The 126861-nt window shown below is 45.6% G+C and overlaps 2 protein-coding genes across 12 annotated transcripts; one reads left to right on the top strand and one right to left on the bottom strand.

Moving 5' to 3' along the window:
- Positions 1–16296: 16296 nt before the first annotated feature.
- Positions 16297–37693, bottom strand: LOC108389615 (gasdermin-C-like). Its single transcript, XM_073220574.1, is given in 15 exon segments — positions 16297–17260; positions 17900–17973; positions 18418–18547; positions 18873–19012; positions 19836–19862; positions 20175–20204; positions 20434–20460; positions 20824–20862; positions 22024–22135; positions 24678–24787; positions 24790–24845; positions 26812–26995; positions 27696–27916; positions 35441–35703; positions 37015–37693. Coding segments are annotated over 14 exon segments (1386 nt in total). The 5' UTR covers positions 35449–35703; positions 37015–37693; the 3' UTR covers positions 16297–17032.
- An 8523-nt stretch (positions 37694–46216) lies between these two features.
- LOC108407231 (gasdermin-C-like) lies at positions 46217–119140 on the top strand. 11 transcript variants are annotated; one of them, XR_012128532.1, is made up of 23 exons: positions 46223–46569; positions 58078–58334; positions 59010–59196; positions 60778–60943; positions 73854–73965; positions 75154–75192; positions 75580–75606; positions 75836–75865; positions 77678–77716; positions 78104–78130; positions 78365–78394; positions 78639–78665; positions 79172–79311; positions 79632–79761; positions 80206–80279; positions 80924–81217; positions 86230–86303; positions 98909–99060; positions 109296–109389; positions 110542–110655; positions 113486–113740; positions 113878–116895; positions 117869–119140. XR_012128532.1 is itself a non-coding variant. In XM_073230131.1 (16 exons), exons 2-16 carry the CDS (start codon positions 58082–58084, stop codon positions 81161–81163), a joined length of 1521 nt encoding a protein of 506 aa, XP_073086232.1. In that variant the 5' UTR covers positions 46223–46569; positions 58078–58081; the 3' UTR covers positions 81164–81800. The 11 variants fall into 11 exon arrangements, 1 of the variants encoding a protein (XP_073086232.1); XR_012128530.1 differs by lacking the exons at positions 113878–116895; positions 117869–119140 and adding exons at positions 111770–111881; positions 112023–112103 and having other exon boundaries at positions 113486–113839; XR_012128534.1 differs by lacking the exon at positions 113878–116895.
- Positions 119141–126861: the final 7721 nt, after the last annotated feature.

Genomic DNA, 126861 nt, shown 5'->3' with positions numbered 1-126861 from the left:
TTGCTCTGCAGCAGCCAACTACAATTCCTGTGACAGAGGCCATATGGCCCTCAGAAGCTAAAATATTTACTATCTGGCCCTTGACAGGAAGTTTGCTGACTCCTCCTCTAGTTACAAGAGCAGGTTTATTTGAGAACCTAGTGAGACAGAAGTACGGTGCTGCAGGCGGTTTGATAAAATGAGCCATCTCTCTTGCCCGGAAATGGATTTCATTTCAGGTCCAATATTTGCCAGTCAGATAAGCAAAGAACAGCTAGATCGATACCTTCTCACCTGCCAATCTGATTTCTCTACATAATGTCTGTCCTTAGAATAAAGGTTTATGCCACTGGCTTTAAGATTGTTCCAAATATTTTATATTTGTTATCAGGATAATTAGCATTTGTGCTCAAATCTAGATCTTTTGACTTGGAATGCCATTCTGGTTCCATTTGAGATTGCAACAAACATTGCATATATTCTTACAAAATAATCCCTATTTTATAAGCACGTATTTCAAAATATATAGACTTTGCCCAAATATAACCAACTCTAAACTGACTTCAACTACTGTATAGTACAGTAGACAATGCTAAGGGCTGTGGGAAAATAATGGCAGACTGGGGGCACCGGTGGGGGCGCGTTTTACGATTTAATCGGGTGGAAAAGAGTAGCTGTCACTGAGAAGATAACGCGTGAGCCACGACTGAAAGGGGGAAGGCAGCTAGCAGCAGGGGCTGTGGGGGGAAGGCGCCCCAAACAGCTGAGCGCCAGCGTAGAGGCCGGCAGGGGAGCCGCTGGGGAACAGCGGAGTCCGGGGCGCACGCGGCCACGTAGGGAAACCGAGGACTGGCTGTGGTTCCGAGACCCGGGGGCTGAGCGGGGCGGGGCGCCGTCTACTCGGTGAGGTTCACCCTAGCGGGCGGGTCCGGCAGGGACAAGTGAGACGGGCGGGAGAAGTGGGCGCGCTGGGCGTGTCTTGAAGGGGCGCCGCCGGCACGCAGGCGGGCCGGGCGCGCGGTGCCGGAGGGGGCGCAGCGGGGTCCCGGCGGGGCCGCGGGGCCGGGGAGGGGCGCCTTCCTGCGGCAAGGCTACGAGGGGCAGGCTCCCTGCTCCTCGGCGGCTCTCCGGCGCCCGGGGCCACCGTCACCCCGTCTGTACCTGTACCCCGCGCCGCACCGCACGCCTCCAGGAGCCGCAGGCTTCCAGGCCGAGCCGTGAGCTCGGGGACACGTGCGAAGGGGCGGCCGGGAGGGCGACGGGACAGCGGAGGTGCCCCCGCGCCGGGCCGGCTTCCCCCGAGGCCCCGAGGTCGCCTCTGCGGTCCCGATGCTGACGGGCCGGGAGGCTGACTTGGCTGCTGAAGGGGGGGTTCTAGACCCGGGCCCTCCGTGAGCACCCCTGGGGTGGGCTCTGTAGGGGTGCTGCGACGGGAGGAAACTGATCTTCATTGAGGGGCCCCTGCATGTGAGTGTAACTCCGCGGGGGGGAAATATGTTCCCAGCCCGGGGCAAAATAACTTTGAAACCAAAATCAGTCAAAGGGAGAAATAAAGTGGAGGAATCCGTTTATTGCTTACAAGCAGTCAGCCACTTCTGCTCGAGTCTCCTCCGACCCCGGCTGCAAAGAGGGACCCCGGCCCCCACCCAACCCCTCCTGTCCAAACAGGCCTTCGATCCACCCTGTAATTACGTATTGATATGAAGATGGCTATTTCTCTCCACCCCTTGGAAACCCCTATTGATATGGGGAGGCGCTAAGACCAGGTGAGAATTTCTGGAAATGTTGAAATTGTACCTGCAGTGAGCATGCCTTTTAGGGGCACAAACACCTGGAGATATTAACCCCAGTTTACAAATGAGAAAACAAGTTCAGAGCGGTTAAGAAACTTGCCTAAGATCACACAGTCCCTGACAGAGCCGCTGTTCAGTCCAAATCTATTGGTTCCAGAGCCTCTGCTCTATTGCCTTATTATTCTCCGTCTTAGATGGTGATAGAACACCACTTTCTAGAATTATTTTAATTTCATTGGTACATTGTTGATTCCCATTATCCCCTCTAATTTCAGGCAAAAGTTACTTTTCAAGAAAGTTGAGCTTAAAAATGTATGTGTTAAGAAAAAAACAAATCCTACCATTTGCAACAACATGGATGGAGCTAGAGGGTATTATTGAAATAAGCCAGGCAGAGAAAGACAAGTACCAAATGATTTCACTCATCTGTGGAGTATAAGAACAAAGAAAAAACTGAAGGAGCAAAACAGCAGCAGACTCACAGACCCTAAGAAGGGACTAACAGTTACCAAAGGGAAAGGGACTGGGGAGGATGGGTGGGAAGGGAGGGACAAGGGCGGGGAAAAAGAGAGAGGGCATTATGATTAGCATGTATAGTGTGTGGGGGTCACGGGGAGGGATGGGCAACACAGAGAAGAGAAGCAGTGATTCTACAGCATCTTACTACGCTGATGGACAGTGACTGTGAAGGGGTATGTGGGGGGTACTTGGTGAAGGGGGGAGCCTAGTAAACATAATGTTCTTCATGTAATTGTAGATTAATGATACCAAAAAAAAATGTATGTGTTATGGAACATTTATTGTTATGTTCATCAGACCTCCATTCCCTCCCCTGCAGAAGGGAAGATTCTTGCTGGGAGGGAGAGACGACTGGCCAGTCTGTGCAATGAAGTTCAGAGAGGGGCAGGTGCTGAGGAGAAGGAAGGAGATGGAGGGGGAGGCCAGGGGCGAAGAAGTCAGTGGAGGGGTAGCTGGAGGAGCCGATGTGCTGGAGGTGAGGGGTGGGAAAGGAGAGAGGATTTTAATGTAGACCGTGTGTGTACACAGATCGTTTAATGTCCTTTAAGATGTGTGAGTAAACAGTGAATCCCTTTTAAATTACCTGCGGCTGTCCACCTTCTTGATCAAATCATGGTGGGCCCAGACCAACGTGCAGAGAGAGACTTGATTAATTTGATAGGCCAGGCAGCTGTGGCAAGGGAGTGGGACAGTGGCTATGTTCTTGCTTCCCCCACAAGGAGGAGCCCGTGTCAGAGAAAATGGAAGGGGCCGAAATTTGGTGGCAGTATGACCTAGTGCAGTTTCCAGACCAGAGCTTTCCAGGGTTTGGGGTAAGTAAGGTCTGTTAAGATCCGCTTGCCTAAAACCTAACTTCTCATGTTGCAGACAGTGTTTACTGACATGCACACAACGTAGTGCATTAAAAACATCAAGTTTACAAAACTATAAATATATAACCAATTTTCTTCTGCAAGATAATTTTTACACGAATGCATGGAAAAAAGATGGAAAAGATACATACCAAAATGTCAATAATACTGCTTATTTCTGGGGAGTGGTGTTAAGGGAGATTAAACTGTTCTTCATACATTTAGGAACCTTTTATTTTTTTACAATGACAATTGCTGTGACTGTTAGATAAGTTTTAGCAACAGAAAAGAACATGGAATGCCATCCTGCTGAGTGGGCAAACCAGGTGGTCTGTCTGCCCGAGGAGTGCCCCCTGGCCACTGCATGTCCTCAGGCTCAGCCCCTGCTCCCTGTTCAACACACACACACACACACACACACACACACACACACACACACAGGGTATTGTGTCATGTCCTCAGGCTCAGCCCCTGCTCCCTGTTCATGACACATGCACACACACACACACACACACACACACACGGTATTGTGAGTTTTACCAGAAATGCTTCCTGTCATGAAACAAATCCAGTGGCTGCTCTGGGAAAATGTTCAAGTGATCAGCAAGTCTCCACAACCAGAAACAAGATTATGGAAAGAGCCTGGCCCAGCTCCCGGGCCTGCAGCCCAGCTGGTGTGGCCCAGAGAACCCCTGAGAGGGGGGCAGCTGGGCCACATGTGAGTGATGTGACCCAGCTCTCTCATGCCAGGCATGGGAAAACAGAGGCAGAAGGAGAGCTGCAGGGGGCCGAGATGAAGGGGAGACTAGTCCTGGCTTAACCTGGGCAAAGGTCTGCAGCTTCCACCAAAGTGGTGGTACTGTTATTAACAACATCAACGCATGCAGCAATAGCTGACTGCCAGGCACTGTTCTGAGCACTTTATGTGCAACTTGTAAGTCATCATTGCAAACTTATGCTCCTGGTTTTACAAGGGGTAATTTACAGGGACAGAAGCACAGAGAGGGGAGTGTCGTGCCCAGAGCCACAGGGCTGCCAGTGGTGGGGCAGAGGACGGAGCCCAGGCTGCTCTGGAACCAGCTTCTTTTGCTGCTTAAGGAAGAATCTTCATCCAAGGTGGGACCCTAAGCCTACAGGTATCCGCAGTCCCCGATCTGGGTGGCGGGATGGGTGACCCACGTCTGGAGACCAGTCCTGACAGGGATGGAAGAGGGCTCATGAGCCAGTCCTGGCGGAGCCCCATGATCACCTGCGGCCCCAGAGAGACAGCTGAGTCCTGGCCCTCCCGCAGCTCCCTGGGGTCAGGACAGCTCGAACCCCAGGGGAGGATGCGGGGCCCTTCTCAGCCTAGAGGGTCGCAAGGCTGTGGCTGGCCAGCAGCGTGGGCTCGTGATGGACCAGTAGGGTGCAGAGAGCCGTGGAACCATGTCAGGGTCGCAGATGACTCGGTGGCTGGGCGGCTGCAGCCCCAGCCCACAGCCCCCCACCAGCCTCAGGGGCAGGGCCGGATCCTGACTTTGCTGGGACGAGGGGACTGGGGGCAGGGAGAAGGCTGTTTCCGCCATCCAATCAAGTTTCACTCTAAGATGCTCATCACCTACAAGGAACCTCCCAGCACGAACGACACGTCTGCCAGTCCGTGGATCCGTGGAGCCCACTCTCAGGATGGGACCTGGGGCCTCTGCTTGAGGCCTTGCTGCCTTCTGGCAGATGGTCCTAGCAGTGCACCCCAGCCCTTCCTGCGCGGCTGGAGTCAGTGGTTTCTTACACTCGGCAGTGCCTCCCAGCCTCTGCAGGTACCTTCCTGCCTGGATGCCCAGTGCCTATATTCCCGCCCATTAAGTCAGGAACTGTGCAGAGTTGTCGCCTCTCCAGGAAATACCTCCCTTTTCTCAGCACCCCTGTAGCCACTGCGTGAGCTATACCAGGCCCTGTCTGTAACTTCCTGTTTGTGCATGCCCTTGCCCAGACTCTGAGGGCGGGACTTTTACCTTTGCAGTCTCAGGCCCTAGCAAAGGGCCTGGCACAAGGTAGGGGTTCCACATAATCAGGGAATACACCTGTGCATGACTGACTGCCTGGGGCCCACCCAACAGAGGGTGCACAGGCCTGGGCGCTTGGAGGTCAGCGCCAGGGCATGCTCCTCCCATGGGTGAGGGCTGGGCCAAGGGGCTTGGGGCTGGATCCCCAGCAAACCCCTCGGGCCGTTTCCCCTGATGTCCTCCCAACGCCCTCCCCCCGAGGCTCGCACCAACTCCAGCTGCTGAGGCAGGATCCCTCTTTGCAGGGCAGGCCAGCAGGTGAGGCCGGGCGTCACTCAGCGCTGTTGAGATGCAGGTTGAGGGCAACTAAGGGTGTGAGGTACCTGTGTCTCTCCCCGTGGGCCCTGGTAACCCATGGGGGAAGGGCTGGTATACTGGAGCCCCAAAAGTGGGGAACGGCCCCACCAGGTACCTTTGAGGACATCTTTGCTGAAAAAGTTCTGGAAGGTGGACCCTGTGCCTGCCCTGGAAGTGCTGAGCGGTCTTGAGGAAGTTTCCTCCCCTCCTGCCCCCTTGGTTTCCCTAAAACACAATCTGTTAGGGGTGTAGGGTGGGCTCCACTTCACAGAGGGCTTTCCCTTATGTTAGGCCATCTGCTCCCAACGGCTTTATTAACCAGGACATTTATTAACCAGGAAGTGGTTATTAACCAGAATAATTGTGGCTCCTCATCCTGTTAGTGGCAGAACTAGGATGGGAACCCCGGTTGGCTTGACCCCAAATATGGGGCTCCACCCTTGAGCAACAGCATCCTTCCAGCCACCTGCGGCAGGCCCGGCCCTGGCTGGGCTTCTCTGCACCCCATTCTCCTTTCCACGCACAGGAATGGTTCTAGGACACCTACTATGTGCAGACACGTGTTCAGGGAGCAGGCATATGAGTAATACAGACAGTAGGAACTCTTGCTTTCTTGGGAACTTATATTTCTGGTAGGGGGAGATCGATGATAAGCAAATACAATTAGCCTTGTGGGTATCTGGGGGAAGAGCATTCTAGGCAGAAGGAACAGCGAGGGCAAAGGCCCTGAGGTAGGAGCAGGTCTGATTTGCTCAAGTAACCACAGCATGCAGAGCACCATGGCTAGAGTAGGGAAGCAAGAAGGAGAGATGCAGAGATGAGTGGCAAGGGGATCGCGAAGAGGGAGTGTGTGGACAGGCCTGTGGGGGAACTGTGGCTTCTGCGTCTGGTGATGTGGTCGGGGTCCTGCTTGTCAGCAGTGCTAATAGTCAGAGGAAGCACCGGACACATGCACCCTGCTGGGCACCTTTGCCCCAGGCTGTCACCAAACCTGCCTGCCACGGAGCCTTCGAAGATGAATGGCTGCTGCCTCCCTCCTGGCTCCCAAACCTTATGCTCATCCCTCTCTTCTCACCCAGAACTGTGCAGGAAAAGATTCTGGGAAAGGAAGGCCCCAACTTCCCAAGGGGGACCACCGAGCAGCCTGGCCCAGTCTTCAAACCCTCAGTCCTCTCACTGCCCCACTGCTCCGCCCACATCGCCACCCTGCAGGCACCCTGTCCCCAGCCTTCCTGGAGCCCCCCCGCCCGTCCTGGATTGTCCACCGGGTCCCCTGTTAGACTCTCAGCCGTTCAGCCAGCAATTCTCCCTGTCTCTGTAGGTGTGACAGTCTGTCCCCACTAGAGACTGAAAGAGGAGGGCAGACGCCTCCGTTTGCTCCCCCTGCACCTTGGTGGCACCCAGAGGGGGCTCAGGAAATCCTCTTGAAGGAGGCATGGAGCCTCCTGCAAGGTGAGCCCGCTTATCGTCATGTAAAACACAAGCAGAGTGAGAACACGGCTGCTGTGCTTTTCCACGCTACCCGCTGTGGCCCCTGCTTGCACCGGGAATCAGGGGTGAGTGGGAATGGCTGGGGCCATCTGGAGCGCAGACCCCGCTGAGAAGGTCTCCCAGACGGAACAGAGAGAAGCTGTGGGGCTGCGGCTGTGCAGGGTGGTGGGGCAGGGGCCTCTGGAGGCTCTTGTGCCTCACGGCTCTTTTCCTCGCGACCCCAGCCCAACATGCACCCCTCTTAGCCAGCAGGGCTCCAAGAATGCAGAGGACGGTCCTGCCTTCCAAGGGTGACAGGCTGCTGGAGGGACCCTGGAGGGTGCTCAGAGTGAAGCCGCCAGGGCTGCCCAGCGGTCCCAGCATCCCTGTGTCCAGGGCCCGCTCCAGTTGCAGGGGAGGGGCGGTCGGGAAGTAGCCCCTGCCCCTCTCCCAGCCCTCCCAGAGCAAGTCCTGTCCTCGCTGCTCCTGCGCCTCCGGCCTCCGCTTGCCCCTCGGTCACCTGCTGCAGCACCCTGTAGGCCATGACGGTGCCCTGTGGGATGGTCACTGTGCCTGTGGCCCTGGAGCTAGCAGGGAGGAAGGGAGAACAGAACATCACATCCACCCAGGATTCTAGGACCTGCTGGAAGGGTCTCGGGGGCAGAGTGGAGTAGTGGGTGGGGAAAAACACAGGAGGAGGGCCTGCAAGGGTGCCCCTTGACCAGGGTAGGGTTGCCAAGGTCGGAGAGGAGAAAATCCAAAGGCAGGAGGGGGGACACTCAGACATGGCAAGAGCAGCATTTTGCACAGGAGATATTTCTAGGAAAAAACCTAAGGCATTCTGGGGTCACAGCAGTGTACATTAGCACAATAATAAAAGCTCCCCAAAAGTCCCATAATAAAGAAACAGGCTTCACTTCGCCTCGTCGAACTTGTCCAGAGTTTGGAGTGCCCGCTCTGGGGAAAGTGCAGCTGGAGTCAGGGGTACTGTGGACAGGTGACCTCCACACGGCCTGGACAGGTGGAAGCTGGTGCAGAGGGGAAGCCATGGGAGGGGCAGGCCTCCTGGAAGCTGGGGCATGGTGGCGGCAGGGCTATCACTCCCCCCAAAAATGTGCTATTTAAAAGCAACATAACAGAACTCCCGCTTGTTTGCATGGCACAAAGCTGTCCTGAATAAAAACCACGGAAGTCACCTTCCCTTGCAGCTAGATGGGGTCGCCTGGCCAAGTTCTGGCTAGTGGGGTACAAACAGAAGTGGTCTGTGCAAGTCCTTCTCTCCCTCCTGCCTGCTGGAACGTGGCCATGATAAATGGAACTAGCCATCTTGGACCATGAGGTGGAAGCCATAGAGAGGGGGGCACAGTGAGAGAATGGAAAGAGCCCGGTCTCTGAACACCATGACCTGCCCCTGCAGTTATGAGGCTCCGAATCTAGACTCTACGTAACAGAGAAATCCTTCTCTTATCTAGAGCCACTGTCACTTTGGGCTTCCCATCACTCTCTGCTAGGGTGACTAACTGTCCTGGTTTTCCCAGGGAAAGTCCTGTGCCCTAGGAAAGCTGAGACCTCAGATAGATGGGGAAGGACAGCCTCCTCACACAGGAGCCAAACCTGTGACGCGCCTGCAGACTCCACCTGGTAAGGGACTGAATATTTAACCCCCACATGATTCCCTGATCCACAGCTGCTCCCCACCGCCCCTTACATTGCCTCCTGTCCTTCCCATAACTGACAGGCAGGACGAGTCTGAGTATCTTAACATCTGCTCAAATAACCCCTAATTAGAAGGCCAGCTATCTGCTGGGTTCAGAGGTGGCGTGGCGGTTTCCCCGGCTTCACGGAACACGTGGGTGTTGGAACTGGATGGGAGCAGGTGGACTGCAGCGCTGCCACTTGTTGGTTGTGTGCCGAGGTGGGCTTCCTGCAGCACAGTGGGGACCGGAGGCCCACAGATGCCCAGTGGTGGAAAAAGAGAGCTGGTGAGTAGGAGAGCGGGGCCTGGGAGGCAGTGGGAGGAAAGCCGAGTGGCTGCACCAGCACAGCCAGACTCCTCTCTCATCACGGCTTAACCCTCAGCCTGACTCTGCAGCCCGGCTTCACAGACGAGGGGAGTCGGACCCATGGGGTCAAGTGACTTGCCAAGGCCACCAGCTAGCCAGGGACAGAGCGGGGTTTGTACCCAGGATCCCCTGGTTCCAAAGCTGGTGCAAGACTCTACACTGTGAAACCAAGGACACAGAATCACCCGGGAGAGTGAAAAACTACCACCGACTGGGTTCCATTCCAGGAGTCCAGAAAACTGGACTGGGCTGGGGGCGGTGTGGAGGCTGGGGGGCAGCACCCCAGCATTGGTATTTTAAAATAACAAAACCAAAACACCTTTCTAGGTGATTCCAAAATGCAGTCAGAGTTGAGAATCACAGCACAAGTGCCAGGAATTCCATCCATGTTTAGGTGGGGGTGGTCTTTAGCGGGGCAGCTATTTGGCAGGGCTGGGGGCCTGGGCTCTTCAGTGGCTCTCAGCACCCGCAGAGCCCCCGCACTCCCAGGGCACACCTCCACCTTCAGACAGCCCGGCCTGAGGACAGGCTGCTGCCTTGGGTGGCCCGCTTTGCTGAGGCTCTGGCGTGTGGTCTCTGGGGCCTCCCCAGTCTCCAAGGCCTCCCAGGTCTCCGTCACCAGTGCAGCTCTCCCTCTCCTGACTGTGCTGCTCCCTGAGAATCGGGGGCCTGGGAGACTTCAGTCTCCTGCAAGGGGGTGAGCTGAGGGGGCAAGGGGACAGGAGGAGGCAGAGCTGGGAGTAGGGGCCTCTGCCAGGGCTCCGGGGACTAGGGCTCCCGGGGTGCGGCTGGCCGGGACTTGGGGACTGCTAGTTAGCCGTCAGTTGTGGGTGATTGGAAACGGAACACACAGGGAAGGCTCAGACAACTCTCTTCTGCCAGGTGTGAAATGTCTGGATCAGAGGCCACAATCCAGCTTTCTGCAAGTTAAACTGGACAAAAGGCATATGTTGTTTGGCCCATGTGTTTTTGCTCATGTTAAAGTTGGTAGGTTTCACACGAAAACCTTGATTTCTAACTTTGAGAAATGGTGCCACCGAGTTCACAGTCCTGCCTGACAATAGCCGGTGGCCACTGAGGAGTGGCCAGTGTTGGAGGCCAGTCCTCCACACTCCCTGTGGTCTCAAAATCCATAGTGACCACATTTCTGTTTCTTTTTCTGGCCCTGAAAACATCTGGGTGGAGATCTCTGACTTGATCTAAGTCCCTTCTCACCACCTGCCCTCCCTTCCCTGGGCCCCTGGGATTAGTGCCTCCCCCCTGCCCCCCAGCCCAGCCCACTCTTTGAGGCTTCCCTTGAGGCCTTGAGCAGGCAGGAGCCTTGCCTTTTCTCTCCTGTCCTCTGCCCCCTACCCCCTACTCCAGCCTGGGGACCCTGCCCAAAGACCCCTCAGCCGAGGGAGCCTAGCCTGCTGGGCTGACCTGCCTGACTCTCACCTCTTCTCCACCAGAGTCTCCCAGGTGTGAGGGGAACTCTGAGGGTCTGTACAGCGGTTGCCTTCCCCTGCAGCCTGGGGCTCGTGCTCATGGCCCCTGTCACCATCCCCTGGGTGTGGATGGGTTCACTCTGGCTCACCTCTGTGGGGAGAGAGGGCAGTGAGGGAGGCATGGCTGCATGTAGCTAAGGCTGAGCCCCAGGTCCTAGTTTGGCCTCCACCACTTATTGGTTGGGTGTGCTCCTGGGCAAGCCACTGACTCTTAGAGCCTCAGTTTCCCTGTGTAGAAAAGGGGACGGAGGAATGACAGCGTCTTCTTGCAAGGATTAACTGAGGTGTTGCCAACATGGTCCCCAGCACACAGCAAGTACTTAATCCATGTTCACCATTACTATTGTTTGAAATTATTATTATCATTACTTATCATATAACTGGGGAGAGGTGGAAGGAATCAGTTCATCTCTCCCCACACAGAATATGGGTGTCCGGGGGCAGGGTGGGGGTGGGCTGTGCTCTGGATGTGCCTGGGTGGAGAGTGTCAGCCTTCCCAGCCATCTTTGTGGCCAGCTGCCCTGCAGGCCCTTCTGTTCTGCCACCCACCAGCCCTGCCTGAAAGTACCCAGCCCAGGGGAGCGGGCCTCCAGCACATCCATGAGGGAGAAGTCTGTGGGGATGAGGGGGTGTCCCAAGACCAGGGGCGGCAAGTGTGTTTCTCCCTCACCAGGCAGAAGGGGAGAGGGTGCCAGGCATTGTTTAGGTTGTTGACAGGCACCAGCTCCCCTCTCCTGCCCAGCTCTCTGGCCATGCTCTTGGCGTTTCTTGGAAACAGGGACATGTTCCTTGAGGTGAGAAAAGGGCAGGTGTCATCAAGGGCTGTGGATGTGGGGACTTTGGTGAGGGCTGCCAGCCTGGCCAAGTTCCTAGCAGAAGTGTGGAGTGGGGAGTGGGGAGTCCTGGGCACATTTCTCCCTGTTGCATGCACCCCGGTTCTGTGGCAGCAGGTCGGTGGAAACCACAGGTGGGTAACCCCACCCTGGAACTCACCCTTAAATCCCCCCCCAGCTGTCAGCACAGGACCCTGAGAAGCCCCAGAACCACGGCCTCTCTTCTCTTAGTTTTATAGCAGGTGTTCCCTCGGGAACGTGACTAAATCCCTCTTCGCAGTTTCTTTATCTGTGACGTGGAAGCTTATCTGTATTTATATAAAATAATAGTTCTTATCTCTATCATAACACCTCCTCTGTGACAAGGACTAAGGAACTCCAGTTCTCTACAGTAGCAGGACAGCGCCGGCACCTGCTGACGCACTGTCACCCTTTGCATCTGGCCTCTCTTCCTCTTCTGAGGTAGCGCAGGCCCAGGCGGGTGTGACGAGGGACAGAAGAGATGGGGACGGCGTGGGGAGGGAACGGGGGTTCCGTCCTCTCCTCCCCCTCCTCCTAGCACACATAATTGAGTCCTGAGTGGAATCATTTAGGTTGAGCCTCTAATTTCCCCTCCCCTGGACCCCAGCAGTGTCTGGCTCACAGTTTGAGAGCATGTTCCACTTCTGTGAGCACCTTTCTGCAGCAGGCACGGGGGAGCCACAGGAGGCTTGTGATCAGGGCAGCACACTGCAAGTCAGTGCGGGCACTCACAGCCCACTGGAAGTGGGGGGGGTGAGGGGCTTACGGCCGCCTGGGGCAGTGCCACCCGGGACTGCAGGGGCCAGAGCTATCCACAGCCCTGAGGACCTGAGGGAAGTGACTGGCCCATGTTCCCAGTAGGCACCACGTCCGCGGCCCACGGTACTTTAAGGGCCCACAAAAACATCTTAATTTATGTTGAAATCAGAGTAAGATTTTAGGCCTAAGAGAATGTCTTAATACAAAATATTAATATATTCATCTTTAGAACAATATAGTCTTTTTATCCCCTTTTCTGCCCAACATGTAAGTCCAAAGAAAAACTTCCATGGTTGGGAGTGAGCCGACACAGTCTTAAATGATAATATTTTATATTTTTGCAGAGAAGAAGCCCCCACCAGGGCCACTTGGCCTGGGGAAGCATGAGGCAGAGGCCCAGTCGTGTGCAGGCCAGGCCTACAGGGGGCGCCAGAAGCACACCCGCATCCACATGGGGAGCGCGCCCTCTAGGGGGATGAGGGTGAATTCAGGCTGGGACCCTGAGAGGACCCTGGGGGACAGCCCAGGGCAGTGGCATTCAGTGTCAAGGAGAAAGAAAGAGAGCCATTCTTTAAAATGACAGGGGGCTGGGAAAGAAGGGATGGCTGGGCTGGGCTGAGCCTCAGCCTGGGTACCACCTGCCCTCCTCCCAGGAGTCACTGGGGGTGCCCTCACCCTCCTCCTGCCCTGGCTCCCTCCCACCCCGGCTCCATCCTTCCCTGGCCCCACCTGAGGCTTGAGCGGCTGTCCTGAGGGCCTTGGCAGGGTGACATTGCCAGTCTCTAGGCTGTGCTCCCAGGAGGAACTTTCTAGAACCCTGTGCAGGGAAACAGTTTCTAGCTTTGCCCTGGCCCTGGGGTCATGGCCCCAGGAGGGGTCTCCCACCCCTCCCCACAATATGACCCTGACACATCCTTGGGGGTAAAGGGGAGTGGGGGTTCTCCAGCTTCCAACAAGGGCATTTAGACCTACACTAAGACTTATGCTTTGTTTTTTTTAAAATTAAAGTTTTACATTCACATATTTTAAAGGATCAAATTATTCTGTAAGATTTTTTTTAAAAGTCTCAGACCCTCCCACTCTACCCCCATTTTCCTCTGTTGCTTCCCCGGAGACGATCAATTTAAATTCTTTTAGTTGCTTGTTTTGGTAATAACCTGTGTTACCTCTCTTTAAAAGGGCTTTCTTGAAATAATAATGGACACACCATGCAATTCACCCATTGAAGCTGTACAATTCAGTGGCTTTTTCACAGAATTGTGCAGCCATCTCCACAGTCAATTTTAGAATATTTTCATTACCTTCTGAGAGAATCCCCCCACCTGACCACTGAGGTATTTCTGTCTCTATGGATTTGCCTATTTTGGATAATTCATATAAATGAGATAATACAATATGTGGCCCTTTGTGTCTGTCACCTCCTACACAATAAACTTGCTCAGCTGTAGGCATTATCCAGGGCCCTACAGGAGGGAAGATGAAGGGTTAGGGCCCCTGCCCTCTCCACCCCACATAGGTCCCATGCCCCATCTCCCCACCAGAGTTACATTATTATCTTTCTGCTTTTACTAGTATTAGGAAGTATAAGTAAGCTCTGCTTAGTCATTAGTAAACCATAATTATTTTTCCTTTCCTATAGGATTTTTTTTGTTCCTTGTGGTCCTTTTTGTTTGGTTTTATTTTTCTTCTGTTTTCAATGTATTTATATCTAATTAAATCCAAACTCTGCCAGTGGCTTAAATCTCCTCCTAATTGCTCACATGCAAGGTATTCTTTCAATTTCATCTCTCCCGAGAACTCTCTCCTGAGGCCTTCCTGTCTGCTCAGGTGGGGGCTGCTTGTTCTCTGGCCCCAGTACTAGATGTCATCCTGAGACCACCCCGACTCTCTCATACACTAGGTCATCTTTTCCCCGTAGCCAAGGTCTTCCTCTTGGATATCACTTTCATTTCGGTGTGTCCCATCCACCTATAGCTCTCTGGAAAAGAGAACATGGGCAGTGATTTAAAAAGATCTTTGTTTGGAAGTGCCCTCATTCTACCTTCGAACTCGATATAGATTTCTAGGTTGGAAATTATTTTCCATCAAAACTGAGGAAAGCATCGCTCCATTGCCTCTAGTTTTCTGTGTGGTTGTAGTTTAAAGTGTTTTCATATCTGATCTTTTGTATATAATCTTTGTTAAAAGCGCCTACTATGCAGTTTGGCACATGGGAGATACTTCATAAATATTAGTTCTCTGACTCTCTCCTGTTCAAAGAATGAAAGTGAGAGTTCTGGGTCTGAGATAAGGCACCAAAGGAGATAAGGTTATTTTTCTTAATTGAAGATCTTGGTTGCAAGAGAAAACTACTCAAATTACCTTAAAGGAAAAAGAGGACATGAGGATGTACAAGGGTGGTTATGCAGCAAAAATACACTAACAGAAATTACCTAAAGATGAGGACATGGATGGCCATGACAAGGGGAAGATGAATCTGTATGTCTGAGCTTGGTGAAGTTCCATTGTCTGCTGCTACAGAAGCCAGCTGAAATCAGTCATTTCTGAAAAATCACACCAGTAACTCCCAGCTTGGAGGGAAGGGGAGAGAGGTACACGCCACCCAGGGCCGTGACCTGGACCTTTCCACACAAACAGGGCTTTCCCGGCCACCTCTGTGCCCCTGAACACCAAAGACAGGAGAAACTTCTGGAATGTATCATTTGGGTATCTTTTGCTGGGTGGAAAGAGAAAAGAAATACTAAACACCTAGAGTTAAATATCGTGAGTTAGAAACAACCATAACAACACCAAAAAAACAACCCCTAGGATGTTTTAACACAGGAGAAAACAGGAAATATGAATCAGACTAGATCTATAGGGGAAAATGGAATTTCCTATGGCCAGGATCCTCACCTGACCCTAAACTACTTGATTATGTAATCGGCCAAGGCTAGGCTAAAGCTTCCACACCTGTGGGCAAGGAGCCGGTATGGACTGAGTCACTCACTATATAAGGAGCTCTGCTGGGTGCTCTGGGGAAGCTCAACACAGAGGTGGGTTCTGGTTCTGTGGACTGCCGGGTGCAGACGTGATTCTAGTGTTCCACCTACTGCTGAGAGAATAAAGCCAGGTATAAATCCTTTCACCCCCAGGAATGCTCATTTTCATTTCTCAGCCTCAGTGAATCCATAGTGAACTTGCCCGGGGCTGAAACCCTCAGGCAAGACAGGGGAGCGAGAGGAAGCTGAAGAGCCCTTCTCCACATCACGGGTTATAAACCCAAGGCCAAAAGGTTTGTGAAATAACTCTTTCCCCCTGGTCTGCTCTCTTGAGACACGGTGGGGGTGGGGGTGGGGGTGCGACTGGGCGGGGGGAGGGAAGGACTGGACATGGCTTCTGAGGAGAGAGGGGTAGCACTGCCTGCAAGAAAGTGGGCAAGGCAGAGCCACACGAACGGAACTAACAGCAGCACCTGAAGGGGATGGACCATCCGGCCGCGCCGGGTGCTGAATCGCTATTTTTCCCCCCAGGCGGGCCAGGTGAAATTTCACAAGGAAGCTAAGACCCGGAGGCCTCCTGCTCTGCCTCCAGGACTGGGACCGGAGGACTGCGGGCGTTCAGTACTGGAACGGCAGGTTAGTCCGCTGCGGTGCGGGAGCTCAGGGAGAGCCATGCAGTAAACCCATCCCAGACTGCGCAGGGCCCAGGTCAGCCTTCCTCCCCCACCTCCTGCCATGACCTTATGCTATAGAAACAGGCTTCAAACAACAGTTTGCAGTGGAACAGAAGCAGGTCTCAGGCCAGGGGGTGAAAGAGTCAAGAAAAAGAAAAACTCACTCCATGACCTTTGTGCTGAGGATTTGGACAGAGCCACCCATGCTGCCCACAAGCAATATGAAAAAAACTTAAAAGGTGATGTCGCATCTATGCACACGCATTACAGGGAAAAAGAGCAGAAGAATCCATTTGGAAAAGAGATAGCTTTTTAAAAAACCCACCATTTTAATTATTTCGTATTTAAAGAAATAATCTCAATAATGTGCGACCTCATATATAAGAAGGTAAAACAACAGAATTAAATAAAAGGGAGATGGCAGAGCTAAGGAAACACATTGATTATCAGAACAACATAAATCTGAAGTAATAAATTAGAAAAATGGGGTGAAAAATGCAGCTGATAGGCAAACAGCTGCCATGACCTCACAAAAAGCAAAGCAAAAAAATAAGGATTACACAAGGTAAAATGTATTTACAGGATGCAAAAAAAAACTAGTTGGTGACTGTGAACTAGAGAACCCAACAAAGGAAATATGTAATGTATTTAATGCTGTGAAAAAGATTTCCTAAAATGAAAGAAGAATGAATCCACAGCTTGAAAGGCATAGCTTGGAGAACTCACCCAGAATGGTTCCACACACGGGTATAATTTTTAGGGTGGGGGGCAGTTTTTATTTTGAAACAAATCCAGACATACAAAAATTTTTCAAGAACAAAAGACTCTTCTTTTTAATATTTTACCACATATTCTTGGACACATATCTGTTTATTCATTCATTAACTCACCTCATCTTTTTGATACATTTCAGAGTAAGTTGAAAGATACTTGTATCATTCATCCAAAATAATTTAAACTGCATATTATTAGAGTTCAGTATTTGCTTATATTGTCTGAAATAAAATGTACACACAGAGAAATCCTCGCATCTCTAGATACTATTTGATGAGTTTTGACAAATGCATGAAACTTTACCAAGATACAGAAATTTCCATCCTCCCAGAACCTTTGGTCAAGTCTCCGCTGAGCCCTGCCCCACCCCTCCTCTCCCCTGGAAAGGCAGAGGGGTGTAGCCCTAGGTGCCCTGAGCCCACAGACGGCACTCACAACGTGGCCTGGGGAGCGGCAGGCCACTCTGGACAGACGCCCCCCATGCAGGGCTCAGGCTGCCGCCAGCTGCTGCAGGACCTACAGGGCCCCATACAGGGCAGACAGCGGCTGCTTGGCTTCCAGGTCCCAGGTGGGGGACCTCACCTCCAGGCTGCATGCCTCCAGCAGGCCGCAGGTGATCACCACAGCCTCGCCCTGGAGGGGGGCCAGGAGCTCGGGCTTCAGGGTGAAGGGAATGTTCCAGGGGTACTTGAAGTTGGGCTCTAGGATAGTCCGGACCTGGAAGAAACCCGTATCAGGTGTCACACGTTGGCTGTGAGGTCGGGAAGAGAAAACCTGTCCCTGGAGCCAGGGGCCATGCAGGGTCTCTGAGGGAGAAAGAGCCTTGGAGCTGAGGGGCTGAGAGTCATGTCCTGGGCGTGTCCTGTGATCAATGTGACCTTGAACATGTGGAGCATCGGTTCCTCAGGTGCTGAACGGTGACACTAACATTTACTTTGCAGAATAGTGGTGCTTGGAATTAGATATGTGTGTATGTGTACATGTGTGTGCATGTAAGTATGTTTGCACACACATGCTCATATATATGATACATGGAGAGAAAGAGGGAGCAGTTTGCAAACAGCTGTGTAAATAAGCAGGAGTATGGCTCAGATGCCCTGAGCTCCCCAACCTGTATTCCTATGAAGCTATTTGAGAACGTGGGGGGCGCCTCTGCAGGGGTTGCCCTGGACACTGAGACCCTCCAGAGGGCATGCAAGGCCATGGGGTCTGCTCCTCTGGGAGATGCAGCCTGACTTCCCAGAGGCCACCAGGGATGGTCCCCCTCCCAGCAGATGCTCTCTCTGTGCTCAGATCGGTCTCCTCTGCTGGACCCTCACCCTCCTCCCCGGATGCTGGCCCCCGGGGGTTTCTCACCAGCTCCCGCTGATGCAGCAGGATCCCCTTCTCCATGGACTGGGCCAGCAGATCAAGTTGGGTGTCATTCAGCACTGGGGACGGGGCGCATTTGGGGAACGAGTGACGAAGAGTCAGATGTTCCTCTCCCCCTGGGAACTAGGGGACCCCGTGAGGAGGGAACTCTGAGGCAGAGGGAGAAGCCCACTAGGCTTGGGGCCGAGTGCCCAGCTCTGGGAAGTCCCCCTCCGGCTCCTGGGATGGCCTCCAGGGTGCCACATGACATGGTCAGAGGACGGGAGCCTGACTCTGGAGCCACAGGCTTCTGCTGGGTGAACCCCCACGGGTCACCTTCTAGACCTCGGGCTGCCTCTGTGTCACACGGCAAGTCCACCCACTGAGCCCTCCTGACCTCGGACAGAGGTGTGATGGGAGGAGGCAAAAACATAACGTTCGAAGCGCTGTGGAGAGGGGGCGTCTAATGCAGGGGCTCTGGGGGCCACCGTGTGCCCCTCCCAGCCTTCCCCCAGACCACTTACCGACTATGGCTTCAAGCAGGTAAAGGATGAGGTACTTTGTGTTACTCCATGAATACCCGGAATCCTCTTGCAGCTTATTTAGGATGGTGCCGCCAGGGCCGTTCAAATGACCCAAAGATTCCTGTTCAAGCTTTGGGAGACAGATGTTGTTGACAAGGACGATGGTGTGACGCTGTCATGTGACTCTGCCTGTGAATTCTGTGTCTGTAAGTAGTTAACCAAGGGACGGAGGTGCCAGCTCTCTGCCTCCCCAGGGGACAGTAAGCACCCTCGGTATGTGGGGCTGCGCTCCTTGGCTCTGGTCAGCGGACAGAGGGCCAGAGCCCCACAGCTCAGATGTCCTCACTGCCCTGTGATCACCCCATTCTTCCTCCCCCCAGAGGGTGGCAGTGTGTCTCCTGATCACTTCCCGTCCACCAGTGTGGTCAGCCTTGTAAGCTGAGGGAGCCTCTCACCATGTGCACGAGGGCCTCCAGGGCCTCTTGGTCCCGGAGCATGTCCTGGACGCTAGAGAACACGACATCCTGAACATCTCTGGGGAGCCGGGCCGCAGCCTCCACTTTCTCAGAAACCTCTTCTTGGAGGCACCTGAAATCTGCTCTCAGGGGTTCATGCCAACCAGGAAATGGGGGCAGTGCTTACATCAGAACATTCCCGGGATGATCAGCCCTTTCCCATGAACCTGAGCAAAACTCCTCTGTCCCTTTAGCTGCTGACCACAGGCCTCCCTGTGGATGGCACTATGAGCTCCAGGGAGGGAGCTGCCCCAGGGACAGGGAGGGGGGACGCAGGAAGCAGGGCTGGTGATTCGGAAGCGGTTTATGGGAAGTAGAAGGAATGAGCAGGGGCTTGTTTCTGGGACATGTCCTGAATAATGTGGCTGTAGCTTTGGACTCCTAGACAGGAGCATTTTAGGTGCTCTGGGCTAATTTCTGCATCTGTTGAATGAGGCTGTGGTGAGGATTATGTACGTGCAGTGCGTGGGGCAGGACCTGGCCCGAATGAGCTGCCCCCCACAAGGCCATGGGGCCTGTACGTTCCAGGTCTGCACAGAATTAACTGAGAAGAGCATGTCAGGGACTCTCTGCTTCCCCCAGGAGATGTGAGGAGGCCTCCATGTGATCTGCTGAGTGGGAGAGGTCACGAGTGTGGAAGCTCCAGGCAGGCAGGCATTTCTGTGTGGTTCGTGTTTTGTTTATTTTGTGCTCAGAATAATGCCTGTTGCTCAATACTCTCCAGTAAATGGTTGTTGCATGCAAACACAAATGAATGAATGAATGAATGAGAGGGGCTGACCAAAGTGTCAATTAAGGGAGGTAAAGCTCAGTTTACTCAGTTGCCTGGAAACCTCTTATTCGGGTTCTCCGCTTGTAGTAGGCTGCCAAGAGGCCCTGGGTTCCCTTTTAGTAACCACTCACCTTGCCAGAAGGGTTCCTCTATTCTTCCTGAAAGAGAATCACATGTCACCATCTCTCTCCTTGCCCACACATTGGTTTCAGAGACACGCTGGTGGGTTCTGCCCTCCTACTGCCTCTCTCTCTTCCCCAACTCCTTCCTGCCCCATCCCAGTCCATCCCTCCACCTCCTGGCCTTCTGGACCCTCCTCACCACAGAAACTGGGGCCAGGCCCTAGGGCAGTGGTGGCAAGTCAAGAAGATCTGCCCTGCACACCGGTGTGTGCATGATGGGATCCTCAACCCCCCTTCAGCACCCCCTTCAGCACCCCCTTCAGCACCCCCTTCAGCACATACACTCACCTATTGGCAGGATGGTAGGATTTACAGGGCCTAGAAAACAAATCGGAGTCAGTGTCTGAAGCCACTCGGTGACTCTGACCTTCTGTCCCCTCCTTCCCTGACCCTCTCCTTTCCATCCACCCCCGTCCTTTGCCCAGGGTCCCAGACCCCAAGCCCTTAGGTAAGGACAGCAAAGGCAATCACACGGGGCTTTTGTTGTGCAGAGCAGCCTTGTGGGGGGAGATCAGACCCACTTTCAGCTCTAATATCACCCACTCACCTGGTGACATTAACACGTGCAGTTGCTCTGGAAAGAGAAACAGGTGCTGGCTCACAGGGACTCCCTCCACTCCCCTTCCCTGGGGTCCTTCCCCAGCCCTCTCCCTCCCCTTCCCAGCTCTCTCCTCCTCCCTTTTACTTCCCACCTCTTAGCAGACACAGTGCCTGGAGCCCTGGAGCCCTGGCAGGCCCCACACTGTGACCCATGTCAGTGTTCAAGGGAGAAAGGTGGCCTCCCCCATGGGCAGGGCCTCAACTGGAAGCTTTCCTGGTTGGGGAAGGTTTTCTGTGGGTTTGGGGGGCTGAGCCCCCTTTTATTAGCCTCCAAAGGGGGTCAGGGCTCAGGGGGCTTGAGGTCTCAGCAGAGAACCTGCCCGGCTCTGAGACTCACCTTCTGGGAAGGTTCTCTGCTTGTCGTCATCTGAGATGTCTGCAATGGAGAAGAAGCCAGGTCAGGAGAGCCGAGGTTATTCCTGCTGGGGTCTTCACACCCCGCCTGCAGCCCTGGGACCCCTCCTCCAGGCCGGGGTGGGCGCTTCTCTGTGTGGCCTGGGGACCCTCCGTCAGAATCACCTGGATGCTTGCTGACACTCAGGGTCCCTGACCTCAGTCTCTGTTTGTGAATCAGGCTCTGAAAAGCACCCTGGGCTCTGCATTTAAGTCAGCACCTTGGGTGCTCATTATGCATCCGACACTAGAGAACCACCTTTAGAAGGTGATGGAAATTGGCCCCCTGCTCCTCCTCCGAGGATGGGGTCTTCCTGGTGGCCTGTGTGCTCCTCTCCTGTGTCCCCTTCTCCCTTGCCCACTCCCAGTCCTGCCATCCCCCTGGGGATTTCAAATTTCCTGTAAGAAATGCACTGAGATCTGAAAACTACCTAACAATAAGACTGAAGCGTTGGACAGGGGACAAGAGCCCACGAAGGAGACAGAACAGGAGGTGGACCCCGGCTGTGTCAGCCTGAGATCTAGCCGGGACTCCACACGGGGACAGGAGAGACCAGGGACTCTGAGCTGGTCATGTTTCCAGGGCTCACTGCTCTACCCGGGTTTGCAGTGACAGGCTGGCATCGATTGCTCACCCACGTGGGGCCTGAACCCAAAGAGTGTGTGTGCGGGGACTGTTCATCTGAGGCTTGTGAGAGAGGGAGAGGTGCCCACGAAATCCTGCCTCGTGTGACGAGGGCGTCACGGCTGCCGTCTGTAGCTACCATGCAGACACCTGGTGGGCTGAAACGGGGGTGATGGGCGACCTGCGAGGGCTCTGCCCCCACGCAGCTGTGCTGGTCGGATTGGTGGGGCCCTGCTGTATTGGGGTGGCTGGGATTCAGGCTGCACTTTGCCCTGCGCTAAGGACACCTCTGTGTTGGGCACCCCTTTTGACCAACCCTGCCCCCGTGTGGGAGACTGTCTCATATCTCTGTAACATTTCATTGGGGCCATGGGCAGAGGTAGCCGGCAGGGTGTGAGGGAGGGGAGTGTGTGCCCAGGACGCTGAGAAACGTGTCCCCTCCTGTCCATGGAGGGGCGTGGCGGCCACGGTCTCCTCTGCAGGCCCCTCTCCCCTCTGCCTCCTTCAGCCTCTGCTTACACCAGCCATTCTCCTTGAAAATGAGCAGCTTCCTCTTAGAGGCCATCACCGTGCCCTTTGGCAGGGTCAGCGTCTTCTCTCTCACTCTGAGACCTTCTCCCACTGCTTCCCCCTGGGGAGAGAAACCAGGCAAAATGGTCATATATGCTGTGAGTTAGAACTCCGTTCAGGAGAGCCCATGAGCCGAGGAGCCAGCAGCCCCCTGCCCCCACCCTGCCTATTCCTGATCCCCATTTCCAGGAGCGGCCCACTCTCCTTCCTTTGTCCGGCATTTGCACTCGCAGTTCTCAGTTTCAGGGTTACACGGTTATGATTTGACTCCTTCCAGATATGAGTGTATCCGGTTACTTTCTGCTTTGAGGAGGACTGCCTTTCCTCCTGCCTCCGAACCCTTCACTGCTCATCCTGCCTTCCTTTTAAAATGTTCACAGCACGGTGTGTAAGTCAGTATTCCCCATGCGCAGTAGGGGAACCTGCTCTCTCTCCCCGTCTTTCCTTTAGCAGTTAGTTAATGTCACGCCCCCGTTCCCTCTCCGCCTCCCACTCATCCTTCCAGGGGATGTGGGAATACATTTTTGGACACCATGCATTCCTAAAACATCTTTACTTTACTCTCACACTCAATCATTATTTTGACTGGACATTGTTTTCTAAGCTGAAATTCCTTGGAATAGGACTTATTTTTCCCCTTTTTTGAAATAGTCATAGTTTTCTTTTTGAAGCAAGTGTCCTGATTGTTTGCACCTGTGTTCTGCAGCAGGGATGGACCCATTAAACTGTGCCTTCTGGGGGTCCTTTCCTCTGGAAGTGTCCTGCAGGTCTCTTCTTTTCTTGGGTTATTTTCTGGATGATTTTTCCCAATATTTTTTTGTGTGTCTCTGTTCTCTCTTTTTGGAACTCCTCTGTTATTCAGATGTTGGATTTTCTAGACAAATACTCTACATTTAAAAATGAATATTCTCCTGACTTTTTTTTGAAAAATTTCTGTGTTGCCGTTTTTTTCTTCTGACTCTTCTATTTAAAAAATTTTTTGGTCTTTGGGTTTCCAGTCTAGTATGTAAGGTGCCTGGAAAATGTCACTCTGTCCTAACAACAAATTGAGAAGCTGAACAAACCTTACTGAGTATATTAGTCTGGGTTCTCCAGAAAAACAAAACTGATAGGCTTTCCATGTGTCTGTCCCTCTGCAGGGATTTATTATAGGAAATTGAGTCATGCAGTTATGGAGGTTGAAAAGTCTCAAGACGTGCAGCCGTGCAGTTGAAGACCCAAGAGAGCTAATGGTAGAGTTCACGTCTGAATCCAAAGGCCTAAGACCCAGCAGAGCCAGTGTCTAAGTTATAGCACAAGTCTGAGCCCCATGGCAGGAGAATAGTGATGTCCCAGGTCAAAGCCAGGCAGAGAGAGTGACGCCCATCTTCATTCGCCTTTGGTTTCCTTCAGGCCTGCAGTGGATTGGATGAGGCCCACCCAACACTGGGGAGGGCAATCTGCTTTACACATTGTATTTTAGGAGTCCTGATTGACTGTGAGTACATATTATCATGATCTTTTATGCAGATGTTGTTATTCTAACTTTATGGGTGAGGGAACCATACCTCAGGAACGTGAAGAATGGCTTCAGGCAGCCTAATGAGTAATGGGCTCCTCCAGAATTCAACCCTACTCTGATTCACCAGCACATCCCTTGTCATCAAACGTCACCTGACAGAGTCCAGGGCACACCAACAGCCTGGGAAGCTCAGAGGTGCCAAAATATACACAGAACCAAAGCAAAACAGAGGCAGCCATGAACCAGGGGTTCTGACTTCTAATGATGGATTAACCACGTCACAGCCTAGCAGCTGGCATTTAGTACTATGCTGGCTGTGAGTGGCTGGGGTGGACCCCTGGACACACAGCTGAGTGGTCACCTGACATGAAAGCACAGGGTCTTTTCCTGCCTCATGAAACCTGGTCCACCACTCCAAGCAGATCGAAAAACCAAGGCTGAACCAGAGAGCCTCTAAACCAGAGTAGCATTTTATTTGTTTCAAATGTCTTTGTCCACTGGACTTGGAATCCCACCACCTGCATGGCACCTTGGCCTCTAGAGCTAATTCATAGCCCTTGGGAAAATTAGTTCACATCTCAGTTTTTTTGTGTGTCTTTAAATATTTTTTTAGTTCTTAGGTATCTTAAGTGAGGACAAATTACACATAAAGTATATTGTGTGTAACAGCCTATTTCAACACAAAATCTTTATATGTCCCTAGTTTACAGCTTGTGCTGAAAAATATATGATCAGTTCATTTGTTTAAATCAATTCAAAAGTTACAGTTGGTAATTGTGAGTGCGTTTTGTACATCATATGTGCTTGAAGATATTTCAGTCTCAATCCATGAATTTTCAGCTCAGGGTCTCCTAGTATTTAGCGTACTTTAAACACAGAGGTTTGCTTTAGTGGTCCTTAAAATACTAAAATGAGAGTATTAAAATATACTGTCAGGTCAGGAGTCAGGGTTGTTGGGGATATGAGAAGCAGGGAATAAGGATCCCATTCATCTGAACCCCTGAAGACAGGTCCTAATAGGATGCGGAAGAGCTGGGGAGCAAGGCTGGGCTGGTTCCTGGTGTCCCCATCCTACTTCAGGACCGTCTTCCCAGTTCTGTACCTTGACAAGAGTATTCCAAGGGATAAAGCATCTCCCCAAAATGTTCACAAGGCTGCTGTCACGTAGCACAGCACTGTTGACCGGTTCCACTGGCTCTGTCACCACATACAGTTGTCCCCTCTGCTCTTGTACTCCACCAGGAAAAACAGCTCTTGATCCAATGCTTTCCTGGGGATAGGTGGGAAGAGAAGGTCAGAGTGGGAATCGATACCTCCCCAGGTTACTCTGGGTCACTCTCCTCAGAACCTGGAAGGGGTGCAGACTTTGGACTTTGCCAGGTGAGCCCTCAATGGGTAGGAAGATGCTGGCTTATGAGGTCAAGTTACAGAGGGCAGTAGAACACCTTCTCTCTCGTGCACAGTGCACGGACCCCCATTCTCTACGGGTGTGTGGACATGAGAGTGCGCATACCAGAGTGTTAAGGGCATCTGTACTTTCTAAAATTATGTTGGTCTTGTTAGGGGCTAGTTCATACATTTCCAGCACCAGGGCTTTGCACCAGAAGAGGCTAGAAGTGGACACATGCGGGTGGTCGAGAAGCAGTGCTTAGGAAACCCTGTTGTCAAAACTGGGTACCCACCCTGAACATGTAGGGTGGGTTATGGGGCAGATGAACACAGTGTGGTGAAGCAGGCAGGATTTTGGTTGCTTCTAAGCACAGGTGGGCCTTTATGGACTGACTGTCCTTAGTAGGTAGGCCAGAAGGTGTAACCTAAAGATATAGATTTAGGGGAGAGGTGAGAGGTTCAAAGTACTAAAGACAGATTTCATCTCCTTTTCAGTTCTGAGGTTCAACCCTGATTTTGCTCAAGGCATCACTGGGGTGGGCACCCTGCATAACAGCCATGTGGAATGCTGAGATCCTTCATTGGCTTTTCAGTGGAGGAGATCACTGAACAGCCAGTGCTGGGCTTTCCCACTGCCCTTGGAGAAAAATTCAAGCCCCTTCCTGTGTCTCTAAGATGCTATGTCAACTTACCTTTTAAGCTTCTCTTAAATCGCCTTTGTCCTGGTGGACTAAGGGTCAGACTTACTGACTTCCCTCTAGTCTTAAAAACAGCCAGCTCTGTCCTGCCCCAGGACCTTTAAACCTACATGTGGCCTGCTTTCCTCCTGCTCGTGTTTCTTTCATTGGTTGGGTCTGAGATCAGCTGTCAGCTGCACAGAGAGACCCGCTAGTCTCCACCTCGCCCTACCCCTGCCTTTGGAGCTCACACCATGATCTGTAACTGCCCTTGTAGCTGAAACGCATGCCCCACAGCCCGTTTAGTAAAAATACCTAACTGCCTTTTCTTTTCCATCTTTAAAGGTTTGACCTCAGGCTTACTTAATTTACTGGGAGATAGCAAATAGTATTTATCCTAGAAATTGCCTCTTTAATTACTGAAAGAAATTTCTAGAAGAAAAATGATTTTTTTTTCTTTCTGAGCAGCTGTGGAAACCCAGATACTCTTGCACCATACATAGTCCTTTCCAATGTTATTTCTAATGAGAGCCTTGCAAGAAACCAGGAATATAAAAATGTGCAATGCCCCATCAAAGGAACTTCTGGTCCTAAACAGTCTGATTTTAACTAGTTGCTTACTTATCACTATGTTATCTTCATAAAAATACTATTTAACTTGGCATCTCTATTTTTCAAAGGTGCAAAGACTTAACAAGTCCATTGTTAAGCTCTGAGAGATTCATTTGATATCCACCTTTGCCCATGTGCATGGAGGTAAATTCAATCCCAGGGTACCACTGCATACTTAATTTAAACAGAGTTTCAGAGTCTTTGTCCCATTTGAATCAATATTTTGTTAATTTATTTTTTATTGCCTGTTCCTCACTCCCTGACCACCACCTGTCCACACTAAATAGAAGTGGCTTTAGGCCAAGATTTTTGACTGTCCTATTGTTGTTCTATCCCCAGCACATAATAGCAGATTATGGTTAATTACTGTTTTACTAAATACATGTTAAATAATATCTATTAGTTGAATGAATGAATGGCTATCTGAGAAGAGCAACATAATCTGGGGTGCCATTTTCTTCATTCTGAACCTCAGCAGCAAAGCCTGCTGGGTGCCTCTGCCCACGAGGACAGTCCCCTGGGGCTGTGGATCGGTTCCTTCCTCTCCCAGGGCCTTACCTCTTCTGCAGGTCTTCCCAGTTGTGAAGCGGGATGGTAACAACCTGAAACTCTAGGGAAGATCCGTGGGACCCACTAGCTTCTCCTGACACAAGTAGGTTTAGCCCAGCGGACAGATCTGCACTAGCCTTCCGCCTCTGGACCATGGTGTCACTGAAGAGGAACGGTCCTGTCACAACAGTTCCTGGGGACAGGAAAGGTGACCTTACGTTTTGCCTAGAAATCACTCTGGAAGAGCTGGTGTGGGAAATGGAATGACTGAGTCCTGGTTTGCCCCAACCCTCCTGTTCATTTTAAACTCTCCGCCAAGAAGCCGACTAACCAATTAATGTTTTAACTGTAAGTCATTGCTGAGGTCAAATGTTTGAATGCACCTATGGGTTGGATAACACGGATAATGTGTTAAAACCCTAAGAAATGGTGACATCACTGGTGCCCTGGTCCAGGGGCCCCATGACGTCATCTTCTCCAGTGCAGCATCCCCTCTGGGGCAGGCACAGCATCAGGTCCAGAAGGCAGAACACTGAGCAAAAAATGTTTGGGGTTTGGAGCCAGACAGACCTGGGTTTGGATCCCAGTTCTCCCAGTTCCCAGGGATGTAACCTGGAACAAATGATTTTATAAGCCTCAATTTACTGTTGTGTGAACAGGATAATGTCCCTGAGTTACAGTGCTACTGTAAGCATTAAATGAACTAATAGTTGCCTGGGTCCAGATATTAGTAGATTCTCAAACAGTCGTAGTTGCTCGCCCCATCCTTCAGGCTAGACTGACCCGAAGATCTTCCTGTGTGGGCGTCTCGGGGATTCCTGCCTACGGCACCACCTCCATCTCAGCACCCATGTTTTCCAATCCTTGCCTCCTTTGCCCTTGATTGACGGTACCCGGGGCTGAAGAGCTTGGCTCCAGGATGTCCACGAGGGTGTATTCAACTGGAACATCAGGCTGTTCCCAGAGCTGTGAGTGATTCTTCCTTTTCTTCCATAATGTTGCAAACTGACGGGATTTGTTGGCACTCAGCAGGTATCTCACGGGCCAAAGGTCTTTGTCTTCAAAGTCTCTGACCAAATTCTTGCAGATACTCTCAAACATCGAGGGCATGTGGCTAGAAGCAGATAGAAGGAGGGTACAGAGTTCAGTTGGGAGGGGGAAGAAAGTGGGTAACCTCTCCCAAGCCCTTGATATTTTTCCTAAAGAAAAGGACATAAATATGACACCACCTTAACTCTTAATTTAGACTGGTGACTAGATTGTAACCTTCTCAACTTTGGTATTCAAAACCCAGTCTGGGCTTCCAAGGAAAGCGCTGGTATGAAATTCATTGCTCTTTATACTGGAGTAGAAGAGCTTGTGTATCTCCCCAAGCTGGCCCAGAGGTGCTCTGAGGGCCCAGGTGGGGCTCAGTACCACCATCAGCTGGAGGGCCTGCAGGATGTCAGGTGTGCCAGTCCGTGGGCAGTGGGGGAAATGATGGGGGTGTCCCTGGAGAATGAAGGCTCCACGGAGAAGTGGCCTTGGAACACGGCCTAAACTGGAACAAGGTGGGGAGGAAACTGTCCAGCCATCTGGGGCAAGGATTCCAGGTCGAGGAATTAGCAGGTGCAAGGACCCAGAGGGAGAGATACCTGGCCCGGGAACAGGTGCAGGAGGGAGAGGACTCGTGGGAACCTGAGGGCAAGTCGGCACAGCCCCTCGTGGGATGTTGTTATGACTTTGTTTTTACTTGAAAAGCTGCCTGTGTTTGCTGTGTGGACAATACCTGCACCGAGGCAGCCAGGGCAGACGCAGGGCGTCCAGCGGGGAGGAGATGGCACTGATCCAGGTGAGAGCTGATGGTGCCTTCAGCGGGGTGCTGGCACTGGGAGTGGTGAGAAGCGGCAGACCCTGGTCTACACTGCAGGCAGAGCCAACAGCTATAAAAAGAGTGGTGTGAGTGGGGGCCCCCGAGGGTCCTCAAAGCTCTGACAGTCTGAAAGACTCAGGAAAGTGCTACGGATATGTCAGAAGAATTACTCTGAGATGGGTTGTTGGGCGGAGAGTGAGATGAGCAAGGGGAGGGAAGGTGCCGTGGGCGGAGGGGCAGGAAGCTGAGATGCAGGAACCGTGAGTCATGACAGCTGAAGGGGAGCTGGCCGGGAACCCAGACAATGAATTATATGCACAATAGTGAGTGCGTGTGCTCTCAGGTGCTGGTAAGGGCTAGCTGGGTTCTTTTTTGGACCTCCTTCCTCTTGTAGAAGAGATTAAATGGGTCTCTGTCAATTCAGAGACAGCTGACTGATGTGAATGTTTCAGAGAGTTTAGGCCTTTGTTGTTTATGCATGAGGAAGCGGCATGCAGACCTAAATACGCCCTTGTTTGTAGCTGGTACAGACCCAAGTCTTACTGAGGTAAATACCCAGCAGGATGAGCTCCAGAGAGCAGAGCTAAGATGCCCAGGCTGAGACTCCGCTGGGGTCAGGGGTCAGTGAGCAGCTAGTTAAGCTGTTCAAAGTGGGAAATAGGAGAATTTCCCCTCAAAAGTGTAAACATATGCACTTTCTTATGCCACTGTAGTAAAGATGAAACCAGCCAAGTTGTACAATTTTTATTCACCAGAGAATTGCTTCATGTATGTTTGTGAATTGCTCATGTTCAGTGCTGTAAATCACATGCCTTTGAAGATTTTATACAATCTTGCTATGACTGAAATAGAACAAAAGAGTCACCTCATGAAGACGAATTGTAACACAATAAATCCAGAAGCCTGCATTGTTGTGCTAGGTGGACCTTAATCAGTAGCAATGTGGTAAGGTTAATGAGGAGCCGTGGGTAGGTGGTCAGCCTGGAAGATGCTCTCATGTTGCCTACACTCAACGCCAGCAAACCCAGGATTTCCATCAGTCGTAGCACAGCAAACAAATGTCAGTGCTTAAGAGGAGAGATGTGATTTCTAGGGAAATTGATCCTTTGTCAGCCGATTTGTTCATTCATTCATTTACTCATTCATTCAGCATATCTTTAATGAGCATCTATTAGAGGCTATGCCCTGTGCTAGGAACTGGCAATACTATGGTGAACAAAACTATGAATGATTTCTGATATCTTGGGGTTTGCAGCCTAGTGAGAAAGGCAGTTACTTACTAAATGGTCTCACTAATAAATATATGAATACATATAAATCATATTAGTGCCATAGAGGAGAGACACCTGATACTCTCAGAACCTATGATGTATTTTTATTGTTGTCTTTTGGTCAGGGTGATTGGGAGGCCAGGGAAGTTTTTCTTAAGGAAGTTTATTCAACTACGATGTTAGATGAGTAGAAGTTAACTAAAATAAAAGGGGATAAATGAAGACCCTCAGTAGAAGGAACACCATTTAAAGAGGCCTTATGATGGGAGACAGCTTGATCCATTCCAGAAGCTGACACAGGGGCTAGAGTGGAAAAAGTGGTGGAAAGAGTGGGATTTGAAGCTCAGGAAGTGGGTAGCAGTCAGGCCATGCTGCTCTTTAGAGGTTCTTTGGGGTCTTTGGTCTTTATTCTAAAAGAAAACAAGTCTCAACAAATGCAGAATTGTAACAGGAGAGTAATTCATATGAAACTGGGTCCCTGATTGGAAGTAACCCTGGCAGATACAAAAGTAAAGTCTCTTTGGAGTAAAACAGACTCAACACAGGCCCCATAGGAGCCACAGATAAAGCCCTGGGTAAGATCATCTCATAATCCAAAAATACAAAACACATGTGGTAGCAAACCACTCTTAGTGAGGTTCATCGGACACAACATACATCAGGATTAGATCTACAGAAGGTCATAATATTGAGAATCTGGTAGAGGCTCCTAGAGAAGTATGTATGAAAGAGAAAAGAACCAGGTGCCATAAAAACTGACCAGGCAGATTGGAAAAAACACCCAAAAAAGAACTCTCAATATGAAAAATTATTATGAATATTAACAGTGAATTAGATAAATAGTTGGTTAGACCTAGCTTAAGTGAGTCAGTGAACTAGAAGTTGGATTTTAGGAACTTAATCATACTTCAGCTGTGGAATATAGAGATGTTAAATATTATAGAGGTATTATGATACATGGAGGATATAAAGTACATCATATATATGTATATATACAGAGTACATACACACACATATATACATATATATTTAAGATATGCATATATGTATGGGATAATAGAATGAGAGTAAGGAAAAAATCAAGATATAGTAATTATTTCCCAGATTTGGGATAACTTGCATCCTCAGATTCCAGTAGTTTGAACAGGAGAAATAAAAATTGGGTCTTAAACAGGATACATAAAATTAAACCTCCAGCAAATCAAATGTTAATGAGACCATGAAATAATAATGACAAAAAGATCTTTAAAAATTGCTACAAAAATAGTTGAATCATCTGTGAGGGTACGACTATTATACAGAGAGTTGAATTTTCAATTGTAACAATAGTCTTAGAAGAAAATGAAATAATACCTTTAAAGTGCTACAGAAGATAACACTCCACAAAAAACTCTTAGTCTAGTTAAACTACTGTGCCAAAATTAAGGCAAAATATTTTCAGGCAGATGAAAAAATGAAAGGGGGGTGTCAATAACTGACTCTCTTTGTCAATGGTAAGTTGTTAAGGTAGAATGACATTGAACCTGTAAGGCTAGGAGTGAAATCTAAGGAGGCAGTGTGTGCAGGCCATTGGTAAGCACACATGAAAATCCAAGCAAGTATTGCATCTAATATTACAGAATAATTGTATTTATAATAACTAACTTGGCAGTAGCAAGGAAAGTAATACCAAACTTCTAGCTCATAACACACAAGTCAGGGGAATTAAAACACTAAACATCTTTGTATTTTTTGCCAAAAAGTAGAGACATTAATTTTAGACTTTGTTAAGTTAAATATGCATTTTCAAATTTAAGGACAACTGCTAAATGAATAGAAATTGAATATTTAACTTCAAGACCAGTAAAGGGGGAAAAGGAGGAAAGCGAACAGGACTAATCCAATAAAAGACAAAAAGCGGGGAAAGAAAGGCAGAGAAAATAGGAAGTTCAGATTAAAGTGATACAAGTAAATAAAATGTACAATAAGTACAGTAAATGTAAATAGATTAATTCTTCTCAATTAGGAGTTAGAGGTTGGAGTAGATAAAAATAACAAAATCTAGAAATATGCTCAAGAGAAAAAGCAGATTTAGAACATTAAGATAAATAAATTAAAACTCAAAGAATGCAAGAATACAAAACAGGCAAATACCAAAATAAAACCTGTATATCCATATTTATATCAGACAAAATAGATTCAATTCAAGAAACATTATTAGGGTAAAACAGGATAACTTTATAATAACAAGAACACATAACTCAAAACATAAGTGAACCAAATAAAGCCTCAAAACATAAACAAATATTGTCAGAAGTCAGTAATTGATGGGTCAGGTATAAAATAAATCATAAGATATACTCATAGAAGATATAAGCAATGCAGTTATCAAATTTGATTTAAAGGATATTAAAACCCTGCACACTCCTTACAAAGAAACTTCACACACATAGGGGTGTTCACAAAACAGGCCATGTATTGTGTCATTAAAAACATCTCCACAAATATGAAAAATCAACATTGTTGAGATTACATTTTTATCACAGTGCCATTATATTTAAAGTTAACAATAAAAATATAATTTAAATCCCAAGTGTGTTAGAACTAAAAAAATAAATCCACACACCTCAATAATGCACAGGTTAAAGAAGAAGTGACATGGGAATGTTAGATATAAAATTTGTAAAGAGACATCTAGCTAGTATGAAGATTGAATCAGTAATCATAACCTCCCAACAAAGAAAGACCCAGTTCCAGGTGACTTCACTGGTAAATTTACCAAATCTTTAAAGAAGAATTAATGCCAGTCCTTCTCAAACTCCTCCAAAAAAAGAAAAACTGACGAGGAGGGAATACTGTCATACTCATATTATAAGGCAAGAATTATCCTGATAACAACACCAGAAAAACCATAAGAAAAGAAAAGGACAGGTCAATATCCTAGATATATATAGATATAAAAATCCTCAATGAAATAGTAGCATAGCAAACAGAATAAAAACCATATTAAAAGAATCATAGACTATGACCAAGTGGGATTTATTGCTGGGATGCAAGGATGATTCAACACACAAAAACCAATTAATGTAGGACATAACATTAACAGAATAAAGGATAAAAATCAAACTTATCTCAATAGACATAGAAAAAGCATTTGACAAAATTCAACACACTCTCATGATAAAAACTTTCAACAAACAAAGTATAAAAGGAAAGTACCTGAACATAATAAAGACAACATTTGACAGGTCCATAGCTAACATCATAGTGAATGGTAAAAAAATTGAAAGCTATTCCTCTAAGATCAGGAAAAACATAAGGGTATCCACTTCTAGACAACATAGTCCTGAAATTTCTAGCCAGAAAAATTAGGCAAGAAAAAGAAATTGAAATTATCCAAATCAGAAAGAAAGAATTAAAATTACCCTGTTAGCAGATGATATCATATACAGAAAAGCCTAAAGACTCCATTAAAAAAGACTATTGGAGAGATATCACCTCACACCAGTAAGGATCGCCACCATCCAAAAGACAAACAACAACAAATGTTGGTGAGGATGTGGAGAAAGGGGAACCCTCCTACACTGCTGGTGGGAATGTAAATTAGTTCAACCACTGTGGAAAGCAGTATGGAGGTTCCTCAAAAAGCTCAAAATAGAAATACTATTTGACCCAGGAATTCCACTCCTAGGAGTTTACCCTAAGAATACAGGAGCCCAATTTCAAAAAGACAGATGCACCCCTATGTTTATTGCAGCACTATTTACAATAGCTAAGAAATGGAAGCAATCTAAGTGTCCATCAGTAGATGAATGTATAAAGAAGATGTGGTACATATACACAATGGAATATTATTCAGCCATAAGAAGAAAACAAATCCTACCATTTGCAACAACACGGATGGAGCTACAGGGTATTATGCTCAATGAAATAAGCCAGGCAGAGAAAGACAAGTACCAAATGATTTCACTGATATGTGGAGTATAAGAACAAAGAAAAAACTGAAGGAACAAAACAGCAACAGAATCACAGAACCCAAGAATGGACTAACAGTTACCAAAGGTAAAGGGACTGGGGAGGATGGATGGGAAGGGAGGAATAAGGGTGATAAAAAAGTAAGGGGGCATTACGATTAGCATATGTAATGTGGTGGGAGGCACGGGGAGGGCTGTGCAACACAGAGAAGACAAGTAGTGATTCTACAGCATCTTACTATGCTGATGGACAGTGGCTGTAATGGGGTTTTTTTGGGGGGGGACTTGGTGAAGGGGGGAGTCTAGTAAACATAATGTTCCTCATGTAATTGTAGATTAATGATACCAAAATAAAAACAAACAAATAAATAAATAAATAAAAAGACTATCAAATTCAGTTAAGTTGAAGGATAAAAAACAACATAAATATCATTTCATTTCTATACACTAAAAACAAACTTTCTGAAATGGAAATTAGGAAAATAATCCCATTTTCAATAGCACCAAAAATGATGGAATACTTCTGAATAAACTTAATTATTAAGGTGGTAAAGAGTTGCATACTGAAAACAGCAAATATTGATTGAAGAAATTAAACAAGATACAAACAAGTGGAAAGACATCCCATGTTCATGGATCAGAAGACTGAATATAATCAGAATGTCTATACCCTTCAAAGTGATCTGTAGATTTCATGATCCCTACCAAAATCCCAGTGACATTCTTTACAGAAATAGGAAAAAATAAGCATTTCTAAAATTGGTATGGAACCACAAAATTCCCTGTATTGACAAGAACAAAACAGGAGGTATCACACTTCCTGACTTCAAATATATCATAAACCTGCATTAATTAAGACAGTGTGCTACAGGCATGAAGACAGGCCTATAGACCAATGCAACAAAATACAGAGCCCAAAAGAAGTCCACACATTTATGGTGTTTGTTGACAAGGGTACCAAGAATACCCAATGGGGAAAAGATAGTTTCCTTAACAAATTGTGTTGGGAAAACTTGATATTCCCATGCAAAATAATGAAATTGGACTTTTATCTCACACTGTCCACAAAAATCAACTCAACATGGATTAAAGACTTAAAAATGTAAAGAACAGAAACTCTAAAATTACTAGAAGAAAACATAGGGGGAAAACTTCATAATGTGGTCTTGGTAATGGCTTCATGGATATGACACCAAAAGCACAGGCAACGAAAGTGAAAATTGACGAGCAGGACTGCATCAAACTCACAAGCTTCTGCACAGCAAAGGAAACAAATCAACAGAGATGTGTGTGTTATGATGAAGACATGAATGAATCCTCATGGTAGGGGAGAATGTAAACTGGACCTAGGAGACCACACTGAACACGGCCTATAAACAGAGTAAAGTGAACAAAAGAAGATTCTCTAAGGCGGGACCTGGATAAAGATGCAGCAAAGATACATCCCTTAGCCGTACATACTTGCCCATTATCAACAACAGGAAGCCATAGGAAGAAGTTCTACCTTCTTTTTGGGCCCGATTAAACAACAAAACAAAACAAAACTGTGAACACAAACTCACAACTCCATCCTGAACACGTCTGTCTCTGACCATAATATCTTCTCTTTTTATTCATCCCTCCCTGATCCTGGTTAGAATTTACCAGATTCTATATTGTTTGTCTTGTAGAGAAAGGCTCCCGTCGAGTAGGGCTCCTTCCAATCTTCAGACCTCCCGTTGTCAGGCAGAGTTTGTCACAAACTCCAGAGACAGATAAATGTGATTCTGCTCGTTGTATTTTCATTCCACCCATAGGTCCCCGACTCAATTTCCAAAGCAGTATCCTGAAAAAATAAGCATATGATGGGCCCTTTTCTCTTCCAGGAGGCCGGATCTGAAGCTGAGTTCTGGATCACAGAATCTTAGCTCTCAAGACCTTCCCAGCCGAAAGCGACGGAATCGGATCCTGTATCTGCTAGACTCTTGGAGCAGAGTAGGTCAGCTCCTTCAGAAGTCATGCCTACTTAGTATTGTCTCTTAACAGAACTGGCTGAACGGGGTTTAATGCATATGGATTCACAGTCACTGTGACTGGAACAGCTTTTTGGCTCCTACTCTGTGAATGCGCTGGATGTAAACATGTAAAATAAAATGTGAGTGAACAAGAAAGGTAGACACATATTTCAAGAGGAGGGACACATACCAGTGCCAGGGCCCCCTTGGGCAGGACCTCTGAACTGCCTGGGTGTGGAGTTCTACGGAACTTCAACGAATGATATTAATACTCCTGTGTATCAAGTACTATGCATATAGTATGCAATTCAATCTTGCAACAGTGTCAATTTTAAAGATAACAGGAGATTTTTAAAGAGGACAGAAACAACTTGGTTGTCCTCTTTCCAGTTACTCCCAGTAGACTTACATGAGCAAACCGAGTGCCTACAGCAGGAGAAAACTGGATGAACAGGGAAGCCACACCTATGAATTTTTGTAATAACCAACACTCTACAAGGCAACACGCCTTTTAGGTGGCAGTTGTCCACAATGCATTTCTTTCACTTTATTTTTCCTTTCAATGTACATCGAGGTCCCACGCCTACTCTTCTCTATCCTGGACATTCCATTATCCACTCCACTCAGGACACAGCTCACAGCTGCGCTCTCTGCCTAACACCACTGGACCAACACATCTACCCAAACTGAGTTTTACTCTGTATAATTTGCATAAAAAATGATAGACTTGAAAGGTAAAATCTTAATTACATATACCACTTTTTCACACATCAACGTTCTGTGGGCCCTGCCTGCTGTTCGATATTCTAGAAGCTGGAGAAAGGGACTTAGCGGTTTGGCGAGAGTTCTGTGAGGACAGTGAACTCTGAGTTTCTTGGTTTGTTTCTGATTAGGCTTAGAACCGAAGAGGTTCAGAACCAAGGTAGCCAATAGCTTTACTTAAACGTTTCCTACAACATTCCAGAGGAGGGGTGCAAAGGGGAAAATCTGGGAAATCGGGCGTGTAGCAGCAGTGAACGACCCCTGGTCCTCCTATGTTGAAAATAGTGTCTTATTGCAGAGGCAGCAATCTTGGAAAGCATGAGAAAATATTTCAAATTCCTTCTTGAAGGAAACCTGCTAAGCGTGTAAATAGCCCTCACCTGTTTTCAGCTCTGCGGCGGCCATTCCTTCACTCCTGGCAAACTTCACGATAGGGTTCTTTGGTTTTCCCACATATCCTGGGGAAAGCTCTCCGTCCCATGATTAGTGGTGAAGTGTGAGCGATGTCGATTTACTTAGGATTTCATAGGCAGAGTGAGGTGGGGGCAGCCATTGTGCAACACACGTGGTTTTCTGGAAAAGTCCCACTAGTTACCTTTTCAGATTAGCCTTTTTTACCGGTTTGTCTGCCCATCTCTCCTCTCGGGCCTCTCCTTCCCCAACCCTGACTTGATCTTGCGTCTCTGTCTCCCTTTGTTTCCCTCCTGTCCTGACCAAGGTCCTACAAATCTTGGCCACTTGAGCCTTGTTCCCGCTGCCTTTCTGATGCAGAGAAGTACAGCTTCTGCAGGTTCTCCCCGCGCTGCACTAGTGAGCCACAAAGAGTTACTGAGTGCCGGGCGTTCCCAGGATCCGGGCGTACATTTTCTCCACATTGTCTGGAGTCTAGCATTGGGGTATAGAGATTAGTTAGAGTCCCCAACCCCAAACACTTACCTTTAGGAAAGGAGACAGACAATAAACATTTTAAATATTAGAAAAAAAGAAAGGAAAATAAGGCTGCCCTTACAAGTACCCTGACACATGGCTGTTGCAAATGTGTGTATAATTCATTGTCTGGGTTCCCGGCCAGCTCCCCTTCAGCTGTCATGACTCACGGTTCCTGCATCTCAGCTTCCTGCCCCTCCGCCCACGGCACCTTCCCTCCCCTTGCTCATCTCACTCCCCGCCCAACAACCCATCTCAGAGCAATTCTTCTGACATATCCATAGCGCTTTCCTGAGTCTTTCAGACTGTCAGACTTTGAGGACCCTCGGGGGCCCCGACTCACACCACTCTTTTTATAGCTGTTGGCTCTGCCTGCAGTGTAGACCAGCGTCTGCCCGCTTCTCACCACTCCCAGTGCCAGCACCCCGCTGAAGGCACCATCGGCTCTCACCTGGATCAGTGCCATCTCCTCCCCGCTGGACGCCCTGCGTCTGCCCTGGCTGCCTCGGTGCAGGTATTGTCCACACAGCAAACACAGGCAGCTTTTCAAGTAAAAACAAAGTCATGACAACATCCCGCGAGGGGCTGCGCCGACTTGCCCTCAGGTTCCCACGAGTCCCCTCCCTCCTGCACCTGTTCCCGGGCCAGGTATCTCTCCCTCTGGGTCCTCGGACCTGCTGATTCGTCGACCTGGAATCCTTGCCCCAGATGGCTGGACAGTTCCCTCCCCACCTTGTTCCAGTTTAGGCCATGTTCCAAGGCCACTTCTCCGTGGAGCCTTCATTCTCCGGGGACACCCCCATCACTTCTCCCACTGCCCACAGACTGGCACACCTGACATCCTGCAGACCCTCCGGCTGATGGAGATATTGAGCCCCACCTGGGCCCTCAGAGCACCTCTGGGCCAGCTTGGGGAGATACATAAGCTTACCATTTGACCCCAAATGAGGGTCAGGGCTCAGTGGGGACTGAGATCTAGGCAGAGAACCTTCTGGAAAGGTTCTCTGCTTATCGTCATGTGAGATGTCTAGGATGGAGAAGAAGCCAGGTCAGGAGAGCAGAGGTTATTCGTGCTGGAGTATTCACACCCCACCTGCAGCCCCGGGACCCCTCCTCCAGGCTGGGGTGTCTGCTTCTCTGTGTGGCCTGGGGACCCTCCATCAGAATCACCTGGGATCTTGTTGAAACTCAGAGTCCTCATTCTGTGTGTTCTGAATCAGACTCATAAGAGGACCCTGGAACTTCCACTTTATTCCCCCCAACAGCCTAATTGAGATATTATTGATATATAACATATGTAAGTTTATTTATTAATACCTAGTATTAAGGTATACAGTGAAATGATGTGATCACATATGTATTGGGAAATGATCACCACCATTAGGATTTTTTGGGGGGGATGGGGTTGGTGATAACATTTAAGGTCTACACTCTCAACAATTTCAGGTATATAATACAGTATTCTTAGATCTCTAGCAGTTATTTTATTTCTAGAAGTTTGTACCCTTTGAATGATATCTTCTCATTTTGCCTACCCTGGCAAACCACCATTCTAATGTCTGTTTCTATGAGTTTCACTTTTTTATCTTCCGCGTACAAGTGAGATCACACACTGTCTTTGTCTCTGACTTGTTTCACTTAGCATAATGCCCTTGAACTCCATGTTGAGCAAAAAGGGCAGGACATCTGCATTTAAGTAAGTGATCATTATGCATTTAACATTATGGAACTGCCTTTACAAGGGGAAGGGTCTGGCCTCCTCCTCCTCCTGTGAGGATGGGGTCTTCCGGGTGCCCCATGTGCCCCTCTCCCGACTCCCCTCCTCCCTTGACCACTCGCCATCCTGCTGTCCTCCTGGGGGATTTCAAATGTCACATAAGAATTACTCCGAGACCTGAAATTGCCTAACCAGAGGACGGAAGTGTTGGGCCAGAGGACAGGAGCCCGTGAAGGAGACAGAACAGGGGCAGCCCCGTGAAGGAGCTCCTGTGGACCAGGGTGTCCTGGTATCTAGAGGGAAGGGAGCGCCCAGGAGGGACAGTCATGTAGGTGTTCTCTGGAGACTTCGGTGGGGCCAGGCCCCTGGGGGGCAGCTCAGAGGGGCTTGAGGCATGAGGGCCGGGGGCAGGTGAGCGCAGCATGTACAGGAGTCTTTCAGGAGGCTGGCTGTGGGGGGACAGCGGGTGGAGGAGGTGACAAGTGGAAGGGACACTTGGGTTAGGGGTCATGAGATGGGAGAGACCTGGGCTTGTGGAAAGGTCATGGGATCATATCCAGGTGACCTGGAGAGGGTGAAAATAAGTTTGTGCCCATCAGTGTGCTGGACGCTGGTCTCCGTTCTCCCCTCAGCTCTGGGGAGGTGGGCTCTTTGGCAGGGGAGAGGCTTCCTCAGGACATAAAGTTAAAAATAAGAGACTTGATTCTCCCTTTTGAGAAAAAGGGAAGGGAGTTCCCTCCTCTCCTTTGTCTTATAAGATTTATTTTAGAAAATCTTTATTGTAAGTACTTTCTCCTCTCTTTGAATTGTATATAAATCCTTTTGAAAATAGTTTTAGGAGCCAGGAATGTCTTTCTCAAGGATCTGAGAACTATTCTTTGAATGTCAATATAAAGAGAGATGTCAGGGAGAGATGTCTATTTATCAGGGCCCCAGTTTCTGTGGAAGGGAAAGAACCTAAATTCAGTGAGGACTTTGCTCCAAGCTGCAAATCTATTGCTTTTATAGAGATATGAGAGGTTGGTTTTCTTTTGATAAAATCAATGAGCTAACACAGGGGGTCACGCCAATTACCAGGATAATTCTATGTCAGGAAAAGCCATGTGTGGCAGATGGTGCTGTCAAGTCCTCTTATTGGAGAACTAGTGATCATTTATCTTGAAAATGCCTATGTAATAGTGTAATGGATTGTATCTGCTTGGATGTACAGCAGATGAGACCAAGTGTATGGGTGGCGTTTCTTTCTGTTACTGCACTCACTTATCAGATTGCCTGTAACACGCACCATATTCTGATTTAATGCGTATTCAACAGCATTGTTTTCTTTCCTACTACCTTTGTGGACAAGTTTTCTGGGTTGGGAGATTTAGCTGAAACTCAACAAGGGATTCTAATTTCTCAGCTGCCCAGGGCACACACTCCTCCCACCACCCGCAGCCACCTCCATGCATGACCCCACTGAAATGTTGCAGAGACACGAAATAGTCTCCCACGTGGGGAGGGGCCATAGGGGTGCCCAGCACAGAGGTGTCCTTAGCGCTGGGCAAAGTGCAGCCCAAATCCTGGCCACCCCCATACAGCAGGGCCCCACCACTCCCAGCAGCTCAGCTGCATGGGGGCAGAGCCCTCGCAGGTCGCCAATTGCCCCCGTTTCAGCCCACCACGTATCTACACAGCAGCTACAGATGGCAGCCATGATGCCCTCGTCACACCAGGCAGGGTTTTGTGGGCACCTCTCCCTCTCTCATGAGCCTCAGATGAACAGTCCCCCCCAACACTCTCTTTGGGTTCAGGCCCCACGTGGGTGAGCAATCAATGCCGGCCTGTCGCTGCAAACCCGGGTGGAGCAGTGAGCCCTGGAAACATGACCGGCTTGGAGTCCCTGGTCTCTCCTGTCCCCATGTGGAATCCCAGCTAGAGCTCAGCCTGATACAGCTGGGGTCCTGCTCCTCAGGTATCAGGAAATGTCTCCTTAGTGGGCTCTTGCTCCCCATTGAACACTTACTTAATCTTTGCTATTGGGCAAATTCCTGATCTCAGTGCTTTTGTTACATGAAATTTGAAATCACCTAGCAGGATGGCAGGACTGGGAGTGGACAAGGGAGGAGGGGACACAGGAGAAATGACACACAGTAAGTCATTGTTAACTATATTGTTAACTGTAGTAATGTGCTGTGTATTATACCCCAGGACTTAATTATTTTATAACTGGAAGTTTGGGTCTTTTGATCACTGTCACCCATTGTGCTAGCCTCACTCCACCCTGCCACCAGCAGCCATCAGTCTGTTCTCTGGTTCTGAGTTTGTTGTTTTAGATTTCACATTTAAGTAATGCCATGCAGAATTTGTCTTTCTCTGTCTGACATTTCACTTGACATAAGGCTCTCAGTGCCCTTCCATGTGGTTGCAAATGGAAGCATTTCCTTTTTAATGGCTGAATAATATTCCACTGTTATACATACCACAACCTCTTTGTCCATCTATCCATGGATGCTTAGCTTGTGTTCATGTCTTTGCTATTTAAGTAATGCTGCAAAGAACATGGGAGTGCAAATATCTTTTCAAGATAGTGACTTCATTTCCTTTGGATAAATACCTAGAAGTGGAATTATGGGATCGTACAGTAGTTTTATTTTTATTTTTATTTTTTTTGAGGGACTTCCATAATGGTTTCCATAGTGGCTGCACCAGTTTACATTCCTACCAACAGTGCACAAGGGTTCCCTTTTCTCCACGTCCTTGCCAGCACTTGTTATTTCTTTCTTTCTTTTTTTGATAATAGCCATTCTTACTGGTGTAAGATGATACCTCATTGTGGTTTTTATTTGAATTTCCCTGATGATTAGTGATGTGGAACCCTTTTCATGTACCATTGGACATTTGCATGTCTTCTTTGGAAAAAGAACTATTCACATCCTTTGCCCATATTTTAAATAGATTGTTTTTCTATTGATTTCTATGAGTTCTTCATATATTTTGGATAGTAACCCTTTGTCAGAGAGTTTGCAAATATTTCCTCCATTCCATATGTTGTCTCTTCCCTCTGCTGGTTGTTTGCTTTGCTGTGCAGAAGGAAACAGCCTTTTAGTCTGATGCAGTCCCGCTTGTCTGGGTTTGCTTTTGCTGTCTGTGCTTTTCATGGGTATTCGTGGGACGCAGCAGCTTCCCCCAACACATGCTTTTAGCCCAACATTTACATCCACCCGAGCCTTCTGCTTCTGGACCACAGTGTCACTGAATGGAAAAGGGTCTGTCACAGAAGTTTCTGGGGAAAGGAAGGTTCTCTTAGGTTTAGCTAAGCAATCACTCTGGAGAAAGCTTAGGTGGGAAGTGGAATGGCTAAGTACTATTTTGCCCCAAACGTCCTACTCATTTTAAACTTTCAGCCAAGAAGCCAACTAATCCATTAATGTTTTAAGTGTACATTACTGCTGAAGTTGAGTGTTTGAATCCACCCAAGGGTCGGATAACAGGGGTAACGTCCTTGCCCTAAGTAAGAATGATCCCAGTTGAGCACTGGTCCAGGAGGTCCATGGCATCATCTCTCCAGGTCCAACCTCTCCCCTGGCAGGCACAGCATTGGGCCCTGGAGGCAGCACACTGAGCAGAAAATGTTTAAGATTTGGGGCCAGACAGCTGTGGGTTTGGAGCCTAGTTCTGCCAGTTTCCTGGATGTAACTTGGAACAAATTATATTAAGTTTCAGGCTAAATATTCCTACCTCAAGAGGCTGCTATATTAAATGAACTAACATACATCTGGATTCAGATAATCATTGAATTCTCAAATAATCTTGGGTCCTTGTCCCATGCCTTTAGCTCCTTGAGAACTATCTCCTGGCTGCCTCTTGGATTCTTGGGTGCCTCTGTCTTCCTCTATCTAACCATTCTTGTTTCCCATTCTTTGCCTTCTTTACTCCTGACGGATCATATGTGGAACTGAAGAGTGTGGATCTAGGATGTCCATGAGAGAGAATTTAGCTGGAATGTCAGATCGTTCTCAAAGCTTGAGAGAAGACTATCCTTTTTCTTCCATGACATAATGTATAGGAGGGGTCGTGCTACTCCACGGGCATTTTACAGGTGTCAGCTTACTGCCTCCCAGCTATTGAGGAAATATTTGCTAATGTGCTCAAACATGGAGAGATGCTGTGAGGAGCAGATAAGAAGGGGAGTACAAAGTTCTCCTGGGAGAGGGAGTAAAGTGGATACTTTCCCATCTTCATATTTTTCTTAAAGGGGAGGACATAGATATGACTTTTTAACTTACATAGTGACTAGATCATAAATCTCTCATAACTTTGGTATCCTGAAGATCGTCTGGGCTTCTGAGGGAAGCACTACTACGAGTTCCATTGCTCTTTGTGGCTGGAGTAGGGGTCCCCCCACTGCTAAGCCAGGGCCCAGGAAGGGATCACTTCTCTTCTCAACTGAGAAGCCACAAAGAAGGTTTGGTCCATGGTAAAAGAGAACTTGAGTAGTGGTAGAAATGATGGTGGTGTTTACAATTTTGCAAGGACGTCTCATTCTCACTGAGCAGTAATATTTGAACAAAACTTAAGGGACATTGGGGGATGAGGCACGTAGCTATTTGGGGGAAAGGGTTCCAGGTAGAGAAATTAGCAAGTGCCGGGACTGAAGCACGCCATGCGTGGAATGAGTCATGGCTAAGAAAGAGGGAGTTCGGAAGAATCTGAGGGGAAGACAGTGCAGGCCCTTGTCAGACATTGTAATGACTTTGCTTTTACTTGAAGTGAGACTAGAAAGCATTGGTGTGATCTGACCTCCCAAGTGACAGATCTGACGCACCTTTTGAAAAGCTGCCTGTGTTTGCTGTGTGGACAATACCTGCACCGAGGCAGCCAGGGCAGACGCAGGGTGTCCAGAGGGGAGGAGACGGCACTGATCCAGGTGAGAGCCAATGGTGCCTTCAGCGGGGTGCTGGCACTGGGAGTGGTGAGAAGTGGGCAGACCCTGGTCTACACTGCAGGCAGAGCCAACAGCTATAAAAAGAGTGTGTGTGTGGGTGGTGTGAGTGGGAGCCCCCGAGGCTTCTCAAAGTCTGACAGTCTGAAAGACTCAGGAAAGTGCTATGGATATGTCAGAAGAATTACTCTGAGATGGGTTGTTGGGCAGGGAGTGAGATGAGCAAGGGAAGGGAAGGTGCCGTGGGCGGAGGTGCAGGTAGCTGAGATGCAGGAACCGTGAGTCATGACAGCTGATGGGAAGCTGGCTGGGAAACCCAGACAATGAATTACACACACTTTAGTGAGTGCGTGTGCTCTCAGGTGCTGGTAAGGGCTAACTGGGTTCTTTTTTGGACCTCCTTCCTCTTATAGAAGAGATTAAATGGGTCTCTGTCAATTCAGAGACAGCTGACTGATGTGAATGTTTCAGAGAGAGTTCAGGCCTTTGTCATATATGCACGAGGAAGCGGCATGTGGATCTAAATATGCCCGTGTTAGTAACTGGAACAGGCCCAAATCTTACTTCCACAACTAACTAGCAGGATAATCTTTAGTGAACAAAGATGAGATACCAAGACTATGAGCCCTGCCAGGGTAGGGAGACCATTGAACACCTTCATTTGTTGAAAGAGGGAAAGTGGAGAAAATTTCCCTTCCCCAAATACATATATGCACTTCCTTATGGCCACGGTGGTAAGATCAGTCTGGCCAAATTGTATGACTCATGATCACCAATTAGAAGACCGTGTCCTACATGCATGTGCATTTCACACGTTCAGTGCTGCAGAGGCTGCGCCTCTCTAGGTTTTACGCAATCTTGCTGTGACCCAGATACAACCAGAATGTAGCCTTCATGAAGATGGTCATGAAGTGGTTAAAAAATAAAACCCCAAAGCCTACTTTTTTGTGCCAAATGGACCATGATTCTCTAGAAAGGTCAGCATCGGACAGGAAAAAAGGTAGAAATAAGCTTCCAGAGAAAGGACAAGCATATGTGCCGGAGCCCAGGGGAGGCAGTTTCTGGTTCTGGATTCAAGGGCTGGGATAGACAGGTTAGTAAGACAGAGTCCCCAGTTTCAGAGACTTACTGCAGTGTGGGGACACAGACAAAGCACATGTGAAAAAATGGAAAAATAAGGCAGTTTTAAGGACCCATAAGAGTTGCGAGCAGGATAAAATGGGATATGATAGAGTTAGTAGGGAGGCCTTCCTCCGAGGGGACATCTGTGTGTCTGTCGTGGTGGGGAGACACCTGATGGGACGGGGGAGAGGCAGCACATGAGGCCTCAGACGGGAGTAAGTCAGGCCTGCTAGGTGCAGAATGGAGGTCCATGTGGCCATTCTTAGGGAACTAAGAGGGTCCAAGGAGATAGGCAGGGGCCGGACAAGCTGGCCCTGTGGGTATTGTGTGTGAAAGAACAAAGGTAAATAAAAATGTTGTGAAACACTATTAAGTAAAGAAATGCCATAATGAGTGTCAGGAGTGGGGTAATAGAGAAAATGTACAGGCTGGCCTTCCTGTCATACAATCTCTGCTCCTACGGGCACTTCACGTAGTCCACAGGGAGGAATCGGAAATGGCGTACACAGGTTTCGGGCAAGTTATTGTCATTCATTTTGCAATGTACATTTTTTACATAAAATTTAGCATTTTACATTTCTTCGTTTTATTTATCTTTAAAGTGAAGGTTGTCCCAAGTTCGGATTACGTAATACTTGATACAGGGGTGGTGTTGCATGAGCCCCACACCTAGGCAGTTCCAGGCTCTTCCTGGGGCCCTGCCCTTCTACTTGGCCCTGTTCCTAAAGTGTTTTTCTATCTGTCTTGTTGACTCATGGTTATATTTTACCTACAGCACATTTAAGATAGAATAGAAGCTGAAAGGTGTTCCAGCTGTGACTATGAATCACAAATCAAAACCTGTTTAGCCAGTTCTGTTGAGAAATGATGAGAAATGGGCATGACTTCTGAAGAACCTTATACGTTGTGCCCGGATAGCCTGACAGCTATAAAATCAAAGGCTATTTATTCCTTTTCTTCTGGCTGGGAAGGTCTTGAGAGCTAAGATCCTGTGATCCAGAAGTCAGCTTCAGATCCGGCCTCCTGGAAGAGAAAAGGGCCCATCACATGCTTATTTTTCCAGGATACTGCTTTGGAAATTGAGTCAGGGACCCATGGGTGGAATGAAAATACAATGAACAGAATCACATTTATCTGTCTCTGGAGTTTGTGACAAACTCTGCCTGACAACGGGAGGTCTGAAGATCGGAAGGAACTCTACCCAACGGGAGTCTTTCTCTACAAGACAAAACAGTATAGAATCCGGTAAATTCTAACTGGGGTCAGGGGATGAATAAGAAGAGAAGATACTATGGTCAGAGACAGATAGGTTCAGGATGGGGTTGTGGGTTTGTGTTCACAGTTTTGTTTTATTTTTGTTGCTTAATTGTGCCCAAAAAGAAGGTGGCACTTCTTCCTCTGGCCCTCCTTTATAAAGGAGAATTTCTGAGAATGTCCAAGTATGTAAGGCTAGGGGATGTATCTTTGCTGCGTCTTTATCCACGTCCAGTCGTAAGAGAATCTTCTTTTCTTCCTGTTATTTTCTGTTGTCTCCCGATTGCTTCCATGACCCTTGCCAGGCAGAATTGAAATGGTAACATGAGGGGATTTTTACATGAACCATTGGAACTAAATTTTATGTAACTGGAAAATCTTATTTCAATTTTCCCAGGAGAGAACCATTTTGAAAGATTCTTCAGTTGTTCTGCAAAATGCGCTAAACCCTTCCCCTGCCTAGCTATTAAATATTCAAGTTCATGATTCTATCTACACTCAGGTTTCAATTTCTACCTGTATGCATACAGGACCTGCATTTTTTATCTCTAAGGCAGCGCAGTGTTCTACTCTCAGCACCTATCTGGATAACCATCTGTTTTAATTTCCTGTTGGATCTCAAAATCAGCAGGCTAAAATATGAATTCATTTTCGTTCTCTTCAAATAGATTTTCTTTCAGTGTTCCTTATTCACTTAGTCAAGAAATGGTGCTACCATCCATCCAGCTACCCAAGTCAGAACCCAGAAGTCTTTCTTCCCCCTTCCCTCTTTCCCATAGAAACCATCACCAACTCCTTTTGATTTATAGCATCTCCTTGCTCATCATGCGGTGTGAACTGCTGTCACCTTCATCTGAAACATTCTATTAATAGCCTCATAACTAAGCTGCGTTCATTCACTGTTGCTCCCTTTCGGACTGAGAGGACTTTTCTATATTGCAAGTCTATTTATTCTGCTCCTTTCATTCATTCTCTCTTCATTGCTGATACTCAAGAACACACTCGATTTTTGATTGATCTTATATGTAGAGACCTTATTGAATTATAATGATCCCAATAATTTGTTGTCTTGTAGACAGTTCCCTTGTCTTGTATATAACACCTCATCTGTAAATAATAACAGTTTTGCTGTTCCTTCCAAATCTTGTGCTTCTCATATATTCGCCTATCACTGTGATGTGTAAAACCTCCAGAAAACTGCAGTATGGCAGTGGTGGGAATGAGCATCATTGTATTATTTCTGTCTTCAAAGGAAGATTGCTAGTGTTGCATCATTAATTTGATGTTTGCTGTAAGCTTTTGATGGATGCCAGTGTTCAATTAGGGAAAAAAAGTTCCTAAATTCCTAATTTGCTAAATTTTAAAAATCATAAATGAGTGCTGAAATGTTTTTCTTATATTTTCTCCAATGTTCATACAGTTTTCCCATTAATATATGAATGTGTGAGTTATAATATTAGATATTTTAGAGGTAAATGATTCTTGTTTTACTGGAATAGACACAACCTGACAAAGATTTTTGAAAGACCTTTATGGACTGTGTTTGCCATTGCAGTTGACCCTTGAACAACATGGGTTTGAACTGTGTGAGTCTACTTTTCTGTAGATTTATTTGAATAAATACACTGGAGAAATAGAGATTTGCAACAATATGAAAACACTTGCAGATGAACCATGTAGCCTAGAAATAAAGAAACAAGAAAAAGTTATACATGTCATGAATGTATGAAATACATGTAGATAACTAGTCTCTTTTATCACTTACTACCATAAAACCAACAGTAGGCATTCAGTAGTTAGGTCCCGAGGGAGTCAAAAGTCAAGTTATACATGGATTTTTGACTGCACAGGGGGTCAACCGTATTTTATTTAGGATGTTTTTTCCCATGAGATTCTGAAGAAGGCTTTATTATTCCAGAAATTAGAAAAACATTGGAAAATCATGAGCTTCTTAGGTAGCTATCCCCAGGTTTGTTAGAAAGGAGAACTATAAAAGAAATCTCTTTAATTTATCCATCATGTGTTATCTCTACTGCTTGAGAGCCAGACAGCATTGATCTCCCTATTTTAAGCAGAGAGACAAGTATACTCTGAAAACTGGAATGTTAATTTCAATACCTTTGCCAACCTGTCATTTTTAAATAGACTTTGTCTTTAGAGTAATTTTGAGTTCGCAGCAAAATTGAGCAGAAAGCATAGAGATTTTCCATATATTCCCGGCCCTGACACATGCACAGCCTTCCCAACTAACAACATCCCCTTGGAGGGGTACCTAGGTTACGGCCGATGAGCCTGCACTGCCACATCACTGCCACCCTGAGTCCACAGCTCACATTAGGGCTCACCCTTGGTCGTGTACATCCCAGGGTTTGGACCAGTGCATAGTGACATGTACCTATCATTACAGTATCTTACAGAATAGCTTTACTGCCCTAAAAACCTTCTGTGACCTGTGTATTTATCTTTCTCTTCCCTTAAACTCCAGTAAACATTAATCCTTTTATTGTCTCCATGGTTTTGTCTTTTCAAGAAGGTCATATAGTTGGGATCACACAGTATGTAGCCTCTCAGAGTGGCATCTTTCACTTAGGAATGTGCATTTAACTTTCTTCCATGTCTTTTCATGGCTCGATAGCTCATTTCTTTTCAGTACTGAATAGTGTTCCATTGTCTGGATGGACCATGATTTGTTTATCCATTGCATACTTCCTGAAGGACATCTTGGTTGCTTCCAAGGTTTGGGAATTATGAACAAAATCTCTATAAAATCCGTGTGCAGGTTTTTGTGAAGACATAAGTTTTCAATTCCTTTGGGTAAATACCAAGGAGTATGCTTGCTGGATCATGTAGTAGGAGTGTATTTAGCTTTGTAAGAAACTACCAAACTCTCTTCACAGTGGCTATGCCATTTTGCATCTCCATCTACAATAAATGAGAATTCCTGTTGCTCCACATTCTTGTGAGCATTTAGTGTTGTCAGTGTTCTGGATTTTGGCCATTCTAATAAGTGCATAGTGGTATCTCATTTTAATTTTCATTTTCCCAATGAGATATGATGTAGAGCACCTTTCCATGTTTACCATCTGTGTATCTTCTTTGCAAAGGTATTTATTCATATTTTTTACCCACTTTTTTAGTTGGGTAGTTCATTTTCCTTTGTTGAGTTTTAAGTTTGTTGCAGATTTTGTATAACAGTCCTTCATCAGATATCTTTTGTAAATATTTTCTCCCAGACTGTGGTTTGTAATCTCATTCCCTTGATATTTAGGATTTTTAAGATCTAGGTTCATAAATTAAATTTTCCTGTTGTACTTTTATACTCTCCTTGTCTGGTGTCAGTCACAAGATTGCAAAAAACCTCATAAAATTAGTTGAGGAACATTTCTTCTTTTTCCAGTAACTAATCCTTGGGTATTTGATGGACTACACCTGCAAAACTGCCTGGGCCTAATTTAAGATTATTTTGGTGTCTATTTTGTAACTATTGAATTAATATCCTTAAAAGGTATAGGTCTTTTTAGATCAAAATTTATTTTTAAGTCAGTTTATATAAACTACATTTTTCTAGGATGTTGTCCAGTCCATCTAAAAGTTCATATTTATTGGCAAAAGTTCATATTTTCATTGTTTTGTTATAATTATGTTCCCATTCTAGTTCCTAATCTGTTCCTTTGTACATTTGATCCTGATCAGTCTTGTTAAAAGTTTGTCTATTTCATTTGTCATTTCCTATGACCGACTTCGGGGTTTGTTGATCTTCACTGGCATATTTTTCTTTTCTGTTTCATTAATTTACATTTATATTTTTGTTGTTTCATTCATTCTACTTTTTGAACTGCTTTGTAGTTCCTTTTTTCTAACTTCTTGGTTTGAATGCCTTTTTTTTTCATCTTTAGCCATTCTTTTATTCTGATAAGAACATTTAAAGCTACAAATGCATTCTACTATTTTTATTTGCAATATTCCTATTGCATTTCTTCTTTGACCTGTGAGGTTTTTAGATGTGAGGATTTCTGTCTATAGATCCCACACACCTTGGGGTTTAAATCATATTTTTATTAATTTAAAATTTTATGACATGATGATTAAAAAATGTGATTTGAGTTGTATGATTCTTCTTACTTTATGACATAATCCATAGTATGTTTTACAAATACTCTCTGTGTGTGAAAAAAATGAATAGTCCCTTTCTGCAGAACAGGTAGTTTTATATGTGCTCATTAAATCATTAAATTAAGTGGTAATTTCATTGCTCATATATTCTGTATCTTATGACATTTTTTAATGCTCCATCCACCAATAACTGACCTCTTTCTCTTAACAATATTTGTAAGTTTTGAGGCAACTTTGTTAGGTTTACCTGTGTTCTAATTATTATATGTTGTATTTTTTACGAAGTGATCCTGTTTTACCCTAATTTTTTTTAACAGAAATCTACCTTGTCTGATATGAATGTGAAAAGCTGACTTTATTTTGGTTTTGCCTGATTTGTTTTTTCCATTCTTTTAATTTTAACTTTCTAATCTTAATATTATAAATGTGTTTTTTGATAAAACGAGTATTTCTAGATTTAAAAAAATCGAATCTGATAATCTCTGACTCTTAAATGGGCTAGAGTTAATCCATTTATATTTACCATATATTTTGATTTATTTTTATCATTTAGTTTGAGTTTTGTTTTCTCTGTGACTTTTTTCCCTTCTTCTTCTGTCTTTTTATTAGATTAGTCATGTTTTCTTAAACATTCGATTTCTATTCATTTAGTGGTTATCCTTAAACTTTTAACGTGCATACTTTGACAAAATCTAAAATTAGTATCTCAAATTTCTTGCTGCAGAAAACCACAAAGATACTTTAATTTTTAAGTTCTGATTTCCTTTCCTCTGACTTCATGTACATATGTACATATGTGTGCATTTAGTCTGTTTTACTCCAAAGAGGGGCCCAGTTTTTTGTGAATCACTCCTCTGTTACAGTTCTGTATTTGTACACACACACACACACACACACACACACACACATATATGTTGTACTTTATATCCTCCATATGTCTTAATATCTCTGTATTTCCTCTTTACATTCCTCCACTGAATTATGGTTACATTCTCCAAATCCACCTTTTAGTTCACTAATTCTCAGTTAAACTGGGTCTAATCAACTATTTATCTCATTCACTGAACTATGACTCAATTTTTCATCTTCAAAGTTCTTTTGGGGTATTTTTCCAATCTGCCTGGTCACTTTTTATGGTACGTCGTTCTTTTCTCATGTTTTTGTTTCCCTATTTATGTTTTCAGTGTTTTATCCATACTTCCCCAGCAGTCTCTACCAGATTACTCAGTTTTATGACCTTCTGTAGATCTAATCCTGACGTATTTTGTGTCTCATGAACCCTACTGAGTGTGGTTTGCTTCCACATGTGTTTTGTCTTTTTGGATTGTGAGATCATCTAACACAGGACTTCATCTGTGGTTCCTGTGGGGCCTGCATTTAGTCTGTTTTACTCCAAAGAGGGGCCCAGTTTTATGTGAATCACTCCCCTGTTACAATTCTGTATTTGTTGACTTCATTTTGCTCTTAGAATAAAGACCAAAGACCCCAAAGAACCTCTAAAGAGCAGCTCAGCCTGACTGCTACCCTCTTTCTGAGCTTCATGCCCCACTCTCTCCACCACTCTTTCCACTCCAGCCCCTGTGCCAGCTTCTGGAATGGACCGAACTGTCTCCCATCGCAAGGCCTTCCTTCTGTTCCTTCTAAATGCTGTTCCTTCTGTTGGGGATCCTCTTTCCTTCCTTTATTTTAATCAACTTCTACTCATCTAACTTCTCAGCTGAATAATCACTTCCTTAAGAAAGACTTCCCTGGCCTCCTAATGGCCCTGGCAAAAAACAACAACAATGAAGTATCTGCCATAGGTTCTGAGAGTATCAGGTGCCTCCCCTCTGTGGCACTAATCATGATTCATATGTATTCATGTACTTATTAGTGAGATCATTTGGTAAATATTTTTCTTTCTCGTTAGGCTGTAATCCTTGAGAAGTCAGGGACCATTCCTATTTTTGTTTACCATGGTGGAGCTGCAGGAGGAAGGATGTACCTGGCCCGGGGCAAGTTCCCTTTGAAACTAGTGAAGCCAAAATAAGGGAAAGGATTAGTTAGGAGAAACCATTTTTCTTGGTCACAGTTTGCTTGAATTTGCTGGCCAGTCTGGGCACTGTCTGTCCCCTCTGGCAGCAGCTCCCACTCTGCAGCCTTGGCACACTCTCTGCTTCCCACCCACCCCTTCTGGAAGGAACTCCGTGAGCGGGTCCTTGGTGACTGGCAGACACCAGACCGATTATGTACCAGGAAGGGAGGGGAGGAGAGAATGGCTGTTTTCTCTCGACCTCTTGCCCCAGATGACAGGAGGCTCTGCAGTGGTAAACACCTATTAATATGTAAATAGACTAAGGCCAGGAGGGAGATTCTGGGAATTCTACAATATACACCACACATGATATTGTCAATTCTTAGCATAAGGCCTAACACCTAATAGGTACTCATTAAATGGTGCTGAATGAATGACTTAATGAATGAATGAATGAATGAGTTACTGTAAATACATTTTTCCAGAAATCTTACCTGTCCTGTTAAGTACTCTTTGTCTCTTTTGCTGAGACTGCTGTAAAGCCTGGGTTTACTAAAATTGAAATAGGTTTTTCTAAAAAATATGTTCAAATTAAATTTGTTCCAAGCTTTATTGAGCTATAATTGAGAAATAAAAATTGTATATACTCAAGCTTTACAGTGTGACGTTTTGATATATGCATACATTGTGAAAAGATTGCTACAATCAAGCTAATTAATATATCCATCACTGTACATAGTTACCTTTTTTGTGTGTGTTGAGAATACTCCAGATCCACTCTATTAGCAAATTTCAAGTATACAATACGGTATTATTAACTATATATGTGTGTGTGTGTATATGCATATATGTGTATACCCTACATACACATTTTCTTTATTCATTTATCTGTCTGAAGACACTTAGGTTCTTTCCACATATTGGCTATTTCAATGCCACATGAACATGGGAGTGCAGATATCTCTGTTTTTTTCTTTGTTATTGAAGTATCATTGATATACAATCTTACGTCAGTTTCAAATATATGGCACAGCAGTTCAACAGTTACTCATATTATTAAATCTTCACCCCCGCTCTAGTGTGGCTACTATTTATCAATGTAGAAAGATCTTACAGAATCATTGACTATATTCTCCATGCTGTGCTAATGTTTCCACGACCAGCTTGTATTATGATTGTGAATTATTGTGCCCCTTTATTCCCCTTCTCCTCCAGCCTGCCTCAGCCCCTCCCCCTTGGTAACCATTAGTCCTTTCTCAGTGTCTGTGAGTCTACTGCTATTTTATTCCTTCTGTTTTGCTTTGTATTTATATTCCACAAATTAGTAAAATCATATGGCATTTGTCTTTGCCTGGCTTATTTCACTGAGCATAATAACCTCTAGATCCACCCATGTTGTTGCAAATGAGAGGATTTCTTTTCTTTTTATGGCTAAATAACATTCTATTGTGTATATGTGCCACGTCTTCTTTATGTATTCATCTATTGATGGACCCTTAGGTTGCTTCATATCTTGGCTATTGCAAATAGTGCAGCAATAAATATAGGACTGCATATATCTTTTTGATGCAGATATCTCTTCAAGATACTTGCTTCATTTCCTTTGGAAATATACCCAGATTGGAATTGCTGGATCCTATTTGAGGAAATTTCATACTGTTTTCCATAATAACTGTACCTATTTATATACACACCAACAGTATGCAAAGTCCTGTTTTTCCACATCCTTGCCAACACTTGTTATTTTTTGTTTTATGAGAATAGCCATCCTAATAGTTGTGAAGTGGTATCTCCTGGTTTTGATTTACATTTTCTTGATGATTAGAGATGTTGAATATATTTTCATATACCTGTTGACCATTTGTATTTCTTCCTCAGGAAATTGTCTCTTTATGTCCTTACCCCATCTTAAAATAAGGTATTGATTGATTGCCACTGAGTTGAACTCCTTATGTATTTTGGATGTTAACCTTTTATCAGATAGCTGGTTTGCAAATAATTCCTCCCATTCATCTGTTATCTTTTTACTCTGTTGATTGTTTCCTTTGCTGTGCAGAAGCATTTTAGTTTGATGCAAAACAGTTCAACTATTTTTGCTTATTTGCCTGTGCTTTTGGTGTTATATCCAAAAAAATCATTGCCTAGATTAATGCCCAGAAGCTTTTCTCTTATGTTTTCTTCTAGTAGTTTCATAGTTTCAAGTCTTATGTTTAATCCATTGTGAGTTCATTTTTGTATGTGGTGTGAGATAAGTATCCAATTTTATTTTTTTGCATGTAGAGATACAGTTTTCCCAACACCATTTAATGGAGACTCTCCTTTCCCCATTTTGTGTTCTTGGTACTCTTGCAGGAGATAAGTTGGTGATAAATGTGTGGATATATTTCTGGGCTCTCTATTCTGTTTTATAAGTCTCTATGACCATTCTTATATCAGTGCCATGGTATTTTGATTACTGTAGCTTTGTAATATATTTTGAAATCAGAAAGTGTAATGCCTCCAACTTTGTTCTTGCTCAAATATTTCGGGTTCCATATGAATTTTAAGATTATTATTTTTAATTCTGTGAAAAATGTTATGGACTGTTGATAGAAATTACACTGAATCTATAGGTTGCTTTGGATAGTATAGGCATTTTGATAATATTCTTTCCAAACCATGAACAAGAGATATCTTTCCATTTATTTTCATCAATGTTTTGCAGTTTTCAGTGTATAGATCTTTTGCCTCGGTTAAATTTAATCCTAAATAAAAATTTTTAATGCTATTTATTTATTTATTTTGGTATCATTAATATAAAATCACATGGGCAACATTGTAGTTACTAGATTCCCTCCATTATCAAGTCCCCACCATATACCCCATTATAGTCACTGTCCATCAGCATAGTGAGATGCTATACAGTCACTACTTGTCTTCTCTGTGCTATACTGCCTTCCCCGTGCCTCCCCCAAGTTATGTGTGCTAATCGTAATGCCCCTTATTCCCCTTCTCCCTCCCTTCCAACCCACTTTCCCCAGTCCCTTTCTCTTTGGTAACTGTTGGTCCATTCTTGGGTTCTGTGAGTCTGCTGCTGTTTTGTTCCTTCAGTTTTTGCTTTGTTTTTATGCTCTACAGATGAGTGAAATAATCTGGTACTTGTCTTTCTCTGCCTGGCTTATTTCACTGAGCCAATCAGTCAATACCTTATTTTAAAATGGTGTAAGGACATGAAATTATATTTCACATAATTCCCTCTAGCTCCATCCATATTGTTGCAAATGGTAGGATTTGATTTCTTCTTATGGCTGAATAGTATTCCATTGTGTGTATGTACCACCTCTTCTTTATCCATTCATCTAATGATAGACACTTAAGTTGCTCCCATTTCTTGGCTGTTGTAAATAATGCTGCGAAAAACAGAGGGGTGCATATGACTTTCTGAAACTGGGCTGCTGCATTCTTAGGGTAAATTCTTAGGAGTGGAATTCCTGGGTCAAATGGTATTTCTATTTTGAGTTTTTTGAGGGACCTACATACTGCTTTCCACAATGGTTGAAGTAGTTTACATTCCCACCAGCAGTGTAGGAGGGTTTTCCTTTCTCTGCATCCTCACCAGCACTTGTTGTTCCCAGTCTTTTGGATGGTAGCCATCCTAACTGGTGTGAGGTGATATCTCATTGTGGTTTTAATTTGTATTTCCCTGATAATTAGTGATGTGGAGCATCTTTTCATATGCCTACTGGCCATCTGAATTTCTTCTTTGGAGAAGTGTCTGTTCAGATCCTCTGCCAATTTTTTAATAGGGTTATTTGTTTTTTTGGGTGTTGAGGCATGTGAGTTCTTTATATATTTTGGATGTTAACCCCTTGTTGTTTATGTCATTTACAAATATATTCTCCCATACTGTAGGATGCCTTTTTGTTCTGCTGATGGTATCCTTTGCTGTACAGAAGTTCTTTAGCATGTAGTCCCATTTGTTCATTTTTTATTTTGTTTCCCTTGCCTGAAGAGATGCGTTCAGGAAAAAGTTGCTCATGTTTATGTTCAACAGATTTTTGCCTATGTTTTCTTCCAAGAGTTTAATGGTTTCATGACTTACATTCAGGTCTTTGATCCATTTTGAGTTTACTTTTGTATATGGGGTTAGACAATAAACCAGTTTCATTCTCTTGCATGTAGCTGTCCAGTTTTGCCAACACCAGTTGTTGAAGAGGCTGTCACTTCCCCATTGTATAACCATAGCTCCTTTATCATATATTAATTGACCATATATGCTGGCTTTATATCTGGGTTCTCTGTTCTGTTCCATTGGTCAATGGGTCTGTTCTGGTGCCAGTACCAAATTATCTTGGTTACTGTGGCTTTGTTGTAGAGCTTGAATTTAGGGAGCGTAATCCCCCAGCTTTATTCTTCCTTCTCAGAATTACTTGGCTATTCAGGGTCTTTTGTGGTTCCATATGAATTTTAGAGCTATTTGCTCTAGTTCACTGAAGAATGCTGTTGGTATTTTGATAGGGATTGCACTGAATCTGTAGATTGCTTTAGGCAGGATGGCCATTTTGAGAATATTAATTCTATCCATGAACATGTGATGTGTTTCCATTTATTGGTATCATCTTTAATTTCTCTCATGAGTGTCTTGTAGTTTTCAGAGTATAAGTATTTCACTTCCTTGGTTAGGTTTATTCCTAGGTATTTTATTCTTTTTGATGCAATTGTGAATGGAATTGTTTCCCTGATTCCTCTTTCTGCTAGTTCATTGTTAGTGTATAGGAATGCAACAGATTTCTGCGTATTAATTTTATATCCTGCATCTTTGCTGAATTTAGATATTAGATCTAGTTTTTGGAGTAAATTCTTTAGGGTTTTTTTATGTACAATATCATGTCATTTTTTAATGCTATTTTGAATTGGATTGTTTTATTAAAAATTTTTTGATTATCTCCCTACCTTCTTTTAATGTATGTACTGTTCAAGTATCACTGCTCAGTGTGGCCTTTCCTGTAAAATTTCAAACATTGCCATCCTCTCTACTACTATCCATGTCCACTTAACATAAACCCAACCTTCCTTCTGGCCCTTCATTGATGATGGGCTTGAGTTCTTCTTGGCCCTTTAGAGCATCTCTAGGTTGGAGTGGGAAGATACCAAGCTTTCCTATTCCAGCCATAAGGAACAATGAATTTCAAAACAGAGCTTTCTCAAAGCCCAGTCTGAGTTTAGAATACCAGAGCTGAATGTTGTAATATAGTCACAATTCTAAGTTAAAACTTGATAATCTCATGTGTATGTCCTTTCCTTTAGGACAAATGTCCAGGGTAGGTGAGAAGTTACCCACTTTTTTTCCCCCTCCTAACTGAACTTTCTACTCATTTTCTATCTGCTCTTAGAAACATGTCCACCTTATTTGAAAAAGTTAGCAAGAAATTGGCCAAGGAGATTGACAGAGACCTGAAGATTGTCAACTTCTCAGATGCCACAAAAATCTCTCAGTTTGCTATATTACAGAAGAAGAAGAGTACTTCACTGTTTCGGGAAAAACCTGATGAACCAGTTCAAGTCTCCCTCACAGACATCCTGGAACCAAATTCTTCAGTCTCCAGTAGTGTCAGCCAGGACCAAGAGAGGGAAGGACAGAAAAACAAAGGTGCTCAAGTAGAGGTGGTGCTGCATTCAGGAATCCCTTCAATGCACACCCACACGGGTAGATCTCAGGCTCGCCTTACCTAAAGGCAAGGGGCAAGGGACAAGACTATTTGAGAACTTAAAAATTATCCGGATCTAATCTAAATATTTGAAACTAATGAATATGCATTAGTTCATGTAATACAGAAGTCTCTTAAGTTGGGAATTTTATCTCTACTTACATAAGAATAAATTGAGCCTTATAAAATAATTTGTCCCAGATTACATCCCTGGGAACTGGGAGAACTAGAATCCAAACCCAGGTCTGTCGGGCTCCAAATCCCTACATTTTCTGCTCAGTGTACTGCCTCCTGACATGAATGCTGTGTCTGCCGCAGAGGAGGTGCTGTACGTGGAAAGATGATGTTGTAGGTCCTCTGGACCAGTCCACAAGGGACATCACCATTTCTCAGAATTCAGAACATTATACCTGTTATCCAACCTCTGGGATGATCCGAACATCTGGCCTTAGAAATAATTTATACTTACATTAATTGATTAGTTGGCTTCTTGGCTGAGAGTTTAAAATGAGTGGGAGGGTTGGGGCAAAAATAGGACTCAGTTATACTGTTTCCACACCAGTTGTTCCAGAGTGAATTCTTGGCTAAACCTAAGATTATCTTTTCTCTCCCCAAAGACTACCATGAAGTGAAAGGACCATACTTCTTCAGAAATATTATGGTGCAAAAGCAGAAGGCTGGCGTCAGTGTGACTGCCGGCGTGGATGCGAGTTTGTCGGGGGAGGCTACGGAGTTCCAAGAGTTCGACCTCGAGTATCAGATTGTTACCACCCCATTTCTATCCTGGATAGAACTTAAAAAGAGGTAAGGCCCTGTGAGAGGAAGAAACAGGTCAACAGCCGTGGGGACTTTCTTCATGGGCAAAGAGGCATCTAGCCAGCCGGCTTTGTTGCTGAGGCTTAGAATGACATCCCAGATTATGCTGCTCTTCTGGTCAAGTCATTCATTCACTCATTCATTCATTCATTCAACTAGTAGATATTAGTTTTCTAATAAATATTTATTTAACCAGTAATTTACTCATTTTTTGCGCTGAAGATAGACTAATGCCCAAGACAAAAAAATCCCTGTTCTGAAGTAGTTTATATGTAATGGGGACAGTGGAAATGCAGTGAGTGCAGTGGAAATAAACAACAAAAAAATAAACAAAGTATTAATTTCGGTGAGACAAAGGCTCTGAAACCATTTAAAGTATATGTGACAGTGTCTTGGGATTTAATTGAACTCTGTGAATGTGGGAAAAGACAATGTCCAGTGATCCACTAAGAGCTTAACAAAATACCTCATAACTATACCTTTAGAAATAGATGTCAATTTCAATAGCATTTCTATCCATTCAAAGACTTATTAAAGAAAGCAACTGTTTAAAATCAGAGACTGCTTAGAGACTAAAAGTTACTTTCAGGGCATTGCACAACTTTTGTATTCTTGGTGTCTTGTAATATTCATTAAAATAAAACTAACATGAGGGGTTTAAAGGCCCTGGGGCAGGAGAGAACTTGGTGTTTTCAGGATCAGTAGGGAGTCAGTGAGGTGGAAGCTTAGACTGTCTTGAGGAAGGTGATATAAAATGAGGCTTGGAGGTAAGTAAATGTCACATGACATTACATCTTAGAGACACAGGAAGGGGCTTGAGTTTTTCTCCAAGGGCAGTGGGGAATCCCAGCGCTGGCTGTTCAGTGATCTCCACCAAAAAGCCAAGTAAGGATCTCAGCATTCCATGTGGCTGTTATCCAGGGCCCCTTGAGCAGAATCAGGGTTGAGCCTCAGAACTGAAATGGAGATGAAATCTGTCTTTAGTACTTTGAACCTCTCACATCTCCCCTAAATCTGTATCTTTAAGTCATACCTACTGGCCTATCTACTAAGGACAGTTGGTCCATAAAGACCCATCTGTGCTAGAAGCATCCAGAATCCCCCCTGCTTCATCACACCTTATTGCACCACAACCCACCCTACATGTTCAGTGTGGATATCTAGCTTTGACAACAGGGCTTCCTAAGCACTGTTCTCGAACGTCTGCATGTGTTCACTTCTATCCCCTTCTGGTGAGAAGCCCTGGTACTGGAAATGTACAAACTAGCCTATAACAAGCCCAACATAATTTTGAAAAGTACGGATGCCCTTAACACTCTGGTATGCGCACTCTCATGTCCACACGCCCATAGAAAATAGGGGTCCCTGCACTGTGCACACTAGAGAAGGTGTTCTGCTACCCTCTGTAACTTGACCTCATAAGCCAGTATCTTCCTACCCACTGACAGCTCACCTGATAAAGTCCAAAACCTTGCACCTCTTCCAGGTCTTGAAGAGAAGCATAACCCAGAATAACCTAAGAAGGCATCTCTTGCTCACCGTGACCCTTCTCCTCCCTTATATCCCCAGGAAAGTGGTGGAGTCAATGCTGTCAGCTCTGAAGAGCCAGACAGCAGCAGAGAACCTATACGTTGTGACAGAAATTGTGCAACTGGTCAACAGTCCTAAGCTACAGGATGTCAGAAGTTTGAATATATTGGGAAAATTGTTAATCCCTTGGAATACTATTTTCAAGGTATGGGACGGGGACACCAAGAACAAAGCCAGCATAACCATCCCAGCCTCACTTCTTAGGGGATCTGGTCCTAATTAGGATCTGGTTCCCACTTTTCATGTGTCAAGGAATTCTGACCCATGAACTGAGACTATATTCTAACACCTTCATTTATAGTACTTTAATATATGCAATTATTCAGCATTAGTAAAACAGGAAATAGATTGATTATGTGGTATTACATTTTGCTTTGCAGTAAATGATGGGTTTCAGAGGGTCTAAGGGTTCAGCTGCTGTACTATGTGCATGTCCAGTTTAATGATGGAGAAAATAAGGGATCACTAACACCAAACATTGGTAGTTAAAGTACCCTAAATGCTGTGATATCCCAAGTAGAGATGTATTATGGAGTGAGATTTAAATATATTCAAGTGCAAATATGATTTATATGATTTATATATTACTTAGAATAACCAGCTATAATATTTTGAATTAATTAAAGTGAATTTGTTTATCAAATATTTATTCAGCATCAAGTATGTTTGAGGGATGTATAAACTTATATGTGTGTGTGCACAATGCATTTTATTTGTAATCTGCCCTTGCTCACTAGCTTTAGGAACTAAAGAAAATAACTAAGATGTGCACTAACACAAAGTTGATGAATTAGACCCAAGGAGGTCCAAGCTACACCCAGGTCATTTGATTACAAGTCCAGTGGACAAAAATGTTTGATATGAATAAAACACTACTCCACTTGGGAGTATATGTTGCTGTTCACCTTGGGGTTTCCACAAGCTTGGATTGGTAAACTGACCTTTGTGATGCTGTTAAACAGTTTGTGTATCACCCTGGCTCATGGCTGCATCAGCATGTTTTTGGCTCCGTGTGTGTTTCTGTGCGTCTGAGCTTCCCAGGTCGTTGGTGTGCCCTGAACTCTCTCAGGTGACGTTTGGTGATAAGACAGGTGCTGGTGAATCAGACTAGGGTTGAATTTTGGAGGATTCAGTTACACAGTAGGCTACCTGAAGACATTCTTCATGTTTCTGAGATATGGGTCTCTCATTCACAAAGTTAAAATAACACCTAATAAATGTTTATGATAATGTATAATGGCTAAGTAGTTCCCCTGCAATATAGTAATTACCCAATAAAGAATAGTTGTTACTATTAGTTTGGTCATATCTGTGAGTCTAGCAGCCCCTGAAATCAATGCCTGTGTTACTTAAAAGTATTTTGTTGTTGTATGTTGAATCATACCTTATGTACAGGACAGTTTGATCAATTATATTTGGCTCTTTGATGGAATGGTTAGGAATTTTCCTTAGATATTATTCCTGGTCTTGACAGTGGTTTGCCCTGGTTCACTGCCAAGCAGAGACAGGTTTATTATTTATTATGTTGGTTGCAGACCTCAATTTTAACCAAACAATAACCACCATCTATTCATTTCATGTCTCTAGTATATGGATAAGCCTTTGTCAATAACACTGAATACTAAGAATCCAGGTCCTTGCAAAGAGACCGCAGTGCATGACTGTCTGCTTCACAACTTCTATCATCGGCTTAGTTAAAAAACTAAAAACCGAAAAAGATCAAACCAAAAATAAAAGAGTGGGCCAAACTTTGAATAAAATAACGACCCAAACTGTCTGTATAAAATCCAAGTGACTTCAAATTAATAGTATGTTAATGTAAAAAATTACCCAAATGAAATAAGACTTATTCCCTTAAATATAGACATACTATATTAGAAAATATATTAGTATATCACATCATTAAGTTAAACAAAAAAGTGTATTCATTTCAGTGGATGCTGAAGATGTATTTGATTAATTCAATTATCACTCCTTATTTTGTGTGCAACTTAAAAGTCTGTGATATGTACCTCTAAATACTAAGAATGAATTTATGTATTCAAGAAATTCATTGTGTATTTCATTTCACGATGAAAAGATTTTAAGAAGCCTTTATTTTGTCAAGTTTAAAAATTTAAAGATACTTGAAAATTTGGTAAACAGTAAGTTAAAATTGACAATGGATACATGATATACTTTTTCAAACAATTAACCACTATTTTTCACTAATGTAAAACACTGGGGGCATTTGTATAGAATAAAGAAGATAACAAGAGTGTTAGCACCATTATTACCTAATTTTATATTTCCTAGAAACCTTGAACAAGGAAATGAAATGTTAGATATAACTTCATCTGGAAATAAGTGAATTTACATGGAAAAAATGTCAGAAAAGATCTGAATAAATAGAGAAGCAAACCATTTTCCTCAAAGTTAAACTGGAGTTGTAAAGATGGCAATATATTAGGGAAAAAACACAGGTTTAAACAATTTTCAGTTAATGAACCAATTTCTTTTCCCTTATTTAGTTTGGTGGAGACTTGTTTATCTAATCTAAATTCACCAGGAATAAAAAGCAGATGAGAACACATATAAACGTTTTGAAGAATCACAGGAGGGCAGGGGGACGTCGGGGGAGGATCATCTAACAGATAATACGTCAGTATAAAGCTAAATGATAAAGATATTGTAGGACTGGTATAAATACAAAAGCAGAAATGAATTGAAGATAATTGATATTATTATTTAATTAATTAAGCAATTAATTAAACATCATAAAGATAATAACTTGTTAGCAAAGCTCAATCTATACCTAAAATATAAAGAAAGCAACCCGAAATAGTGGAAAAGAGGATTATTTATTGATAAATTATGTGGGTATTTTAGAGTAAAATCAAATTAAAGCCTCACATTGACTAATCTACCTAAATAATTTCCAGAGGAGCCTAATTTTAAATTTCACATTTTTCTTCAAATGAAATGCATGCATATAAGAATATAAAATTATTTAGAAAACAGTGAAATATATAGTAAAATGATTGGCCTATGTTAAATAGTGATGTGGTGCCTTGAAAAATTTGTGAAAAAATGTTGAGAAACAAAATAGTGAGGAAACTATTAGCCACTATATAATTTCACCAAATTATTCTCTATGTTTTTATTATTTCTCTTCTTCTGCTTACTTTGAACTTAATTTACTCTTCTTTTTTCTAGTTTCCTAAAGTGTAAGCTTAAATGATTAATTTTAGATATTTCTTCTTTTCTAATATATGCATTCAATGCTGTAAATTTCCCTCTAGGTATTAGTTTAACTGCATCCCACAAATTTTGATAAGTTGTATTTTTATTTTCATTTAGTTCAAAATATTTTAAAATTTCTCTTAATAATCCTTCTTTGACTCATATGTAATTTAGAAGTGTGTTGCTTAAGTATTTTGGATTGTCCAGCTCCCTTTCTGTTATTAAATTCTTAATTCCACTGTGGTCTATGGCATACATTATATGATCTCTTAATTTTTTAAAATTGTTAAGGTGTGAGAAATCTATTGCATTCCTATATACCAACGATGAACTAGCAGAAAGAGAAATCAGGAAAACAACTCCATTTACAATTGCATCAAAAAGAATAAAATACCCAGGAATAAACTTACCCAAGGAGGTGAAAGACTTATATCCTGAAAACTACAAGGCACTCATGAGAGAAATTAAAGACATCAGTAAATGGAAATACATCCTGTGCTCATGGATAGAAAGAATTAATGCTGTCAAAGCATCTACAGATTCAATGCAGTCTCTATCAAAATAGCAACAGCATTCTTCAAGGAACTAGAACAAATAGTTCTAAAATGTATATGGAACCACAAAAGGCCCCAAATAGCCAAATAAATTGTGAGAAAGAAGAACAAAGCTGGGGGGATTATGCTCCCTAAATTCAAGCTCTACTACAAAGCCACAGTAATCAAAACAATTAGGTACTGGCACAAGAACAGACCCATAGATCAATGGAACAGAATAGAGAGCCCAGATATAAACACACACACATATGGCCAATTAATATGCGATAAAGGAGCCATGGATATGCAATGGGGAAATGACAGTGTCTTCAACAAATGGTGTTGACAAAAGTGGACAGCTACATGTAAGAGAATGAAACTAGATTACCGTCTGACTCCATACACAAAAGTAAACTCAAAATGGATCAAAGATCTGAAGGTAAGTCATGAAACCATAAAACTCATGGAAGAATACGTAGGCAAAAATATCTTGAATATAAACATGAGCACCTTTTTCCCGAACACATCTCCTCAGGCAAGGGGAAACAAAAGCAAAAGTGAGCAAATGGGACTACTTCAAAATAAAACAGCTTCTGTACAGCAAAGGAAAGCATCAGAACAAATAGGCATTCTACAATATGGGAAAATATATTTGTAAATGACTTATCCAATAAGGGGTTAACATCCAAAATGTATAAAGAGCTCATATGCCTCAACATCCAAAAAAGCAAATAGCCCTATTAAAAAATGGGCAGAGGATCTAAACAGACACTTCTCCAAAGAAATTCAGACGGCCAATAGGTACATGAAAAGATGCTCCACATCACTAATCATCAGGGAAATGCAAATTAAAACCACAATGAGATATCACCTCACACCAGTTAGGATGGCCAACATCCAAAAGACAAGAAACAACAAATGCTGGCGAGGATGCAGAGAAAGGGGAACCCTCCTACACTGCTGGTGGGAATGTACATTAATTCAGTCATTGTGGAAAGCAGTATGGAGGTTCCTCAAAAAACTCAAAATAGAAATACCATTTGACCCAGGAATTCCACTCCTAGGAATTTAGCTTAAGAATGCAGGAGCCCAATTTCAAAAAGACATATGCACCCCTAAGTTTATTGCAGTACTATTTACAATAGCCAAGATATGGAAGCAACCTAAGTGTACATCAGTAGATGAATGGATCAAGAAGAGTTGGCACATATACACAATGGGATATTATTCAGGCACAAGAAGAAAACAAACTCTACCATTTGCAACAACATCGATGGAGCTACAGGGTATTATGCTCAGTGAAATAAGCCAGGCAGAGAAACACAAGTACCAAATGATCTCACTCATTTGTGGAGCATAACAAAATAGCAAAACTGAAGGAAATGTAGCAGCAGACTTACAGACACTGAGAAGGGACTGCTGTTTACCAAAGGGAAGGGGTTGGGGAGGGCAGGTGGGGAGGGAGATAAAAGGGTAGATTAAGGGGCACTATAATTAGCCCTCACAATATAGGTAGGTCATGGGGAAGGCAGTACAGCATGGAGAAGACCAGTAATGACTCTATAGCATCTTACTATGCTGATCTACAGTGACTGCAATGGGGTGTGTGGGAGGGACTTGATAATATATGTGAATTTTGAAACTGCAATGTTGTTTATGTGAAGCCTTTATAAGATTGTATATCAATGATACCTTAATTAAAAAAATTGTTAAGATGTGTTTTACCACCCATAATGTACTCTGTTTTAATGACTTCCGTTTGAACTTGTGTATTCTGCTGTTTGGGGTAATTTAGTTTATGACATGTATTATACCAGTTGATTGATGGTTCTTTGAGCACAACTGTGTCCTTACTGATTTTGTGCTTGCTGCATCTGTCAATTTCATATAGAGGGTGTTGAAGTTTGTAACTGTAATAGAGGTTCATCTATTTCTTCTTGGAGACTTACCAGTTTTTGCCTGAAGTGTTTTGATTCTCTGTTGTTGGCACATCCACACTTAGAACTGTTAAGTTTTCTTAGAGAATTGACCCCTTTCATTATGTAATGCTCCTTATTATCCTTGATAATTTTCCTTGCTCTGAAATCTCTTCTGTCTGAATTAATACAGCTACTCCAGCTTTTCTTTCACAGTGTCTGCCTGGTACATCTTTCTCCATCCCTTTTTCTTTTAATCCATATGTCTCTATTTACATGTCTTTATATTTAAAGTGGGTTTCTTGCAGACAATATATAGTTGGGTCTTGCTCTTTTTATTCACTCTGACAGTCTCTGTCTTTTAAAGGGTGTATTTAGACCATTGACATTTAAAGTGATTATTGATATAGTTGGTTGAGTAGCTTTCATATTTTAGACCGTGTTCTATTTGTTACCTTTGGATTTGTATTTTTGTCTTCCACTATTTTTATGTCTTTTGTGGTTTTAATTGAGTATTTCATATGATGCTACTTTCTCTCCTTTCTTAACATATGTGATATATTTATCCTCTTTTTAAAATTTTTAGTGATTGGCCTATAGTTTTTAATAAATATTTCTATTAATCAATGTTCACTTTCAAATAACACTATATTGCTTTATGGGTAATGCAAGTATCTTATAATAACAAAGATTACCAATTCCTCTCTCCTATCCCTTGTGTTATCACTGTCATTCGTTTCACTTACACATAAGCTATCATCATTGGGTGCACTGTTTTGAGCGAACTATTTTCTGTTAGATCAATTAAGGATAAGAAGAGTAAAAGTTTTCCTTTTCTGTTCACTTACTTTTTCTCTAATGCACTTCCTTTCCTTATGTAGATTTGAGTTTCTGACCTACATTATTTATCTATTCCCTGAAAAAAATTTGTTTAACATTTCTTGCAAAACAGGTCTACAGGAAACAAATTCCCTTAATTTCTGTTCTTCTGAAATAGACTTTATTTCTCTTTCAATTTTGAAGGAAAATTTTGGAGGATACAGAATTCGATCTTGGTTGATTTTTTTTCTCTAAACACTGTATATTTCACCCCTCTGTTCTTGTTTGCATTCTTCCTGAGAAGATGTCATTCTTTGCCTCTCTATAGGTAAGGAGTTTTCATCCTCTGGCTTCTTTCAATATTTTTTCTTTATCTTTGATTTTCTGAAGTTTGAATATGATATGCCTAGGTCTGAGATTTTTTGGCATTTATCTTCCTTGGAGTTCTCTGAGCTTCTAGGTTCTATGGTTTGGTGTCTGACATCAATTTGCGGATAATTCTGAGTCATTATTGCTTTAAATATTTCTTCTATTTCTTTCTCTCTTTCTTCCCCTTCTGATATTCCCTTTACATGTATGTTAGAACCTCTGTAGTTGTTCCAGCTCTTAAATATTCTTTTCTTCACTCCCTCCCCCAACTCTTCTTTCTCTCTTTTCTTTTAGCATCTGGAAGTTTCTATCGACATCACTTAAAACTCAGACACACTTCAGTTGTTCCCTATCTACTAATGAGCCAGTGAAAGGCATTCTTCATTTCTGTTTTTGATCTTTTTTTTAGCACTTCTTATTTATTCTTTCTTACAATTTTCATCTCTCTGCTTATATTACTCATATGTTCTTACATGTAGTTTATGTTTTCCATCAGAACCCTTAGCATATTAATCATAGTTGTTTAAAATTCCCTTATAATTGTGACACTTACGTTATACTTGACTCTTTCTTTCTGAAGCTTGCTCTGTTGTTCCAAACTGTCATCTTTTGCCTTTGAGTGTGCCTTACAATTTTTTGTTGAAATTTGGACATGGTGTACTGGATGAAAGGAACTCTGGTAAGTAGGTCTTTAGTGATGTGGTGGTAAGGTACAGGGGAAGTATCCTGTAATCCCATAATCAGAACTTGATCTTTTGGTGAGCTTGTTTCCCTGGGTTGTGAACTTCACAAGTGCTTCTGAGTACCTCTCCCCACCTCAATTATAACAGGATGGCTAGAGGGACCTAGAGTTGGGTATTTCTCTTATTCCAAGTGGAAGGTTAGAAGGGGCTGGAATTGGACATTTCCCTCCCACCAGTTTGGTTTGGCTCTTACAAAACCCCAATAGGTTAGGCTCTGGTTAAATAGTTTCTTTAGAGGTAGGGTTTATTAAGGAGGACAGATGCTCTGTAGTATTTCAAAATGGTTACTTCCATGAATGGAATTTTCTCTGATGTAATTTGACAACTAGGTAGAGCTTCTGGAGATAAAACCCACCAAAGTATGAGGCCGCCCTTATGACTTGGTCCTCCTGGAATTTTAAATCTCAGATTTGTCCATGATTAGCCTCTGGCAATTCGTCGATTTACTGCTCAGGTTTTCCTGCCCTGGCACTGGTTCCCATGGAGATTTCTGCTTTGGTAAATCATGATTCTCCATAGTTGCCTTTCTCTCAGATTTTGGGGGTGGTGCTTTGCTCTGTGACTTCACTTTTCTAACAGATCTAAGGAGAGCTGTTGGTTTTCAGTTTCTTCAACTTTTTTTTTTTGGTATCATTAATCTACAATTACATGAGGAACATTATGTTTACTAGGATTCCCTCCTTCACCAAGTCCCCCCCACAACCTCCATTAGAGTCACTGTCCATCTGCATAGTAAGATGTGTAGAATCACTACTTGTCTTCTCTGTGTTGCATAGCCCACCCCATGCCTCCCCCCACATTATACATGCTAATCGTAATGCCCCCTTTCTTTTTATCCCCCTTATCCCTCCCTCCCCACCCCTCCTTCCCAGTCCTTTTCCCTTTGGTAACTGTTAGTCCATTCTTGGGTTCTGTGATTCAGCTGCTGTTTTGTTACTTTAGTTTTTTCTTTGTTCTTATACTCCACAGATGAGTGAAATCATTTGGTACTTGTCTTTCTCCACCTGTCTTATTTCACTGAGCATAATACCCTGTAGCTCCATCCATGTTGTTGCAAATGGTAGGATTTGTTTTCTTCTTATGGCTGAATAATATTCCATTGTGTATATGTACCACATCTTCTTTATCCATTCATCTACTGATGGACACTTAGGTTTCTTCCATTTCTTGGCTATTGTAAATAGTGCTGTGATAAACATGGGGGTGCATCTGTCTTTTTCAAACTGGGCTGCTTATTTTTAGGGTAAATTCCTAGACGTGGAATTCCTGGGTCAAATGGTATTTCTATTTTGAGCTTTTTGAGGAACCTCCATACTGCTTTCCACAGTGGTTGAACTAATGTACATTCCCACCAGCAGTGTAGGAGGGTTCCCCTTTCTCTACAACCTTGCCAACATTTGTTGTTGTTTGTCTTTTGGATGTTGGCCATCCTAACTGGTGTGAGGTAACATCTCATTGTGGTTTTAATTTTCATCTCTCTGATGACTAGCAATGTGGAGCATCTTTTCATGTGTCTGTTGGCCATCTGAATTTCTTCTTTGGAGAACTTCTGTTCAGCTCCTCTGCCCATTTTTTAATTGAATAGTTTCTTCAACTTTTTACTTGATATTATGATGAAATGACTATTTTCAAGCTTTTTACATGTCAGGCTGGAAACTGGAAGTGAAAATCTTTGAAAATTGTAAGTCAAAAATAAAATCCAGGAAATTTCCAATAAAGAACAAGTAAAAGACAGGAGACTATTAATTAAAACATTTAGAGGTTCAGTCCAAGATACAACTTTTGAATAACAGGAGCTCCAGAAGAAGAGAACATACATCAAAGTTTATGGGGGAAAACTGTGGAAGGGTTGATACAAGAAAGTTCACAAGAACTGAAGGATGTGTTTCTATGATGAAGAGAGAATGAATGGCATAGTGTACTGGGCAAACATAGATGAACAATGAGGAACATAGTGTGACACTCTAGGGCACTTCCCTCAAAAAGAAATCATAAATGTTTCTGAAGGGAAAAATAAAGTCACAATCTAAGGAATTCCAGCCTAGAATTCTATGTCCAGTCAAATGCCAATCATGTGTGAGAGTAAAATAAAGATGTCTTCAGTTATGTAAGGACTCAGAAAATGTGTCCCCTATGTCTTCTGGAAAGAATGAGTAAAGGAGGAAGAGGTCACCAAGTTGTATATTAACTAACTGCTAAAGGACAGACCTGGAGAGAGGACAGCAGTTTCCCCCACTGGACATGATGAATATTAATTTAGACATTGTGATGTGAACATTTTAAAAGGAAGGGGGTAGAAAAATACAACCTTCCAAGACTGACCCAGAAAGAAACAGAAAATCTTAACAGAACAATTACCAGTAATGAAATTGAATTGGTAATCAAAAAACTACATAAGAACAAAACCCCATGCCCAGATGGATTCACCACTGAATTTTATCAGACATTTAGAGAAGACATAATATCCATTCCCTTAAAGTTTTCCAAAAAATAGAAGAGGAGGGAATACTTCCAAACTCATTCTGTGAAGCCAGCATCATTCTAATACCAAAACCAGGCAAAGACACCACAAAAAAAGAAAACTACAGACCAATATCTGTGATGAACATAGATGCAAAAATACTCAGCAAAATATTAGCAAACTGTATTAAAAACCCAAGAAGATCATATACCATGAACAAATGGGATCCATCCCAGGGATGCAAGGATAGTCCAACATTAGAATATCCGTCAACATCATCCACTACATCAACAAAAGAAGGACAAAAACCACATGATCATCTCTATAGATGCTGAAAAAGCATGTGACAAAATTCAACATCCATTCATGATAGAAATTCTCAACAAAATGGGCAAAAAGGGTAAGACCTCTACATAGTAAAGGCCCTATATGACAAACCCACAGTCAACATCATACTTAACAGCAAGAAGCTGAAAGCTTTTCCTCTAAGATCAGGAACAAGACAAGGATGCCCACTTTCTCCACTTTTAATCAACATAGTACTGGAGGTCCTAGCCATGGCAATCAGACAACACACAGAAATACAAGGCATCCAGATTGGTAAGGAAGAAGTCAAACTCTCACTGTTTGCAGATGACATGTTATTGTACATAAAAAAACCCTAAAGAATCCACTCCAAAACTTCTAGAACTAATATCTGAATACAGCAAGTTGCAGGATACAAAATTAATACACAGAAATCTGTTGCATTCCTATACACTAATGGTGAACTAGCAGAAAGAGAAATCAGGAAAACAATTTCATTCCCAATTGCATCAAAAAGAATAAAATACCTAGGAATAAACCTAACCAATGAAGTGAAAGACCTATGCCCTGAAAACTACAAGACACTTTTAAGAGAAATTAAAGAGGATACTAATAAATGGGAATTCATCCCATGCTCTTGGGTAGGAAGAATTAATATTGTCAAAATGGTCATTCTGCCTAAAGCAATCTACAGATTCAATGCAATCCCTATCAAAATACTGATAGCATTCTTCAATGAACTGGAACAAATAGTTCTAAAATTCATATGGAACTACAAAAGACCCCAAATAGCCAAAGCAATGCTGAGAAGGAAGAATAAAGCAGGGGGGATCTCGCTTCCCAAATTCAAGCTCTACTACAAAGTAACAGTAATCAAGACAATTTGGTACTGGCACAAGAAGAGACCCGTAGGCCAGTGGAACAGAATAGAGTCCAGATATTAACCCAAGCATATACAGTCAATTAACATATGATAAAGGAGCCATGGATATACAATGGGGAAATGACAGACTCTTCAACAGATGGTGTTCGCAAAACTGGACAGTTACATATAAGAGAATGAAACTGGATTACTGTCTAACTGCATACACAAAAGTAAACTCAAAATAGATTAAAGACCTGAATGTAAGTCACGAAACCATACAACTCTTAGAAGAAAACTTAGGCAAAACTCTCTTGAATATAAACATGAGCAACTTCTTCATGAACGTGTTTCCCCAGGCAAGGAAAACAAAAGCAAAAATGAATAAGTGGGACTATATCAAACTAAAAAGCTTCTGTACAGCAAAGGACACCATCAGCAGAACACAAAGACATACTACAGTACGGGAGAATATATTCATAAATGACATATCCGATAAGGGGTTCACATCCAAAATATATAAAGACCTCATGTACCTCAATAAACAAAAAGCAAATAATCCAATTAAAAAATGGACAGAGGATCTGAACAGACACTTCTCCAAAGAAGAAATTCAGATGGTCAACAGGCACAGGAAAAGATGCTCCACATCACTAATCATCAGAGAAATGCAAAGTAAAACCACAATGAGATATCATCTCACACCAGTTAGGATGGCCAACATCTAAAAGATAAACAACAAATGTTGGTGAGGATGTGGAGAAAGGGGAACCCTCCTACACTGCGGTGGGAATGTACATTAGTTCAACCATTGTGGAAAGCAGTATGGAGGTTCCTCAAAAAACTCAAAATAGAAATAACATTTGACTCAGGAATTCCACTCCTAGGAATTTACCCTAAGAATGCAGCAGCCCCGTTTGAAAAGACCTATGCACCCCTATGTTTATCACAGCACTATTTACAATAGCCAAGAAATGGAAGCAACCTAAGTGTCCATCAGTAGATGAATGGATAAAGAAGATGTGGTACATATACACAATGGAATACTATTCAGCCCTAAGAAGAAAACAAATCCTACCATTTGCAACAATATGGATGGAGCTAGAGGGTATTATGCTCAGTGAAATAAGCCAGGCGGAGAAAGACAAGTACCAAATGATTTCACTCATCTGTGGAGCATAAGAACAAAGAAAAAACTGAAGGAACAAAATAGCAGCAGACTCACAGAACCCAAGAATGGACTAACAGTTACCAAAGGAAAAGGGACTGGGGAAGATGGGTGGGAAGGGAGGGATAAGGGAGGAAAAGGGGCATTAGGATTAGGAGACATAATGTGGGGGGTGGGGCACGGGGAAGGCAGAACAACACAGGGAAGAAAGTAGTGACTCTACAGCACCTTACGCTGATGGATAGTGACTGTAGTAGGGGTTGTGGTGGGGACTTGATAATGGGGGGAATCTCATAACCACAATGTTGCTCATGTAATTGTATATTAATGATACCAAAATAAAAAATAAAAAGACAAAAAAAAAGGGGTTGGGAAAGGAGCAGTGAGGGGTCAGAAGGAAAAAGCAACCCTCCTCATCAAAGGAGTGCGTAACTGGACATACTTAAATTTGGAAAAAGTCAAATCATTGCCATATAACCCTGAAACGGAGAACTGTGAGGGTAAATGTAGGAAGAAATAGGGAAAAAATTGGTAACTGCAAACGGGGATCAGGAGTAGGGAGCGTGAGGGCAGGGGGCTGGCGGGTCGCTTGCTCATGTGCCTCGCACATCAGTTTGCGCATATATGACGCTCTCATGCCTGGCTTCTCTCCCCAGGGGGGAGCCATGGGAGAGGACAGCAAAATGGAAAAAAGGGAGAAGATTCTACAGAAAGGCATGGTGATGGCCTATAAGAAGAAGAAGCTGATTATCAAGGGCAACAACTGGGGTAAGTGAAGGCTGAAGGGGGCAGAGGGGAGAGGGGCCTGAGAAGAGAAACACGAGGGCAAAACCTGTCCACAGGCCACCTGGGCCGCCCCGCCCCTCCATGGAGGATGAGGAGACACGTCTCTCAGCGTCCCGGGCACACACTCCCCTCCCCCCACACCCTGCCGGCCACCTCCGCCCATGGCCCCAAGGAAATGTTAGAGATACGAAACAGTCTCCCGCATGGGGGCGGTTGGTCAAAACAGGTGCCCAACACAGAGGTGTCCTTAGCGCAGGGCAAAGTGCAACCCGAATCGCAGCCACCCCCATACAGCAGGGCCCCACCGATCCCAGCAGCTCAGCTGCGTGGGGGCAGAGCCCTCGCAGGTCGCCCATCACCCCCGTTTCAGCCCACCAGGTGTCTTCACAGCAGCTACAGACGGTAGCCGTGACTCCCTAGTCACACGAGGCAAGATTTCATGTGCACCTCTCCCTCTCTCACAAGCCTCAGATGAACAGTCCCCGCACACACACTCTTTGGGTTCAGGCCCCACGTGGGTGAGCAATCGATGCCAGCCTGTCATTGCAAACCCGGGTAGAGCAGTGAGCCCTGGAAACACGACCAGCTCGGAGTCCCTGGTCTCTCCTGTCCCCCTGTGGAGTCCCGGCTAGAGCTCAGGCTGACACAGCCGGGGTCCACCTCCTGTTCTGTCTCCTTCGTGGGCTCTTGTCCCCTGTCCAACGCTTCAGTCTTATTGTTAGGTAGTTTTCAGATCTCAGTGCATTTCTTAGAGGAAATTTGAAATCCCCAGGGGGATGGCAGGACTGGGAGTGGGCAAGGGAGGAGGGGACACAGGAGAGGAGCACACAGGCCACCAGGAAGACCCCATCCTCGGAGGAGGAGCAGGGGGCCAATTTCCATCACCTCCTAAAGGTGGTTCTCTAGTGTCGGATGCATAATGAGCACCCAAGGTGCTGACTTAAATGCAGAGCCCAGGGTGCTTTTCAGAGCCTGATTCACAAACAGAGACTGAGGTCAGGGACCCTGAGTGTCAGCAAGCATCCAGGTGATTCTGACGGAGGGTCCCCAGGCCACACAGAGAAGCGCCCGCCCCGGCCTGGAGGAGGGGTCCCAGGGCTGCAGGCGGGGTGTGAAGACCCCAGCAGGAATAACCTTGGCTCTCCTGACCTGGCTTCTTCTCCATCGCAGACATCTCAGATGATGACAAGCAGAGAACCTTCCCAGAAGGTGAGTCTCAGAGCCGGGCAGGTTCTCTGCTGAGTCCTCAGGCCCCCTGAGCTCTGATCCCCTTTGGAGGCTAATAAGAGGGGGCACAGCCCCCAAAACCCACAGAAAACCTTCCCTAGCTGGGCAGCTCCCAGCCTTTGAGCCACCTGAGGCACTGCCCATGGGGGAGGCCACCTTTCTCCTTTGAACACTGAGATGGGGTCACAGTGTGGGACCTGCTGGGGCTCCAGGTCTCCAGGCACTGTGTCAGCTGAAGTAGTGGTAAGAGGTGGGAAATAAGAGGGAGGAGGAGAGACCTGAAAGGGGGGGGGGAGAAGGCTGGGGAAGGACCCCGGGGAAGGGGAGTGGAGGGAGTCCCTGTGAGCCAGCACCTGTTTCTCTTTCCAGAACAACTGCACATGTTAATGTCATCAGGTAAGTGGGTGACATTAGAGCCAAAAGTGGGTCTGATCTCCCCCCACAAAAGGCCACTTTGTACAACAAAAACCCTGTGTGATTGCCTTTGCAGTCCCTACCTGAGGCCTGGGTTCTGGCCCCCTGGGCAAAGGGCAGGTGTGGGTGGAAAGGGGGGCTCAGGGAAGGAGGGGACAGAAGGTCAGAGTCACCGCGTGGCTTCAGACACTGACTCCGATTTGTCTTCTAGGCCCTGTAAATCCTACCATCCTGCCAATAGGTGAGTGTGTGTGCTGGGCATCCCATCATGCACGCACCTGTTGTGTGCACCACTGCCCGAAGGCCTGGCCCCAGTTTCTGTGGTTGGGAGGGTCCAGGAAGGCCTGGCATGGAGGGAATGGACCAGGGTAGGGCAGGAAGGGGTTGAGGAAGACGGAGAGGCAGTAGCAGGGCAGAACCCACCATTGTGTCCCTAAAACCAATTTGTGTTTGAGGAAAGATGATGACTTGAGATTCTCTTAGCAGGAAGAATTGGGGAACCCTTTTGGTGAGGTTAGTGCTCAAGTGAGGAGGGGACTCAGGAGAGGGGCACACAGGGCACCAGGAAGACCCCATCCTCACAGGAGGAGGAGGAAGTCAGACCCTTCCCCTTGCAAAGGCAGGTCTCTGGTGTTAGATGCATCACGAAGTGCTTATTTAAAAGAAGAGCCCAGGGTGCTTTTCAGAACTGATTCAGAAACACAGACTGAGGTCAGGGACCCTGAGCGTCAGCAAGCATCCAGGTGATTCTGACGGAGGGTCCCCAGGCCACACAGAGAAGTGCCCACCCCGGCCTGGAGGAGGGGTCCCGGGGCTGCAGGTGGGGTGTGAAGACCCCAGCAGGAATAACCTCCACTCTTCTTGTGTGAGTGATTAGTTTGTTCTCTTAGGTTCTTGTCCCCACAGCCAGAAAGAATTGAAGGGCAGAGACACAGTAGTGAAGCCGAATGAAAGTTTTATTTGCATATACTCTAAGGCAGGGGCTAGTGTCAAGGTAGACAAAGACAGATTTACTTGAATAAAGCAGAGAGGAAGGAAAAACAGAGGGAAGAAAGGGAAGCTCATTGAACTGCTGCTCAGCACAGGGCAAATCCCTTGCCAACCACTAAAGCCAGTGTCACCTGGCATCCAGTGTCTGCTTGAATCTGCACCGTGTGGGAACTGAGTCCCTACCACCCCAGGATTTGGGGGAGCCACACAGCCCAGGTGGTAGAGTGAGATTATGTTCTGAGAACTTCCTAAAGGCAGAGAAAGGAGATTTTCTGGCAGGTTACTAAGGAGCACGATCATATAGCCAGTTCCGTCTGCGTTAGCAGGAGACAGGAACTTGCACACCCAAATCAGAGCTCTCAGTAGCCATTCCCTACTAATCTGAAGTAGGACGAGAGAAAAACACTGGAAGAAAGGCAAATGCAGGGAACCTCAGAGAAGAAGCGGTACACCCATAAGCTGGGATACTGTCTTTGAAGGAGTTTCAAGAATGGGATAAAGATCAAGCACTGGGGGGTGTAGGTTTCTCAGATGGTCTCATAACACTTATATACAGTGAGAGGCAATATGTCATTGTCTATAGCCAGTTCTCCAGGTAATTCTGTAGGAGAAACCTCTTGTTTCTCTCTCAGACAGTGGCCACCCCTAAGTACTGGGAACGTATCAGTTAAGACTGCTTGCCTTCCCTTAAGATAAGTCATTGGCTGATTACAAAAGAATGTTAGGAATCTAACTTCCCAATTCTCTTCCAAAAGTGCAATCCTAACCTTAAATAAAGTCCCTCATGTTCTTATTATGTTAATCTTGGCATTTTGGGATGCTTGTCCCTTGTCTCTGTCCCATCTCGCCTGCATTAGCTAGTGCAAGTCTCCAGATTAGCCCAGACTTAGAGAGTGTGGAATGAACTCATTTCAAAGGGCATTATTAACTCAGTGAGTTTTTTCTGACTCTCTGGCTTTAGTTAATTAACTTCCTGAGTTCCTGGTGTGCTTCACCCTCTTATCATATCGCTCATATTTGTCTTTCTGCCTAACATCTTGACCTGGCTTCTTCTCCATCCCAGACATCTCAAATGATGATCAGCAGAGAACCTTCCCAGAAGGTGAGTCTCAGAGCCGGGCAGGTTCTCTGCTGAGACCTCAGGCCCCACTGAGCCCTGACCCCATTTGGAGGCTAATAAGAGGGGGCTTATCCCCCAACACCCATAGAAAACCTTCCCAAGCCAGGCAGCTCCCAACTTTTGCCCTGCTAAAGGCCCTGGCTGCAGAGAAGGCCACCTTCTCCTTTAAACACCGAGGTATGGTCACAGTGGGGGACTTGCTGGGGCTCCAGGGGTCCAGGCACTGTGTCAACTGAATTAGTATTAAGAGATAGGAAATAATGGGGAGAGGGTAGAGAGCTGGGAAGGGGAGGGAGAGGGCTGGGGAAGGACCCTGGGGAAGGGGAGTGGAGGGAGTCCCTGTGAGCCAGCACCTGTTTCTCTTTCCAGAGCAACTGCACATGTTAATGTCACCAGGTGAGTGGGTGATTTTAGAGCCCAAAGTGGAGTCTGATCCCCTCAACCCCATGAGGCTTCTCTGCACAACAAAAGCCCCCTGTGATTGCGTCTGCAGTCCTTACTTAAGGGCCTGGGATCTGGCCCCCAGGGCAAAGGGCAGGGCTGGATGGAAAGCAGAGGGTCAGGGAAGGAGGGGACAGAAGGTGAGAGGCACCGAGTGGCTTCAGACACTGACTCCAATTTGTCTTCTAGACCCTGTAAATCCTACCATCCTGCCAATAGGTGAGTGTGTGTGTGCTGGGCATCTCATCGTGCACACACCTGTTGTGTGCACCACTGCCTGAAGGACTGGTCCCAGTTTCTGTGGTTGGGAGGGTCCAGGAAGGTCAGGAGGTGGAGGAATGGACCAGGATGGGGCAGGAAGGGGTTGGGCAAGAGAAGGAAGTAGGAGGGCAGAGTTCACCAATGCATCTCTTAAACCAACTTGTGTGCAAGGAAAGAGATGATAACTTGTGATTCTCTGCAGGAAGAATAGAAGAACCCTTTTGGCGAGGTGAGTACTTATTAAAAGGAAATTTGGGGTCTTATGATCAGGATACTCCCATTGAAAACTCAAATGGAGGTTTCCATGCAAGTGACAACACTGAGCTCTACTTCCCGTAATTGACACTTTGGTCAGCCCCTCTCATCATTCGTTCGTTCGTTCGTTCGTTCGTTGGTTCGTATTTGGATTCTCCAAGCATTTACTGGGGTCTGTTGGGCAATCGGCATTAACCTGAACACTGAGCAAACAAAACACGAACCACACAGAAATGCCTGCCTGCCTGGGGCTTCCACCCACGTGACCTCTCCTGCTCAGCAGATCACCTTGAGGCCTCCTCACATCTCCTGGGGGAAGCAGAGAGCCCCTGACATGCTCTCCTCAGTTCATTCTGTGGTCAGCAGCTAAAGGGACAGAGGAGTTTTGCTCAGGTTCATGGGAAAGGGCTGATCATCCCGGGAATGTTCTGATGTAAGCGCTGCCCCCATTTCCTGGTTGGCATGAACCCCTGAGGGCAGATTTCAGGTGCCTCCAAGAAGAGGTTTCTGAGAAAGCGGAGGCTGTGGCCCGGCTCCCCAGAGACGTTCAGGATGTCGTGTTCTCTAGCGTCCAGGACATGCTCCAGGACCGAGAGGCCCTGGAGGCCCTCATGCACACGGTGAGAGGCTCCCTCAGCTTACAAGGGCTGACCACACTGGTGGACGGGAAATGATCAGGAGACACGCTGCCACGATCTGGGGGGAGGAAGAATGGGGCGATCGCAGGGCAGTGAGGACAACTGAGCTGTGGGGCTCTGGCCCTCTGTCCACTGACCAGAGCCAAGGAGCACCCCACATACCAAGGGTGCTTACTGTCCCCTGGGGAGGCAGAGAGCCGGCACCTCCGTCCCTTGGTTAACTACTCACAGACACAGAATTCATAGGCAGAGTCACATGACAGTGTCACACCATCGTCCTTGTCAACATCTGTCTCCCAAAGCTTGAACAGGAATCTTTGGGTCATTTGAACGGCCCTGGCAGCACCATCCTAAATAAGCTGCAAGAGGATTCCGGGTATTCATGGAGTAACACAAAGTACCTCATCCTTTACCTGCTTGAAGCCATAGTCGGTAAGTGGTCTGGGGGAAGGCTGGGAGGGGCACACGGTGGCCCCCAGAGCCCCTGCATTAGACGCCCCCTCTCCACAGCGCTTCGAACGTTATGTTTTTGCCTCCTCCCATCACACCTCTGTCCGAGGTCAGGAGGGCTCAGTGGGTGGACTTGCCGTGTGACACAGAGGCAGCCCGAGGTCTAGAAGGTGACCCGTGGGGGTTCACCCAGCAGAAGCCTGTGGCTCCAGAGTCAGGCTCCCGTCCTCTGACCATGTCATGTGGCACCCTGGAGGCCATCCCAGGAGCCGGAGGGGGACTTCCCAGAGCTGGGCACTCGGCCCCAAGCCTAGTGGGCTTCTCCCTCTGCCTCAGAGTTCCCTCCTCATGGGGTCCCCTAGTTCCCAGGGGGAGAGGAACATCTGACTCTTCGTCACTCGTTCCCCAAATGCGCCCCGTCCCCAGTGCTGAATGACACCCAACTTGATCTGCTGGCCCAGTCCATGGAGAAGGGGATCCTGCTGCATCAGCGGGAGCTGGTGAGAAACCCCCAGGGGCCAGCATCCCTGGGAGGAGGGTGAGGGTCCAGCAGAGGAGACCGATCTGAGCACAGAGAGAGCCTCTGCTGGGAGGGGGACCGTCCCTGGTGGCCTCTGGGAAGTCAGGCTGCATCTCCCAGAGGAGCAGACCCCATGGGCTTGCATGCCCTCTGGAGGGTCTCAATGTCCAGGGCAACCCCTGCAGAGGTCCCCACGGTTCTCAAATAGCTTCATAGGAATACAGGTTGGGGAGCTCAGGGCATCTGAGCCATATTCCTGCTTATTTACACAGCTCTGTTTGCAAACTGCTCCCTCTTTCTCTCCATGTATCATATATATGAGCATGTGTGTGCAAACATACTTACATGCACACACATGTACACATACACACACATATCTAATTCCAAGCACTACTATTCTGCAAAGTAATTGTTAGTGTCACCGTTCAGCACCTGAGGAACCGATGCTCCACATGTTCAAGGTCACATTGATCACAGGACACGCCCAGGACATGACTCCCAGCCCCTCGGGTCCAAGGCTCTTTCTCCCTCAGAGACCCCGCATACCCCCAGCTCCAGGGACAGAAGGTTTTCTCTTCCCAACCTCACAGCCGATGTGTGACACCTGATACCGGTTTCTTCCAGGTCCGGAGTATCCTGGAGCCCAACTTCAAGTACCCCTGGAACATTCCCTTCACCCTGAAGCCCGCGCTCCTGGCCCCCCTCCAGGGCGAGGCTTTGGTGATCACCTGTGGCCTGCTGGAGGAGTGCGGCCTGGAGGTGAAGCTGAATAGGCCCTGGTCCACCTGGGACCTGGAAGCCAAGCAGCCTCTGTCTGCCCTGTATGGGGCCCTGTCGGTCCTGCAGCAGCTGGCGGCAGCCTGAGCCCTGCATGGGGGGCGTCTGTCCAGAGCGGCCTGACCCTCCCGAGGCCACGCTGTGAGTGCCCTCCCTGGGCTCAGGGCACCTAGGGCTACACCCCTCTGCCTTTCCAGGGGAGAAGAGGGGTGGGGCAGGGCTCAGTGGAGACTCGATGGAAGGTTCTGGTGGGATGAAAATATCTGTATCTTGATAAAGTTTCATGCATTTGTCAATATTCATCAAATAGTATCTAGAGATGCGAGCATTTCACTGTATGTACATTTTACTTTAAGATAGTGTAAACAAATATTGAACTCTAATATGCAAATTGAATGTTTGGGGTGAATGATGCTGGTATCTTTTAATTTACTCTGAAATGCGTGAAGAAAATCATGTGCGTTAAGGGGTAGATAAACAGATATGTGTCCAAGGATATATGGTGAAATATTAAAAAGAAGAATCCTTTTTTTTTCTTGAAACAGGCTTTGCCTCACCCCACTCCATGGGATTGATGGTAGAAAGTCAGATACATGACCATAGAATGAAGTAAAATGTTAATAATTGGGGAATATGGGTGTAGGATATATAAGAGTTCTTTTTAGTTCTTAAAACATTTTGTAAGCCTGAAATTGTTTCAAATAAAAGCTCTTTTCCATCTGTGTTTATGTATTTACATCTCTATCTATAGAGTGATGTACAGACAGAGATATGTATGTGTCTGTACATTTATATGTATGTGTGTGTATATACACATATATATTTATTATTATTTTTTTTTAATTTGAGATTTCCCTTCAGGTCACTTCTGAAGGTCTTGTCTCTTGTGCTGTGACCCAGGGCTCTTTGTTTCCTTTGCTAATACCACTCAGGCACCTGAGTGTAATTTTGTTGTCTTCTCTAAGGGGACCGAATTCTGAGTACTTTTCCCTCCACTGAAGTGCTTTTCCATTGTCTCTAACTCTCCCAACCCAAGAGTCTGGGAAGCAGGAAGCCAAACTGCCTGCTGCGATCAGAATTCATTAGAAGAATATAGTCCTGTCTTAAAAATTCATATGCATTTGTTCATTTCTCTGTGACATTCACCCCTTCATACAACAAATATTTATTGTGCCCTACTATGTGCCACGTACAGTTCTAGGGGTTGAAATCCAACAGAGAGAAACACTGGAGCAAATTTCTCCCTTTTTATTCTGATGTATTAATCAAATTAAGTTCATTGTAATATTTTATAAATACCTTATTATAATATAATAACAGGATAAACAGCTAAAATCAAGGTGCATAGCTAAGATTGTGTGAGAACACACACACTGGGGGAGCAGGCCTGTTGTGTGGGTTGGGAGAGGCTTCCCTGGGAAGGGGGAATAGGGCTGACATCAGGGCTGAGGTGCTAGGTAATCGGGTGGGGTAGCATGGTCTCAGTGATGGGAAAATGTAACGGCGATAAGGGAAACCCGTATGTTCAGCAAAATGAAAGGCTGTGCGGTTAGAGGAGGAGAGGCCGGCTGGGAAGTGAGGCTGGAAAGAGAGGCCGGGGCATGATATGTCCTTGAAACCTCATGGACCATAGAAGCTCATGGAAGAGCTTTAAGCAGTAGTGTGGGGTGACCAGAAATGGATTTTCATAGAGGTGTAATTTACATAAATAAAAAATTCACATTCCTTTGTGTTCTTTATGAGTCTTAACAGAAGCAGGCAGGTGTCCAACCACCACCACCGTCAAGATACAGAGCAGTTCCATCCCCTCCCTAAGGTCCCTGGTGGCCTTCTGCAATCAAGCCCCCTCCTCCCCTCATAACCACTGATTGGTTTTCTGTCTCAACATACAAATGCAATCCTACTGTAAGCCTTTTGAGTTAAAAAAATTGATTCTTATTATTGAGTTTTGAGAGTCCTTTTTTTTGGGTTTATTGGAATATAAAGGGCCTACAGCTGTGTAAAAATTGAAGGTGTACAACATAATGATTTAACTTACATATATCATAAAATGATTACTACAGTAAGCTTAGTTAACATCCAGCATCTCATAGAGACAAAAAGAAGGAAAGAAAAAAACGTTTTTTTCCCTTGTGATGAGAACCCTTAGGATTTTCTCTCTTAACCCCTTTCATATATACTGTACGGTAGTAGGTCACCTTTTCATTGTGTTGATGGTGTCCTTTGCTGTGAGGAAGCCTTTTAGTTTGATATGGTCCCACTTGTTCATTTATTGCTTTTGTGGCCTTTTTTGGGCATCAAATCTAAAAAAATTATTTTCCATCTGTGTTTATGTATTTACATCTCTATCTATAGAGTGATGTACAGATAGAGATAGATATGTATGCATGTCTGTACATTTATATGTATGTGTGTGTATATACACATATATATTTATTATTATTATTTTTTTAATTTGAAATTTCCCTTCAGCTCTCTTCTGAAGGTCTTATTTGCCTCTTGTGCTGTGACCCAGGGCTTACCACCAGTTTTCTTCTGGAAGTTTGCTAGTTTAAGGTCTTAACATTTGAGTCTTTAATCCATTTTGAGTTAGTTTTGGGTCTGGTGTAAGGAAGCGGTCCAGGTCCATTCTGCATGTAGCTGTCCGGTTTTCCCAGCACCACTGAAAAGACTATCCTTTTCCCATGTTGTATGCTTGGTTCCTCCCTGGTAAATTAATTGACCATATATGTGTGGGTTTATTTCTGGGTTCTCTATTCTGTTCCATTGGTCTTAGTGTGTCTGTTTTTATGTCAGTATTATACATGTTTTGATTACTATAACTTTGTAATATAGTTTGAAATCAGGAACGTGATGCCTCCAGCTTTGTCCTTTCTCAAGATTTCTTTGGTATTCAGGGTCTTTTATGGTTCCATACAAGCTTGAGGATTATTTGTTCTATTCTGTGAAAAATGCCATTGGAATTTTGATAAGGATTGTGATAGAATCTGTAGATGGCTTTGGGTGGTAGGGACATTTTAACAACATTACTTCTTCCAATCCATGAGCATGAAATAGCTTCCCATTTATTCATGTCTTTTTCAATTTCTTTAACCAAAGTCTTAAAGTTTTCAGTGTAAAGTCTTTCACTCCCTTGGTTAAATGTTCTCCTAGGTATTTTATTTCTTTTGATGATATTGTAAGTGGGATTGTTTTCTTAATTTTCTTTTTGATAGTTTACCATTAATGTGTAGGAACACACCAGATTTTTGTACATTTATTTAGTATGAAGAGATGGTTCTCTCCCTATTGAATGTTCTTGTCACCCTTATCAAAAATCATTTGACTTATTCCTGGGCTCTTAATTTTAGTAGCAAGATATAGAAAATAAATAATGTATTAGTTTCCTAAGGCTGCTGTAACAAAGTGCCATAAACTGGGTGACTTAAAACAACAGAAATGTTTCCTTTCATAGTTTTGGAGGCTAGAAGTCTGAAATCAATGCTCCCTTTGATGGCTCTCAGAAAGAACCATCTTTCTTTCCTCTTCTAGCTTCTGGTGGTTTCCAGCAATATTTGACATTCCTTGGCTTGTAGATGCATCAGTCCACTCTCTGCCTCTATCTTCATCTGGCTTCTCCTTGAGTGTCTCTTGTTTATGAGTTTCTCTTTGTAAGGACGCCAGTCATACTGGATTCAGGGTCCACTCTCATCCAGTATGACCTCTTAACTAAGTATATCTGCAAAGATTCTAGTTCCAGATAAGGTCACATTCTGAGGTTCTGGGTGGATGTGAATTTTCAAGTGGGTTTTCCTGGCTTCAGGCGTGTGAAGGGATGCACACATCTGTGTGGGTATAGGCAGCTGACTGAGGAGATAGGCCCACTTAGTGCCCTTTAAAATACGCTCTGGACACACACACACACACACACACACACACACACACAACCCGAGCTACTGCAGACTCAGCTTCAGGTTGCCAGTCTGCGATCCCTCACAGGCCAGAGCAACAAATTTGTCCCAAGTAGAATTACAGGTCACTGGAGACTGGCTCCTGGGTGGGGAATGGTTTGGAAAGGGAGTGTGCGTGGCAGTAGGGAGAATGTTGGAAATGTTTCTCTAATTGTCCAGGCACTAAGGGGTGTAGTCCAAAAGGAAGAAGCTTAAAAGTGAATATACTTAATTTGAGGTTAAGTGAATTCCAGGAATACCTTGGGGGTAATTAAAAAAAAAAACTTGATTGCTAAGTAGGGCCACATCTCCGTGGTTTATCTATTGAAATGATAGGGTTTGCCATTATTTTCTTGTAAATATCTAAACATTCCAGAAGGTGGCAGCATTGTCCAACTGCAGGAAGCTTGTTGGCGATGCCGGACACTGCCTTGGCACCTATGCCACTAGAGGCAGTCTCCTCTCTGCCATCTCTGCTCTCCTGCGCGCCTCACACCATTTCTCTCTTCCTCCTCTTTCAGTTTCCTCCCTGCTGGGTTAACCTGGACTAGGCTGGGAGAAACGGGGCCGTGGCAGAGGGGTTAACACTGGTCTCTTTTCATATCCTTAGAATAGAATCTCCCTCTTAAAATTTACATTGTATTATAAAAGACTCCCTTAAAGATATCTGGGAGGTAAGGCCTGAATTATGGGGAACTGAGACCTATTTTCAACGTTTCACAGAAGCTCCCACCTGGTAATATGGCAACCGCTTATGCTGGATTTTGTGATAAATCTGATTGTCTCATACTGAGCAGAAGTCCAGGTTATGAGTTTGAAGTGTCTTTCAATAAATAGGGATATATTGTTTTAAAATAAATTCAGCCAAGAAATGACACTGTTTCAAAACACTGAAACTTTGGTCAACACATAAGAAGGCAGGGGTGGTGGAAATACTGGGATTCGCTCTCTCGGTGGAAACAGAGCTTGTCGGGGAACCCTTAGAAGATCATCTGTGTGGGTTGGCGGGCAGCTGCAGGAATGCAGGTTTGGGGTTTGACAAGATTGCCAGCTTTGTGACTTCTGGTAAGTAATGCAAATTCTCTGAGCTTGATTTTTTGATTGGATTGTTACTGGATCAAACTAAATAATGCAGATAAAGAAACTACCACAGTACCTAACATATGGTTGATAAGCTTCTTGCCAAAGAATTGAACTAAGAGTAATAGTATCGTTACGTTTTAGAGGCTGGCTGTGTACCTGATATTGTGGCCATGGGGAGAGTCGAAAGCAGTGGCTGAGAAGAACGTCATTCTCTGGTATGGAACGTTTAAATTATTGTTTTAAATTTTTAGATCTTGTTAGACAACTGAGCGTATTTAAAAATGTCCCCTCCCCCTGGAGTGGGTTAATAAGTAATGGGTCAGAGGCTAGATACTACTTTTCTTGCATATTCACAGCACATAGTCTAGTGCACAATATCCACCCTTAAAAAGCAAGCTTCAGTGGGTCTTTGCATTTGAGTACAGTTAGCCCTCACTTACCCGAGGCTGGCATGGAGGAAAGTCTTGCTTATAATCTGCACTGTCCTAAATGTCACAGAGAAAGTGAGGCAGCGATTTGCTGCCATTATTGACCTCTTATTTCTGAGGAGCCTGCTGTAAAATGGATAGTCTCATATGACAATGGAAATAGGGAGTGTGGGAATCTGAATGTGGCAAATGTTGGTGCCACATCTTCCTCTCAAGCTTTCTTTAGGCCAGCAGAGGGCAGGAGAGTATGCTCCCCACCTGTCCCCCAGGTGGGCGGAGACCTGAGGCTGGAGGAGGTATTCCCGTCATACAGCAGATGGCCAGAAGGGTTCCGGAGGGTCCAGCTGGCCTTTGTGTGCTTGAATTCCTTTGATGACACTGCTTCAGGAGAACTTCAAGAAAGTCCCCAAGTCAGATCTTCAACCTTTGACTCCGTAGCCCCCGTATATTGCCTTTTCCTTCCCAGGCTTTTCCCTTTGTTGATTGCTCTGTCCTCGGGCACGTCAAGGCCCTATATTCCTTCTAGATGTAGCTCCCTCTCACCTCGACAAGGAAGGTGGGTTGTGCAGATTCTAACAGCTCTTTTTTTAAATTGGTGAATTACATTCGTGCTTCTGTGTGTGAATCTGTATGTATAGGCTTCCATAAAAGATTAGGGACAAATTTCTCCTGATGTGAGTTGTTACCTTTGTTTACTGAGTGCATACAAAATGCCAGAAGTTGGGCATACAAGAGAGAACAAGACACACTCATGGAAGTTTTGTTCTAATGGGCTGTCATCTCAAAAAAAGTGAAAGAATATCATCTATTGCTGCATAAGAAATCACCCCCAAAACATATTGGCTTCAAATAGCAAACATTTAATTTACATGTTGCTGTCCCTGTGGGTCAGGAATTTAGGAGTGGCCCTCAGGAGGCTGGCTCTGGTTGGGGTCCTTCATGAGACGGCAGTCTGACACTGGCACAGCCATGTGAGGCTCACATGAGGCTAGATAATCTGTTTTCAAGATGGTTTTGTTACATAGCTGCTGGCAGGAGGCCTCATTTCTGGACCACATGGGTCTCTCCACAGCGGGCTCGAGTGTCCTCATGACAGGGTGGGGAAATCTCCCCGGAGTGAATGATGAAAGAGTGAGGGGGAGAGAGAATAAGACATTTCCACACCTTATATGACCAAGTCACACACTGCATGTTCTGCCATATTTTATTTGTTAGAAGTTAGTCACTAAGCCCAGCTCCCCCTCATGCTTTATCCCCTGAAGGGAGGAAAACCAGAGAATCTGTGGACTTCTTTTAAAAATTATCTTCTAGATGTACAGCTATGTTTTTATACACCTTCCAAGGTCATGATTCCCTCAGAATGTAAAAGCAGGCCCTTGTGCCCACATGTTCATTCATTTATTCAACAAATTCATTCATTCATTCATTCATTTATTCAATAAACATTTATTGAGCACCCACTACGTGCTTGCAATCCCAGCATTGAAACATTCCTCTTTGTTTCTTCACTGGGGCTCTGGAAAGAGTTGGAAATACATTCAGCTTTGTTAAAAAATTTGAAAGGCTAGAGTGACCCAGAAGTAGACCGTCTAGCCAAGGTAATGGTGCACCCCAACCAATTGAAAATTAAGGGTGCAGATGTACTTGATTCAATTGTACTCGTGATCATCTTTATTTTGGAAATCCCTTTTCTTTTGTGATGGTTGCCTAGCAACTAAAGTTTTGCTCAGTTCATACCCATAGTGTTTGAGCAGAGTTGCTCAACAGCATTAAAATTCACTGGGTTTCCCAAGCAGCAGAGAAACTGCTGGACTCTGTACCTTGGTGGCAGTGCAGAGCATGGGCACTGAGGTGGGTGAACCCTGGAAACATCGGAGTTTGCCTAGGGTTGGAGGAGGGATGTGCATACATTTCTGGTATTCCTCCTTATAGATGGCTAAGAATGGCATGACTCACATCTAAGAAAGGATAACATTTGTTTGCAAATGTTCTTGACACATGACTCAGCAGCATTTACACTGAAACAGAAATGACATAGAAAATAGAACATGGCTGGTTTGCATGAAAGTCCCTCACATCTGCGAACATTCTACAGTTTCATGATTAGAAGCTATGAATTTTGGGACATGCTGGCACATAGATAACTCAAATCCCACCGCTTCCCAAAATTTGCACTAGCCTCAAACAAGAAAATCTGATTAGAATCCTTTTTTATATGTTTTGAGATCAGTTCAATTCAATGAACATCTATTGAGCACATGCTATATAGAAAACTCTGGATTAAGTACAAATAATAATAATGTTGACCCCTCATTTATCCCCTCAATCAATCCATATTTATTAGGGGTACAATTTGCCAGGTACTCTGCTAGGCACTGGGCATATAGACATAGATAATGCAGATATATTCCCCATCCTCAGAATATTACATGCTAGTGGGGCTCATGACAGTGAGGAGGAAAGAGACACTCATGGGGCTCTCCTGGGGAAGGATAAGGGAGAAAGGAGTCCAATAGGTGGGTGCAGAAAACCATACCACCAAAATCCACATTTCTGAATGCTTTACTCTGAATCCCATCCTCAATGTGTAGATGAACAGACTTGTTTACAAGCCACATGAACCCAAGGTGTCCATCTGGGCTGTAGGAAATAAAATAAAACCATAACTCCCTCCTTCCCTCATGGTAATTATATCATTAAAGCCTCACCTCTTTCCAAGTTCCTCCCTCTCATTTAAGGAGGGCCCTGAAATTTCTCACTGCACTTGCAAACTGCTGTTCCTGGAATACTGCAGGGCCTCCAGTGGGGAGTCATTGAAGGCTTGTGAACAGGGGAAAGAAATGAGCAGAGGTATCTTTAAGATGAGCTGAAGTGGAATGAACATGGAATTAGGAAATACAATTAAGAGACATACTGGACAGATGCTTTATTCTATCTATCGTCTGTATCTGTCTACCTCTCTATCTCTATGCATCTGTCTATTATCTTCTGTGTCTCTCTAATCTGCCATCTAACTCTGTGTACCATCTGTCTATCTCTCTCCATCTATCTGTCTGTCGTCTTCTCTATCTAATCTATCTTGTACTGCCTATCTGATTAGCAGTCCTTCCCTAGTTTGCAGCAGCAGCTCCCCAGTTTTGCTTTGGGAAACCATCCTTCCTACTCATAGTCATTGTGATTCCGGTGGGACTTACCTAGATGCCATTCTGTGGCTGGGGTCAGTGGACTATGTCTGGCCATTGAGAGGACGCATAGCACATTATTCTCAAACCATGAAAATCACCCCTGGAACCATGGGTGAGGCACCCTGTTACCAGTGGGGTTGCCATTTGGTAGGATGTAGGCCCAAAGCTGTATTTGCCCTCACTGGAGGCGAGCATGACTGAGAATGAGGTCAACTCAGAATTAGAGTGGAGATATGGAGAGTGCTATTTGGTACTGATGAGGCCCTGGATCCAGTCTTGCCTGAAGCCTACTTCAGTTCATTAACCAACAAATGACCTTGTTTATTAAATGCAGTTTAGCTTGGAATTTTTGCAGAGCCCTTTTTAATACAGGAGGATACCTCATACAGGTGAGCAGTAGCAAGGCTTTAATAAAGTAATTGAAATTAGGGAAAATTTTGAGAAGAATTGTAAGAGAATTTGGGAGATGAAAGACAGAGTGAGGGGGTAATAAGAGTTAACATCCTGAGCCTGATGATAAGAAGGATGGCGGTGTCCTTAACTGAAATAGCGAAGTCAGAACGTGTGAAGTGAGGCAAAGGCATGAAACCCACTATTTCATGTTGCGTTGACATTGCTGGTTGGGCATCCAATCTGGTGGTTGGAAATTTGGGATGAAAACAAAGCAGAGAGGCCGTTTCTAAAATGAGAGGCAATAAATTAAAAAAGAAAAAAAAAAAGGAATGGGTGACATAACCAAGGGAGAGCATGGGGTAGGTGTCCTAGTCTGCTCGGGCTGACATAGAGGAATATCATAGATTGAGTGGCGTAACAGAAATTTATTTTCTCAAAGTTCTGCATGAGAACACTGCATCTCAGAGAAGTTAGATAACCCACTGTGGTCAGGGGACACTTTGTGTGACTTGAATCCTTTTAAATGTATTGAGTTATGGCCCAGAATATAATCTATCTTAGTAAGTGTTCATGTACCTTTGGAAGAACACTTATTATGTTGCTGTGGGTGGTATGTTCAATAAACGTCGGTTGGGTCTATTGGTTGAGCGTGTTGTTTAAGTCTTCTGTATCCCTCCTGTTCTATCAACTACTGACAGATGGGTACTGAATCTCAACACGATCGCCAACTTTTCTATTTCTCCTTTTGGTTCAATTAGCTGTTATTTTGCAGAGTTTTTAGTTGCAGTCAGTGGAAGTGAAAGGCTGTGCTCGGCTTACATCCTCTTGGCTGGCACTGGAAGGTTTTACTTGTCTTTTTCCTTTACTAGACAAAAAGTTCCATTAGGCAGGGGCTGTATGCTATTCACCAGTTTCCTTTTCATAAGGTAAGTTATGAAACTATTTCAAGATGGTGGCACAGACCTTAACCTGTTATAATGAACCTGTTTTCTAACCAGAGGATGTAGAATGCTTGATTGCCTAATGAACACAAGTGAAGTTTGGATGATATAATACAAAATGCATGAATTTTTGGCTATGTTTAGTGAGAAAACGAGGTTTCATTCACAGAATCCTTGGAAGCAGGATTGTCAGACATTTTCCTCAGGACTTATAAATAATTTAGTACTATATAGATTATAAAATAAAATAATATGACTTTGTAGTTAGATGTGTGTTTTCAAAACTTCCAGTCTATGAATACGTCCCAGGAACTGACTTTTAGACCAGCCTGTTCACAACTGATGGGCACCAATCAGAGCCAGCATCTCCCTGCACACGTGCTGGTCTCATGTCCACAGCCACGGGTTTCTGCCAGTTCTCAGTGGAGCCTGTTTATGCAGCACCTAGTGAGCAACATGAAATGCAAAGGGTAGTGACTGTATTAGTCTGCTAAGGCTGCTGTACACAGTGTCACAGACTGGATGGCTTAAGCAATAGAAATTAACTTTATTAACTTTCTCACTGTTCTGGAGGTGTGAGGGCCAAGGTCAAGGTGTCAGGGAGGCTGGTGCGTCCCGGGGCCTCTGTCCTTGGCTTACAGATGGCTGTCTTCTCTCTGGGCCCTCACGTGGCTATTTCCTTTGTGTCTCTGTGTGCCCCTATCACCTCTTCTTATGACACCAGTGGAATTGGATTAGGGTCCTTAACACACTCCTTTGAGCTTCTGTAAAGGCTTCCCTCCCAATAAGGTATTATTTGAGGTACTGGGCGTTAGGGCTTCAACATATGAATATTGGTGGTGAGGGGGGCCAATTACCTCCTTACAGTGACTGATTGAAAGAAAATCAACAAATAATAGGGTTGCACCAATAACAAACAACATGACCAAAAAGGACAGAAAGTTGCAGTAAGTGTAACAAAGAGGAGTTTTGGAAAAATGTAGCATCCATTGTGGATGCCTTTTTCTTTGGGCTTCACTAACCCGAGGAGAGTCTCTGACCGACAGATGTGTGTTGAATGTGGTGTTTCTCAAGGTTTTGTTATCGGGAACCACCTTTAAGAGGTTTGCCATATTCTTGTAAAACTTGTGCTATTTATTACTTAATTGAATATCTTTACTTAAACTGAATCCCTTCTTTTATATGAAGAAATCTGAACAGAAATTTTATATCACTGCCACACATAGAAAACTAGTATCACTTGCCATATCTGAATAACAGCAGTAAAATATGTACATAGTGAAAATAAGACATTATTATTCGGTTCTCTCTTGCTGGCCAGGCACTGAGCATGAAATATGTCCTTTCTTTGTAATAAGTCATGCCTTTTGGGGAATACTGACTGGTGGATGCATGGATGGATGGATAGATGAATAGAAACAGACTGTTTCTGCCTCTTCATTGGGTAAGGATTCATTGAGCCTCTATTCTGTGACCGGCACTGAGCTGACCCTCACCTCACAGTGATGGTGGAACAGATGCAGTCTGGGCCCTCGTGGCACTTAGATGTAGTAGCTCACGTGAACGACTGGAACCAAACTTTCCCCCCGAGAGCAGCATCTGGGGAAGATGTGCAGTGGAAGGGTGCTGGGCACGGAGGCCCGCTACCAGCTGCGGCAGGCCGTCTCTCCCCGTGGCCGAGTCCCAGCTTCCCTGGCCTTCAGCTTGACCTCAGCTGGGACGCTGGTGCGAGCTGCTTCCCCTGATGTGTTTGGAGCCGTCTCTTAGTAATGTAAGTGTCTGTTCCAAACATCTCTGCTTCGCATTTAGTGAGAGCCCGACCTTTTCCCCCTGAAGGCCATCGCTTATATCAGTGGCCTCTGTGTGTGCTCTTAGCCAGACTAAATCCCCCTGAGTCAGGGGCCATAGATCACGGGCTCCATCATTTACGGCCTATAAATTAAAGGGTGGCTGGCATATCTGGCTTCTGTGCCTGGCTGCTCACTCTTTAGATACACAGTGTCACTCTTTTATTGGGGAATCACGGGGGCAGGCTGTTTGGTCTCCTTCTGAACCCCCTGAAAGACAGTATTTACTAGCTATGGAAATACCTTCACCGCATGTTTATTTCTTTGAGACGCTCTGCCCCAAACTCATTGGCTCCTTGTTCTTGCCTCTGTCTGAGCTGTCTGGGCATTTAATGGCTTGGGTGGTATGCTCTCCACATTTTCAAGGCTCCTCAGTGGCAGCAGAATATGCTTTTAAAAAACCCACCCCACCCGGAGTGTTTGGGGTTTCATAATGGCAAAGAGTGGCTGTCTTCAGCCCTCTGGAGGTGGCATTCCTGAGACAGGGCGTTCCTCTCTTTCCACTGAGGCCACAAAGCCCCATTGACGGCGGGGACCATCCCATCCCTGCTCCTCGAGAGGCTTGGCGCCACTCTTGGGGCTCCTGTTCCTCATCTGTTTGGGAACAGATGCACGACTGTGGACTCTCAGGATGAGCAATTGACTTTACAGGGGGATTGTTCTCAGGGACGTCTCTGTCAGGTTCACATTTCGGAGAACTGTGCTGTGTCTGCACAGTTGTTATGCGAGCAGCCTGTGAGGCTTCGGTGTAGCCCAGAGATGCCTGATGCTCTGGGGCGGGGTGAGGGAGCGCAGGAATGAGGCTGCTGCAATGGGGATGGCAGGGCTCGAGGGCATGATCGGAGCCATTGGTCCAACCCTCCCCTAAATGCAGGCGTCCCAACCCTTCCGCTCCTGACAAGTGCTTGCCCAGGTGCACGTGGAGCCCAGCCTGGTTGCCAGCCTTGGTGATCTTTTGCTGCCAGCTGGAACTCTTGGCCTCCTCCGGGCCTCCCCCCATGCCAAGCTCTCAGGATCCCCACTGTCCCAAGGCAGCAGAGTTTTAAGAAACTCTTGATGAGCTGAAGGAACTTAGCTCAGGCCCCTCTTGGGCTCTCCCTCTCATCCCCGTCTTTTGCCCAGTTATCTGGTAACTGGGATGAAGCTGTCCTGAATCAGCCACCCACCCCTTCCTTATTCTCTGTTCCCGAGGGCCTGTGTTCATAACATAGCTGCTTCCCAGCCTTGCCCCGCTCTAGGGGCACCTTCCCAGAGCCTGGGACCCTTCCTGGGTGCCAGCCCAGTGACGTGGGTCTTGCTGGCTGAAGGCAGACTGCCTACATGCAGACTTGTATTTCAGAGTATAAATTGCTCCCAATTTCTTGTTGCTGTGCTCTAACTTCTGTGGCTGGTGCTGACCCTTACCTGGCACCTACCACCAGTGAATGTGCCCTGCACCAGAGTTGGCCAGGGGGCCGCATGCCTTCCTGGGACTTGTAGCTCAGCCCATGCATAAAATATTTAATTTCAAGTCCTGGAGTGTCCTGGACATTGGTCTGTATCATCCAGCTGTAGTTAATCTGGATATTCCTAAACACCTACTGAAAAATGAGAACGAATCTCCTGAGGTGGGAAATTTAGTTAATGATAAAGTGTGTCATGTATTGAGTAAGTATCTACAGGCCAGAGGTTTTGCTCTGCCCTTTGCATGCATTGGATCCCCAAAGTCTGTGAAGTAGGTATTATTATTATTATTATTCCTTTGTTCAGAGCTCAGGCACCATTGCTGCAATACCTGGATTGAAATCTCAACTCTGCCACTTTCTAGTTGGGTGCCTTGAATAAACTGCATAGCATGTTTGTGACTTAATTTTCTCATCCATGGAATATGACTATTAATGCCCACTTGGAAGGATTGTTCTGCATTTAAAACATCTGAAACAGTGCCTAAGTAGGCCTATAGATGTTGATGCACTTTACCAACAATACACAATAAATGGTAAAGTTGGGACTTGCAAAAATACCCTCTGGCTCTAAGGCCCTCCCTTCCTCTGCATATTGCCGCCTCCTTTCTCAGCCTGGAAATCTGTGAGCTTAGCCCGGGTAAGGCCTTAGGTGGCAATTTAGGTGAGACACCCTGCTTTCATTGATTTTTGAACCAGTCACCTTTCCTCTGCAAAGACCATACTTTTAATCTGCCTGCCAATAAAAAGAGTGTCCCTGGTATGTTGGTTAAGAGACCGTGGTTGGCTTCGGGGACACTTGCCTCTGGCGTCAGGCTCTGCCACTTCCCAGCTGGGCGAGTCAGCAAGTCTCTTCCTCGTCCTGTTCTGAGAGTGAAATTTCCCTCTCAGGGCTGCGTCGGATTCAATGAGATGATGTGAGTAAGAGTAAGTGTGAAAGCATCTTTCTGACCAATTGAAGCTTCGGTGTTCTCATTTGGAGAGTGGGCTGCTATACCTGCCTGTAAGGATTAAGTGAGAATATCCATGCAAAGAGCTCAGCACGCTGCCCGGCACAGAGTGACCATGCAGTAGATGCATCATCGTCCCTGTCATCTACTAAAGATGTCCCGTGCAAATGCAAACAAGAATTACGTTGCTTCCCTCTGAAGAAGGGTTTCAGCTAAACCATCCGCATGATACCCTCCCCTCCTGGAGAAACAAATTTGCAAAATGGTTGCCCAGCATTTGTGCCGGGAGTATGGCTGTGAAGCAGATCTTTCCTCTGCCTGCAGATAAGTAGTCTCCAGGGGGGCTGCAGCCTGTGACCCCATCTTCATTAGCCATGTGAACTGGCTGGCCCAGTCTGCCCTTGGTAATAATTCCTGCCAGGTCACAAAGAATATCTTACCCCACGAGCCTTGGGTTAATACCAACCTTTGACCCTATTCACTTAAAAGGTAATAAGCAACTGAAGCATTCATTCATTTATCCAGCAAACATTTATCAAGGGACATTCTTGAGTTTCTTAACTCATTGTGACTCAGTATGCCTGCTGCTGACTCTTCCAGGCTGCTGCATTCTTTCCGAGATAAGAACAAAGTCAGGTATCTGAGTCTCTTTGTATTTGGGCCATTCATCACCTTTTTTCTTCTCTCCACACCCAATAGAGTCAGGAACTCACATTAAAAGGGCTTTGAGCTGATGACTCTGAGAAAGCCCAGGACCCCGATTCCCTTTCCTTTATGATCCCATTAGCAGGCTGATGGGTGACGACCATGTAAGGGAGGCGAGCCCCGCCGACAAATGCAGAACACATGTGCACTGTCATGAGGATGTGGCACTTCCTTTACACATGCAGGCCTGCTTAATTCAGTTCAGCCCAGCAAGTTCTGGGTAAGTGCCCAATGGCTCATTCATTCAACGATTCATTCATTCATTCATCTGATATTTTTTGAATGCTGTATACAAGTGCTGCACTGTACTGCCTACTGGCCTGGAAACAAAAGAAACCTATAATGCTTACCCTGCCTGCATGCTAATGGGAGATACGATTTGCGTTTGTAAAACACCCAGAAAAGAATTTCATACATAGGGGAGAAGAAAAAAGAAATTACTTCATTTATCATTTATGCATTCATTCACTTAACAAATACTTATTAATTACTAACTCTGGGTCACAGACTAGGTTAGATTTCGGGGTCTGGAGATGAACAACAAAGACACAATGGAAACTTGGGAGACCGCCTTTGGCTAGGTGATCAAAGACCATCACAAGTAAGCTGAGAACTCAATGAGAAAGAGATGGCTGTGCCAAAAGTGGGGGAAGGGCATGCCAGAAGGAACAGCATATGCAAAGCCCTATTGTGGAAAAAAGAAAGACATTTTTTTTTTTTAGGTAAGTATTTTTTATTGAAGGGTAGTTGACACACAGTATTACATTAGTTTCAGGTGTACAACACAGTGATTCAATATTTATATACCTGATAATTCTAGGTACCAGCTATCACCATACCAAGTTGTTACAATATTTTGACTATATTCCTTATCCTATACATTACATCCTGGTTACTTATTTATTTTACAATTGGAAGTGTGTACTTTTTTTTGTGTGTGTGAGGGCATCTCTCCTATTTATTGATCAAATGGTTGTTAACCACAATAAAATTCTGTATAGGGGGGGGTCAATGCTCAATGCACAATCATTAATCCATCTCAAGCCTAATTGTCGTCAGTCTCCAATCTTCTGAAGCATAACGAACAAGTTCTTACATGGAGAACAAATTCTTACATAGTGAATAAGTTACATGGTGAACCTTACAAGGGCAGTCATCACAGAAGCTTTCGGTTTTGATCATGCATTATGAACTATAAACAGTCAATTCAAATATGAATATTCATTTGATTTTTATACTTGATTTGTATGTGGATACCACATTTCTCTCTTTATTATTATTATTTTTAATAAAATGCTGAAGTGGTAGGTAGATACAAGATAAAGGTAGAAAACACAGTTTAGTGTTGTAAGAGAGCAAATGTAGATACTCAGGTGTGTGCCTGTAGACTATGTGTTAATCAAAACTAGACAAGGGCAATAAAACATCCACATATGCAGAAGATAAGAAAGACATTTTTGAGGAGATACTTAGAAAACAGGCTGGGGCATCAGACAGCAGCTGTGGAAGGGGAGGGAGACAAGAGATGAGACTGGAGGGCTAGCAAGGGGCCAGGTAAGGCAGGCGTTTAGATTTACTCTTGAGGGCAAAGGACACTGGTAAGGGCTTTGAAGCTGGGCAGCTGTCATAATTCAATCTACTGTGTCTCTGATGTGTCAGGCTTTGTGCTGAGAACTCTTACATTAAAACAAACAAGCAAACACGACTGTGAACTGAGTTTGGAAATTGGCCCAATGCTGTGCAGCCCCTTTCACGGGAGCCCTCAGCAAGCTGGACATGACCAATTGCCTCAGTCTGTGGGACAGAAAAGCATGCTTCCTGAGTGTTAGGAAGGCGAGCTCAGTGAGGCCTGGAGATGGGAGCCCCGTGGAGGGTGTGAGACTTGTGTGAGGCCTCCTTGGATTCAGAGGCTGGGGAATACATTCTGCGGGGGAGCATAGGAAAAGCAGAATGAGGGGAGGTGTAAGGAAAAGTGGGGGGGCTCCTTTCTCCTTCCTCTTTCTTTGCTCTTTACATGTGTTATCTCAGTTGACCTCCATAAGATCTCTATGGAGCAGGTGTAATTACCTCTATTTTTCAGAGACAACTCAGGCCCCTGACGGTAATGAGCCGAGGACACTCAGCCAGCTGGGGGCATGGACACGTGCTGGGAAGGGAGGGGTTTTCACATCCAGCTGGTGAGAGCCTGTAGTACTACAGCTGAAGAGGACTTTGTGCTAGAACAGGAGTTCAGCCCCCTCGTCTGCTGTCGGTTAAGGACAGTAGCCAAGTTTCCATCTAGCAGTGTCTGAGTAAGGACCAGGGTGGGCCTTGTATAGGGAGGACCCCACTTGGCTGCAGTCCCAGATGGTGGCCCCACCTGATTCCAGGGCCTCGCATTTCTCTCCCTGTGGCATCTTTCACCAGCATGTATGTAAGACACCTTAGGTGGCGAGGACTGGGACTGCCTGTGGCTCTGAGTCCCGGTGAGTCTGGGAATGTTGTCTCGGCCATTTCCCCCTCTAGGGCCAAGGAGGTGGCTCTGAGGCTGGGCTTACGAGGGCTGTGCCCGCTTCTCTTGCTTCCCATCCGAGGGCCCCACCTGTCATTCTCTCTGGAGCACCTGAAGTGTTTTTATCCTTGTTAAGGAGGTGCCCATACACAGCCAATACCCTCTCTTTACCCAGGCCGACTGGCTAAACTCACCTGCCACTGGGGGCCTCTGGGCTCCCCAAGAGCTGCTGATGCTCCAGCCAGGGCCTCACTCAGGCTTCAGGAGCCCCCCCCACCCCCATGAACCTTTGGTCCCATGTGGGCAGAGCTGACTTCACAGGCAAATGACTTATATACTTGCCCAGGGTCCTGTGCTCAGCAAGGCCCCATGCCTGGTTTAATGCTCTGCCGCCAGTCTTGAAAGTCTTAATTTTATCTTTGAATTTGTGTTTTGTAGATGGAGCCCTGGGGGACGATAGAGCCTGTACCATACATGTGCCCGTGTGCCCCACGCCTCCATTTACCTGCCATGGTCATGATGTCCCACGAGCTCTCAGTTCCGACGGACAGAATCCGGGGCCGGTCAGCATGACTCGAAGTGAACACAAGGTAGGCATGGTCTCCCTACAGCCAGGCAGGTGCGGGTGCTACCAACCCCAAGAAGCCATGGGAAATCTGAGCTAGAAAGAAGGCAATGGCCTTTTCAGAAACAGCCCCCCTCCAAGGAGTCTGACTGTAGCGCTTCTTACTCGTGTTACTGCCTGGTAACAAACTGGAAGAGACGCCATGAAAGAGAGGAAAAAGCTTTGTATCTTAGCTCCCCTAAGAGCATTTTTCCTGCTTTTTGAACAGAGGGCCCTGTATTTCCACTTTGCACAGGGTCCCACAACGTATACAGCCATCCCTGCCTCCAAGGTTTAACCAACCAAGTATTTTTTGAAATGCTGAACTTCCAGCAAGATCGGGAAGATGGCAGAGCTTTTCATTTTCTGGTCACATCACCCTTCCAGGTACTGGGCATCCAGAGATAAATCTCTGTGACCCCTACTCTGTAGGAGTTCACAGTGTGTCAAGGGAAGGACAGGTAATGATGCTGGGACTCGCAGCAGGGCCCCCGCTGTGTCTGGGGAGGTAGGGAAGCCCACGTCAGGGAGAGAGGGTGCCAAATTCCGTCGGTTCCCAGAACCCAGCACACTGCCTGGTACATGGCATAGATGTTTGATGTTTGAAGAATAAATGTTTGGTGGATGGCAAAATGATATAAGTACCTTATTAACTGCTGAGTGCTATAGAAACAGGAGGGTTATAATTAGTCGGGGGGGCGGGGGATAGAGCTGCCAGAGAGAACACAGCTTTCCAAAGGTCAGACAGAACACAGCATGCTCTCCTCTGTTCTCATGAGTTTTGACCGACTTTTTTCCTCCATGGACTTTATCTGTATGTATCACGCATTTGTCCTGCCTCTGGGTCTCTCCAGGTGAGGTTTCTGTCTTGAGGGCAGTGGTGCTGCCTAGTGTCGAATGAGTGCACCTGAGTCGGTCATTCCTCCCATGAATATGTATTGAGCACCTGCTAAGTGCCTGGCTCCATTTTTGGAGAGAGAACCACAAACCCAGGCCAAGAAAAGACTGGGGAGTCACTGAGCCCAGTGGTTCCCAAACACGGACCCTCAAACTGGTGCTGCTTGGTGTTGTTTGTACTGGGTCCTTGGAGGATGAGGAGAACAGACTGAGGTTTCAGAAAGCTTGTTCATGAATTTAAAGGATTTCTTTTATTCTGAGGTCATGTTCATCCTTCTGGTTAAATTGTGCTTTCCTTTTCCCAGAATGACCACAATAGTAGATGATAATTGGATTGGTTTGAATATCCATTGTTGGCAAAATGTTGGCAACCCTGTCAGCCCTCCAAGTTTTTGCTGGGCAAAATTTTTATTGGTTCAATATAAAATCCGGGAAGGGGCCGTGTTGTTCAGTTGCTATTCTTCTGCGCCTGAGTCTCTCACCGGGAGTACCACCATTAGGCTCATCATCCTGAACAGAAATCCCTCCAAAGACAAAAAAACTTCCTGACTCTTTGTTGCAAATGGTAGGATCTTTTTTTTTCTTCCATTGTGTATATGTACCACACCTTCTTTATCCATTCTTTCTTCTTCCTGACTCTTTGTAAAAATTATTCTTAAAATTGCCTTATCTTAATTACTATTTTATTTCCCTGTGATATCTCATATCAGGTCTCTGCCTTACAGGCTGTTTATCCATTTGCATGCGCTGATTGATTGATTACCCGATTGCTTTCTCAGTCATTAGCTAACCCAAGTGCCATACATCCTACCAGGAGCTGGGGGCACAAAGATAAAAATGACAAAATAGCCTCATATATTTGAGGATGACGCCTATGCTCTCTCTTCTCACTCAGCCCTTTTACCGTCCAGGTTTCTCTGCTTCAGGTTAACCATCTCTAGCCTACAACCTTTTTCATATGAGAAGCTATTAAGTTTCTACACCATGTAGACCCATCTCTTCTGAATGCCCTTCAGTTTATCTACATTTCTCTTAAAATAGTCCCCCTGAAATGAGGATACACCATGTGTGGTCTAATGAGTGGGGATTACATAATTACTATCACCTCCACCGTTCTACTTACCATATTCTCATCAATGCAGCCTAAGAAATTATTAATTCTTTTTTTTGTTTTGACAGCTGCAGCCTACTGTTGAAAATGGTATTAATTGCTTATATAATGTTTTCTATACAGCAGCAAATGTTCTAAATACATTACATGTATGAACTCATTTAATCCCCCCAATAATCCTATGAGTAGGTGCTATTATTTTATAGAGGAGGAATGAGGCACAGAAAGGTAAATGGCTTTGGCCTGTGTCCTTAGGAGAAGGACCATCTAAGGAATGGACAAAATGTCTAGGAGAAGCAGTGAAAGTATTTGGCTTGGTCTCCAAGACCAGGATAGTCTCCCAGCTTGGGGGAGTGGAGAGGAGTCAGTAGGGCCCCAGAGCAGAGAAGACGCCGGCTGTACACCAGGAGGCAGCAGGGATTGCTGGGTGGCTGCCACCGTGGCTGTGACCCGAGGCAGCTGGCAGGGGGTTTCCAGGGCTGAAGCTCAGCCCAGAAGCAGCAGAGAGCCGTCCAACCTGGGGCACTTGGGGACGGGGACACGGGCATCTTTGCAGTCAGTCCCCTGTGTGGACAGGAGATAATGACCCTGGCTGCCCTCTAAGTGTTTCCACACTGCCCAAAATCCTCAGAGCCTTAAAGTGACCTGTTAGGGGACATTCCCAATGTCCAAGCTTGTAGAATTGGGGTTTAACATAGAAATTGTTTGTTTATAGTGTCCTGTTTGTGTGATATGAGAGGGAAAGAGGGGAAGTAGGAAGGACAAAGGGGCAAGGGACAGGGAAAGGAAGAGCGACCTTTTGTCTCTGCCTCACTTCTCCCACTACCCCCGAGGGAAGCAGCGGCCTCAGCTGTTTTACGGCAGTCGGTTTTGGGGAGCAGAAGGACCATTAGCTGCAGTGGTTTATCTCAGGTCGTTGCTCCCTACTTTTGGGCCTGTCACAGAAGCCCTAGAGGCCTCCTGATGGCTTAGAGACCAGGGGGGCTCAGGAGAGATGCTCAGGCTGGGGTGGCATGGCCTGGGCACAGGACAACGTTGGTCTCATTGGCTTGAGACTAACAGCCAATGTCTTCAGCAGGTCCCCTCTCTGGACCCCGTTTTCCTGTCTGTAAAACACGTGGGCTGAGCAAGAGGGTTTTCTTCGGGAGGGTGGTCAGTTCTTTCCTGTGCTCACCTGACTCTGTGTTCATGACCAGTGAACGACCACGTCCTCAAAATCTATTGCACCCGAGCTTCTTAGAGGGACCAGGGATAGCAAGCCATGTCGTTCATGTCACCTTCGCTGCTTCCTCTAACCTCTCTTCCCACTGAATCCCAGTGTGTCACAGGGCCTTCCTGATGCCAGTCCTTTCACACTCTGGTCCTGCCTCTCTCCTCCCTACACAGAGATGTGTGCATCTGAGAAATGGGTTAGACAATCTTTATATCATCTTGGAGTGTTAAGCTTCTAAAACCGAGTTATACAGTCGACAAAGACACAGATTAGTCATGAGAAGGATTTCTTTATTTCCTCCACCTTGGTTGTACTGATTTAAAACATTAGTAACATTCAACCCAACACAGCTCCGTGATGGAGTCGAATGCACAGTTCCTATGTAGCCTTAAGCTAAGACTGGAAACTTCAAAGAAATGTCCTTCTTCCAGGGACTCCTTTGGGTCCCATGGCTTCCTGGCCATTTTCTTCCCCATTCCCTCTACTTTCTTTGCAAACATTGCAACATACTTACTTGTTCTACGTCTCCCTGCTAGGCAATGTTTTTGTGACACCTGAGAACTTCTGGAGGACCCCAGGACTCGCTCCCCTGCCGTGAACCCTTGGTGGGAAAGGAGTTAGCAGATGGTGAAGCTCTCTGGGGTCAAGGCTGGATCAGGGGGGGCTAGACAGTGGTCGGGAAAAGGCATTCCGGCTGAGGAAGAGAGACTGAGTCCAGTGAGGGAGGGGGGGGAGGCTGGGATCCAGGAAGCCAAACGGAGGAACCCAGGCCTTCCAAGAGGGGTTTTCCTGCATGCAGACCGTGTGCACAGCTCAGCTACCGGAACACAGGGCAGATCTTCCCAGGCAGGGGTGTCAGTGAGGTGCAAACACCAACCAGCTCACGCTGGCCATACCACCGCTGTTGAAATAAAGATGCTGGGAGCTGGCCCTGAAGTGAGAGCAGAAGCTGGGCGTCCCAAAGCAGGGGCATTAGCACCCGCTGCTTCTGGTCTCAAAAACGAGGCCTTTGAGGCTGTGGCCTAGAAAATAAATACTTTCAAAGTGTGTTCTGGGGACAATCTACCTAAAAGGTCACCTGGGTTGCTTTTTAATATGTTAAGAACTGGTCTTGGGAAATCAGTGATTCTTAGAAGATTTACAACCCGCTGTGCACCAAGGAGGAGCAGCACGAAACAGGTGTCTCAGGGCCATGTGACGTTCAGCTTGAAGAGAAAGGCCCAGGACAGGACTGAACTTGAACTGAGAGCCCAAATGGACTTGGTTTCAGGCCGAGATCGGGGGTCTTTTGACCCCAAAGGGGTCTCTGAAAGCACACAGCATGGGGACCGCACACACAGCAGGTGCTTTGGGAATGTGGGGTCGTCTGGGTGTGTGTGTGGGGAGAATGTTTGCACGTTGGCCTGACTGTCAGCTGAGCCCAGAGCTCAGAATTCTGTCCCGAGCTCAGGGCCACGTACCCGCAGCAGCTGTGAGCGGCGACCTTCGCCACCCTTTTCCATGCTGCACACCCTCCCTGGCAAACCTCCCCGGCCTCCTTCCAAGAGCCTGCAGGAGAAAGGCCCATCTTGAAGGACAGGACAGTGCTGCAGACGGGTAACTTTGCCCTGCTCCTCAGCTGGACCTAGCTGTTTCCAGTGTGGGAAGGACCCTTCGCCTCTGTGTCTTCATTTGTTCCAGGATACAACTCAATGCTCATGCAAGGTTTCTAGACCCCCCAGGACTTGGGGCCTTGTTGGAAGAGGTCCTGGCAGCGCCCTTGGCCTGGACATGGTGCTGGGTGGGGGTGCAGGGTGGGGCAGTGCAGGGAAGAGCGTGGGCCACGGTGACTGCAGCTGGGATCTGGGATTTGCCTCACGGTCACTTGACATGTTGATTCTTGGGCATCAGCCCCTCATCTATACTATGGGAGTGAGGTAGCCATCTAGCACGTTCCTGTGAGGATTAAATGATAGGAAGCCTGTGCACGCAGTAGCTCAGCTGTCTGTATGTAACCTTGGGAAAGGTGAAAAGGTCCAGGTCATTACCAGGGTGAATACCATGCTCTCAAATGACCATGTGTGAAGACAGTCCAGCGCTAGGGCAAGACGGAGCTTCCCCTCCCGGTGTGAGGTGGACGTCGGTGCTGCCCCCGAGCACCCCTCCCGCTTGTTTTCTCCTGGGTCCGCCTGGTGCCTCCCTCTGTCTTTGCCTCGATCCTCACCTGGACTTTACGCTCCACTTCCATGGTTCCAGCTTGTTATTCTCTGAGAGTGTTTGGGGTAGAATGAGTGCCTTCGTTTGTGTAAGTCCCTTTTGCACTTAAAAGTGGGGGCAGAGATGGAGCAGACCCAGGGAAAGGGAGTGGGGAGACTCTCGTGTCTAAGAGTGAAACATCTGCAAGACAAATGTTTTTGTTTGCAAATATTGGCCAGCTCTTATTGCATAGTTCCTGTACGTCATTATGTTAACAGAGGCTGTGTCTTTCAATTTCTTACCAAACACCCTCCTAGGAAGAGTCTGGGAGGGCTGAAACCACCACGGTCTCACCAGAGTCCCCAGCGGTGCCCACAGTCAGCACTTGCAAGCTGGCCTTCGGACTGACAGCAGGAATGGCATCAGTATTTCCCACGGGCCCAGGAAGGTTCTGACCTTATTTCTCTAGCATCCCAGGGTAAGGTGAGGTGGAGCGGAACAGGTGTGCGGATGACAAGGTGACCTGGAGCAGAAGACAGACTCTCAGCTAGGGGCGCTCTGACTCAGGAGCAGGGCTGGGGAGCACAGTGGGGTGGGGCTCAGGGTATCAGCAGGCCGCGGCAACAGAAACCAAAATATTATCTCTGGCAAACATGTGGGATCTAGGCTGTCAGTCCCAACCTCTACCAGCAATGAGAAGTCAAGTACTTAGAAATGGACAGTGGCTTGTACAGAAGTGAGCACCTTTAATCAAAGCACAGAAAAGCTGGAGCTTCACATAATCAGCTCTTTGCAGGGAGGGCACTGTGTTTTTATTGGAAAGAGTCCCCAAATTGTCAAGTGCCTGCTGTGTGCTTTACAGTCAACACTTGAAAAAATTATATTGATCTTTATTTTAGAGATGGCTCAATGAGGCTCAGAGAGGTTAAGTAGTTTATCCAAAGACACACAGTAATGTATGGAGGCAGGATTCAAGCCCCAGGCCCAGGGCTCTTTCTGATCTATTGTGCTGTCTTTCAAAAGGACACTTGGGAAGGCAAGAGGTTACGTTCTTATTCAAATCTGTATTTGTTTCCTACTGCGGCTGTGAAAAAATTGCTACAAACTTAGGGGTAATAAGAACATAAATGTATTCTCTAATCTTCTGGAGGCTAGAAGTCCGAAAGGAGTCTTCAATGGCTAAAATCAAGGTGTTGGCAGGCTTCCATTCTTTCTGGAGCCTTCGTTGCCTTTTCCAGCTGCAGGTGGCTGCCCACAGTCCTTGACTCTCAGCCAAGGGATCAATCTATCAGTTTCCCCTGCTTCTATTACTCATCACCTTCTACCTGTGACCCTGACCTTCCCGCCTCCCTTTTATGAAGACCCTTGTGATTACATTGGGCTCACCAGGTAATCCAGTATAATCTCATCTCAAATCCTGAATTTAAAGATTCTTCCAAGTCTCTCTTACCATACAAAGCTACAGGCTCCAGGGCCGAGGACATGGACATCTTTGGGACTACTGTTCTGCCTACTGTATCCAAGTACTGTTTCAAGTCAGTGCCTCTCGGGGTGATCTCCTCCCCCTGGAAAACCTGTAATCCGCATTGTTGAGAACCATCACTATGGTGGAATGCAGACCTTTAGGACTTGTCACGTGATAATAACTGCTTGCATTTCTTAAATGCTTACCATGTATCTGGAGTAGCTTTAAGCTTTTTATTTCAACTTCATTTAATACGCACCAGCCTTAGGAGGTGATTGTCATTTGCATTTCCTTGGCGAGGAAAATAACAGCACAGAGAGGTTAAGCAACTTGCCCCAGGTGACTCAGGTAGGAGTGGCATACGGGAACCCCGCTGTCTGGTCTCAGGGCCTGTGCCCCTCACCATGAGGCGGCCTCCCATGGTGGTGAGCTCAGGATGACAGAGCCTGAGTATGTTTTTCTGCCTGTCGTATCCCCCATGCATGTCCACACAGCGCCTCACCACAGTGGGCACCCAATAAATGCTAAGTTAATGAAAGCCTCAGACACCAAGAACCAATGATCTGATAGTGTCTCTGAGTGGTCGTTAAGCGAGAGAAGAGGAATTAGGCATGGTAGCATATCAGCCCCAAGAATTAAAGTAATAGGCATTTTTGCTTACCTCCTCAGTAAACAGGAAATTTAACTTTCTCTTTTACGGAAGTTTCTATTATCTGAGCATTGTGGTTATGGAGGATCTAGTAAGAAGCTCTGCAGAGGAGGAGATCGTGGTCCTGACTCATGGACCTGCACTGCAGGCTTGAGACCCAGCTCTTTGAGTTGGCGGGTAGCGAGGGCCCCTTGATCTCCCCTCTCATCCTTGCCTGGCACACTGCTTTCTGGGAAATGCCACTTCTCCCCTGCCCTCCCGCCCTGCTGCAGGCAGCTGTTAGCCCCATATGTGTTTACTTGGCTGCAATCTGGGCCTAAGAATCAATAATATTAATCTCAGTGCTTGTATGAAACAACCCCAGGAGTTTGGGGCTCTAAGCTCATTTTCTGTTTGAGAACGCCCAGCCTCTTATGTCCCTGGGGCTCTCAGTGGGTAATCTACATGAACAGGGAGAATAAAACTCTTCTCATCTTCGAGCTACAATTAAAGGCTCAAATGTGGCAACGCTACAGGCTTGATCTCATGTGTGGGCAGATTGGTGGTCTCATTTGTGGGGTCACAGAAGTGGGTCAGGAAAAATCTCTCACTCCAAATAACTTCTCCCAGTGGGGTCTCAGAGGAAACCCCTGGTCTCCCGGCTGGGCTTTGCCGGCCATGCTTCCTTTATTGTGCACATACTTTCTGGGAAGCTATTAAGAGGATGCTAATTGATCACACCACTTTTATGACTCCAAGTCTGGAACTTGTTAAGACACTGAGAGAGGAAACAGGCAGTTGGAGGCAAAACAACCAGCTCAGTTACGATGAAGAACATCACTGTGATATGAACCCCAAATGCTCATCTTGGTGGCAAAGCCCGTGATCTCGGTCGGTGGTCCCCGCCGTGGGCGGGGCTGCGCCTGGGGCTCGGGAGTGCTTATTTCTGTACCAGCGCTCTTCACATACCGATTTGCGTTTTTGTAACCAAAGGGCTCAGATCACCTCCAGACCCCTTGCATTTCATGAGGTTCAGACCCTTATATTCCCTGGTAATATGTTTGATAAGTTTTTTTGTGGCCATGGGAAGTATTTAAAGGGGGAGGGGCAGGAGCGACGTTCACAGGGTCTGGGGTCCTTCGAAAACCTCGCTCTCGATGGTGATACCACCATGTCCAGCAGATGGCGATGTTACTACATGCAAGGGACGTTTGGCCCTTGCGTTGAATGCCCACCTCCTCTCTTTCTAGAAAAAAATAAGCAAGCTGTGCTTCCTTCCTCTTCCTTTGAAAAATCTGAAGAAAGTTCTCTAAAAGCATGTATACTTCTAAGCTTTAGGTAGGATTTAAAATGAATTTGAAAGAAACCATATCCTCTTCTTGGGCTTCTACTATCTTTCCCCTCCGCTGGGTTCAACCAGTATCCACGGCCCCTCCTCCCCCTTCCCTCCATCGTTCTTTTCCTGTGTTGGCATCATTTTCACTATTTAACACATGAATTTTAAAACAACATAATGTAAATTAGGAAAGGTTACATTTGTACTTGTTAATTGCACGTGTAATTCCATTTCCAAGAAATGCCTCAAAAAAAAAAAAAAGACTAGAAGGAAATATGCAAAAATGTTGTGTCTTCCTCCACTGGGAGGTAAGGTCTAAGCAGGCTTTTCTTTTTGTATTTTATTGATCTTATGTTTTAAATTATCATATAACAAAACCGACGCATTTTGGTGTACAGCTGTATGAATTTTAGCATATGTAGAGATTTGCGTAACCATTGTATGGTTGTATTCTCTCGCCTTGCACCCCTTACCAGACCCTCTAGGCCTTTCCTAGTCAGACCTTTGTTCTGATCCCTTTCTGCTCCTCTTAGCTGGCCTCTCCTTCTCTAAATGCCTTGAGATGCATGGTGTTTCAGTTTTCTTTGTTTTTAAGAGGGATTCTATCTAGAATTCTCTCTTTCCTGTTATTTTTTGAGATTCCAAGTGATCTCATCTGTTCCCATAGATCCTGTTAATCATCTTCATACCAAATGGCCCCAAAGTACACTTCCAGTCCAGATGTCCCCATTCCACTCCAGATCTATCTGATCACATACCTTTTGGATATCACCTGGATGTCCCATAGGTCACTCCAACACTTCATGTGACAAACTGAACTCATTTTCCCTTCCTGCTATGGGTGTGTCTGTCTTGCATCCCAAATTTCTGCTAATGGTGACAGTGGAGACCTGACCTTCCAAGCCATTAATCTCAGAGGCTTTTTTATGCTCTTTTCCTACTGTATCCCACATAAATCAATGGGCAACCCCTGTGTGATACGTTTTAGGCATGTCCCTTGATCCATTCCCTTATCTCCATCTCACTGTCTTTTGCCCTAACCTGGGCCCTTTTCATGTCTCACCTTGTTCACCTTGAAAACCTAACTGGTCTCTTGATTCTTAGTTTCTCTTCTTTACTGTCCATCCATTCCGTCACCAGCATGGGCTGCATCAAAGACACAGATATGATCCATGGCATTCAAAGGCCTCTGGGTAATGTCCAGAGCTTTCACAATGGCCCCATGAAACTTGGTCAGTCTCCTCTTCCTCTGCTTTCCTGCATGGCTCCTACCCTCAGCTCCATTGCACCAATGTGATGCTCCAAGCCAGCTATGCTCTGAGGGCGCCAGCACATCCACCTGGTGACCTTCCACTCAGTTGTCAATAATTTGTTCAAAATTGTCTCCTCTCTGCAGCTGTTCTTGACCCTCAGGAAGTTGAATTGCTGTTTCTTTTGGGTTCTCCTGCATGCTGACCACTGGAGGTGGGAGTCACTCTTCAGAAGAGAAGGTTAGAATCTAAAGGACCTTGATACAGCCAGAAAATAACAAAATGAGATAAACCAATGAGGCCTGGAATAGGAAACGGGATGCAAACAGAGGTTTATAAACCAGAGCGCATGGTGGTTAAGAGGTATCATAGCTCAAACACTTCTTACATGCCAAAGATGTTGTATGATTTATCTCATTTTGTCTTTGCAACGATCCTAAGAATCCATTTTTCAGGTTAAGAAGGTGATGTTCAAAGGATTTGAGTAACTTGCCCAGAATAACATGGTTGGTGGGAGAGCCAGTTTTCTGTGAGTGCAAAACCTGGTGGCTTTCCGGTGCAGAGACTTGGCTCCAGGGGTGCTCTGCTCACCGACTCGGCATTGGAGGCAGCGGAGTCTAAGTTAGAGCGCATCTTCCTTTGGGGTGCCGGCATAACCATGCGCATTAGACCTGGCTGCCATCTGCTAGTGGTGTACATCCTCCATGGCTGCTGGCATTCCAAGGAAGCCTCTTCAGCACAAATCCTGCAAAATTCCTTCCATCAGGAAAGATGGGGAAGCCAGCTCAGGGGCAAGAGTGGTGCCACGCTTCCTTCTCAGAGTGCTCTGATGCCCGGCTTGGGTAGAGAGCAGGGGAACAGGGTCCAGAAGCAAGACCACCTCCCGGTCCTGCTGGAGTCACTCCTGGCGAATGGCATGTTAGAAAACCAGCCCTAATCGAGAGGGGCAGGAGGACAGGGAGGAGAAAAACCTTTGTCAGGATTCAGGAGATATGGAATCTGACTCTGTGGTTTGAGCAAAGAACTTAAGTTACTGAGCCTCAGCCCTTCTTGGTCAAATGTGGATCATAATGTTTACTCCACACACCAGGATTAAATGAGAATGCAGTATCAGTGATTTGTGAATTACATGTCTGCTTTCCCAGGAGCCCGTGAACTCCTAGAGGGCAAAGAACTGACTACTCCATTCTTTATCTCCATATATTTTTTTTTAACATAAAAATAAAGAAATAGTTAAGATACCATGTGTTAAGGGCTCATAGGTCTCAATTAGTATAAAGTCTCCTCTTTTAGGGTTTCTACGATAATACTCTTCTATATTTAGCAATACATTCATTCATGATTCTATTCATTTTTTCAACAATTATTTGTTAATCACTTACTGTATGCCAGGTGATGGGCAGACAATGATGAAAAAAACCAACACAGCCTCAGCCATCATGAGATTGAAGTTCTAGGACAGAGGGACATAATTATTACAAGGACACATACATGCACAAGTACAAGGTGAGTCCCAGAAGGAAAAAAAGAAACAGGAAAAATGGATGAATGTGTTGGGGGGAGGGAGTTGGTTTGTGGAGGGTGGGCAAGGAAGGCATCTCTGAGGTGGGACATGTCATCACAGATGAGACCTGGAGGATGAGTAGGAGCTGGCCAGACCAAGAGAGAGGATGGGGGGCGGGGAGGCATTCCAAGTAAAATCCATTCTAGGGTAGGTGTAGTTTTGATTCCATTCAAGGGAGAGCAGTTCAGGAACTACTTTTTATTAAGAGTCTCACAGCATGTACTCCAACAGGAATCGCAGAGGAAGGCTCCTGGCCATGGGCAAGCTAGAAGCAGAGGTTTTCAAGTCATTACACAAGCATAGTGCATCAATCCAACCAATTCCCCAGGGGTCCAGGCCCCCCCACCCCAGAGCCAAGGTCCCCCAGGGGTCCAGGGAGAAGGAGGTCTCTCTGCCAAGGGTCTGGGGGCCATGTGCAGGAGCTCCCTATAACAAAGAGACTTCTGTTCTCCATGGTCTGCCCTCCACCCTGGCTCAGGGGTGCAGCCGCTCATTTGACCCTTCCTTCTGCTGCATCTGTGTGAAGACCCCCACTCCAAACTACTTCAATGGCAGAAGGCGGCTGGGACCAGCTGGGAACTGTTGTTAGCTTCTGGCAACATCCTGGAATTTCTTCCTTGTGGATCCTGTGCCCCTGAGCTGCTGGGGGCCCCTGGCTTGACCTGAAGTTGAACTTAGCTAAAGGGTCCAGGGCTAGGAGGTGCCTTCATGTCAGCCCTGATAGTGGCATGAAATTGCACAATGTTTCTAAGAAAGCCGAGGCTGCCTTTCTAGCCATTCCTGGGATGGGAAGACTATCAGAGGCCATGTATTCTGCAAATCCATGCACGTTTTCCAGGGGCAGGATGGTGCAGGAGAGCCACCAGATAAGACATGTGCTTTTGTTCTCAAACAGCCTGGGGAGGTCCCTGCAGATAGCAACGGCTCCTGGTGGGGATGAGGCAGAGAAGGGTGGCTTCAGATAAGACCTTGGGTGGGGAGAATTGCTGTTTTCAAGGGTGGAGGTGTAAAACATCCGTTAATGAGTTTGTACAAGAGTGAAATTTTCATTCACAGAATTGGAGAATGGGGGTTGCAGCATTTCTAGTCTTTTAAAACCCTTTAACACAAGGAAAAAGAGGCCAAGAGAGGAGATGTGACTTTTCCTGGATCACACTGCTGCTCAGAGGTAAAGTTCTGTGTAGAATTTGGAGTCTGATAACTTAGTCCGTCCTTACTCTCATCACTCTATACATTTATTTATTCTTTGACTAATCCATCCATCCGTTCTTGCATTTTTTTATGTGTTTGCTCATCCACATTAATGAAGAATACAAAGATGGCCACGAGAGTTCCTCAAAGAATGGATAGCGTGACGGAGCAGAGCAGACGCCAGGAGGGCAGAACAGAGGTGATGGCCAGGAAGCGTGGCCTCAGAGGCCTAGAGGGGGATCAACAGGGGGAGGATGCAGAAGGCTCCATGGGCCTTTAGCGCTCTCCCTCTAGAGGCAGCATGAAGGATGGATCGGAGAAGTGAAATGTTGGCACCAAAGAGATGAGTTAGAACAGTCAGTGCATCCAACACATCAATGATACACGCTTCGTGTCTTCAAGGGCCATCGTTGGCATGGGGCACTGTGGGGATGTCAGGATGGAAGGGTATACCCTTTCTCTCAAGGAATTTGCCATCTATTGAGGGAGAAAGTCAAGTGTACACAAATAAAATGATGAAAGGCACAGCTAACACTGAACTAGAGCGTGTGAGCCTGGGATTTTAGCCTTGTTCTGCTGTTTCCCTGCATGGATTTCAGGGCCCTGATCTCCTCACCTGTGGGGGTCACTGTGCAGACCTGCCTTCCCATCCTGGGAGAAGGAAAGGGTGGAGTGCTGGCGGGAGCCTCTTCCCAACTAGTGTGTGACCACGAGAAGTTATTTAATCACAGCGGAGCTCAACTCCTCATCTGAGATGTCGGGGGAGTAAAAAGCCATGTCATGGAGAGTGAGGATTGCTGGAACAGCTGTGGGGGGCTCCAGGGGCACTACCTGGAAAAGAATGGACTAGACAAATGCCCTTTCTTTGCCCCACACTCCATAGCTCTGATTTATTTATTTATTTTTGGGTGGAATGGATGGAAACAAGAAAAGTAAAATATATGAAATCCCTTGTATTAGGAAATGCCCCTCACAGATGCCATGGCAACCTTCCTGGGCCTCTCCCTGGGGGTCTGGAGGCTCCTAGGCTGGACCGACCTTCTCCTGCACAGCACATCCTTTCCTAGAGGTGTAAACACAGTGGTAGACTGCCCTTGACTTTCTGGGGCCAAGACAACTTCAGACCTCACTTCTCGTTGCTACGAGGGCCTGTTAGCCTGTTCTGTGGGTCAGAAAATGGGTCCACTGTGGGTTAAACTCAGCCACATCCACACCTGTTTTTGCAAATCATCAAATCCATCCCATTCTTTCCTCTCCACTGTTCTCACTTCCGCCTCTGCTCTTCCAGCCTTGGGCAGCCTCCCACTCACTCCAGGCCTGGGTCGCCTCTGCTCTGCTTCTGGCCCAGGCATCCAGTTGGCTCTCTTTCCCCCTCACGTCCATCCTCCTGCCGGCAGCCGAAAGGGTCTTTCCTCTTTGCTCACACGACTGCAATGGGCATGAAGGAGGCATAGGACTGGAAGGGCAAGGAGGCTGCCACCCTTTCCTGTCTGGTGTTTTCTTGGGCAGATCTTCCCTGCTCTCACTGTGTTTTGTTTTTATACAATCATTTCATTATAATTTCATTTTATTTTTCTGCAGAACGATCAAGCAGCAGCGCCGGCCATTCGAGGCAGCGGCCACCTTGAATCCACCGTCATCCGCTTGTCCACAGCAAGCTCAAATTTGATGTGCTGATGAAGAGCATGGACTTTCCATCCGGGCTGTGTTCAGATCCGCTGCTGCTTGCTGACTGTGTGATATTGGGCAAGTCACTTAACCTCTGTATTCTCATCTGCGCATTGGAATGATTATACGCCACACCTTACAGGGCTATTGCGAGGATTAAATGAAATGGTACGTGTAACGTTCTTAGAACTTCACCCAGCATAGTGAGCACTCAGCTGCTATGACCCATTCTGGAAGCCTCCAACCTAAGTAAACCCACTTAACGGATTTGAGTGTATTTTTAATTTTCCTGCCTCTGATTTCAGATGTTTCTTTCACTTGCCTGGAATGACCCCTGCTCCCCCTTGTGTATGTCCAAATCCTCGTGGCCATCCAGGGCTGAGGAAAGTCAGGAAATGGCCAGGGCTTGGACACCCCCTCAAGTCCCTCTCTGGTTCCACCACCCAGTCACTGTGGGTCACTCAGGCTTCTGGATTTCAGCTTCCCCCTTGGGAGGGGGAGATGTTTACAGACTTCGTGGTGCTGCTGAAAGTGAAATCCTCAACCGCTGGCAGGTAGCAGGTACCAAATAAACGATAGATCCTATTAAACCAAGTCTTCCTGCCTGAACTTGCCCTCTGAAGCCTTCTGGAAATTATTGATTCTACCATTTATCTGGTCATTCATGGACCACACAGTACTCTGTGTCACCCTCTTCTCCTGCTTGGCACTATTATTGGAATCCTATTGCTCTCAGTTTTTCCAATGGGCTAGTCTCCTCCTCAGGGCAGTGGACACTGAGGGAAGACCCTGCACAACATTTCTAGGGTGACCACAGTTTCTGGGGAAATCCCTGCATGCCAGAAGCCTCGTGCAGGGCCTACGCTTTCCACCACTGCCTCGTCTTTCTGCAGCGGTGCGCTGGCTGTGTGCCGCCGGGCGCTTTGAGGCTACAGTTTTGTCATTAGTGTTTATTTTTTTGCATCTTTCCCTTTGTGTGGTAGACTGTCCCTCCACAGCTTGGGACTTTTCCTGGCTGCCCCGTTGACCAGTTGTGAGGCCGGGTCCAGAGCTGGGCCAGAGCAGATAAGGGCTCATTCTCAGAACCAGCTGGGTGATTGCTGGCTGCCTTGTCCTTCACACTTTCTTCTCTGGGAAAGCACTTGCCTGGCAACTGGGTTCCAAGAAACCTTTAAGTGCTCCTGTGGCCTGGATGTCCCCTCACCTGAGATAAGGCCTGGGAGTCAGCTCTCAGGAGGGGGAAGGTACAGGGGAGAGGAGGACTCACAGCAAGGTGTGACCTCCAGCAGCGATGGCCCACAGACTGGGCTGCCTGGGCGAAGGTGAGGACCAAGCCCACCCTATGGGCAAGTTTCCGGAGACAGCCTCTCCCACCACTGGCTCGGATCTCCAGGGAGGGGCTGGGGCTCTCGCACCTGGGGAGGAGCTCTGGACTGCTCTGAGGCCTCCTCGGTGGGCTGGGTGGCTGCGCCTCTAGTTGCCAGAGCAGGCGGGCCATGGGTGCAGTGCAGAGCCCTGGATTCTGGTCTTGGCTCTTGGTCCCTCATTGAGTGATCCTGGACATGTCACTCAAACTCTTTGGACCTCAGCTTCCTGCCTAGAACATGAACATGTCTTTTATTTTAAACATTTGTTTTTTTAGAAAGACCAGATGCTTGAAATTTTTTTCCAAAAAGGAATTATATGCATATTCCAAGTTTATAAAACATAAAAAGAGCAGCTCTGTGTGAAGGAGGCTGGACTACTTTCTTGTCATTCCCTGCTACAGCACAATTCTCCAGGGCACCTCCATGCAAACCTGGCTTCCCCATTGCAATATGAACCCCCTGGACTAGGTACTTTCAGCTGTCTGTTCTAGGTCTCCCTGGCTGCTCCAGTGATTCCCCCCTTTCAAAGGAGATGGAAGAGCTGTGCTCATGTGCACAGGGGTGAGGGTCAAAATATTTACCCATTGCCACCCAATCACAAACCCCTCAGAAAGGATGCTGGTCAGCAAACTGGTTGAATAAATCAGCTATGTTTTTGTATCAGGATCATATGTGAAGTGCTTTCGAAATACGTTCTTTGGGTCCTTGAGATCCATTTGAATAAAAATTGGGGGCTATTAATTGGAATAATGTCCACAGGAAATCAGTAAATGTACACTCCCCAACAAATAACTCGAAATCAAAACATTAAAACAGTTATTCTGGGTCTTCGGTTGGATAAGTGGTCTCCAGGAGGAAAGGGCAGAATGAGAGGGGATTGGACTGACTTTGAGCACATGTAGGGCAAGAATTTTGCCAGGAACATTATGAAGTCCTTTCTCTAGGGTAGGTTCCATACTTCACAGCTTGTGAAATCGGCGTGTATTAGTTTCCTAGGGCTGCTTTAACAAACTACCACACATTTAGTGGCTTTACAAAACCCCATAAATTTAGTCTCTCGCAGTTCTGGAGGCGAGAATCCGAAATTAAGGTGTCAGCAGGCCCACCCTCTCTCTGCAGCCTCTGCAGAAGAACCCATTCGGTCTCCTGGTTTCACTTGGCTCCAGGCATTCTTTGGCTTGTGGCTGTATAACTCCAGAATCTGCCTTTGTCTTCACACAGAGTTCTCCTCTTTTCCCTGAATTTCTTCCTGGTATCTCTTATGAAGACTCTGTTACTGGACTGAGCGCCCTCCTGGATAATCCAGGGTCATCCCAAGAGCCTTAGTTTAGTTACGTCTGCAAAAATTCCTTTTTCAAATAAGGTCACATTGATAAATTCTGGAGTTTAGGATGTGGACATACCTTTTGGGGACCACCACACACTACAAGGTATTATTAACCCTGCTGTAGATATGAGGTGTCCAGGGTTCAGTTCATGCGGGCAATTTGCCTATGGCCACTGAGCTGGTGGGTGGCATTGCTAGGCTGGTTTAGGCTCTGTGTGCTAATGTCACTGAACAGACCAGGTAATGTAGGAGAGTTCCCCGAAATCCAACTTAATTGCAAAGCTCTGCTTTGCCCACAGAGGGCACTAAACGCCAGTCTGTTTTTGAAGTGGTTATTGATTCTGAGGCCTTGGTCTGAGCTTCTGGGGTGGGTGTGGGGCAGGAGGGAGGGTATGTGTGAATTGATGTGTCTGCTTTTATATCCCTAGCACAGCGCAGAGAATGTTGGACAAATGAAGTTGAATGCCCCTAAGAAGATGCTGTGCTTATATGGCCATGAACCTTGGTAGTGTCTACAGTGCATAGTTAGTGACAGGGCACAGGTGCCATGGAAAAGGCTGTGTGGGAGCAGAGCTTCCTCTGAGTGCCCCTGCTCCTAACTCAGCCACTTTCTACTTGTGGGACCTCAGGTCAGGGGCTCTGCCTTGCTTCCCAAGTCTGTCAGGTGGGGTAATAATATGCACTGTTCTTATAGCTCTTACAAGGTCCTTCTGCATGTTGCTGATGTAGAAGGATCCTGTCTGAAGGCAGGAGGAAGTGAAAGATAAAATTTCCAAGCTCTTTCCAGCCCCAGGGTTTTAGGAAAAAACGTAATCATGTTTTACACCACCAGATGTAAGCACATATTGTAACTGTGAGGATAACGTGGAATAGAGGACAATCATGCTCTTTTACTTAGATTTGAGCAAGAAACACTCTGCTTAAACTTTGATTAGGAGGATGGAAGTTAAACAAAAATCCCTTTGTGATGTCAGGGGATCTATTTCATGGGAATGGGGCCTGAGACCAACTTCTCAGAGGAGCGTTTGGGAGCTGGGAGGCTGGGGGTGCAGAAGGCAGGAATTAAGGGTGATGAAACACTTTGACCTCAGGAAAACTTTCCAAAAGTTAAGGCTATAAACCCTTGCAATGGGAGACTTGGGGATGTGAGATAGTCTCAGAATCAACAAAACAGAGGCTACATCCTTAATGCTCATCTGTTGATTTAGAGGTCTTTTCTGGCCTGGGAAAGGCATGGGAGGCCTCATGTTATCTCACTTGTTGAGAGCCTGGGCTTTGGTGTCAGTCCCAAGTTAAGTTCCTCCATTGTCATTTACCCACTGTCAGCCTCGTACAAGTCACTTGACTGTCCCAGGTTCCTTGGCTGTAACAGTGACACTAGTATATCCCACCCAAGGTTGAGTGTCAGGACTGGATGAGTCAAGGCATGTAAAACACTTAGCACAGTGCTTGGCCCACAGCAAGCATTTAAAGCTTCTGACATATTACCTGAAACCTGTTGTCCTTGTTTATGCAACGTGGACAATTTGGAAAAGCTCCAGGTTGGGGCAGGAGCGTCCCTGGGCTGTTAAATGACAAATGTGAATGCTTTCTGTGTTTCAGAATGAAGGCAAATTGAAACGTGATGTTTTTGATCAAACACCTTAAGTCATGGCAAGGCTCGGAGCACCAGAAAGTCCTTGTTTCTTGGCTGTGGGCCTTTGCGGGGTGCTGGAACTCCCCTGCTCCCCGTGACCTCCTTCTGCTGTTTCAGGGACAGCCCACAGACAGGCCAGCTCCCAGTCATCCGAAACACCACTCAGAAGGCAGGAATTTGCAATCCGTTCCAAGCTGGAAGTGACTTTCATGTGATGAGGCCACGCCACTCTACGACTCTGTAACTAATTCCCCCAGCCTGGCAGCTCTCCAAATTCCTGGGCTGTGATCAGTCCACCAAACAACTTCAGGTCAGAGTAAGGAGAACCCTGTATCTAGAATCCGGTGTGGGTGCTCCCGGCAGTGAAACACTCAAGCCCCAAATTTGTTTTCCCCACTCTTTCCAGGAAGCTCTCTTTAGGTAAGGAATATGCAGCCCTCAAAGCAGAAAGACCTTACATTTGGTTAAAAAAAAAAAAGAAAAAGAAAAAATCAGAGCTGGGACTCCATGACTCAGGAAGTCACTACTACTGGCAAATGTTCATTTTTCTTGAACTGAAACACCTGGAAATGAACTGAATCGTCTTACCACAGTTTTATGAGCACATTTAGGACATGCATCACTCTAAAGGTGGCCTCATAAAGGGAATATTCCCTGGGAATCCCAACACTGGCTTTGAGCATTAGCTCTGTTCGCAAGTCACTGGGAAATTTTGAGCAAATCTAACTTCTCAGGAAGTCAGTTTCCCTATTCTTAAAATTAGTTGGCTTCGGAGTCTCCTTCCCTGTTTAAAAGTGTGCTGTATTTTTGAGTGTTAGATAAATTACTGTTGATGGATCCGTAGAATAATTCATAAGGGTTCTTACACTGATATAGTGCTTCATGGCTTCATTTGTGGCTTAGAACCCTCTGAACTTGTTTCCCCAGCATATACATTAGGAAACTGAGGCTCAGATACACTGAGTGATACGGCCATGACTTTTTGACTACTTTTTGGCAACAGAGAAGGTAAGACTAAAACCCAGATCCCCTGATATCTAGTCCAGAGTTCTTTCCAAGCTTGACATATAAGATTATTGACAGAGCAAGAAACAATATCCATGCACGGCCGTCTCCATCAGAGTCAAAATCCCACTCAATTCATTCTTCTGAATAATGGTCATCTGCCACCCTTGGTGGCTGTACTTAAATTCTCATTTGGAATTGTTTTCAATAAAATGTGCCACATGTTAAAAACACAGATGTCCAAAGGTATGGTAGAGGAGTTTAGGTTGGAAGAGAGCGGGTAAGCATCTATGTTCCACCATTACCTGTATACCGTAACACTCATTAGTTTTGTCTTTACATCTTTAAAAATGGGTGATATAATATCTACTGCTGAGGATAGTCAGTACAATAGTTCTCTTGCTCTCTTTATCTTAATCATTTGTAAAGGGAATATTCGGTGTTCATTACAAATGATGTTGTACAGGAACGCTGAAGGATAGAAAGATGATCATAATATATTGCTGCGGGAAACAAATGATACTAAGTAGCATGTTTTGTGTGAACTCATTTTTGTATGAAATGAGAAACAAGATGTACAGTCAAGAGCAAAGGCCATCATGTGGGTTAACGATGGCTTTTCTACAGGCAGTGGGTCTATGAGTGCTTTTCACTTCGTTTTGCTTTTCTTCTTTTCTCTAAATATATAAATTGACCATATGTTAAAGTGGCCATTCATTTCGAAAAGTTTCTTCTTTTAAAGACATAAGGGGATGATTCTCTTTGATTGGGAAAAAGTTGGATAACCTGTTTATTTCCAGGAGGCTGTTGAATAAGACTAATTCCCCCAAATTTTCAAAACAGACACAGATTGTGTCATCCCCAGCAATTGCTAATTCACTCTCTTTTGTTCAGCGAAGACAGCCGCTCTCAGCTGCCTGTGGGTCAGTGGGATTGAGGATATTGTCGCTAAGTGCAGTTGGGGCCCAGGTTCCACGTCTGCTGCTGGCCTTTGCCAAACAGCTGTGTTCTGAGCAAGTGGCATAAGGACACTCACCTGCAGGAAATGTGCGTCGTGGAGTTGGTGTGCAGGCTGGGGGACAAAGAGCTGACGGTTCCACTCCAGCAGGTGGGCCAGCCAATCGAGAAAGGGCTGAAGAGCAATGAAGAAGAATGTCTGTTGCTCTTAACAATGAGTGAGGGTGCCCCAGCTGTTGGATAAGACCCTGGGCAGGATGCTGTTGCAATTTGCCAGAGAACCCACAGTCCCTGGGCTCAGGACTTACAACACCGAGGATCCTGAAGGGAGTTTTTCCCCGTACTCAGTCACGGGCCTAGAGAGAGAGCGCACGCCAGGGAGAGAAAATGGTGAGCACACGTAGAGGTACCCATGGAACATGTGTATTCGTGGCTCAAAGGTAGATTTTTGCCACATTTCTCTCTGTCAGAAGCAGAGAGCGGCACCTTTCTTTGTTCTCAGTAAGCAATGGCTCCAAAATCAGAAAATGAAATAATGTTATTTCATACACAAATGTACATTTTTATCTTTCAATGTATTTAGCTTTATGGTTGAGTTTTGTGGCAAATGATACTGTTTTCCTATTTCTCAAAATAAGAGTGTTCTCTTAAAAGTACATTGATTTCAGTAAAACAGGGGTCACTTAGAACATTGCCAATAATATAATTAGAATGTGGAATTTGCAGAAGTCTTTAAAGTGTAAATACAAACAGTCGAAATGTGACAACACAATTTTTCACTGGCCTGGAGTTGAGGGCCCAGTGCTTTGCTGTTTCACCTACTAATTGGATGAATTTAAGTCCATGGCTCCCAAACCTGTTTGCCCCTCGGCAGGGCACGGGGAGGGCTTCAGAAACACTGCTGCCAGTTTCCCACCTCCCATTCTAACTTAATAGGTCTGGAGTGTGTCCCGGGCTTTGTAAAAGATCCCAGGTGATCCTAATGTCAGGCACATGGGAACCATTGCCCCAGGCACATTCTTTGATGTCCCCAAACCTTAGTTTCCTCATCTACCGTTTACCCTGTGTTGAGCATCTACCAAACAGGATCTGCCCTGTCCCCCTTGTTCTTAAAACATAAGCAAACACCTCCAAAGTGAGTGGTTCAACATCTTATCTCTGAATGGGATTGCTGCACAGTATGAGTTATCTGGGTTCTAGATGGAGAAGAAAATAGCAGTGCAGGTCAAGTCTGGGGCTGGTGCAAAAGGAATAAGGTGGAACAGAAAATGGAAAGGCAAGGAGAGACTTGAAGACACTCTTCTCCAAGCCAGCATGGCTGATAGTCCATATTCCAGATAGAAACATGATGGGGTGGGGCAGAGCTAAGAAGTGATCTGTAGATGTGGGCTGCTACAGGCTAGAGGCAATGACTCAGACATGCCCCTTTACCTCCCTGGGCCTCACTTTCCCCATTTGGAGGATGAGGAGGTGGTCCCTCTCATTGTGCCTGGAGATATCTGCTAAACCTAATGCCTTCCCACCCACCAAGTCCTTTCTTGGCTTGTTGCCAATGGAATCCCCTGAGAGTCGGTAGATGGCAGTAGAGACTTTTGAATCAGGGTGTTAGGGTGGCTTGGCTCACGGGATTTTATTTTCCCCACCCTGGCAGCGCTGGGAATGCTGCCCTGAAAAGGTTCTGTGCAGCTGAGCTCAACACCTGCTGTCTGAGTTTACCCATTTGTGAGCCACAAAGCGGCAAAATTTAAAGGAAGAGTATTTCCTTGGCAATCCCAGCCCAACTAGAGCAAGGGAGAGCCAGTGCTCAGAGCCTTGTGACATCTTTCCTCTCTCGCTGAGGTCAGACTTCACCTGTGTCTGAGATTTGTTCATGTACTTGCAGTGACACATGAGTAAGGGCTCTGGGAGTGCTTGATAGGGCTTTTGAGGTATGAGAGAAGGACTTTTCCTGTTCTAAGGCTGCAAGCCTTGTGTCTCTGGCCACTTTTAAGTGAAAACCAATATCTGGGAGGCACCTATTGTTTTAAAGGGCATCCATATACATGAACTAAGTTCATCTTTGACACAACCCTTTGAGGTTGGTAGAAACAAAATTTTCCTATTCATTTATCAGGTGAGAGAGCTGAATGTCAGGGTAAATGGGAAAGCAATCTGTTCAATGTCATCCTGCTGTAAGGTGGTGATCAGAACTCAAACTCAAATCACTTGACCTCTTAGTCGGGTCTTTATGACTAAGGTGTGTGGGCTCACACATCCCCCATTTGGATTCCAGTAGGGGTTATATTTTCAGTAAATCTTCATCATTTACTTACTATGTGTCGGGCACTTAACCATGTTCTTAAACCATGTTTAACAGAGACGGAAAATAAATAACTACACTTACATATCGCTTTATATGCTCTAGGAACTATTCTACTTACTTAAAAAATAATAGCCAATTTAATTCTTCATAACAATCCCTTGAGGTAGATAATGCCTTAGCCCAATTTAAAGGTGAAGAAACTGAGGCATAGAGAAATCATGTAGCTTGCTCCCAATCACACAGTAAGTAGTGAAGCTGGATTCAAAGGAGGCATGTCTTTATTGAGATGTCAAATACTCCTGGAAATTCACAATACTCTACAATTTGCCCATGTAAGGTATACAATTCAATGGCTTTTGGTATATGTGACAGATATGTAGATAATCACCACAGTCAATCTCAGAACATTTAAAAATCTCCCAGTAAGAAACTGGGTACCCATTAGAAGCTGGGAGGTGGGGTTCCTAACTGGTTCACTCTATCCCATCTCCATGGATGAAGCATGCAGATGTCCTGTGACTGTCAAGGGTTCAGCTGGCAGATAGATAGATTATCACATTATGATGCAATAAACATGATGTTAGTTGAGATCCAGACAACCAATAGCCTACAGTGTTATGCAGATCTTTAAAGACAGAGGGAGAGAGAATGGTTTTCTGTATAGGGCCTGAGTTTTCTGTTTGTGATCGAGCTGTGAACTAATGCATCAAATACTCCTGGAAATTGAAATGATTCATAGAGAGGATCCATAGAGAGACCTTGCATGTAAGGGGTCAGTTACTGTGATGTTATCAAATTAGCCAAAGACCCCTTTTAGTCCTTGGGGACCGTATGCTGAGCGGGCAAGAGGGTGGGGCATGGTCTGGAATCAACAGAGGCAGGTGAACAGCGCTGTTTGCCTGATACTGAGACCGTCACGAGGAAAGTCGGTTTGCTTCCCTGTTATTCCCAGGGGCAACCTGGTATGATAAACTCTTCCAGTGGTAAAGTTGATCTAGGATCCGCCTTATCTTGGAAGTAACAGAAACTTCCAAGGAGCAGCCAGAGGACCAAGGAGCCCACAGTTAGGTTTGTACTTGCTCTTTGTGTAAGTGGTGCCTCAGCTTCTCAGCGTTTACGGTGTTTATGAAGATCTGTAACAGCTGGCTCCAAACCCAGCTTCTAGGAGAATCATTTCTGGGAGGACTCAGAGGACTGCATTTCAGCTCCAAGAAGGTAAGAAAAAGTGCAGTTGAAAATCTCATTTTCATAACATCACATAATAATAATAGCTTTTGTTAATTGAACACCTCCCAAGTGCCAGATGGTATATTCAGGATTGTTCACTTATTTTGCTGAAATCTCAGGATAAACCTGCCAGGGTCCCATCCTTACATCCACTTTACTGGAGAGGAGGAGCAGAAGAGGGAAGCGGTTTGCCCGAGGTTCAAGCAACAGGCTGGAGTTCTCACCAGGGAGCCCAGCCTGTCTGGTCTGCCTGGGACTTGCCGTGTTCTAAGGCTGCAAGTCTCATGTTCCAGCAACTGCCTTGGCCCTGGGCAAGCCGGAAAGGTTGATCAGCTTAACCTCTGTGTCTGTGGCGTTCTCTCTGCTGCGCTTGCCACATAGGTGCTGAAAAGTTTCCTTGGCACTTTTTCCTCCCTTGACAACAGCACGTGGTTTGGGCTCCCCCTTGAAGTCCCCTTTGGGAAGTGCCACGGTCCTTCCCGTCTGTCCCCGGGAGCGCCCGCCCTGGCACACTGCTCAGAATCTTGTCTCCCCCCAGCTGTTTCCTGGTCTCCCCAATTGCTCTTGTTTGGAGTCAGGCTTTTCACCATTTATCTGTTTGGAGCTTCCCCTAAGCACCCACCCCACTGATGGCTACGAACCCTCTGCTGACTTGGCCTTGAGTTCCAGTGGAGCCACCCTCTGGCTATGCCCCTGGGAAACCCACTTCACTTCCCTGGAGCCTTTGCTGCGTCTTCCAGGCTGGGCTGACTACCCTACTCACCTCTCAACATTGCCGCATAAGTGACCTCAACTGAAAGCTGTGCAAGTTGATTTTAACCTGAAAGGCAGTGCCCACATTGGCTGTCATTGCTGCAGGGGACTTCCTAGTCCCCTGCCTACTCCAGGAAGGATAAACGAGTTCAGCAGCTGTGTGGCCCTGACTTACCTGGGAGCTGTTGGTGCCTGCTGGCCTGCCTACCCATGGCTTCTGTGTCTTGGGTTTCTTCTCTACATTTTATGGATTTATTAACAGGCTTTTGTGAGTGCCTGAGGAATTAATTTGTGGAATGCTTAGTTTGTGTCTGGACTGGCTTCACGATGGAAGAGGGGTTTGGAACTGTGTGTCTTCAAGTCAGGTGTCTAGACCCAGCACTGGAGCAACTGACAGTGTTGCTAATAAGTATTTGTGGCATGAATGAATCAAGGAATCAATGTGAGGCGATACTTGCAGAGTAAGTGACAGGGAGAACTTAGAAAGGGAGGTAAAACTGCTTCGTAAGGTCGAAAAGACTCAATGCAAAGAGCTGACTTCTCACAAACCACCTGAAATCTTTCCAAGAACCAGGTGGCTTGTGAAGAAATACATTGAATAATTAGTGGATTTATGTGGTTCCTATACCTTTTCATCTCTAATTCTTTCCCCTCTTCACCGTTTCTTTGCTGTGGTCATTCTTACTGTAATCCCATCTGGCTGGTCACCTCTTGTCACCAACTGAGCACAGATATGAGCCATTTTTGTTTTCTCTCTCTCAGAAGTATATAAGTAGGTTATCCCTCTTCCCCTTTCCAAATCAATCCAGAACCGATGGCCATTTTCAATTGCTTCATTTATTTCATCTTATCTCACTGGTTACTTCACCTCAGTCTTCTTTGCTGTTTTCTTTTTTCTGCCCGGACCTCTTCCGCTGGAAGGCCCAGAGCTCCATATTCGGGGCCTCTTTTCTGTACATTCCTTCTCTTGGTGATCTTGTTCAGTCTTTTGGCTTCAATTATTATAAATATCCTCTGACCTTCACATTTGTATCTCTCTCCTGAACTCATATATTCAACTGCCTGTTAGGACATTCTGACTTGTATTTTTAATAGATATCCAAACTCCCCATGTCCCAGACCGGACCCCTGACCAACACCCCCGCCACCCTCCAGGCCTGCTCCTCTGCTGGTCTCCCCCGTCTCAGTCAGGGAGGCTGTGGGTCCCCAGTTCAGGCCACAGGACTCGGAAACATCCTTGACTCCTCTGTGTGTCATCTCTACTTCAAATCTGCCAGAAAACCTTCTATTCAACTTAAAAACACCTTCTTTCCTGGATATCAAGATACAGATTATGTCATGTTTTAATGTCTCCTAATTAGGGACATGTCCTGTGAACTGGCACCTTGAAATCACATGGGGAGGGTGGGGGATCTGGTCATTTCTCAGCCCCCGACTGTTAATCCCCGGGCAGAGTCACCAGCATCTCTCACCTGGACAAATGTCATGGCTTTTGGAGTGGCCTCCTGCCTCTCCCTTTATAATCCATTGTCTGCTCTCAATTGACAGCTCAGGTGACTCTTTTACAGTATAAATTAGATCCAAACCTTCTGAGGATTTCCCATCTCATACAGAGAAAAAGCTGGTGTCCTAGGAGACTGTGTGACCGGCTCCTCTTTCCTGTGATCTCATCCCTACTCTGTTACCCCTCGTGCACGCTTTCCTGGACACACCAGCTTCACTGCTGTTGCTCGGAAATTCAGACGAGCTTCCATCTTTGGGCTTTTACAGTGGTTGTTCTATTCTTTAGCACCCTCCGCCCTCAGATACCCATTTGACTACGCCCCTTGCTCTCCTTTACCTTGCTCAAACACCGTCTCACCAATGAGGCTTATTTTGACAAATTAAAAGTGCAACACATGCCTTACCCCAGTGCCTACCTCCCATTGTCTGCTCTTATCTATCTCCCCCACTCCAAAGCACCAGTCACCTTCTAGCACACTTTCAATTTACTTATAAATACCTGTTTTCCATTCAATACAAGAATGAAAGCTTCACCAGGGCAAGAATTATTTTGTCTGTTTTACTTATGGAAGTATCCCAAGTCCTTGGAGTAGGTACTCAAATACTTGTTGAATGAATGAATGAATCTCAAATACAGCACAAGCCGGGCTGATCGGAAGAAGCCCAGCCAGTGAGCAGGCTCATCAGAGACACTGGTGAGGTTTCAGTGCCTCAAGGCATGCTTTCCCTCCATTCCTTTCAGTATAAGAATCCCGAAGCTGAAGCTAATATTGAAAGCTGCAGTAGGGGAAACGGTAGGAAGGATGGCTCATGAAAAATAGCAAAGGCAGTGACTTTGGTGAGCTTAGGTAAGTCAGAAGCTGGGCAGCCATGTGTGACTTTGATTAACCATCCCCTTCACACCACGTGACACAAATGACGACTTTTGTCCACACCTCCTGCCTCCAGCGCCATGATATATGGTCCACAGGGAGACTGGGCATAAGAGTGGAAGAGCCCAAAAAAGATGAATGCTCATGCCCTGGCCTGTGAAGGAGTTAATCCTAATGAAGGGTGGATGGGCCATGCAGACCTGTGTTGCTGTGGGCCTCCCAAGCCTGGCCTGGCGGTTCTCCCCACACAGGGGTCTGGCAGCAACTATTATCCTAGAAGAAGAAATGACACTCAGGCATAGCTTTGTGACCACTTGGTTGCAAGGCTCTCTGAGAAGTC

This window comes from Manis javanica, chromosome 2 (genome assembly GCF_040802235.1).
Source record: "Manis javanica isolate MJ-LG chromosome 2, MJ_LKY, whole genome shotgun sequence".
Lineage (NCBI taxonomy): Eukaryota > Metazoa > Chordata > Mammalia > Pholidota > Manidae > Manis > Manis javanica.
This window is presented reverse-complemented; position numbering and strand designations above follow the sequence as displayed.

Bases quoted from the DNA above. Each gene is read 5' to 3' on its own strand.
- LOC108407231 (XM_073230131.1), top strand. From the start codon at position 58,082: ATGTCCACCTTATTTGAAAAAGTTAGCAAGAAATTGGCCAAGGAGATT. The intron at 77,717-78,103 runs GTGAGTCTCAGA...TTCTCTTTCCAG, and splicing joins GCAGAGAACCTTCCCAGAAG to AGCAACTGCACATGTTAATG. The intron at 78,131-78,364 runs GTGAGTGGGTGA...TTTGTCTTCTAG, and splicing joins GCACATGTTAATGTCACCAG to ACCCTGTAAATCCTACCATC.